This window comes from Onychostoma macrolepis, chromosome 05, assembly GCF_012432095.1.
Source record: "Onychostoma macrolepis isolate SWU-2019 chromosome 05, ASM1243209v1, whole genome shotgun sequence".
Taxonomy (NCBI): Eukaryota; Metazoa; Chordata; class Actinopteri; order Cypriniformes; family Cyprinidae; genus Onychostoma; species Onychostoma macrolepis.
The window spans coordinates 27872274-28016452 of record NC_081159.1 but is presented as its reverse complement, the minus strand read 5'-3'; the positions used below and the strand labels follow the sequence as shown (position 1 = coordinate 28016452).

At 36.7% G+C, this 144179-nt stretch overlaps 5 protein-coding genes and 1 non-coding gene across 12 annotated transcripts; 1 reads left to right on the top strand and 5 right to left on the bottom strand.

Annotated features, from left to right (window-relative positions):
* Window positions 1-1147: 1147 nt before the first annotated feature.
* Window positions 1148-13759, bottom strand: ppm1db (protein phosphatase, Mg2+/Mn2+ dependent, 1Db). Its single transcript, XM_058777462.1, has 6 exons — window positions 13096-13759; window positions 11779-12007; window positions 11506-11630; window positions 8042-8223; window positions 7735-7959; window positions 1148-3165 (listed from the first exon to the last, which is right to left on the bottom strand). The coding sequence occupies exons 1-6, from the start codon at window positions 13556-13558 to the stop codon at window positions 2791-2793; spliced, it is 1599 nt and encodes a 532-aa protein (XP_058633445.1). The 5' UTR covers window positions 13559-13759; the 3' UTR covers window positions 1148-2790.
* A 43608-nt stretch (window positions 13760-57367) lies between these two features.
* On the bottom strand, window positions 57368-69495 carry c05h2orf42 (chromosome 05 C2orf42 homolog). Of its 3 annotated transcripts, XM_058777557.1 has the most exons (9): window positions 69397-69495; window positions 67303-68339; window positions 63747-63860; window positions 62733-62849; window positions 62392-62496; window positions 61431-61538; window positions 61202-61302; window positions 60944-61112; window positions 57368-57975 (listed from the first exon to the last, which is right to left on the bottom strand). In XM_058777557.1, the coding sequence occupies exons 2-9, from the start codon at window positions 68321-68323 to the stop codon at window positions 57779-57781; spliced, it is 1932 nt and encodes a 643-aa protein (XP_058633540.1). In that variant the 5' UTR covers window positions 68324-68339; window positions 69397-69495; the 3' UTR covers window positions 57368-57778. The 3 variants fall into 3 exon arrangements, with proteins under 3 accessions (XP_058633540.1, XP_058633542.1, XP_058633541.1); XM_058777559.1 differs by lacking the exon at window positions 62733-62849; XM_058777558.1 differs by lacking the exon at window positions 69397-69495 and having other exon boundaries at window positions 67303-69339.
* Window positions 69496-70171: 676 nt separating this feature from the next.
* Window positions 70172-79123, bottom strand: tia1 (TIA1 cytotoxic granule-associated RNA binding protein). Of its 3 annotated transcripts, XM_058777071.1 has the most exons (13): window positions 78876-79122; window positions 77837-77933; window positions 77343-77441; window positions 76005-76059; window positions 75769-75856; window positions 74522-74597; window positions 74280-74388; window positions 73774-73848; window positions 73549-73644; window positions 73345-73429; window positions 73124-73262; window positions 72801-72949; window positions 70172-71604 (listed from the first exon to the last, which is right to left on the bottom strand). In XM_058777071.1, exons 1-13 carry the CDS (start codon window positions 78902-78904, stop codon window positions 71466-71468), a joined length of 1236 nt encoding a protein of 411 aa, XP_058633054.1. In that variant the 5' UTR covers window positions 78905-79122; the 3' UTR covers window positions 70172-71465. The 3 variants fall into 3 exon arrangements, with proteins under 3 accessions (XP_058633054.1, XP_058633055.1, XP_058633056.1); XM_058777072.1 differs by lacking the exon at window positions 73774-73848 and having other exon boundaries at window positions 78876-79119; XM_058777073.1 differs by lacking the exons at window positions 70172-71604; window positions 73774-73848 and having other exon boundaries at window positions 72797-72949; window positions 78876-79123.
* A 191-nt stretch (window positions 79124-79314) lies between these two features.
* Window positions 79315-79385, bottom strand: trnag-ccc (transfer RNA glycine (anticodon CCC)). The gene has a single exon. It is a non-coding gene; the product is annotated as a tRNA-Gly (tRNA).
* Window positions 79386-79659: 274 nt separating this feature from the next.
* On the top strand, window positions 79660-90785 carry tmem232 (transmembrane protein 232). Of its 2 annotated transcripts, XM_058775701.1 has the most exons (13): window positions 79667-79904; window positions 80067-80178; window positions 80383-80488; window positions 80769-80926; window positions 81108-81204; window positions 81679-81800; window positions 81882-82030; window positions 82152-82263; window positions 86020-86197; window positions 86460-86629; window positions 87916-88199; window positions 90325-90403; window positions 90613-90785. In XM_058775701.1, exons 1-13 carry the CDS (start codon window positions 79771-79773, stop codon window positions 90769-90771), a joined length of 1860 nt encoding a protein of 619 aa, XP_058631684.1. In that variant the 5' UTR covers window positions 79667-79770; the 3' UTR covers window positions 90772-90785. The 2 variants fall into 2 exon arrangements, with proteins under 2 accessions (XP_058631685.1, XP_058631684.1); XM_058775702.1 differs by lacking the exons at window positions 86020-86197; window positions 86460-86629 and having other exon boundaries at window positions 79660-79904.
* A 42-nt stretch (window positions 90786-90827) lies between these two features.
* Window positions 90828-143042, bottom strand: man2a1 (mannosidase, alpha, class 2A, member 1). Of its 2 annotated transcripts, XM_058775699.1 has the most exons (23): window positions 142586-143042; window positions 141409-141456; window positions 140461-140718; window positions 137838-137982; window positions 129643-129814; window positions 124494-124621; window positions 122605-122778; window positions 118855-119041; window positions 118455-118632; window positions 118144-118355; window positions 113507-113692; window positions 109683-109797; window positions 109525-109592; window positions 109086-109251; window positions 108689-108919; window positions 108473-108595; window positions 107518-107632; window positions 104146-104279; window positions 101642-101783; window positions 100104-100237; window positions 97836-98033; window positions 93546-93659; window positions 90828-92757 (listed from the first exon to the last, which is right to left on the bottom strand). In XM_058775699.1, exons 1-23 carry the CDS (start codon window positions 142709-142711, stop codon window positions 92605-92607), a joined length of 3507 nt encoding a protein of 1168 aa, XP_058631682.1. In that variant the 5' UTR covers window positions 142712-143042; the 3' UTR covers window positions 90828-92604. The 2 variants fall into 2 exon arrangements, with proteins under 2 accessions (XP_058631682.1, XP_058631683.1); XM_058775700.1 differs by lacking the exon at window positions 141409-141456 and having other exon boundaries at window positions 90829-92757; window positions 142586-143041.
* Window positions 143043-144179: the final 1137 nt, after the last annotated feature.

Genomic DNA, 144179 nt, shown 5'->3' with positions numbered 1-144179 from the left:
GGTTTAGGGTTGATTTAGGGGATAGTAAATAATGTTTGGTCAGTATAAAAGTAATAGAAGTCTATAGAAAGTCCCCACAATTCACAAACGTGTGTGTTTGTGTGTGTGTATAGTTACTGAAATGAGTCAGGTCAGGGAGTTTTACGTAAAGATATTTAGATTTACTATAGACTAATTACTACAGACTAATCCTAACCAAATCCCCTTAAACAAAATTTACTATATGTATGTATGTAGGCTATGGATGAATGAATGAATGAAAACATACATACATGTTTGTTCATTCATTCATTTTTAATTAAATGAGTAAATTAATAAATGTTCTACTAAGTATGAATACTTTTTGCAGTTCGTGATACCCGTTTTTTTGTTTGTTTTTTATGAATACTTTTTACAATTCGTGATGTCAATGGACGTGTTATCATGCTTTGATATAGGCTATATCTAAATAAGGACATGTAATTTCTAAAATACTAAAAGACTTCTATTATCACAATAAATTAAGCCCATAAATAAATAAATAAATCCCCCAGATGTCGCTAAAGGGTTTTATCAGGTTTAGTTAAAAATCTAAATGAGGACATGTGATTCCTGAAACACTCTTTCCCCTAAACTGGGGATTTTTTTTTTTTTTTTTTCAGGAAAAAAAACACATTGTTTATTTTGTTATGCTATATAGGCTAGATCTATTCGTGTTTTCCTTTCGAGAACGTCCCAAGAAGTGTTTTAGTCATATTCAGGTAACACCTGAGGACATTTTTCAGCAATTTTCTTCACGAAGAATAACGAAGTTAAACATGAGGACTCACGCACACTCTTCACTCAAGTGGAGCAGCAGATCAGAAGTGTTTCCTTGTCAGTTTAGCACCATTATGGAGGGTGTGGGTTTAGCTGCTGTCAGATGTATGTCTCCATCACTCTTGCTCTCAGATTAGCCTTCTAGAAAACGTCAAGCCGAACTGTTCAGTAGTGGACGCTCACAATACTCGACTTTCACTCTAATCACCTAGTATTGACTGCCATCTAGCGATGGATAAACACAATGACATGAATCCACACCAGTTCTTGTAAAAAAACAACAACAATCAAGTACATAAAGTCCAAGTACTTTTTATGCCAAAAAGTAAGCTCTAAGTTACATTTCAGTAAACAGGTCTATATGCTTAACTATGGTCTCATTCTTTGCCGTTTATGAAATGCTAATTATGGAATTCATGAAATGTTACTAGATTCTTCCTCAAGAAAAATAACAGAGAATAGCAATACATAAATATTTAAACACAAAACTGAGTATCTCTTTATTGCAATTCCAAAAAAAAAAAAAAAAAATCAAACCCTGAACAAGACAGCATCCAATACACTAATACTCAATCCCATTTCGAAGAGAGATACAGTTAAATACAACCGATCGCACATTTCAGAAAACCACAGTGAAAGAGGAAAGCCTCCATGATACCCAACTGCCCCTATTGCTCAGGCCAGAGATATTACAATGTCAAATCACCAGTTTTTGACAGGGACTAAAATGGTAAAAAAAATAAAATAAATAAAATAAAAATCACACTCTGACAGGTTTTAACATGCAGAATCTGATCAAAACAATATTACTTATCTCATAAATGTTTTCTCTTTTCTCTCTCTCTCAAATTCAATTATTTTTAGATTGAAATATAATATAATTGGGTTTTACTCTGTCATTCAGGCAACATCACATGAGTACTCAAATAGTGAAAGTTCATCTCTAAGGATAAAAACACTATGAAAACATTACCTATTATCCACTTTGACAGTTTACTGGAAAATCTCCTTCAAAAAGACAAAGTCTCAAACATGGGGCAACAAACATCCCGCTAAAAATGTGCGGTACACTCTGGTAAACACCTTCATCTAAACATCGGCTCATAACCACACATCACATTAGCTCTGGAACTGGTGTTGGAAGATGTTATCTGCTTTACATTAACAGACATTATTGATATTAAATAACTTACCATATTGAAATACATACGAAAAGGTGGACAGTCAAGCAACAAAACGCTCCAAGGAAAAGACAGTTTCTAAGGATATAACAGAACATGCAATCCTCAAACTTTACAAAAGCTTTATCAAAAGAAAATAAATAAATTTGCTTTGTAGTCCGATGATCAGATATGTCTTAGATTAATTAACTCATGCTCTTCGAAAACGCAGCAACTCAGAATTAGAAAGACAGTGCTAACAATACATTGAATACCGGTGTGAATATTTAATGCACAAACAATGAAGTATATTGGCAAGGGAAAATGTGCACACAAGCATTGTGGGACAAGAAAATTGGATATTTTGAAAAATATAACAAGTATAAAAATATATTTTCTATACCTCCAACTATTTGGTCATTTTCAGAAAATCTGTACAAGCAATTCATGAAATTTGAAAGATGGAGATGAATAATGCTGTTTAATTTAAAAGGAGAAAGATTAAATACATCCTTTAAATGAATATTCCTTTGAGAGACTGGTCTGATTATTATTATTTTTTTTTCATAAAATTACTATAAATCTGATTACTAAAAAGGAGATTTTCTTTTTACTCTCACATTCACACCATTAAAATTAAAGGAAAGAAAAAAAAAACACAATAAGACTAAAAAAAAAAATCCTACATTACAAATAGAAACAGTGGCACATAGTCAAAACATGGACACAAACAATTAGCAGTTATTTATTCTTGTGACCATGCAGAGCATCAGAAACCAGGATGTAGACTGAATGTCGTCTCTTTGAGTTTGTATTAGTGTGATGGAGGAGTTCAGCAGACGCAGAGGGTTGCTTTGCGGGGCTGTAGTATAGGGACGCTGGGGGTCCGTTTGGGACTCTTGCCGGCGTTGCGTTTGGGTATGGAGCGTTCACTAGTCCTCCGGCGGGAGCTGCTTGGGGTGAGGGGGCTCCGTCTGGGCCTCTTCCCCACCGGGCTTGACACATCCGGTGGGGACAGGGGCATCTCTGGGGTCCAGTTACCCTCGCTGGGGCACACAGTCAAGGCAGCTTTGTCCGTGAGCTCGGTGGAAGGGAGGTTTTCCTCTAACAGGGGTTCTGCGCTCAGACTCACTCCCGACAAACCGTTCCTCCTCTCCAGCGCCGGCAAAGACTCGCTGCTGGCTGAGGACAGGTCTGGATCCGGAGTCTGTTATGGGTCAAACATATGGTCATTTTCTGATTCTATCATTAACATTTTATTATATACAAATTACCAGTGCTGGGAAGGCTATTTTTAAATTGACAAAACAATATATGTACTCATCTAACTACATGTAGTGTAGGAGTTACTATAATTATTAAAGTGACTCAATAATGTTATATTGCAAAAATATTATATTACATATAAAGAAATCATTCTAAGATGCTGATTTTTTTAATGACTTTTTTACAGGACTTTTTTCAGGATTGTTTAATAAATAGAAATGTTGAAAAGAACAGCATTTATTTGCAATAATGATTTTTTTAACAATGTAAAAATCTTTACTGTCACCTTTGAACAATTCAGTGCATCCTTGGTAAACAAAAGTATTAACTTCTTTCAAAAAAAAAAAAGAATACACAATGTATATTACCCTATATCATATTTTTTTAATACTGGATATTTGCCCCATGTATACATTCAGAAAAATTATTCTCAGTATCACCCAGAAATGTAATATTTAGGAATCCTTAAAAAAATATAAAGTAAACGTTAAAAAAAGTGATGTTAAAAAGAGAATTCCCAGAGGAAGTACCAGAAATGGAAAAGATTCAAACTGCAAACAAATGCCAACAACTCTAAAAGACAAAATACAAATAAAGCAAGTCTAAAGTCTGGTCTTCATTACTTCAACAGGGAAACGCATCGTGGCTGCTCTTTTGCATTCTCTTGCCCTGTTCTGTATTTTTCATTTCCCCTCTATCAAAATCATAACAGCACCAGAAGAGCAAACAGGAAAAACGATCAAAGCGGCTTCCCAAAACCTCAAATCCACTCCACTTAAAAGGATTAAAAACACAAACATCTGTCCACTCTCCAGCTCTCCAAGCCAAAGCAAAACAGCCAAGAGCAGCTGGAGGAGCCGTGCTTCAAACACGCTGGGGCCAAACAAACATGCAGACATGGCTTCCATCGGAACTGCTCTGACAATGGAGGCCTCGATCGGGAAAGGGGGAGATGGGGGAAGAGAGAGAGAGAAAGATAGAGAGAGTGTGTGACAGAGTGAGAGGATAAAGAGAAAAGCAGGCAGGACCGATGAGCAGCATGTCAGAGTCTCTTTTGGTGGGCATGGAGCCAAAGTGTGGCTAACATGAGCAGGAACTCAGTAAAAAGTCTTATCTAAAAGCTTCTGATTGGCTGTGAGCCTGGACAGTGTACAAAAATCTCTTGAAGTTCAAGCGTATCATGAACTCCTGTTTTTGTCTGCTTAAAGTGGCTGGGTAGTGTTGTCAAAAATAACGGTACTTCAGTACCAAGTCGGTAATGAAATTGTTCAAATGTGACAATACCAGACTTTGTGCAGTACTGGTAGAATTGAATAATGACCCACACACAGGCGACTGAATTTGCGCTCTGAAGAGCATCAAAGGTTTCTATTTACAACATGTTTTGACATGTCTGTTGAGATCAGAAATGTAATGGACAATTACAGGCATTTCATTTATTCAGACAAAATCTACTCAACACTGCTCTAAAACAGTGCAACTCAAAACTGAGCTCAGCATGCTTACGAATCCTAACTAACCAACAAAGTGTAGACACAAATTAAATAAGAGACTAATTATACAGTGTAGCCAGATTCTTTGATTACAACAAGAGATCTGGCAAAAGTGCAGATCTCAGTGAGCATGCACTAAAATTAAGTGATTGACAGCTTCAGTGATTATAAAGAAGTGCTCTTAAGTCTTTACTCACTTTCTCTATATAATTTAAATAAATAATTGAATTAAAATTCTGTTTTTTATAGGGCTGCCCTCGACAAAAATATTTTCTGGTCGACTAGTAGTCGTTCATTTTAAGCATTAGTCGACCAATCACATGTTTATTAATAAACCATTTAAATCATAATAATGTGCCTTTAATTGCCTACATAGCCTAATAAGTACTCAAGCGCATGCATAAAGCTTGCCACAGCACACCGGCAGAAGTAATGATTATGAATGTGTCAGGGAGTAAAAGTAAGGAGGCTGAATTAACACTGCATTAATAATTTATTGATAAACTAGTGCTTTCTTTGTTTTCTGCTTAACATCTCTTAAGATAGCGACACTCCGCAGTGTCATCTCCGCAGTAGTGGATGCGCCTCTATGCATCTTTCATATGGATTAGATAATCTGAGAATATTCGTTTTCCATTTGAATTGGTTTATTTGAAAGTAAACACTTCAATCTCTATAGATTATTTTTAATGGCTGTAAGACAAGCATACACTGAGTTTTGGAATTTCACACTCATGTTCACAGACACCAAGACTGCAGAAAGCGCATTCCTGTTTGCTTTCCTTATTTTACAAAAGCACAATATTTTGTTGTTATTGTGAGTGCACACAAATAAATGTAGAGTCTTTACAGATTTGAAGGATGTATTGCTCTTATCTGTATGACCAAAAATGACGGAGTATTTTAAGCGCAAGTGACCGTACCGACGCCTCCATCTTTCCTGCAGTGAGCGCTACCGTTCAGCTTCCACACTCCGCACAGACACTTGAATAGCGCACATCTTTCTAGGTTAACATTAGATTGAGCAGCCATGTAAAGTTGCTGCTACTAACATATTTCAGATGATAAGCCATAATTGAGGTCGATGAATGATAGGCGAGCATTTGGATGTCCTGCCCAATGTGCTGTATTACCACAAAGACCAGTCGTTAACGATCTGTCCATCACGGACTGTGTGACCTCATCACATCCTGTGGATTTTTTTTTCTGCGACTAAGCAACTAATAGAATTTTCATCGACCAAGCCTCTTCTCGTCAACTAACAGTCAGTCAACTATTAGGGGGCAACCTTAGTTTTTGTGCTGCTAACACGATCATATATTGCAAAAAGTGTTTCAATGTAAATGTAGAAGTGAATTTACCACTATTAATTATTGACACAACGATAATCATAGCAATGATGACAAAAAAAAAAAAAATAAAAATAAATAAATAAATAAATATATATATATATATATATATATATACCTGTGCATTAAACAAATAAGTCTTTGCAGAATATGTTTAACAGCTTTAAAGGGATCCCCGGGTATTAAGACATGTATAGCTTAATATAACGTCAATGATGTTTCTTATTTAAATATGTAGTAAAAAACCCATGAAAATATATGTTATTTTAAAAAAACGACATCGTTTTTGGACTATGGACATTATTTTACGTGCACAGTACATTCTGCGTCGATGACGTCAAATGGTTGCACTCAGTGAGCTACTGGAGCTTTTTACCGCAACAACTCAGAAAATAAAATACTGATACGATACCACATTGTGAGACTTTTGGTTGTAATTTTCAGTCGAAGGGCAATAAAAGAAGCGATGTAATGTAAGACTTCACTGCTTTCTTAGCGATAAGAAGAGGAGAAAAGAATGGAAAGATGCCTGTGGACGAATAAAACTTCCTAAAGACCCGCTTCTTTGTTCTCTCCACTTTAGCCCTGTTGCCTTTGAGTCTTTTAGTAGACCACAGCGATTGAAAGAGCTTACAAATGGCTGAAACAAGAAACGCTAGATGCCATCTGTTAGGATGTAAACATGCCGACGCGCGGCCGCTGGAGGAGTTTCTCAGCGTGGATTTCCCTCGATATCCGGGGCGTTTACACTCCTTGTGGGGAAAAATCTATGGTACAGCATTTGGTTTAAACCTATACTTATATCCAGCGCCACCTGTAAGCTCTTTCAGTAGCTGTGGTCATCATATCAGTATTTTATTTTCCGAGTTGTCTATTCCGAGTTGTGTGGTGGTAAAAATAGCAACAGATAGCGCTAGTAGCTCACCTAGTGTAAGCATTTTACATCATCAGAAAAATGGCACCCCCCATAGTTCAAAATATGTATAAAACGAGGTGATTTTTTTAAATAATATAAATCTTTAATGGGTTTTCTACTACATATTTCAGTAAGAGACATCATTTAATATATATACAAGTCTTAATACCCAGGGATCCCTTTAACAAGCCTAAAGACACTCTTTGTTCTATTACTTGCAATGTGTTTTGGTTCTTTATTTTATTATAGACTTATCACTTAAAGCAATGTTTACTTAACTGAAGAACTATTTAAAGATTTTTTGCCTTTATTGTGACAGGACAGATCAGAATTGACAGGAAGCAAAGTGTGTGGGGGGGGGGTTAATGGGGAAAGGTCCTCGAGTCGGAATTCAAACACAGGACGCCCGTAGAGCAACGGCGCTGTATGTCGGCGCACTGCCCACAAGGCCAGTGGCGAAAACAATTGAAGAAAATTAAAAAAAAAATTTTAATGCATTGTTTATTTTTAATTGTTATTAGCATTAATAATTGATTTAATTTCTATATTTGGTAACACTTTAGATTAGGAAACACATTCACTATTAACTAAGAGTTTCCATGAGTAAACTCCTAATTTGCTGCTTATTAAAAGTAAATTGGTTGTTAAGAATGGGGTAGGATTACGGGATCTAAAATATGGTCATGTAGAATAAGACATTAATATGCGTTTTATAAGTATTATTAAACAGCCAATATGCTTTGTGATTTTACCTTAATGAGTGGCGTGATAGAGCGGGACCCTATTGCAGGGTCACAGTGTGGGCCCTCTGCCAGGCTAAGTATGACCTCGTCTCTGTGCATAGGTAGGTGGGGTTTGCCAGGCTCAGGAAGGGCAATAACTATGACGCTGGTGTTGTCTGCACGGAGCATCCGCTGACGCCATCGCATCAATGCATGGCACCCCAACCGACGCGCAACAGACATCCCGAAAGGTGCCTGTAGGGCGTAAAATACACACTTTTAGATATTAACATAAACAGCAGTATACCCACATAGTTAGGGATAAATTTGTTCGTACCACAGCTTCATCATGGCTCTGGCACACAGTCACTGCCTCCTGTGGTGGCACCATGTTCCAAAGGCCATCACTGCCAACGATGATGTAACGATGTCGTTTAGGGTCAAGGGTCACAACATTGGTGTCAGGCTCAGGAGACACCACAAACTCTCCACTGTAGAAGTCATAGCTCCATAGATCACCTGGAAGGACATTATATTTAATATTATTTGCTTATCTTAACCTTTACCAATAAAAATACCCCAGATATTATAGGAAAACAGGAAAAATATCTAAGTTCTGATATCAAGGGCCATCAGCTAAAAAAAAAAAGAACACAGGCTCAAACATGCTTGCTTGGCCTGAAAGCACCAATGAGGTTTGTTGTTGTTGTGTGTAACGCAAACATGTTCAAACAAGGTTTTTGTGTTAAGCACGTAACACTCAGCTTCTGTTTAGCATATTTGCTGTGCTCTATACATGCATTGTTCAATGTTTATATGTAAAAACAAGAATGAATTACATCTGTTCTCTTCAAACTCTTCAGAAATCAGTGTTTCTATGAAATTTTTGAAGTGTGAAAGTTTTGGTGGAGAGACAGAAATCTCTCAGGTTTCATCAAAAATATATTTTTATTAGTGGTTCGAGGATGAACAAAAGATTTATGGGTTTGAAAGACATGAGGGTGGAGACTGGAGACTTTTGGGTGAGCTATCAATTTAACTGAATTTGACTGTAATGGATTTTACAGAAACACAGTTTGCATAATCCTTCTCAACACTATTTAAAGCAATAACTCAAAGCCCTTGACTTATTAATGAGAACTGAAGTCAATAAAAACCACATATTAATCAATATTTAATCAGAGCTGGGTAGATTACTTACAAATTGTAATCCGTTACTGATTCCAGATTACATGACAAAACATGTAGTCAGTAACGTAATCCATTACATTACACATTTTAGGTAATATAATGTATAATATAATACAATAATAATATAATATTATCTTGTACCATAATGATGTAAAAAAAAATGCAGAGTAAGAAAACTCGTTCCATGCATTGTAATTTACAACATGAAGTAGATTAAACATTATTTTACAATACATCAAGGTTTCCCAAACTAGGGTTCATAAAGGAACTGCAGGGGGATTGTGAGTTTAATGAAAAGAACGAAACTCCCTTTCGAGAAAAGTCTCTTCACTAGGCGGCCATATTTGCAATGCCTCCGGGCAGCTCATACAAGACCAATCTTAATGAATGGGGGAATCCTGAAATCTCAAAAACTGCTCGCTGAACTCACAATTAAATTCCATGTATCACATCAGCAACAAAAATCTGAAATTAATTGCCCCATGAATGTTGTTTCTTATGCTCAAATAGCGTTTAAAAAGCTTATTTTTCAGGCTAGACCAGCCAATGTGCATGCGGAGTCATAACGTGCTTATGATGCGCATTGACTGGTCTAGTCAGGGCTGCGTTCAGACCCGAAAAAACATTGCAAATCATTTTTTAAACGGAAACGGTGGTGCGCAAGTGTTCTGTTGACGCAAGAGTTGCAACTAGGGGTGTGCGATATTGAAAAAAAATGATATCTCGATATTTTTGGGGATTTTTTCGATAACAATAATTAGACAATATTTTGCAGAGTGTGTTATTGTGCTGATAACTGACTACCGTGGACAGCTGCAGTTTTTGATATTCTTCATATTCCGTGTGGTCAGGTCACATCAGTGATAGAAATTAATCTTTTCATATAAGTTTAAGTTCATTTTTACCTTTTATGGGCAATTTTACCTTTAAAAAAGCCATTTTTTCCTAAAAGTGTGCATCTTTTGAATCAAATTGGGTGGCAGCAAGTCACTGTTAACAAGTGAGTCATTGCAACTGAAACAAATCATTTAAACGGTTGATTCATTCAGGAACAAAACAACATCGTCATGTTGCTAAGAGACGCAAAACAGTGCTGTAGCTGTTTGGAATTATTTTTGGGGGCAAAATGGAGCAAAAACAGGCAATATGGTGTCTAAAACGTAAGTCTCTTAATAATTAACAATTATTAATAAATTAATAAACAACTCTTAACAATTACGATATTAATCGCAGACGATATATATCGCACACCCCTAGTTGCAACTATGGCAGCTGAGAAGGCCATTCTTTGTGTTCTTTTTGAAGAATTTTCTGAGCCTTTTGAAATCGGTATAAATACATGTTTAATACTGCAAAATACGCTCAATGTTACAGTCACTGCCCTTGCCGTCCATTCTTATGTAAAGAACTTAATTACCATCGTGTAGGAAATTTGGTATATAAATAAGCTTGCCCTGCAATGAAGCTAAAAATATAAACAACTACATCATCATGTTGATATGTTATATTGTTACTATAAAACTCTTACGACAAACATGTCTTCTAATATCTTACATTGTTGCGTATACCGAGCTGCAAGCGGACATATTTGTAAACGACTTTACTTGGACCCATTGTGCGAGTTGTCTCTTTAATACCGCGTGGTTTATATACATGTTGCTGCTGATGAGAAAACATATCTCAAACCCCGTTGCACACCGTTTACAGGAAACATGTTGTTCAACCCGGAAACCATAGCAAAACGCATCAGTTTGAGCTTGAACGAGTCCCAGGTTTCTATGGGAAATATGGCTCTTTCATTTAGAAGGTGGAACTATTACTCCATATTGCGTGTTACAGTTTCTCCCATTCATAAATATAGGAGTGAACCGTCTTTGTATTTGACTTTGTTTTAAATAAAACACTTATTAAAAAAGATGAAATATTTTAATTTACCTGCATGCCATGTGATCATTAATCAACATCAAAGAAACCGTGAACATGCAAATGTGATACTTAATTATTGAAATATTTATTTTAAAATCTATGGGGTACTTAAAGCAAATATATTTGGTGAATAAGGTTTAGATTAAAAAGTTTTGTAATGCCTGCATTACATGTAATAACGTGAATATGTGCATTTTAATTAGTTATAATTAATAATACATGGTTAAAAAAAACCTACAGAGTAATAATTCAAAATGTAGTTGATGCAATGTTGAAACACTTCTTAAACCTGAAATGATTTTTGTAAATCCAGTGCTCAAATGCAGTCGCCACCTGACTAATGACTGATCTTTGTGTGAATGTCCACAAAACTGGACTATATATACACATATATAATATGTATATAATCGGTAGGCTATTTTAGAAAGGAAAATTTAAAAGATGAAAAAGAGAAATTAGGGAGAATCAATGAATTATGAATAATTTATTGCTATTGTGTGAATAATATGTAATCCATAAAAAAGTAACTGTAGTCTGATTACAAGTATTTTAAAATGTAACGCACTAATTACAAGTACTTAATTTTTGGAATCTGATTACATAATCCAGATTACATGTAATCAGTTACTACCCAGCTCTGTATTTAATATATCTGAGTGTAACAGTGTAATTGTAAGCGTTTACCTAGAGCTCTGGCGACAGCGAGGAAGGGGATCTGATCGATCGGGGTGCTCCTTCTGACTGGGCCGTTGTGAGTTAGCCTAGGCCTCTTCCACACCACACGGTTCACACCAGACTTCTTCACCACACTACACTCACACAAACAAAGGCAAATTAAATGGTCTTCAAAAACACAATTGTAGTGGTTAGTTGATTTGTTTTAAGACTGCAAGTTATTCAAGAGATTGGTTCTTATGATGACTTAAAGCTGTCAGACAGCAAGCATCAAGATCTCACCTGCCACCCAGTCCTTCAATTCTCTGCTTCTCTTTTGGGAGCTCAGGCTTGTGGTCTTGTGTGACCTCCACAGCTTTGATGACTTTATCAGCGGGATCTTCCCTCACACCCAACACAACAGACGAGTCCCCGACATGAGCCACAAACATGCAGTCCCCTCTGATGACCACCACACTGGCTGTAGTGCCCGAAGTACTGGGGAGGCCAGTTAATGTCTTTGGCCATTCAGCTGAAGGAAAAAGACACATTGTTAACCAGGACTGCAGCAAGACACTGCAAAATAAAATGGAAGCCTGTTTCCACCAGTTGAGTAAAAAATATTATTTAAGTCATGATAATGAGAAACTTTCTTGTAAAAATGACTTAACACCCCATAATAATGAAAAAATATTCATCTTTATCCCATCGCTTTATTGAAAACAGCAGCTTTGGTGCCATGTTTTCTGTGTGCATTTACGCGGCTTTGACCAGCAGATGCCACTAGCATCACACCCACCTAGTCTGCTGCTTTGCGCATGCAAACATTCAATAATAATTAGCAGAAAGTTTCTAATTTTTATGCAATACGAAGTCATTCTTTTTAGAACGTTTCTCGTAATGAGATTTTAAGTTATTATGAGGAAGATTCTCATTATTATGTGATACTAAGTCGCTATCAGATGCTTTCTCGTTATAAGCTGTTAGGTGGTTTTGACAAAGTTTCGCATTACTACAACATACTAAGTCGTTATTATTAGAAAATGTCTCATTATTATCAGTTTTTATTAATATTAGATTTCTTTTTTAAAATAGAAAGTTAACTTAATTATGAAAGTTTCTCATTAAGACTTACAGAATCATATTTTTACTCAACTGTGGTGGAAACGGGTTTCTGTGATATAATGCATTTGCTTATTACCTCAAACAGTTTGTAAAGGTTTGCAACAATTTTGCATAGAGACTGTCTGTGTGCACATAGGCCTGTCAAAGATTCCGCGCATGCGCAGTGCAAGCCTTCCATTCGGGGTTTTTTTTTTTTTTCTTCGTCTTTTCTGCAGTAGATAGTGTGGCGCCCAATTTCAAAACGTGTAGGCTATTAGTCCGACAACTAATTTACACAATCGCAACCTTAGTGTACATATTTATCTATCTAACCATATTACGAATAATTCCAACAAGCATGCTATTTCAGTCGTTATAAATTGCTTTGAGGTCTTAAATTACACTGCCGATCATCATAACCATATCCTCAACGTAGTTAGACAATTACATAGGCAAAACATTAGCGTCAGGAAACGTCACACCATTCACATGAGAAATAGTCTTGAATTGACTTACGAAGCTTTTTCCACATTGCATGATGACATGCGATGAAACCCTTGCGAATTGCGGCACAAACTTTCCGGTAATCCTTCGACCAAAAGCCCCGCTGCTTCTTGAGAAAATCCCAGAGATGATCTCGAGCGAACAGCGCAGCTTCTCGCCCTCCGTGGCCGTCAAACACGGCGAAGAACGCGACCGATCTCCTGCTGTCCCCCGCCGCCGGCTCCGTACCGTCGCTCTCTTCGGTGGACAGTGTGTTTCTCCACGTTACCGTGACGGGTAAAGGCTTGTTTGTGTAGTCCGGCGGGTCGCTTTCAGAAACCGGCTCTTGGTCCGGCTTTGGATCGGTGTGCCCGGCCGCTCGCAGCTCATCGTCGCTGGGCTCCAGCTCCACGATCACCTCGGTTAAATCCTCCATGTATTTCCTTCCTCCTTGTTCGGAGAAGACGCTCACTCGCAGCGATAGGTCGGGATTCATGGCCGGTCGGAGAGCCCTTGCTGATAGGTCAACCTAAAGACTGCAAAAGCGTGATTAAAAGATTTTAGATAATGTCAAAAACATTTATTAATCCGAGCTCGTCTTTTGTTTATTTTTTAAGCTGCCAGTCCTTCCTTCCTTCGCAGACACATAGTAATGCAGACAGAACGGTCATTAGCGCCATCTGTTGGACAGGAGGATCATGTACGATGCAGTGGTGGGTTGTATATAAGTTACTAGTCTACCATTGAGAATCAGAATGTGACGTAACTCCTCATTCTCTAGTCTATACTATGTACTACCTTCTATTCCAAAAAATTGTCTAGACATTTCAGGTTCAAACATTTCAAAAATTAATATGCTACATTGTTGTCACATGACGTTGTTTCAGGGGGTCAGGAATTGGCTGGTTAGTATCACCCAAAGGGGTCAAGCCGTTCAGAAGTATGTGTATTCTGACTAAGTAGGCATTTGCAATCAGCTTATGAATTTAATTATACTGTATGTAAGTATGTTTACCAGTGCACAGTTCTTTTGGGAGGCTCTTAAAAATGTGAAATGTTTCTGTGAGTTTCAGCCACTATGCCACATTTCTCATTTATGCTCATTTATTTCTGAAGATAACAAAATCAGGTTACATCTGCATAACACAGTAAATAACCATTGTAGAAACCATCAAACTAACTGTTTTAGGGAGTAAACAGAATCCCAGGCAATTAGGCATAATTGTGCAAAACTGCTGATACTGCAGTGTTACACAAGAGCTATTGAGATAGTAAATACTGTGGTTCTCATTTACACAACCATACTCGTTTGACAAAAAAGAAAAGATAATGAATTAAAAATTAAGTAGCCTAATATTTATGGAAATGGCTTCAGCCTTTATGTTTATCTGAATGTATTTGAGATGAATTCTGAGTGCAGATTGTGTTTTGTTGCTAAAGTTGGCTTTGGTTTACTGGTTTACTTTTGAGAAACTACATGTGCTTAGTCTTTTCCACCCTCACCACCATATAATGAAGTTATGATGAAAATAACATTCAGCTATGAGGAAAACAATACAATTATATATTCTTGAGAGGAACTCTTCTAATAAAAAATTTACAAAAGACAGCCATTTGGGTGCATGATTGAATAATCTGATTCAGTTCCAAGAAGGCATTAAAGGATTTTCTATTATTTTAATATGTTAATAATAATAATTTAGGTTTACTTATAATGTACAGGTGCTGGTCATATAATTAGAATATCATCAAAAAGTTGATTTATTTCACTAATTCCATTCAAAAAGTGAAACTTGTATATTATATTCATTCATTACACACGGACTGATATATTTCAAATGTTTATTTCTTTTAATTTTGATGATTATAACTGACAACTAAGGAAAATCCCAAATTCAGTATCTCAGAAAATTAGAATATTACTTCAGACCAATACAAAGATAGGATTTTTAGAAATCTTGGCCAACTGAAAAGTATGAACATGAAAAGTATGAGCATGTACAGCACTCAATACTTAGTTGGGGCTCCTTTTGCCTGAATTACTGCAGCAATGCGGCGTGGCATGGAGTCGATCAGTCTGTGGCACTGCTCAGGTGTTATGAGAGCCCAGGTTGCTCTGATAGTGGCCTTCAGCTCCTCTGCATTGTTGGGTCTGGTGTCTCTCATCTTCCTCTTCACAATACCTCATAGATTTTCTATGGGGTTAAGGTCAGACGAGTTTGCTGGCCAATTAAGAACAGGGATACCATGGTCCTTAAACCAGATACTGGTTGCTTTGGCACTGTGTGCAGGTGCCAAGTCCTGTTGGAAAATGAAATCTGCATCTCCATAAAGTTGGTCAGCAGCAGGAAGCATGAAGTGCTCTAAAACTTCCTGGTATACGGCTGCGTTGACCTTGGACCTCAGAAAACACAGTGGACCAACACCAGCAGATGACATGGCGGACCAACACCAGCAGATGACATGGCAGCCCAAACCATCACTGACTGTGGAAACTTTACACTGGACTTCAAGCAACATGGATTGTGTGCCTCTCCTCTCTTCCTCCAGACTCTGGGACCCTGATTTCCAAAGGAAATGCAAAATTTACTTTCATCAGAGAACATAACTTTGGACCACTCAGCAGCAGTCCAGTCCTTTTTGTCTTTAGCCCAGGCGAGACGCTTCTGACGCTGTCTGTTGTTCAAGAGTGGCTTGACACAAGGAATGTGACAGCTGAAACCCATGTCTTGCATACGTCTGTGCGTAGTGGTTCTTTAAGCACTGACTCCAGCTGCAGTCCACTCTTTGTGAATCTCCCCCACATTTTTGAATGGGTTTTGTTTCACAATCCTCTCCAGGGTGCGGTTATTGCTATTGCTTGTACACTTTTTTTCTACCACATCTTTTCCTTCCCTTCGCCTCTCTATTAATGTGCTTGGACACAGACGTCTGTGAACAGCCAGCCTCTTTTGCAATGACCTTTTGTGTCTTGCCCTCCTTGTGCAACGTGTCAATGGTCGTCTTTTGGACAACTGTCAAGTCAGCAGTCTTCCCCATGATTGTGTAGCCTACAGAACTAGACTGAGAGACCATTTAAAGGCCTTTGCAGGTGTTTTGAGTTAATTAGCTGATAAGAGTGTGGCACCAGGTGTCTTCAATATTGAACCTTTTCACAATATTCTAATTTTCTGAGATACTGAATTTGGGATTTTCCTTAGTTTTCAGTTATAATCATCAAAATTAAAAGAAATAAACATTGAAATATATCAGTCTGTGTGTAATGAATGAATATAATATACAAGTTTCACTTTTTGAATGGAATTAGTGAAATAAATCAACTTTTTGATGATATTCTAATTATATGACCAGCACCTGTAAATAAAGTTTTTTGCACACACACAAAAAAAATAAATATGTGCGGAAAATGGTTATTTTCAGCCCTCATTCTGAACCTCTCTCTAAAATGACCTGTTTTTAAGGGGCGTGTCCTTTAAGGCTTCTCAGTATTCAGCTGCTGTTATGGTATTGCATAGGAAACGGTATCAAGACCCCCTCGCTATTGCATGTGTTTGGACAACATAATCAAAATATATCGGTCACTTCCAGACACAGCATTATTAAATCATTTACTTACGGTTTGTGATGCAGCTGCAGTCAGATATATTACCGCTTCATCTTTCAACAAATGTTTCTTTGTGAACTCTCCATGGCACTGAGCCTCGTTTACAAAACAAAATGTTCTGATTAATCCTCTGGGTGTATTCCAGATAGCATGGTTAACTTACTGTCAGATAAACCCTGAACTTTCAGGTTGATTAACCCCAAACCTTGCTTACTCGAGGTATGTGGTTCCAAAAACACGTCCGGGAGTAAGTTCATTCAACTCAGAGTATGTTCCTGGTTAAGACTCAAGACATTCTCAACAGAGCGAGGAATAGACGAATCACTATGGAAACGGACGCTAAGAATAAGCGCGCCATAGTGCTTCTTTCTTCTTCTTCTGTTCAAAGGTCATGTAGGCCTTATGCTTAGAGCATATCGCCACCTAATTGATGGTTTTGCAATCATTTTTATTTTTTTCCGTTTAATCTTTAATCCCTGAGAATAAGAATTATATTGTTTGTTTGATGCTAATTATATATGAAGTCATATCAGATATGTATTTTTATTATAGAAATACATTATAGAAAATGCCTATCCATGTGTGAGATGATAATATAAAATGTAATAAATATATATATATATATAGGCTAATATAATAAATTAAACATTACCTTGTCACATAGTAGTGCTTTATAATTTATACAGATAACTGTTATATATGCCAATAAAATATAATAACCATATTAGAGCAATATATAGGCTAACCTTATTTAACCTTAAAATAGCATACAACTATATATATATATATATATATATATATATATATATATACATGCCCACTGAAGGCTCGTCGGTAGATCATACATGCTCTGATAGCGCTGAAGTGAACTAACCCTGGAACATAACCTGTTCCGGAGCAGGTTATCTTCAGAGAGCAAGTTGCTATGGTTACTTACATACCCTGAAAATAACCTCCGATTTTGGAACCGAAAGCTGAGGTTATCTGCTCACTTATCCTCAAACATACCTGGGTATGTCACATAACCTGCTTTTGGGAATACACCCCTGGTGCCATTATAAATAAACTATCCAACTTGTTCCTTATACTGGGATCCTTCTGATATCTGTACAGCAGAGGTGTAAAAAGTACTCAAAAATTTTACTCAAGTGAAAGTACAAATACTGAGTGAAAATTTTACTCAATAAAAAGTACAAGTATCTGGCCAAAAACATACTTGAGTAAAAGTAAAAAAAGTACAACTTTAAATTGTACTCAAGTATTAAAAAAGTAGAAGTACTTTCTTTTCTGACAGACATTCAGAAGTTTGGTTAAAGGGAGAAAACTAAACAAAATGCAATGGTACAGGTCAAACACGTATATCTAGTGCAACAACAACAATTAAAATGCAGCACAGCGGAACACCGGAAAAAAAAAAAATACAGGGAAAAGGATTAAAAGGAAACTCCATCTTTTCCACCCTCATGCCATCCCATGTGACTTTCATTTATCAGATGAACACAAACAAAGAGTTTTAGGGGGAAAAAATCACGTGTATGGGACATCCAAATATGACACTTCAAAAACTACATAAAGTGAATATGACAGTAACGCATGCAACCCCTGTTAATGAATCAGTGTCTTCTTAAGTGAAATGATAGGCATATGTAAGGATACAAATAGGCCTACTAATATTTTAAGCTTGACCGTTGTGTTCACTTTGTGTGGGTTCTGAAGTGGTTCTGTTTTGCATTATCTGTACTAAAAATCTTTGCTTGTGTTCATCTTAAGAAAGAAAGTCATAAACATCTGGGATGACATGAGGGTCAGTAAATGATGAGAGAATTATAATTTTTGGGTGAACTATCCCTTTGAAGAGCAAGATGTGATGCAGAGGCTAGGAACATATTCCACACAGAATACTAGAATGTGTTGAATTAATGAGGAGAGTCATAGAATTAAAACATACAACATTAACGTTTTGAAAGGCCAATTTTTTGTGTGTTGTCTATTCAACGTCACTGTCTGACAGGATAATTAATCTTTTAATTATTTATTTGGGGATTTTAGAGTTTTTTTGGGGGGTTTTCAGCAAATATTGATAAATAATTATTTGTTACTAATTAGATTAACTGATGAGCAAATCATGTAATTATTAAGATTAAAAAAAAAAAAAAAACATTGACAGTCCTGATTCCTACTCAATGTGTCATATAATGACATATTATAAATACAACTTATCCACTACCTGGTGAGAACATCACTAAACATGAATTACAATTAATTTAACAAACAATGCTTATTTAAACACTTTTGGAGATTTTTAATTAATTAAGAAAATATTTCCACAAAAATATTAATGGTATTTAAATTCTCATCACTGATTTTATTTGCACTCAATCTTGTGCATTCAGCTAATATATTACACAGCTCTATCAAAACAGAACAAATAACGAATAAACATTTTTTTTGGGAAAATGCAACTTTGCTACCTCAATATGCTTCCTCGGATTTGATGGTGAACTTTTGAAGTCAGACATTTACCTGATGAAAGTCATAAATGAAGTAGAAATATGTGTGCTTGATGCATGAAACAATGATCATTGGTTCTCACATCAGGCACGCACATTTGAGCTTCCGTTTACCATATTTAATGTGCATAAGATAAAATAAAAATGTAATGTACTTTTCAAGATGACATAAAATTGTAAGGAGTAAAAAGTACAGTTTTTTCTTCAGAAATGTAATCAAGTAAAAGTACAAGTAGTCAGTTTAAATTGTACTTGAATAAAGTACAAATCCCCCAAAATAATACTTAAGTAAAGTAATCAAGTAAAATTACTCAAGTATTTTACACCCCTGCTGTACAGTGGCCGAGAGAGCTCAACGCGGTGCAAATAGAAAAAAACACCTGCAAATTAAGAAAACAACTTCATCAATTTGACAACACACACGCTGCAAATGCTCACAACACAACCAAATAAAGAAATGCACTGCAAATAGAAAAAAACACCTGCAAACTAAGAAAACAACTTCATCAATTTGACAACACATGCACTGCAAATTCTCACAACACAACCAAATAAAGAAACGCACTGCAAATCAAATAAAATTATTTGTTTGGTTGTGTTGTGAGCATTTGCACCACCTGGGGCCAGTTGCATAAACTTAGCCACCATGTTAAGACTATGACTTAAGAACTAGTTTGACCAACTAGCAGTTGCCAAGGGGTAATCAGTCTTACTTTTCCAATACAAATAAGACCAATATACCTTTTCATAAATGAATTACAAAAGTTATGACCAGTCTTAAAGAAAAACAATTAGATGACTAACTTTTTAAGACTAAACAGTTTATGCAACCGGCCCCTGCTGTCAAACTGATGAAGATGTTGGGTTGAGAACGCGGAAGTGAAAGAGAGCACGCACGTCACGTTAACATCGGAGAAGCCGCCATTTTCTCAGCGTCTTCAAATGGAAGCGAATGAAAGATGGTTTATGGTAAGTAAAGATTAAAAATGCAAAGTCATCAGTTGTTCATTGTTTCAGTCTGGTAGTATTTTGAGATTTCATGTAAGGCGAAAGTAGTCCGAAAATAGCTTATATTGGAAATATACGCGGACGCGGTTTAACGGTCTTAACGGCCTTTTTTACTGAATGGAAGAAGTGCTTTTAATATAACGTCAGTGATGCTGCTTCCCAATTCGCCTACTTATACTGTGCCCTAAAAGTATGTACTCTTTTTGTGAAGAAAAAGTACATACTTTTATGTAGCAGAATAGTAAGCAAGCTTTGCTTCATAGCTGTGTCTTTAATGGACGCTCTGTTGCTTAGTTACCTGCATCCTGTAACTGTTTAAACTGCCCTGTCAATCATCTTGTCACAGTTAACATCATCCACATTTCGAACATTAAAAAACACATAAAATGCTAATTCCAAAAACGGAGTCTTGTGCAATAAGGCCGTGTTCACACTTGGTGTCTTTTTTGAAGCTGCCAGCGTCTGTTTTACATTATAATCCTATGGAGTAAACCGTGTTTTCAAAAAAGTCCTGAGCGCTTTTTAAAACGCCACCGCCGGCGTCTTTTTCTGCAGCTCAGAGCGTCTTTTCGAGTTGAAAAAAGTTGAACTTTTCTGAAAAAAACGCTGCGAGTACACGATCCGTTCCACCTGCACGATCCGTTCTGCGCATGCGCGTAATTACGTAGTAGAAAACGTCACTCGACGAAACACTTAACAGCCAGGCGGCAGATCTTTGTAGGCTACATTGTGTTCCCCTTCAGTTCGGTCACTCTACATTGCTATGGGAAAATACCTTTTCCTCGAATACTACTGAAGCCTTATTGAATCACGCCAGTAAAACTGGCCAATGGCGTTCAAGCGTGCAAAATATGAGCGGATCCCACTCTATATAAGGCAGTGCTTGTACGTCATCCATTCAGAATTTTTTCCTTCAGCAAGAAGCCTATCAAAGAAATCTACTACTCACCGTGATCTACACGCTGCAGCGGACACGCCTTCTCTTCCCCTGCTGTGTTCCGGTGAGCTTTGGACGAACAAAAGATGACCTCTCGCGATTGCCTCTCCTGCGTAGAGCCAATCAAACCCTCTGATGGCCACGAATCATGCGTCTTCTGCCTGGGTCGCGCCCACGCAGAGGCGGCACTTGGGGGGTCGGACTGCCCCCACTGCGGAGATATGAGTCTCCGGACTCTCAGGCTCCGTGTGGCCATCGTCCAAGGCGATGAACTCGCCCAACTAGCTCTGCCACGCTCTTCCTCTGCAGCCTGTTTTGAGCCAAGGAGTAAAGTGCTGCGAGTTACTGACGCGGATCTGTCCGGGTCGGGTGACGAGACCGCGCCGGCTCAATGCCCACGCTCCTCACCCCCCTGCTGCAGGTCCCCTTCCAGTGCGCTTCATGGCCGCTAATCTCCGCCCCTCCCCCAGCGCGCAAGATGTGGTGTCTTTCGGAGCCACGGAGGAGGATGATGCCATCTCGGTGGCAGCGTCTGCGAGAGAGGAGTGGTCCAACAGCCCACTGGATTACACTGCGCCCATCAGTGACGCTGGGGACCTCCATCACAGTGATGTTGAGCTCCTCCGCGTCCTGACCAAGGCAGTTGATGAGCTCGGTCTGGAGTGGGCACATGCAGCTTCAACACTGCATGTGATGGCGATACTTCAGGTGTATCAGGCCAAGCTCCTTCAGTCCCTGGATGAAGGTGGCCCGGACCTTGAAGTCTTCAAAGAGCTCCGACGCGCCACAGATCTGGCCCTCAGAGCGACGAAGGTGACAGCTCGAGCGATCGGCCGTGGCTGACTCTGACCGAGTTGAAAGACTCAGAGAAGACGGCTCTTCTGTAAGTCAGGAAAATCAAAATTTTCTCCGGGGAGCATGCCCCCGAACCCCCCTACCGATCTCCATTTTGGGATCTCAGTATTTATACAAACCTGCATACGGCCCTGTATGCCAGTGTTTATCTTGTTATGCTACTCCCTTAAGAAATCTAATATTAATACAGTAAATGTTCTTCTGTTGGCCTCATGTACCCACTTAAGAAAACTGAAGCAGATTGTTGGAGATCCTCGATTTGCAGTTAGACCACCCCTTTATTGCATGATTCAACTTAAGCACATTTATCAGCTAAACATTAGGGTTAGTTCACCCAAATGGGCAATGGGCAACAACATTTGGGCTAAGCCCCTAATGTTTATAATGTCTGGCTCCGCCCCTGGATTACACCCTCTGACAGTCAATATGATTTGGAGTGTATTCGGCAGGGCGGAGGTGGATCTCTTCGCATCAGCGGAGAACACTCACTGCCCGCTGTTTTATTCACTGACACACTCTCCTCTGGGAGTGGATGCACTAGCTCACAGCTGGCCGAAAGTACGCAAGTATGCCTTTCCTCCAGTGAAGCTTCTGCCTCACGTGCTTTGCAAAATCAGAGAGGAAAAGGAATCTGTTCTGTTAGTGGCACCGAAATGGCCCAATCAGCCGTGGTTCCCAGAACTGGTGGAGATGCTGGTAGCCCCCCCATGGATTATCCCACTGAAGAGAGACCTCCTCTCTCAAGCACAAGGAACGATTTGGCACCCAAATCCAGAGTCCTGGAGCCTTCATGTCTGGCCGCTCGACGGAGCTTGCCAGTAACAGACGCACTTCCTCAGCGGGTGTTGAACACTATCTCTGAGGCTAGGGCTCCTTCCACGAGACGCCTTTACGCACATAAATGGAGAGTTTTTTCAAGTTGGTGCGTATCGCGGGGCGAAGACCCAATCAGCTGTCCAATACCAATAATCCTTGCCTTCCTTCAAGAACGATTTGATAGTGGTCGTATGCCATACACATTGAAAGTGTATGTGGCGCTATAACAGCCTTTCACGCAAGACGTCGAAAATCGCCCGATCGGCAGAAATGACCTGATCATACGATTTTTAAAAGGAGCAAGAAGGCTGAACCCGCCTCGCCTTCTACTCTACCCACTTGGGACTTGGCGCTTGTGCTTGACGCTCTCACGGACCCCGTTCGAGCCCATACAATCAGCGAGCTTGCGAGCGCTCTCTCTCAAGACAGCGCTCCTGCTCGTGCTGGTCTCTGTTAAGCGAGTTGGAGACCTGCAGGCGCTTTCAACTGACGACTCGTGTATTGAATTCGGACCAGGTGATTGCAGACTCACCTTGAAGCCTAGAAAAGGTTATGTGCCTAAAGTACTTTCGACTCCATTTAAAGCGCAGGTCATAACACTATCTGCTTTCCACCCGAAACACCGGCCGGGACGGAGCCGCTTAATACACTCCTGCTGTGCCCTGTACACGCAGTGCGTACTTATATCGAGCGCTCTAGACAGTTCAGACTCGGAGCAGCTATTTGTATGTTTTGGTGGATGTACAAAAGGATTGCCTGTGTCCAAGCAAAGGCTGTCACACTGGATCGTCGACGCAATTGCTTTGGCTTACAGCTCTAAGGGCTTTTTAATTTCACATTTAAAGTATCTTTTAATTTTTATTAATTTCAAACATTAAACAGAGTGTAAAAGCAAAACTTCTGTTTCCTCTGCAAAAAAAATAAATAAATAAATAAATAAAAAAATAGCCCATTAAAGGTGAAATCTATTTAAATTTATTTAAATTTATTGGAAAAGATTAATCTGCTACATGACAATAGGCTACATCAACTGGAATACTTCAAACCAGAGCTATTTTTGTTTTATATGCTGCCAAGAAGACTCCCCAGAAGATGGGTCAAGTATAGCTCCATCATTGTTCAAAGTAAAAAAAATATTTTTAATAAAAAATGTGTAAAAATCAAGGAAATTTCTCTGGCATTTCAGATTTATTTATTTCTTTTTGCTGTATCAAAAACATACCGAACCTTGACACCACTTTATCGTATCAAACCGAACTGTAAATTTTGTGAACCGTTACACCCCTACACACACACACGCACACCCCTTGTATCATCTTGTTAAGTATTTTTAAACTCTTAAGACCCTATGGCCTCATATGAGGACATTATATTTTAGTGAATTTCTCTGAGACTATACACGTCATAAGCCTGGATGTCCTGTACAGAGCACATTCAGGGCTTTTCAAAGATACCAAATTATTGGATGTTTCCCCATGACCACTCCCTCTCCTTGGTCTTCAAAAATGTCTGAAATTACACTGAACAAAATTATAAACGCAACACTTTTGTTTTTGCCCCCATTTTTCATGAGCTGAACTCAAAGATCTAAGACTTTTTCTATGTACACAAAAGGCCTATTTCTCTCAAATATTGTTCACAAATCTGTCTAAGTCTGTGTTAGTGAGCACTTCTCCTTTGCCGAGATACTCCATCCACCTCACAGGTGTGGCATATCAAGATGCTGATTAGACAGCATGATTCTTGCACAGGTGTGCCTTAGGCTGGCCACAATAAAAGGCCACTCTAAAATGTGCAGTTTTACTGTATTTGGGGGGTCCGGGGGGGTCCGAAAACCAGTCAGTATCTGATATGACCACCATTTGCCTCACGCAGTGCAACACATCTCCTTCGCATAGAGTTGATCAGGTTGTTGATTGTGGCCTGTGGGATGCTGGTCCACTCCTCTTCAATGGCTGTGTGAAGTTGCTGGATATTGGCAGGAACTGGAACACACTGTCGTATACGCTGATCCAGAGCATCCCAAACATGCTCAATGGGTGACATGTCCGGTGAGTATGCTGGCCATGCAAGAACTGGGATGTTTTCAGCTTCCAGGAATTGTGTACAGATCCTTGCAACATGGAGCCGTGCATTATCATGCTGCAACATGAGGTGATGGTCGTGGATGAATGGCACAACAATGAGCCTCAGGATCTCGTCACGGTATCTCTGTGCATTCAAAATGGCATCAATAAAATGCACCTGTGTTCGTTGTCCATAACATACACCTGCCCACACCATAACCCCACTGCCACCCTGGGCCACTCGATCCGCAACGTTGACATCAGCAAACCACTCACCCACACGACGCCATACACGCTGTCTGCCATCTGCCCTGTACAGTGAAAACCGGGATTCATCCGTGAAGAGAACACCTCTCCAAAGTGCCAGACGCCATCGAATGTGAGCATTTGCCCACTCAAGTCGGTTACGACGACGAACTGCAGTCAGGCCGAGACCCGATGAGGACGACAAGCATGCAGATGAGCTTCCTGAGACAGTTTCTGACAGTTTGTGCAGAAATTCTTTGGTTATGCAAACTGATTGTTGCAGCAGCTGTCCGGGTGGCTGGTCTCAGACGATCTTGGAGGTGAATATGCTGGATGTGGAGGTCCTGGGCTGGTGTGGTTACACGTGGTCTGCGGTTGTGAGGCCAGTTGGATGTACTGCCAAATTCTCTGAAACACTTGGAGGCGGCTTATGGTAGAGAAATGAACATTCAATTCACGGGCAACAGCTCTGGTGGACATTCCTGCAGTCAGCATGCCAATTGCACGCTCCCTCAAAACTTGCGACATCTGTGGCATTATGCTGTGTGATAAAACTGCACATTTTAGAGTGGCCTTTTATTGTGGCCAGCCTAAGGCAGACCTGTGCAATAATCATGCTGTCTAATCAGCACCTTGATATGCCACAACTGTGAGGTGGATGGATTATCTCGGCAAAGGAGAAGTGTTCACTAACACAGATTTAGACAGATTTGTGAACAATATTTGAGAGAAATAGCTTAAATTATGTTATGTCAAGTTATGTCTTAACTTAATACTGAACACAAAGAATAAAACACAAATTAAAACAAAGCTTAAGCATTTTAACACTTTATTTGAAATAAAATTTATATTTTCACTCAACCATTTTAAAATTAACCATTTTTTCATACACATTACACAATTCTACACAGGATTGATTGAAGCAAGCAAATTCAGATCCTTCAAACCCAAAATATATAACATTTTTTTTCCATTTAAGTAGCAAAGACATAATATACTAAAAAAAAAAAAAATACACAAAAAAAGTCCATCATCCTTAATTTGGAAGCGAAAGGCTAAAGCTCTTTGGCCTGTTGTCGATCATCATCTGTTTCAGACTGTGAAAGCTGAAGAAGGACTTTTTCCTGGTCTTCCTCTTTCAATTTTAGAAAGCATGGCTGTTCCACTAAACCTTTGAAGACTTTTGGTTGTTGCAAAGCCATCTGACTGCAAAAAGTTCATTTATAGTCAAATGACCAGGAGAGAGAGAGAGGGATAAAGAGATACCTTTTAACTGCAAAATCAATCAACAGGATAAATCATATTTGTATGAAGGGACATGCACATGGAGGTGAAAAATACAATGTTAACAGATCATCATTTGGAACCAAGTCCATATATGCCTCCCCAATAAATGAATAAATATGTAAACACCACTTTTAACCCCATGTAAAGAAACATTTCACACTTGTAATGGGGGTTAGCACCACTTTAACTTGGTGTAATGAAAGCCTACTCCAGAGAAGGGTTTCTACGGCTTTAGCATTGTTAACCCTTTATCAATAGACAGACAACCAATTGCCTGCCTCATATTCAAGTGCTTTGGACAGTCACTGCAAAAATAAGCACTGCATAAAAACAGTAAATTAAATTCAGCATTTGACAGGATGTCAAAATGTCAAATGCTGACAGAAAACACAACAGCCAGGGTCGAAAAGAGACTGTATATTTATTAGGGATGCACCGAATCCAGGATTCGGATTCGCCGAGTATTGGACTTTTGACGGGGTTCGGTTTCTGCCGAACCTTAAAAAATCCACCGAACCCTTAGCTTGCATTGAGCGCGCTACACTGGCGATTCAAGTCGAGCTACATGTTCAATTTGCAATGCCGATTTGTCTCGTGGTGGCAAGGACCCCGAACCCCCTACCGATCTCCATTTTGGGATCTCAGTATTTATACAAACCTGCATACGGCCCTGTATGCCAGTGTTTATCTTGTTATGCTACTCCCTTAAGAAATCTAATATTAATACAGTAAATGTTCTTCTGTTGGCCTCATGTACCCACTTAAGAAAACTGAAGCAGATTGTTGGAGATCCTCGATTTGCAGTTAGACCACCCCTTTATTGCATGATTCAACTTAAGCACATTTATCAGCTAAACATTAGGGTTAGTTCACCCAAATGGGCAATGGGCAACAACATTTGGGCTAAGCCCCTAATGTTTATAATGTCTGGCTCCGCCCCTGGATTACACCCTCTGACAGTCAATATGATTTGGAGTGTATTCGGCAGGGCGGAGGTGGATCTCTTCGCATCAGCGGAGAACACTCACTGCCCGCTGTTTTATTCACTGACACACTCTCCTCTGGGAGTGGATGCACTAGCTCACAGCTGGCCGAAAGTACGCAAGTATGCCTTTCCTCCAGTGAAGCTTCTGCCTCACGTGCTTTGCAAAATCAGAGAGGAAAAGGAATCTGTTCTGTTAGTGGCACCGAAATGGCCCAATCAGCCGTGGTTCCCAGAACTGGTGGAGATGCTGGTAGCCCCCCCATGGATTATCCCACTGAAGAGAGACCTCCTCTCTCAAGCACAAGGAACGATTTGGCACCCAAATCCAGAGTCCTGGAGCCTTCATGTCTGGCCGCTCGACGGAGCTTGCCAGTAACAGACGCACTTCCTCAGCGGGTGTTGAACACTATCTCTGAGGCTAGGGCTCCTTCCACGAGACGTCTTTACGCACATAAATGGAGAGTTTTTTCAAGTTGGTGCGTATCGCGGGGCGAAGACCCAATCAGCTGTCCAATACCAATAATCCTTGCCTTCCTTCAAGAACGATTTGATAGTGGTCGATGCCATCCACATTGAAAGTGTATGTGGCGCTATAACAGCCTTCATCAAGACGTCGAAAATCGCCCGATCGGCAGAAATGACCTGATCATACGATTTTTAAAAGGAGCAAGAAGGCTGAACCCGCCTCGCCTTCTACTCTACCCACTTGGGACTTGGCGCTTGTGCTTGACGCTCTCACGGACCCCCGTTCGAGCCCATACAATCAGCGAGCTTGCGAGCGCTCTCTCTCAAGACAGCGCTCCTGCTCGTGCTGGTCTCTGTTAAGCGAGTTGGAGACCTGCAGGAGCTTTCAACTGACGACTCGTGTATTGAATTCGGACCAGGTGATTGCAGACTCACCTTGAAGCCTAGAAAAGGTTATGTGCCTAAAGTACTTTCGACTCCATTTAAAGCGCAGGTCATAACACTATCTGCTTTCCACCCCGAAACACCGGCCGGGACGGAGCCGCTTAATACACTCCTGCTGTGCCCTGTACACGCAGTGCGTACTTATATCGAGCGCTCTAGACAGTTCAGACTCTCGGAGCAGGTATTTGTATGTTTTGGTGGACGTACAAAAGGATTGCCTGTGTCCAAGCAAAGGCTGTCACACTGGATCGTCGACGCAATTGCTTTGGCTTACAGCTCAAAGGGCTTTTTTAATTTCACATTTAAAGTATCTTTTAATTTTTTTATTAATTTCAAACATTAAACAGAGTGTAAAAGCAAAACTTCTGTTTCCTCTGCAAAAAAAAATAAATAAATAAATAAATAGCCCATTAAAGGTGAAATCTATTTAAATTAATTTAAATTTATTGGAAAAGATTAATCTGCTACATGACAATAGGCTACATCAACTGGAATACTTCAAACCAGAGCTATTTTTGTTTTATATGCTGCCAAGAAGACTCCCCAGAAGATGGGTCAAGTATAGCTCCATCATTGTTCAAAGTAAAAAATAGTTTTAATAAAAATGTGTAAAAATCAAGGAAATTTCTCTGGCATTTCAGATTTATTTATTTCTTTTGCTGTATCAAAACATACCGAACCTTGACACCACTTTATCGTATCAAACCGAACTGTAAATTTTGTGAACCGTTACACCCCTACACACACACACGCACACCCTTGTATCATCTTGTTAAGTATTTTTAAACTCTTAAGACCCTATGGCCTCATATGAGGACATTATATTTTAGTGAATTTCTCTGAGACTATACACGTCATAAGCCTGGATGTCCTGTACAGAGCACATTCAGGGCTTTTCAAAGATACCAAATTATTGGATGTTTCCCCATGACCACTCCCTCTCCTTGGTCTTCAAAAATGTCTGAAATTACACTGAACAAAATTATAAACGCATAACACTTTTGTTTTTGCCCCCATTTTCATGAGCTGAACTCAAAGATCTAAGACTTTTCTATGTACACAAAAGGCCTATTTCTCTCAAATATTGTTCACAAATCTGTCTAAGTCTGTGTTAGTGAGCACTTCTCCTTTGCCGAGATACTCCATCCACCTCACAGGTGTGGCATATCAAGATGCTGATTAGACAGCATGATTCTTGCACAGGTGTGCCTTAGGCTGGCCACAATAAAAGGCCACTCTAAAATGTGCAGTTTTACTGTATTTGGGGGTCCGGGGGTCCGAAAACCAGTCAGTATCTGATATGACCACCATTTGCCTCACGCAGTGCAACACATCTCCTTCGCATAGAGTTGATCAGGTTGTTGATTGTGGCCTGTGGGATGCTGGTCCACCTCTTCAATGGCTGTGTGAAGTTGCTGGATATTGGCAGGAACTGGAACACACTGTCGATACGCTGATCCAGAGCATCCCAAACATGCTCAATGGGTGACATGTCCGGTGAGTATGCTGGCCATGCAAGAACTGGGATGTTTTCAGCTTCCAGGAATTGTGTACAGATCCTTGCAACATGGAGCCGTGCATTATCATGCTGCAACATGAGGTGATGGTCGTGGATGAATGGCACAACAATGAGCCTCAGGATCTCGTCACGGTATCTCTGTGCATTCAAAATGGCATCAATAAAATGCACCTGTGTTCGTTGTCCATAACATACACCTGCCCACACCATAACCCCACTGCCACCCTGGGCCACTCGATCCGCAACGTTGACATCAGCAAACCACTCACCCACACGACGCCATACACGCTGTCTGCCATCTGCCCTGTACAGTGAAAACCGGGATTCATCCGTGAAGAGAACACCTCTCCAAAGTGCCAGACGCCATCGAATGTGAGCATTTGCCCACTCAAGTCGGTTACGACGACGAACTGCAGTCAGGCCGAGACCCCGATGAGGACGACAAGCATGCAGATGAGCTTCCCTGAGACAGTTTCTGACAGTTTGTGCAGAAATTCTTTGGTTATGCAAACTGATTGTTGCAGCAGCTGTCCGGGTGGCTGGTCTCAGACGATCTTGGAGGTGAATATGCTGGATGTGGAGGTCCTGGGCTGGTGTGGTTACACGTGGTCTGCGGTTGTGAGGCCAGTTGGATGTACTGCCAAATTCTCTGAAACACTTGGAGGCGGCTTATGGTAGAGAAATGAACATTCAATTCACGGGCAACAGCTCTGGTGGACATTCCTGCAGTCAGCATGCCAATTGCACGCTCCCTCAAAACTTGCGACATCTGTGGCATTATACTGTGTGATAAAACTGCACATTTTAGAGTGGCCTTTTATTGTGGCCAGCCTAAGGCAGACCTGTGCAATAATCATGCTGTCTAATCAGCACCTTGATATGCCACACCTGTGAGGTGGATGGATTATCTCGGCAAAGGAGAAGTGTTCACTAACACAGATTTAGACAGATTTGTGAACAATATTTGAGAGAAATAGCTTAAATTATGTTATGTCAAGTTATGTCTTAACTTAATACTGAACACAAAGAATAAAACACAAATTAAAACAAAGCTTAAGCATTTTAACACTTTATTTGAAATAAAATTTATATTTTTACTCAACCATTTTAAAATTAACCATTTTTTCATACACATTACACAATTCTACACAGGATTGATTGAAGCAAGCAAATTCAGATCCTTCAAACCCAAAATATATAACATTTTTTTCCATTTAAGTAGCAAAGACATAATATACTAAAAAAAAAAAATACACAAAAAGTCCATCATCCTTAATTTGGGCGAAGGCTAAAGCTCTTTGGCCTGTTGTCGATCATCATCTGTTTCAGACTGTGAAAGCTGAAGAAGGACTTTTTCCTGGTCTTCCTCTTTCAATTTTAGAAAGCATGGCTGTTCCACTAAACCTTTGAAGACTTTTGGTTGTTGCAAAGCCATCTGACTGCAAAAAGTTCATTTATAGTCAAATGACCAGGAGAGAGAGAGGGATAAAGAGATACCTTTTAACTGCAAAATCAATCAACAGGATAAATCATATTTGTATGAAGGGACATGCACATGGAGGTGAAAAATACAATGTTAACAGATCATCATTTGGAACCAAGTCCATATATGCCTCCCCAATAAATGAATAAATATGTAAACACCACTTTTAACCCCATGTAAAGAAACATTTCACACTTGTAATGGGGGTTAGCACCACTTTAACTTGGTGTAATGAAAGCCTACTCCAGAGAAGGGTTTCTACTGCTTTAGCATTGTTAACCCTTTATCAATAGACAGACAACCAATTGCCTGCCTCATATTCAAGTGCTTTGGACAGTCACTGCAAAAATAAGCACTGCATAAAAACAGTAAATTAAATTCAGCATTTGACAGGATGTCAAAAATGTCAAATCCTGACAGAAAACACAACAGCCAGGGTCGAAAAGAGACTGTATATTTATTAGGGATGCACGAATCCAGGATTCGGATTCGCCGAGTATTGGACTTTTGACGGGGTTCGGTTTCTGCGAACCTTAAAAAATCCACCGAACCCTTAGCTTGCATTGAGCGCGCTACACTGGCGATTCAAGTCGAGCTACATGTTCAATTTGCAATGCCGATTTGTCTCGTGGTGGCAAGGACCCCAAACAATACACAACATCGCCGCTGTTAAAACATTTGCGTATTAAACATCCGAAAGAATACGAGTTGTGCATGAAGGAATCTACAGACAGCAGCCAAAATGCAGCAACTATATAATTATATCAGGCCAACAATTTTTCGTAATATTTGGCTACTGTTCTAATCGCAGCCTATACTGTTATAAACGAAACAATCGCCTACTATCCATGTTTGAGTAAATGTTCAATAACGTTAATTTCAGATTTAATTCTGATTTAAAAAAAAAAAAAAAAAAAACTTTTCTTTGCAGTGTTGCACTTTTATTGAAAGGTTTTGGTTTTACTTGGGGGTAGCCTACTTTATGGGATTATAAATCTAAAAGGCTAATATTTTGGATATTGATTGGACCCTGGCATAATGTTGCCTATTCTTTTTTTCTTTTTTTTTTCAGTTAAAATAAAATAAAATGAAAAATACACTGCTGTGGACGTTGTTTACTTCATTAATGTGTTTACTGTGTTAATGGTCTGAGGATGGGAGTAGGATTCGGTATTCGGTTTCGGGTTCGGCAGAATCTTAACCAGTGGATTCGGTATTTGGCAGAACCCCAAAAATCTGGATTCGGTGCATCCCTAATATTTATTTTATACACTCTTAGAAGAAAAGGTTCTATATAGAACCTTAAAAGGTTCTATCAGGAGCTACGTATTTGGAACCCCTAAAAGGTTCTATATAGAACCCTTTTTAAGGGTTCAATCAAAAAAGAATTCTACCGTAAAATATATGGTAGCAACGTTTTAGGTTTTACGGTTTTAACTTAAATTTACAGTTAAATACCGTAATTTCATTAACTGATATAATGTTAATATACCAACCTATTGAAGTACAGAAATCTGTTTTGTACCTTTGTATTACACTGATAACCAACAAATGCAGGTGGTGAAGAGAAAGTCACATGATGAACCAAAGCCCATCACAAGCAGATTTTGAAATTTGAAATGCAATGCAGGGAATTCTGGGAACGTCAATTTACGTTTTTTCCCTGTAAATTTTACATTCTTTTTCACTTCCAAGAGTGGTATTTCACCGTAAAATTGGCTGAAATGTATATTACAGTTTTTCACCGTATATATTAGGGGAACTTACCGTTAACCATTTAACAGGTTTTTACCGTAGCTTTTTCAGTTTTTTACCGTTAAAATCACGGTCGTTTTTTACAGTGTACATCTACATATTACAAAATAAGTCCATAAAATGTACAAAATTACATTAATCTATCGCTAATAAATAATGCAAATATACAGATTCATCTAAATTCCCATCAGTGTTAGAACATCGAGTCCCTCAAAACTACAAATCTATATTACTATAACTCACAATGGAAATATACAGATATAGAAGTACTTCAAATCTACAAATTTATATTCACATTCATAAAGAATGTGAATACATAGATTCAAATTCAGATCAGCATTTCAGAACATCAAGTACTTCAAATCTACAAATTTACATTAATATCACTCATAAAGAATTGTAATATACATATTCAAATTCAGATCAGCATTTCAGAATAACATCAATTGCCTCATATTTACAAATTTACATTAGGACCACTATTCATGACATATGTATTATAATAATTGATTATACATTTTGAGCACTGGGACAGACAGTTTTTTTTTGGCTGCTGCTGGAGAGTTTAAACAGGTAGTGCTCAACAAAATTCATGGTGTGAGTGATGTGCTTGGGGTATTCCACACTGAATACGAAATAAGTAGCAAAGAGGCACTCCATTGCCTCTATCACATCCATTCTGGTTTCTTACCTCCACGTCTTTCATTTAAATTGTGCAAATGTTTTTGTGAGAAACTGAGCAGCTCTCTCTCGTTTTTAACATCTTTGTATTTCTCCTGATATTACAAAGCAACTGTCAATAAGAGTAAAACATTCTTCATTAGAACATTCTTCGACAAGAGCAAGACATTTTTATTTAATTTTGTTGTCACATTCATAGCCCTACATGCAATCATGTGATCGTGGCTGTCAATTCTTTAAAATTATGGCATCTCAAATATCTGCTAATCGCAATGAACGTCATACAGTTTGGAACTCTAAAGTTCAGATAATTTTCTGATACCCCCCCAGCCCACCCCCACCAACACAAAGACATGACATATCAAAACTTACATTGTCCAGACAGAAGAGAAACTTGCTGTTTTCTCTGAATAAAGATGGTAAGATTAGCAGTGCGGCATTTTTCTCCAGATCTGCAACATCAGTTTACACAAAAAAATTCACGGTGTTTTTGGAAACCTAGTCAATTTGAATGTATAACAACATCTAAATAATAAAATTATAATTTTGCTTATTTTTAAATTCAATTATTAATAAATAAAGACTGAAATATTACTGTAATTACTTTGTCAAATAAAATATTTATATAATTTATTTTACACTTCACTGTCAAACATTAATCATTAATTAGTATGTGAGCAGAGCAGCATCCAAAATCAAAGTACTTCTGCTGAAATTCTTAAGTATGCTTACAATGGATACTTTACTACTCCATGAGACCACAGGAGAGGATTTATGAATGGCAGTGAAGCAATGCAACTGAGGTTGTATAAAATTTAAAAAATAAAATGCAAAATGTCTCAGTTCACATTACTTTAATCTCAGATCTCTGTGTACAAGTGTTTTGTGTGCACGTATGTCATTGAAAAGCAGCATATTAAACTTTAATTGTAATTAAACTGACTGGAACTACCTGTGAATCAAATGATTTTAATGCACACCTTTTTGCCGATCAGAATCAAATATTCAGACAAACCATGGTATAAATGCCATGGTCTGTCTGAATACTCGATTCTGATTGGCTGGCAGGTGTTGATTAAATTTGTTTAACTGCACAGGTAGTTCCAGGTCAGTTTAATCACGTTCTATATTAATTCGCTTCCTATAAACATTGGTAACCATAGTAACATACAGTTACAGTTGAATAGTAATACAGATGAACATAACCGTAATTTTTATCGTTCCAGTCAAATATTGCAGCACAAATATTATTAACATCTTTAATATGTGAATGCTGGCAAATGACCGTGGCATAAACGGGATAATCAACAGCTAGCTGTGCATTAAACGATTTGAATGCACTTCAAAAGGCAACCGCAGTTCTTCGCCTCCACGTCGTGCATTCAAATCGTTTAATGCACAGCTAGCCGTTGATTATCCCTTACTTATTACAGTAACTGTTCAACAAACCAAGCAACTAATGGTAGTGTTAAGGAAAAAAAGAACATACTTTTTGTGTTTGTGTCAATTTGCTGAAGTAAACTGTTCAGCACATCCCTCTGACTTCCATGTCTAGCCACATTTAAGATGTTTGGGGCCAGAACTCGAAGAGCAGTCTCTAGATTAAGATGAAGGTCCTTCCCAAACCGCATCTTTACTTCATGCAGCAGCTACCAAAAAAAGAAAGAAAGAAAAAAGAAAGAAAAATAACAATTTTGACTGTTTTTATTCATATTTTAAAAAAAAATTAAATGCAGTGGAAACAACACTAAAAACAAATACCCCAAAAAATGGGAACATGTCCATGACCTCTCGTGTTGATTTTGTCATTAAATCGACTCTTTTAAAAAGAGTGCGTCTCATTCGATTTTTTTTATGTTGGTGTAGTCGGGTTGTCTTTTACGGAGTTCAGCATTTATCACAGTAATGTGCTCCTGAAAACTTAATTGATCTTCTCCAATATTTTCCAGGTTTAATATAATCTGAAAAAAGTAGTAAATGACAAAATTCCTATTGTATATCTACCATCTCCTAGCATCACTGGTCAATAACTGAGCAATTTTAAGACATTTTAGTAAAGAAAGTTAAAACAGACAAACCTTCTGGGACTGGGTGGAAACAGGATTATCAGTACACAGGACTACTGGAAAGCTTGCAGTCTTGCATCTTTTTGTTTGCTGAAATGAGCAAAAGACAGGTTCATATAAGGAAAAATATTTAGAAGTGACATAGCACAAATAACTGAAAATCAGTAATCAGTAGAATTAAAGCATTCATTCACCCAAAAACAATAAATTCTGTCACCATTTACTTGAAGAGGGTGCTAGCTGCAGAGCCAAATGGGAGGAGCTAGAGCCCCAGCTCCCTCGTTGGATCTAGTGGGCGGGGCTTGAAGCGTTGTCAAGCGCCACCATGTGGCTGTTAATGTTAGTGCGAGTTCAACCGTAATTGAAGTAAATGTTTGTTTTGATTCACAAGATGCTGGCATAGATATTATTGGCTTATTTTTCTCTAATATTTGTCATGATTATGATTATTTTCAGCATGGTCAGTATTGTTTCTTTGACAAACGGCATTACGTAAATACGTTTTTTTTTATTATGCTTTGTCAACAAATAACGCACGATTCTCCCACTGTAAATACTTATATAAAACGCTCAAAATATAGACCTTTTTCCTGAATAACGGATGAGCGGCGCCATGATGGATTCTAACTTCCGTTTGGGTGCTCTCGTGTTCCGGTCTCCATAGAAATCCGTTAAAACAGGGTAAAAAAAAAAGATAGACTGAATTGAAACTTTTTCAATATAACTATATATAAAAATACACGGAGGGTTGCTGTGCTGTTGTTGGCTGCCACAGTAACGGCAGTAAGCTGAGGAATTCCTTTAAAGTACTTGTTTTGCATATCAGAAAATCTGTCTTGTCAGTCACTGTATAGTTATATGGCTTGCAGCGCTTAAGTTAAAATACTTAGTGTGAAATAATAATATATGTTAAAATAATGTTTGCTCTTATCATTCTGTGTACAAAATCCCAAGAACTTCACCCTGATCAGGAGCTGTATGTGCACTCATCTGTTTTCAGTGCAGCTAGCCTCACGTCGCTTCGACATCTTCCCACTCATTGAACTATGACTGAATGAATGAATGAATGAATGAAGCATTTATATAGCGCTTTATTGTGTATTGCTATACACCCAAAGCGCTTTACAATCGTGGGGGGGGGGGGTCTCTCCTCAACCACCACCAGTGTGCAGCATCCACTTGGATGATGCGACAGCAGCCACAGGACAACGGCGCCAGTGCGCTCACCACACACCAGCTACAGGTGGAGAGGAGAGAGAGATAGAGCCAATCAAGTGGATGGGGATTATTAGGAGGCCATGATTGACAAGGGCCAGAGGAGGGAATTTGGCCAGGACACCGGGGTTAGACCCCTACTCTTTACGATGAGTGTCATGGGATTTTTAATGACCACAGAGAGTCAGGACCTCGGTTTAAGGTCTCATCCGAAAGACGGTCCTTTACTGCAAAAAAGACGGTCATTGCGACACTGTAAAGTGATGAAACAATGGCGCCACATGATTTTTTAAAATGACTTTCATAGGTTTCACATTATATTATCGGCTCTGAAAATATGTAAATGTGGCTAGAAACCGGAAATGTAAAGCACCGTTCTAATCGGGGGAGACTTCCGTGTTCAGAAAAAGGTCTTGTGCTTCTAACGCCTGTTTAAACTATGTATCTGTGTAAGTTTGCCATATTATTTTCTCCTTATTAGGATGAATAGTTTCCTCACTTTTGAAGTCGCTTTGCTTATATGATTATGTAAATTAGTAACAATGTGAAAGCTTACTCTGTGCACCCCTCTTAAATTTTTGGCACCGCATTAACGTGTGGGTTATTTATGAACTAAATCATCTGATTAATTAATGTTATAAATAATAATAATAGTAATTATAATAATAGACTAAATAATAAAGTTCTACTAAGAACCGTAATCTGCCCATTTTTGTATGTAAATGTAAATGCATAAACTCCAACAGGCTAGTTGTAATTTTTTTTAATTATATTTTAAATTGAAATGGAATATTGACTGCAATTTTAGACAGACTCAGACTTCATGTGATAGGCTATGCATTATGCTATTTTTTTATGTAAATAAGTAACCAGTCCAGTAGTCTAAAACCAGCCATGTGACTTCTCACACTAGAGGAAAAATAAGATAACAAATGTGCTCTGAGATTAGTGAGGTATCCACTCCAACAACATTTGGGAGAAGATGTAATTTAATAGTCACATACTCCACTGTCCTACAAGTTTATGCTGGGTTTATTTGTTTCTATTAACCTAAATTGGCTAAATGTGCACCTAAACATAAAATAAATCATACATCTAGATAAAATATTATAATTAGAAGTTATAAAATAATAAATGTAAACCTATTTCAAGAACAACACTTCTTATACTTTCTTACACTTCTTATACTTATATTTTACAAAACAAAAATCAATATTTACATTCATAGTACCCCATTGGTAGATTCACAAGTGAGGGTCGTGTAAACAAGATATACGGATATCTCTTTTGTCTCGTATTTCCTGCAAGAAAAATTCCATGTCCTCTACTCTCTGAAAAGTAAAAAGGAAGGGAGCCCGAATTTGTTCTTCATCCCTTTCACCTTCATAAAACATGGTGTTTATGAACAAGTCTCGCATCGTGATAGCCAACAAGGCATCATCCTCTTTCATCCTTAAGATCTTTGGCAGTTCGATCTTCCCAGCAAATGTGGTGATTGCCTGCACTTTAGACCACACTTGATGATGATAAAATCTAAAACGTAGAAAGAATAAATCAGCACAATTGTCTTGTTAACATGTTTAATACAGTGCATCACCTATGCTGAGGTTTTGTGATGAAACACCTTGCTCAAGAGCACAACAATAAGATAATTTTTTTATTATTTTTACCACACTACCACCAAACACTAAGGCTAGTGTGGGTGAAGGTTTTGTTCTGTCCAAGCAGAACACATGCAATTCTACTAAATAAAGCCCTGATTAAAAACTATTAGCTGAACATACTACTACTCAGCCAGAACAAATGCCTGAGACTCTACTCAGACTCAGACTCTCTTGCAAGCTGATTGTTTTTAATATTTACAATGATTCAAATTAAGTAATGTAATGCAGAAAAACTATAACAACAAAAAATGAAGTGACGTATATGAAATTCAGACTTCCCAAAGGTTTCACAACATATTAAATGAACAATATATTTTTAGTTTTAAATGCTAGGAAGAAATTACTATGACATTCAAAAACATAAAGGTTCAACAAGTACGTGTTTCTCACACGTCACACCCACAGTATAATTAAAATAATTCACACACATACGTTACCTTCTTGAACTGCATTTCGCATGTGATTAGCTACATGATTTCAGAGCTCATGTAAATGGTTATACACCGATTTACAGTAGGCACAGTGGTATTTTGGCAGCACACTGTGCATCTCTCGATAGACAGCAGGGGATCCTGTCCTCATAAAGTATTGTCTGATGCATCTGTTCAGGTTAAACAAATACTGAAATAAAATAAATAAAAACTATGATTAAATAAAAACACTACACATACTTAAATGTAAGTTAGCATGGGAGAATGCTAGCACTTATTAGCTATCGATAGTTAAGGCGAAAAAACTCCCAATTAATATTTCATGGGGTCAAAACATAACAATAACATTAGTCATGTCGAGACAGTGAAATATTGATTTATAAATGAAAGATTTAGATTTTAAAGTTCGGGTTATCTTTAAAGTACAGTTTTCTTACTGTGCTATACAGGTTGTACATTAGTTTGAAGGACTCTGCCTGCGCGAGGTGCATCTGGACCAATTATGCCTCAAGCCCCGCCCACTAGCTCCAGCGAGGAGGAGCTAGAGCTCTAGCTCCCATTTGGCTCTGCAGCGAGCACCACTTGTTTACTTGTTTACCTTTGTTGTTGCAAACCCACATGACTTTTATTCAAGGATGTCAAGAATAAAAAAAACTTGATTTGGCCGTATGTCTCATACTGCAGATTGTATGGCTTGGAATATAATGCAAGAGTTGTGTGGACTACTTTTACTTTACTAAACTATTTTTTACATGGTGCTTTTGCATAGCTTTTGAAGGTAGAAAATGCCACCACTCATAGAGAACAACTAGTACATTCCCAAAATCTGACCCTTTTGTGTTGCATAAAGATTAGGAACCAAGTGAGAGTGAGTAAATAACAACAGAATTTTCAATTTTTTGGTAAACTAATCATTTAATTGTAAAGTGAAAGTTTAATGTATTGATTTATAAATGAAAGATTTAGATTTTAAAGTTCGGGTTATCTTTAAAGTACAGTTTTCTTACTGTGCTATACAGGTTGTATACCTCCTCTTCAGAGACAAGGCCATCAGAGACTGAGAGATCCAGTGCATTCCTTTTAACACCAAATTTCTTCTTCATCTCGTGAACTGCTGATGAATGCACTAAAGGAATTCTCTTTTTAAATTTGTTACGCAGACAATGCAGAAGGGTATCCTGCAGACACATTTAAAAAAATTCAATTTATACAACAGTTCTGGTCCTCAAATATGTAATTCTAAAATGACATGTAGACTTAATATATTTATTGCTGTCAATCTATTAAAAATTAACTAATTAAATCACATTTTTCCATAATTAAAATGAGTCACATCAATATATTTATATTGTCATAATTACCCATTATTTTCTAAAGTAATGTAGAAATATTATTAAGATGTTATGAATTATATTTGTTTTATCAAGCCAATTATTTATTTCACTATTACTACATTTATCTATTTATATATATATTTATTTTTAATTACCTTATGTTTGGGCTACCATAGAAAAGCACTGAGACTGTTTATTACCATGTTTCAGAAATTAACTTGCTCACTAATGAGGTGGAAATATGACAGAATCACAATGTAATGAAGTTATCTCGCAGATATGAAATGAGGGGCAAGCAAGATTTGAGGTTGAGTTTGAAACCTGTGGACTAAAGCTTGTGAAATGTAACATTGTACTTACATGACCAGAGGGGCTAGTATCCTTCAGGAAAGGAAATCTTGTGATCAGACTTCCAAGAACATCCGTGTATATCTTGTGGCTTGGATACCTAAGAAAAAGGCATATATCAGTTAAAATTAAATATTTTGCTTATGCTTTTTAGGCAGTTTTTTAAAATAATATGTATACCATGTGTAGCCTACTTTGTGATGCTATCAAACAACACTTGAATTAGCAGTGATCGCAGATGTGATTTTTCCTTTTTCTTGAAAGATGGATCCTTCCTCTGTAATGATTCATTAAGTTCTGGTGGAAAATTAGGGAGGCTAAAAACTGCAGGCCACGGCTCACAGCACTTTTGCCTATACAGAATACAGCTGTGTGTGCTTTAGAAACAGTCTACTCTGGCCTGCTTCCTGTTCCTTAGACACCACTCGACTTGAACATAAAATAATCATTCATAAAGTTTTAAATGCTAGGAAGAAATTACTATGACATTCAAAAACATAAAGGTTCAACAAGTACGTGTTTCTCACACGTCACACCCACAGTATAATTAAAATAATTCACACACATACGTTACCTTCTTGAACTGCATTTCGCATGTGATTAGCTACATGATTTCAGAGCTCATGTAAATGGTTATACACCGATTTACAGTAGGCACAGTGGTATTTTTGGCAGCACACTGTGCATCTCTCGATAGACAGCAGGGGATCCTGTCCTCGCAAAAGTATTGTCTGATGCATCTGTTCAGGTTAAACAAATACTGAAATAAAATAAATAAAAACTATGATTAAATAAAAACACTACACATACTTAAATGTAAGTTAGCATGGGGAGAATGCTAGCACTTATTAGCTATCGATAGTTAAGGCGCGAAAAAACTCCCAATTAATATTTCATGGGGTCAAAACATAACAATAACATTAGTCATGTCGAGACAGCGAAATATTGATTTATAAATGAAAGATTTAGATTTTAAAGTTCGGGTTATCTTTAAAGTACAGTTTTCTTACTGTGCTATACAGGTTGTACATTAGTTTGAAGGACTCTGCCTGCGCGAGGTGCATCTGGACCAATTATGCCTCAAGCCCCGCCCACTAGCTCCAGCGAGGAGGAGCTAGAGCTCTAGCTCCCATTTGGCTCTGCAGCGAGCACCACTTGTTTACTTGTTTACCTTTGTTGTTGCAAACCCACATGACTTTTATTCAAGGATGTCAAGAATAAAAAAAACTTGATTTGGCCGTATGTCTCATACTGCAGATTGTATGGCTTGGAATATAATGCAAGAGTTGTGTGGACTACTTTTACTTTACTAAACTATTTTTTACATGGTGCTTTTGCATAGCTTTTGAAGGTAGAAAATGCCACCACTCATAGAGAACAACTAGTACATTCCCAAAATCTGACCCTTTTGTGTTGCATAAAGATTAGGAACCAAGTGAGAGTGAGTAAATAACAACAGAATTTTCAATTTTTTGGTAAACTAATCATTTAATTGTAAAGTGAAAGTTTAATGTATGCTTAGGAAATGACTGGTGTATACCTCCTCTTCAGAGACAAGGCCATCAGAGACTGAGAGATCCAGTGCATTCCTTTTAACACCAAATTTCTTCTTCATCTCGTGAACTGCTGATGAATGCACTAAAGGAATTCTCTCTTTTTTAAATTTGTTACGCAGACAATGCAGAAGGGTATCCTGCAGACACATTTAAAAAAAATTCAATTTATACAACAGTTCTGGTCCTCAAATATGTAATTCTAAAATGACATGTAGACTTAATATATTTATTGCTGTCAATCTATTAAAAAATTAACTAATTAAATCACATTTTTCCATAATTAAAATGAGTCACATCAATATATTTATATTGTCATAATTACCCATTATTTTCTAAAGTAATGTAGAAATATTATTAAGATGTTATGAATTATATTTGTTTTATCAAGCCAATTATTTATTTCACTATTACTACATTTATCTATTTATATATATATTTATTTTTAATTACCTTATGTTTGGGCTACCATAGAAAAGCACTGAGACTGTTTATTACCATGTTTCAGAAATTAACTTGCTCACTAATGAGGTGGAAATATGACAGAATCACAATGTAATGAAGTTATCTCGCAGATATGAAATGAGGGGCAAGCAAGATTTGAGGTTGAGTTTGAAACCTGTGGACTAAAGCTTGTGAAATGTAACATTGTACTTACATGACCAGAGGGGCTAGTATCCTTCAGGAAAGGAAATCTTGTGATCAGACTTCCAAGAACATCCGTGTATATCTTGTGGCTTGATACCTAAGAAAAAGGCATATATCAGTTAAAATTAAATATTTTGCTTATGCTTTTTAGGCAGTTTTTTTTTAAATAATATGTATACCATGTGTAGCCTACTTTGTGATGCTATCAAACAACACTTGAATTAGCAGTGATCGCAGATGTGATTTTTCCTTTTTCTTGAAAGATGGATCCTTCCTCTGTAATGATTCATTAAGTTCTGGTGGAAAATTAGGGAGGCTAAAAACTGCAGGCCACGGCTCACAGCACTTTTGCCTATACAGAATACAGCTGTGTGTGCTTTAGAAACAGTCTACTCTGGCCTGCTTCCTGTTCCTTAGACACCACTCGACTTGAACATAAAATAATCATTCATAAAGTTTGAAAAGGTTGAAGTGAATCACAAGAGTGTTCACAGTGGGCTGTTTACAATTATCTAGCATCATAAAAGCATTCTGAGCCGAAGTAGGAGTACATTTAACCACTAGCTGAACCAGGGGTGGTTCTAGGAATTCATCTTTAGGGGGTCGATCAATAAACAAGAGAGAATGCTAAACTTTCTTGAGGAAGCAGCACTGGCCTGATCGTTCAGATAGCTGATTATCGTTTTAGGGGGGCTGAGACGAAAAATATGGAGGTTGAAGCCCACCTAAAAAGGTGTGTAGAACCGCCCCTAAGCTGAACGCACAAGCGCTCTTTAGGGCTGTTCTTCATGACCATTTGTGTGTGCGGTCAAAAACTAGCTTAGAGCACCATCTGCTGTTAAAAACTAAGCTCAGTATCAGAAAACACCAAATCTAACAGTGTGCAACAAGCACAACAAAAGCTTACTGATGTAAGGTAACCTGTGACACTGTCGCGGTTCAGGCTGTTTTGTGTTTTAGCGTATCCGCTGTAGAAACATTGACAACTTCATTACTAATGGGTTTAAAGCTTATAACAAGTAAATTACTTAAAAAATCGATGTATTTCTCTGACTTACCACAACAATATTTCCGTCAGACCATCAATTTAAATCAACAGACGGGGGTCAGTCTCTTCTCGACCGTTGGAATTCAAAAACGTGCACTGCACTCGCTAGACAGCGCTCGTGCAAATGCAAACAAATCACATAGTTGTTTACTTTGTAAAATTAATGAAAATAATGAGTTTATTACACCTTTTTATTTCTGTTTGCTGTTCAACAGATAAAAAAATGTAAATCCATAATGCAAAATTGTTTAGTTGCGGTACAATAATTTCAAATAAATGACAAAGGATATGAAATGAAAGAGGAACAAACAAGTCTAAGTAAGACAAAAAGAAAGACTATTCAGCTATAAATGGCTTAGAATGAGCTGTTATGTTTGTTTTTGTACTGAGTAATTTCTTGTTATGATGATAATGATGATGATGATGACGATGACGAAAAGGTCAGTATAGGGGTGTGCGATATAGGCTATATCGTCTGCGATAATATTGTAATTTTTGTTTTAACGATGTGCGATTTAACATTATCAAGTATATTTCAAAAAAATGAACAAATCGTGCCTATAGAGTGCACGCATCTAGGCTAATGTAAAGTTGCATGATGAAGTCTAGTGCGCGTGTGCATTTTGAGTGTTCTTTCATGGCATTATTCAGTGTATTCAAATGCATTTATGAATGCATGTTAATGATCACAAAATTCAAGATATGGGGGTTAGAAAATGTATATATTTACATAATTTTATGTAGTTAATCAATGTCACACGAAGAGTGCCAGTTCAGTTTTTCTCCTCCAAAAATCAGCATGATTAAAATGTGATATTAAGTTACTACAACAGTTCAATAAACAATAATTTAATTACAACTATAAAATGTAGCAGAATAATGTAATATATGAATGAATAATAGTCTAAAGAACCTTTGTGCCAAAAGGGTTCTTTCTTGTCATATAACCTTTTTAGCATAAAAGGTTCTTTGGAGTTGAGTTCTATATAGTTCTATATAGAACCCCAATGAACCCTTTTTCTAAGAGTGTAATCTAAAAGTACATTCAGGATAAACTTGATAGTAAAGTCAGCTGTATATGAGGATGTGCAGTGCTTGGGCATTTTGTATCACATCACATGCAGTCTGTCTGTCCAATCAGTGACACTGATACAGAAAATGTGCATATAAGGATGTTTACCTGGGGATTAGTAATGTACAATGTAAAACAGCAGCATATGAAAGCCCAGGATTAATTGTCAACCTCAGGTAAATTATATTGTGTGAAACATGAAGCAAGATAAACCAGTATTCAGTTTACCTGGGGTTTACATTCATAACTATTTAATGTGTGAAAAGCCCTCATGTTTTTCATTCTAATGAAAAAAGAAGTTGATATTTCAATTTTTTTTTTTTTTTTACTTTCCCTTTCTTTTTCTTACCATCAACATGACGATCCCACAATCAATAGAACCGGCCAGCTCTTGTGGACATTCTAAAACAAAAGAATATTATTAAGCTATTTCTGGAAAAGACATGACAGCTATAACATCACACCATCTGTATAAGTAGAATATGAAAGCCTTACAAAACTAACCTTGTTTTCAATCAGCTTCCATTGGCAATTGTATGATTCTGCTTGTCAATTTACTGCGACAAAATCAAACAGATTTTTTTTTTATTTATAACCATAAAACAATTGCATAAGATAGCCAAGTTTCACTGTTCTAAAGCAAAAATTACCACTTACAATGCAAAAACAACTTTTTAAATTCATAATATAAAAGAAACATGCAGGATAGTATGCAAATGAACATCAATGAACAGCAAACCTTGAACTGCAAACATAATATCCATATTTGTTAATACATACTGCTGTTAGGTTGTGTTTTGCCAAATTGTGCAGGCAAACTACAATTTCCAAAAAGACTACTATTAAAGGGATTGTTCACCCAAAAATGAAAATTCTGTCATCATTTACTGACCCTCAAGTAGTTCCAAACCTGTATGAATTTCTTTGTTCTGCTGAACACAAAGGAAGATATTTTGAAAGAAAGTTTGTAACCAGGCTGTTCTGGGGCACCATAGACTTCCATAGTAGGAAAAAAATACTATGGAAGTCAATGGTGCCCCAGAACTGCTCTGTTTCCCACATTCTTCAGAATATCTTCCTTTGTGTTCAGCAGAACAAAGACATTCATGCAGGTTTGGAACTACTTGAGGGTCAGTAAATGATGACAGCATTTTAATTTTTGGGTGAACTATCCCTTTAAATACCATTTCTTGCCACTGTATATTAACAAATAACTCACAAAGTTCTGTTAAGGAAAATGAGCAATTGTCTTATTGCAAGTTTGCCTTTTTATTTCTTTAATACCTTTTTATTGTAACTACAAGTTATTATATGTGTTGGTTATTAAGAAAGACACCACACGTTATTGTATTCATTTTATTGAAAGTGGTTTATTAAGAAAGACACCACAACATGTTATTGTATTTGTTTTATTGAAAGTAGTTCATTAAGAAAGACACAACACATGGTATTGTATTAAGCATTTATTAAGAAAGTGTTATAGCATATATCAATAGAAAGATAGCCAGGAGAGAAATATGTATTAGCCAGAGCTTTAAGGAAAGGAATGTTACCGTTGATTGATGTGTTGCGGACACAGCGAAGGAGACATCTTAGAAGAAAGTCCCGGAGAAGAAAAATGAGAAAATGGAGGACTTTATATAGGAGTCTTCTGAGGGAAATTCAGGGAAATTCCAAGACCTCATGACATCAAGACATTGGAATCCACCTGCTGTCTATAAAGGACTGAAGTACGACGAAGAGAATCAGATGCTGGTTCTGCGTGACAGCTCTCCGGTGCCAGACTGCCTTGCCAGAGAGATGCCAAGAAAGCCGAGCTTGTAAACCTTAGTTTTTATTTCTGTTTTTATATTTTATTTGTAATGTATTTGACCTATATACAATAAAACTATATTTAATTATAACTAAGAAGCTCGCCTGCCTGAAGAGTCTGATTTATAGACTTGAGCAAGAACAGACCACGGAGAAGTCTTCTGAGACCTATTTTGTGAGTATGAAATTTAAATGCTTATAGGATGGGACAGATTCATCTTTCTTTACCTAACCTGAGAATAAATAAAATAAGGTAGAAGGTGTATGGAATTTAGCACCGCAAAACAGTTCATACCTCTATGGACATCTGCCTTTCTGAAGTGAATTGGAAGGTGTGCATTCAACCTGTGCCGTCTGGTCCTTTTTAAAACACTGGGCAGTGGAAATTGTTGAAACAACTTTTTCCAAGTAAAGCTGAGCATCTCTGAATTGTAATATGCCTGTATAAAAAAAATTAAAAACCTGCATAAAATATTGGTCAGCATCAGAAAATGTAACCACTGAAATAAAATACAGTGCCAAGTTAACGATCCATAACAAAATGAGATGATCAAGTTAGGGTATACATTGAGCGTTCTGCCTCATTCAGAGCAGCTTTTTGTTAGCTTCAGTAACCGCGCTAAAGGCCGCCCTGTTACGAAGCAAAGAATTTCCAGGTGGTTAGTGGATGCTATCGCCCTAGCATACTCCTCCATGGGCTTGCAGTGCCCCATTGGAGTAAGAGCCCATTCCACCAGAGGCATTGCCTCCTCCTGGACATGGTCCAGCGGGGTGTCCATTTTGGAAATTTGTGAGGTGGCCGGCTGGTCCTCGCCATCCACATTTCTAAGGTTCTACAACCTGGATGTCCCTGCCTTACAGGCCAGAGTCCTTTCTGCTTAGCCGCCTTTGGCTAGTTTAGCAGTTTTAAGAGTTCACTTGACCAACATTGTTCAAGTCCCTCATTCACTTGGACAGTCCACATTATATGGACACCAGGTATAATTTTACGGGACGACACCCAGGCCACGGATGACCCTGAGGGCTCAGCCTGTGCTTGGTGTATTCTGTTGACTCCCCTGGGTCTTACTCCCATAGGAGTCTTGGTTGTGAGTCGTTCCCCATCATAGCACGGCGTGATTGTACTGGTTCCCATACAAGCGTCTTACGACGCAGTACGAGTAAAATATCGACAGGGAACGTACTCGTGGCTGGCTGTGGCCGGCTTCTGATTGGCCCAGCCAATAGCCAAGTGCAAATAGCTCAAGACGAAACTAACACTTCGCTTGCAAGGAGCAATGAAAATGATCCAGGTTCCTTCTTAGCCGAGGTGCAAATTATTATAATTACCAGTAAGTGCAATCAAACATAAAAACCTCAACGAAAATGCAGAATAGAAATAGATAGGAAACTAAGTATTCCTTCCTAACAGCAAGTAAATAATTTAAACAACAGATCTATGACCAAGTATTGCAACACTTACGCACTGCTGTCCGTCTCTTCTGGTGACTAATCGGCTTCTCCCGATTCCCGATTCTCAGAAGAAAATATTGGTCTCCCAGACTTGCAATGGAGGACAAAAATAAGAAAATTACATTTATTTATTTGTTTTCCAAATATTAGCAGAGTTTGTATGGGTTTGGAACAACATGGGGGAGAATAAATTATGACCATTTTAATTTTTTGGTGAACTAACCCTTTAAAGAGCAGCCCTCCACATACATGAGAATTTGTGAGGTATGTGAATGTCATGTCTTTTTTTTTATTGTTTCAGTAAAGAAGTAGCTTTCTGAAAGCAATATATTTATTTAAACCAATATTACATGCACTCACATTAGTGCTGCCATTATAGCATTCTAGAGCGCCGACCACACAAAGTGGTTGAAATTATAAAACAGACTAATTACCTATTCTTACTGATGTGGGATGCACCTCTATCTGAAAATGGATAGATTTTAATTAAATGTTTTCTTTTTTCAAATGTTTTTCTCTTTTTTAGGACACTGATGAAGAACAGTCGATGACTGGGATGAATGCTGGTCAAAGAGGAGAATGACCTTTCCCCCAAACTGGTGCAACAGTGGTTTTAAAGGAGGAGGCTGCCCTGGATAATGTAAAAGATGTCACATGCCTTTGCTGTGCTGATGGGGCTTCTTCATGACAACATCAATTATGCTAAAGAGATCATAAAAATTGGCAGTGATGCATGATCTGTATTCATGGACTGTGAAACAAACTGTAAGTGTATAATTTGTAAAAACAAAATGTTAAATGCTTGTTCTGTGTTGTTTAGTAGAAATGGAGTTTACACTCTGTCATTCATACACATGCTCATATTCTGTCACACATATATTTTTGATAAATGTTATAATATCAGTGTTAATGTCGTGGTTTATTTACTGTCATTCCAGAATAGTTTGTAAAGAATTTAACTATTAAAGGGCACCTACTATGCAAAATCCACTTTTACATGGTGTTTGGACATAAATGTGTGTTGGCAGTGTATGAACACAACCACCCTACAATAATAAATCCACCCACTCCTCATTTTTTAATCCCCTTTAAACCAAGTCAGTCTCACTAGGCCTGCCGTTTTGAGTCTCACAGCAGTGTGACTTCACATTGATTGACAGCCCTGCATTACTATAGTTTCCGCCCACAGCGGTTACGCTGTCCTAGGGGTGTTCGGTTCCAGGGTTTTCGGAGTCCACTCCGACTCCGACTCCCACCATATGGGAGTGACTCCATTTAGCATGACTGTCCAAATTACTCTAATTTAGCAGTGACATTACCTTTAAATGAGCTATGAATTTGTCACATTATAATTATCGTCGTATTGTAATACAATGTAGATAACTTAGGCAAGCTGACTGACGCTATCAAGTACGCTGCTGTTCCATTTGCAGAATTACCGGACTTGTGTCCTCCTGTCCTCGGGAGTCTGCACTCTCGAGTCGAACTTGCGAAGTCCGAACTTTGCGTACTTGGTATTGAGAAACAGCCATAGGCTCATTGTGCTTTCACATAAAGCCTGGAATACACTACATGATTTTTGCCCTGATTTTCCCCCGATTTAACAGTCTTAGTGTTTTAAAAATCTGTTCAGATTTTAAAAGTTATGTAGTGTATTCCAGCCTTAAGACGCGTTTGAGTGCGCTACTATGATTCACGGCAGTTTGAAACAGGCCATGCACACGTGCGTCGGATAGCTGGAGTTATCGCAGAAACGACTTTTCCCCATACTTTTATCCTATAGCTATTCAGAGTCGAGGAATCGACTCTTTTGGAGTCGACTCCCCATCCCTACGCTGTCCTTCATTTTCTCCGCGCTCGAGCAGATGTAACGTCAACAATGTCTCAAGCAATCCCAATGCTTTGTGTTTGCATGTAAAGCCTGGAATACACTACGCGATTTTTGCCCCAATTTTCCCCCGATTTTACAGTCTGAACAAGTTGATGCTAGTTGAGGAAAGTCGGAGCCAGTCTGCAGATTACAGTTGACAGATTACACAGAAAATCGCGTAGTGTATGATGGTCACAGACTTCGAATTTTTAGCTTTAGACTTTGATTCTATCCAGTCAGAGGATATTACATTTACATTTACATTTATGCATTTAGCAGACGCTTTTATCCAAAGCGACTTACATTGCATTCAAGTTACAGTTTTTACATTTTATCAGCTCTTGCTTTCCCTGGGAATCGAACCCATGATCTTGGCGTTGCTAGCGCCATGCTCTACTATTTGAGCTACAGGATATCAAACATGTTTGATATTTTCAGCCGATTTTAGAACACGTATGTTTTCATTTGTCATGCGTTTCCTAGCAACAAGGCGCACCTTTCTGCATGAGTTCGTTGTGATCGGAACAACTAAAGTCTGGTAGTGTATGATCTTCAGTCGCATAGTGTATGATGCCCAGTTTTCCTTTGTCACTATTTACATAGTCAGTAAGTGTATGATGCCTAGTGTTTTAAAAATCTGTTCAGATTTTAAAAGTCCTGTAGTGTATTCCAGGCTTAAGAATGAACATAAGAGTCTTTATTTTCTCCTAACATCTGAGCTGCTGAGGACACTGTGGATTACTTTCAATTTTCAAGGCAATGCGCCTCAAAATCTACCTTAATACGTGTATCACTCCAGACTCCTTTGAGCCCTCCTGATTACGAAAATGACGTAATGCGGACACGGACGACAGAAGTATACTTTGGCGGTCGCGCGGCTCGGTCCATTGGTCCGTGCGCGAGCTCTTTAACATTCGTCCCACTTTCAGTGCATTTGACTTCCCCTATGTACGGCTGAACACCGGTTCGCTCGCTTTGAGTTACGTTGCTTCTACCGGCTGTGTTTATTGCTGCAGATAGCTATGCAATGCAGAGAGATACACGATAAGCGATGCCCTTTTCTGGAGACTGGGCGGAATATATGCAGCTCATTTGCATTAAGCTATACACTCCAAATCAGCTCATTTTTACGACACCCCAAAAATGACATTTTCCAGCTGTTATAATAAATCATCTGTGGGGAATTTTGGGCTGAATCTTCACAGACACCCAAGGCCAATGAAAATTACATTTTGTCAGTCCGATGTATTGTCTGGTGGTCTGTTTAGAGAGGTTTTAGACACAATCAGCCCCACCCTCTTAGCTATTATAAACAGCTCTTTAATAAATGGGGTATTTCCGGAAAGTTTTAAACATGCTATCGTACAGCCCCTATTGAAAGGCCCTCATCTTGACCCCACTGTGCATAATAATTATCGCCTATCTCTAAACTCTCATTCATTTCAAAGGTTTTGGAAAAAGTTGCACTCTCACAGTTTACTTCATACCTGGATCATTTTAATATTTTAGACCCATTTCAATCTGGTTTTAGAGCACTGCATAGCACTGAGTCGGCATTGCTAAAGGTTACAAATGACATTCTGCTGACCATTGATTCTGGGTCATCTGCTATCCTGATACTTTTAGATTTAAGTGCCGCATTTGATACTGTTGACCACAATATTCTTTTGAAACGACTTGAGTATGTTGTTGGAGTTCAAGGCCTAGCTTTAGAGTGGTTCGCCTCATACTTAAAGGGGAGGACTTTTTCTGTAAATATCGGGTCATTTACTTCACCACCTGCACCTATCCATTGTGGTGTTCCACAGGGATCCATTTTAGGCCCACTTTTGTTTTCCCTTTACATGCTCCCTTTGGGCTCAATACTCCAAAAATATAACATTAATTATCATTGTTATGCCGATGACCTTCAACTATATCTTCCGATCAAATCAGGAAATGACTTTTCATTGGATCATCTTTTTTTATGCCTTAATGAAGTCAAGACCTGGATGACAAAAAATTCCTTACAATTGAATGAAAATAAAACTGAAGTGCTTCTACTGGGCCCTGCTGCTACTAACAATTCCATTAAAACACAGCTTGCTTTCCTGGGAATCGAACCCATGATCTTGGCGTTGCTAGCGCCATGCTCTACTATTTGAGCTACAGGATATCAAACATGTTTGATATTTTCAGCCGATTTTAGAACACGTATGTTTTCATTTGTCATGCGTTTCCTAGCAACAAGGCGCACCTTTCTGCATGAGTTCGATCGGAACAACTAAAGTCTGGTAGTGTATGATCTTCAGTCGCATAGTGTATGATGCCCAGTTTTCCTTTGTCACTATTTACATAGTCAGTAAGTGTATGATGCCTAGTGTTTTAAAAATCTGTTCAGATTTTAAAAGTCCTGTAGTGTATTCCAGGCTTAAGAATGAACATAAGAGTCTTTATTTTCTCCTAACATCTGAGCTGCTGAGGACACTGTGGATTACTTTCAATTTTCAAGGCAATGCGCCTCAAAATCTACCTTAATACGTGTATCACTCCAGACTCCTTTGAGCCCTCCTGATTACGAAAATGACGTAATGCGGACACGGACGACAGAAGTATACTTTGGCGGTCACGCGGCTCGGTCCATTGGTCCGTGCGCGAGCTCTTTAACCTTCGTCCCACTTTCAGTGCATTTGACTTCCCCTATGTACGGCTGAACACCGGTTCGCTCGCTTTGAGTTACGTTGCTTCTACCGGCTGTGTTTATTGCTGCAGATAGCTATGCAATGCAGAGAGATACACGTATAAGCGATGCCCTTTTCTGGAGACTGGGCGGGAATATATGCAGCTCATTTGCATTAAGCTATACACTCCAAATCAGCTCATTTTTACGACACCCCAAAAATGACATTTTCCAGCTGTTATAATAAATCATCTGTGGGGAATTTTGGGCTGAATCTTCACAGACACCCAAGGCCAATGAAAATTACATTTTGTCAGTCCGATGTATTGTCTGGTGGTCTGTTTAGAGAGGTTTTAGACACAATCAGCCCCACCCTCTTAGCTATTATAAACAGCTCTTTAATAAATGGGGTATTTCCGGAAAGTTTTAAACATGCTATCGTACAGCCCCTATTGAAAGGCCCTCATCTTGACCCCACTGTGCATAATAATTATCGCCCTATCTCTAAACTCTCATTCATTTCAAAGGTTTTGGAAAAAGTTGTACTCTCACAGTTTACTTCATACCTGGATCATTTTAATATTTTAGACCCATTTCAATCTGGTTTTAGAGCACTGCATAGCACTGAGTCGGCATTGCTAAAGGTTACAAATGACATTCTGCTGACCATTGATTCTGGGTCATCTGCTATCCTGATACTTTTAGATTTAAGTGCATTTGATACTGTTGACCACAATATTCTTTTGAAACGACTTGAGTATGTTGTTGGAGTTCAAGGCCTAGCTTTAGAGTGGTTCGCCTCATACTTAAAGGGAGGACTTTTCTGTAAATATCGGGTCATTTACTTCACCACCTGCACCTATCCATTGTGGTGTTCCACAGGGATCCATTTTAGGCCCACTTTTGTTTTCCCTTTACATGCTCCCTTTGGGCTCAATACTCCAAAAATATAACATTAATTATCATTGTTATGCCGATGACCTTCAACTATATCTTCCGATCAAATCAGGAAATGACTTTTCATTGGATCATCTTTTTTTATGCCTTAATGAAGTCAAGACCTGGATGACAAAAAATTCCTTACAATTGAATGAAAATAAAACTGAAGTGCTTCTACTGGGCCCTGCTGCTACTAACAATTCCATTAAAACACAGCTTGGTTTTCTAAGTAATAACCTTCACAATCATGCAAAAAATCTTGGAGTCCATTTTGATCCCCTTCTCCAATTTGATAAGCATATAAATGCAGTTGTAAGGAGCAGCTTTTTTCATCTCAGATCAGTTGCTAAGGTGAAAAACTTTCTTTCTCGTCATGACCTTGAAATAGTAATTCATGCACTAATTTCCTCTCGTTTGGATTACTGTAACTCTTTGTACATAGGCCTACCTCAATTTACACTGTCACGATTACAGATGGTTCAAAATGCAGCAGCCAGATTCTTAACAGGAACTAAGAAAAGGGATCATATCACCCCTGTCCTTGCCTCATTGCACTGGCTCCCTATAAAGTTTAGAGTCGATTTTAAGATCCTTCTTTTTGCATACAAGGCATTGCGTAATTCTGCCCCGGATTATATTTGTGCTCTCATTAAGCCATATACAGCCTCTAGGTCTCTAAGATCTAGTGATCAGTTACTTTTATCTGTCCCCCGTTCACGCTGTAAAACAAAAGGTGATCGAGCTTTCTCAGTAGTGGCCCCAAAGCTGTGGAACAGTCTACCTTTCAACATCAGAGCTTCTCCATCATTGGATGCTTTTAAATCTAGCTTAAAGACTTATTTTTACTCTTTAGCATTTGAGTGATGATGTGTAGGTATTTTGAATAGTTTAACTGGAGTTTTATGAAATTGCATTTTAATTGTTTTTTGATACTTGTTCTTCCTGTTGTCTCACCTTCCCTTTTCTTTTAAATTGGTATTTTTATTGTAAAGCACTTTGGATCAATTACAGTTGTGTTAAACTTGTGCTCTATAAATAAAATGTGCCTTGCCTTGCCTTGCCAATATTACATCTTGTAAAAAGGGGCATAATAGGTGCCCTTTAACTAATTGTAGCCTACAATTATTGTATAATAGTGTTTTTGTATAATATTTTTATACAATATATAAAATTGACCAAAAAAGTTATATTCAACAAATGTTCAATGCTTCATTTATAAACTCTGTAGCTGTTAATGCCATACCTTTCTGCATTTCTTCTTGCATGCATGTTACTTTTGACTGTTTCTCTTGTTTTTAATAAATATTTACCTTTTGATAGTAACACCATTCTGTGTGTGTAAAAGCGATTTTAAAATTAATAAGATTTGTAGGTTTAATGTCTAGCTTGATTTGGGTTCATTTCAGCCTATCAATGTAGTAATTTTAAACCATAAAAAAGCAACCCAGCATGCTTAAAACAACCCAGCGCTGGCTTGCCAAAATAACCCAAATTGGGTTGTTTTTAACCCAGCCGTTTTTAGATTGAGTTCTGATTAAGAAACAAACTCGTGTACATTTTGAATGGCTTGATGGTGAGGAAATTTTAAAGCAAATTTTCTTTTGGGGAGAACCATTCCTTTACGTCAAATCAAACTCACACTCGTAGTTTTATCTACTCTAAATATAATTTTCCTTCTGTTAATGTAGAGATTGTGTTCATTGTTTTTCATGCTCTTCCCACAGCCTGGAACAGTGGTTTGGTCACAAAAATTCACATTTTTCCATCAACTGCTGACAGCTTCAAAAGTGTGCCTCATTGGAGAGACTTATTTGGTAATAAATAAAGTTGATTGGTTTTTTGTCATCCTCAGTATGAAAGTATAGTATCTCCGAGTCTCATCCACTAATTTGCATCCTCATTTGACTGTTTAAGCCAATTAAACGTTTAAGAGACCAAAATTTGTAAGGTTTAAACTCTTCTTTATGATGCTATTTTTGTCATCTTGCTGCAGCATTGATGAACATCTGGAAGAGATTAGTTTTTAGCTTTCTCTTGAATATTTTCAGTGATTCAGCATTCCGGATGGGGGCGGAAAGATCATTTCATCAGCAAGGAACAGTAAACAAAAGTGATTTTTTTTTGCTTCTCTGCAATTATACCACAAGGCATCGCTCACTTACTGATCTCATGTTTCTGGAGGGGATGTAGACAATGCTTACATTCTAATATCTCATTTGATCTTTTTTAACCTGGCATAATTCCATTGTACATCATCTTTATTAAGAACATCTGTTGTAGAGTCCCTTGCAACTATGCAAAGAAAATAGGTTATACCAATTCACTTGTTTTCTCTTTATATTGGTGGTGACCATTTTGCCAAGTCTCAATGCAGACAAACATTGGTAAAGCCTAACTGTATAGAATTGGCCATCAATAGAGTACGGTTGGTGGTAATTAACAGGGTGTTCTTGTTGAAAACATTCAAATAGCAGGCCTTAATGGCAGACATGCACTGTGTGAGTTTGGGCAATTGGGAGGTTGTGACCCCTGAACAAAGTCAGTTAACCTGATCCTCGGGTCAAAGCAGTTGGCACATGGCCAGAGCTGAGTATAACTGATTACATCTGGATTACGTAACCAGATTCCAAAAATTAAGTACTTGTAATTGATTAAATTACATTTTAAAATACTCGTAATCAGACTACAGTTACTTTTTTATTAATTACTTATTAGTCACACAGCAGCAATACATTATTCATAATTTATTGATTCTCCCTATATCCTCTTTTTCATCTTTTAAATTTTCCTTTCTAAAATAACCTACCACTTAAATACACTCGGAGGGTCTTCCAGTTTTGTGGACATTCACACGGAGATCAGTCATTAGTTAGGTGGCTACACCACATCTGGATTTGCAAAAATCATTTTAGTTTTAAGATGCATTTTAACATGGCATCAATTGCTCTGAACAGATACATTTTTATTTGAATTATCACTCAGTAGGTTAACCATGTATTACAATGTCTTTGGAAGGCTTTTGTCTTGCACAAATTCATGTTATTTCATGTTTACATGTAATGCAGGCATTCCCAAACTTTTCTGTCATCTGAACCTCTTTCACCTAATATATTTAATTGAAGTACCCCTGAGATTTTAAAATATTTAAATCATTACCACATTTGCATGTTCACGGTTCCCTGATGTTGGTTAATGGTCACATGACATGCAGGTAAACAAATAAAATATTTAAAATATATATTTTTCTTAGTAAGTGTTCTATTTTGATTCTTGTCATTTAAAAAAAAAAAACTTTTTACATTTTATAATTTAATTAATTATTCGATTTTCATTAAACTCATGAACCCCCTGCAGTTTTCATAGTTGCTGCTATTGCTTTGAATAGAAAAAGAAAACTTGACTATGGAAATGTTGAGATGAACATTTATCATTCCGTTTAAAAAAAAAAAAAAAAAAAGAGTCCATTTGTGTGTCTCTGTATGTGTGTGTGTGTGTGTGTGTGTGTGTGTATAACACTCACAAAATGATGTAGCTTATTACCAGCAGATATAGGCTTTTAATATTTTAGTTAATCAGCCTGAATACAGCGTTCTCTCAATCTTTCACATGTAAACACAGAAACGTTTCAATGCACATGGTTTCTGAAAACAAGAAATTGTGAAATCATGACTATGTGATATTGTACAGCACAAAACATGAAACACTGTTTTTTTTGTACACTTGTATTATAAATATTTTACATTTGTATGTCCAGTGCTGTCATGCAACCTTTAAACCTGTTTCTGAAAATGAACATTTTCCTGAGCAGCACCTTGTAAGTTTCTTATTCTCATCTAAAGTGCAATAGAATGTGAGATTGTTTTTGATTTTCCTTATAAGGGAACATTATGACCAATGGAGACCTGTAATTGTCGAATTGCATGAGGTGTTACTACAGTGGGTCTTCACTGGTGTGGGATGGCATCTGTTTGTTCTGTTCTCTCTGACCCAGCAGAGCTCTTGCAGTGCTCCGGTTTACTGCCCAGCTGATGGCCATACTCAAACCCGATCCTCAGTTCTCCCACCTGTGAGTGCGGAAGGATGTCTGGGATCCATTCAATCACAAAGGGCACAGGCTCTGTCTGCTCAGCAGCACATGTCCCTGAGAGAAACCATACCACAGTGTTTTAGTCATAGAGCACAATACATTGAATGATAATGATTATCCACTTGTACAAACCTCCTCCAAGTGACACAAAGTCAAAATGACTGGATAAAAAGGTCATAATTATCGAAATTATGAGATAAAGTAAAAATAATTAACAAATCGCAACATAAGTTATTACATAAAAAACAAGTATGACATACAAAGTCGAAATTATAAGATACAAATTCATTGACATTGACTAGGTCATGCCATTGTTAAACTACATTTTAGGTAGACTATCTGTAGCCTTTATGATATCGATCATCAATTGGAAACAGGTGCACAACCCCTTTGGTGTGTGAATTATGGGAGAATGAACAAGCAGACACAGAGCCGGTGTACTATGATAACATTCACAAATTTATTAAGGAAAAATGGGTTATATTTATACAGATAGATTCATGCAATAACATACAGAATGTCTTGGGCATCCAATCAAAATACTCAAACGTCAAACATTACCTTATATGGATATTTAGAAATATAACAACCATTAAGATGTGCGTGCAAGCATGTGTGTGTATGTATGTGTGTGTTCTGGTGTGTGTGTTTAGTTCTCTTTTTTTCATGCGGGTGTACAAGGTGTCCAAGGTATAGTTCTTGTTTTGTCTAGGTAAATCTGTGATGGGCACATAAAGATAGGAAGTAACACAAGGGCAGTCAAAAGTGGAGCTTAAAAATAAGCATTAAAATATTCATATTTTAAATAATGTATGATTTAGCACTTAACTTTTAATGAAAAATGTTAATATGGCTTTTTATGTTATAATTATCATTTACCAAAGCATGATTATTTCTTATATGGCGGAAATGGGTTTCCTAGCCTCAGACATGATATGCAGGGAAAAAAATATTTGTATCGAGGCCACAAGTTAACGATACGTTCCCACGACTTACTAATTCGTTACCTCGTTTTAAGTACAACGTGTGCACGATTTACTAATCCATTCTGTTCATCGAATGATTTGTCAATAACTAATTTCTCTTTGCGAACAGGCTACATCCCCATTACATTCATGTCATATGTTATTATGTATTGCAGTATTAAGTATTCCAGAAAGAGGTGTATTATATATTTCTGGATTTACCTCGATATTGTACTGAATATAGTGTAGAATATTTCTGTTATGGCGCAACAACTTTGACAACTGAATGTCTCATATTTGAACAGAAAATAGGGTATTATGATATATACCACAAAGAGCATAAAATTTGCCATGCTATGAATTATGAAAAATGTTTGAAAATGGAAATTTTTTATCTGTCCATTTGTTGCTTTGGTTATGTCATGTGATTGCTAATTGAAAAAATATGTGTGACCCTGGACCACAAAACCAGTCTTAAGTCGCTGGGGTATATTTGTAGCAATAGCCAAAAATACACTGTATGGGTCAAAATTATCGATTTTTCTTTTATGAACAAATTTTTTTGTTATGATTTTAAAAATCATTAGGATTAAGTAAAGATCATGTTCCATTAAGATATGGATTCCTACCGTAAATATATCAAAATTTAATTTTTGATTAGTAATATGCATTGCTAAGAACTTAATTTGGACAACTTTAAAGGTGATTTTCTCAATATTTTCATTTTTTTGCACCCTCAGATTCCAGATTTTCAAATAGTTTTTTTCAATAGTTCAACTGGTTTTGTGGTCCAGGGTCACATATGATGTATTTTCATGGTTAAAACCATATGTACGTAGATGCCTTATTTTGAACCATTGATCCACCATATTGGAACGGTCAAAGCCGGTCCGTGAACACTCAAGACCAAGTTGTCTGTGTGTCTGTAGAAAACTTTTCTTTGGGAATTTAAATTTGGGCAGTTTTTACAACCAGAGGCTGCGCAACATTGTGGCATCTTGGAAAACCCACTGATTTTTACTATGAGTGACAACATATTGACCATTCCAAGATGGCTGACGCTGCAGTTGGGGAGTAACTAGTTACATGTAATGGAATTACGTAATTTAATTATGAAATAAGTGTAACTGTAATCTGTTACAGTTATACTGAGAAAAAAGTGTGTAATTAAATTACAGTTACTTATGAAAATGTTAGCGATTACAAAGGGGGTTGCATCTGAATATTTTCACACACATACAGATATGATTGATTTCTTTCCTAATTTCATTGACTGCTTTAAAATATGAGACACCAATGTTTCAGGAGTTTAGGACACAGAATAAGACGCATACTTCACTGTTTTATTTCCAATTTGGGTTTATGTATATGCTATATTTTTGTTTTTTCCAAGGTATTGTTAGATGCCAGTGTTTCCTGTCAGAACTATGCAAAGATTTGATTTCAAAAACAGTATCATAGCTATTAAACAGTTTCTTGTTATGATTTTAAAACTGTATTTAACCTCAAAATGATCTCAAAGTAAAACGAGGTGCTAAAGTCTAATTTTGTTATTAAATTATTATAATCTTAATTCAGGTAAGTATTCATTGTTGAGTACTGCTGTAAGTTTAACCCTGCCTGCTTTAAATGTTTCAAAACGATTAACAGTTGAAAACACTCATTAGAAATTTAGAAAAGAAATCCAAAAGTAATCAGTTACATTACTTTAATACAGTAATTGAAATAGTTACACTACTTATTACATTTTAAACAGGGTAACTTGTAATCTGCAACCTATTACATTTCCAAAGTAACCTTCCCAACACTGCAGACGCATTGACGTGTCGGAGTGGTCGAATGTGGCATCTACCTATACATATTTATGGTTAAAACTACATTCAACAACAAGCAATATTGTAGAATGTTAAATCAGGAATCTAAAAGAACACTCTTTCATTCTTTCTATCTAAAAGAACAGTTCTTTCAGCCAGTGGAATCACTTCGGGTCCAGTTGGGGATGAGAATTGATAGGGGAATATGATTTGGCACAGTAAATAGTATATAGATGCACTTACCCACTCTGAGGAAGGTACGTAGCTCCAGTGGTCTGATGGCCAGAGGCTTATTGGTGCGTGAATGGTGGCAGGTGTCAGATCCAGGATCAGGAGGAGTTTCCCGACAGCGATACGGTGAATAGGAGCCGTCACTGTTCTTCACAAAACTTTGAGTGAGTTCTAGAGGTAACTGTTCAAACAGAGTGCCATCATTTAGAGACACAGATGCTATGGCCATTAGTGAAGATCTGACACATCAGGCAGCAAACGAGTACACACCTCTGGGGTATCAAAGATGCGTTTCACATGCATCAAGTTGGTAATGTGCCAGGTGTATTTAGAGAAAGAGCCCAGAGGCAAAGCGTCATTACGCACAAATGCTAAAAACACACACATTACAAAATTTTAAAAACAAGGTGTATCCATATCTATAATCATCAGACGAGATGGTTAGCATGTGATAAATGTAAGGTTTGATGGCTACATGGCTAACAGATATTCTACTCACTGGTGGTGTAGTTGGGTAATCGTCTCTTCTTTGAGCCCAATGATAAACGCTGCTGTAAGGCATTGAAGAAAGCCTGAGGGATGTGGAACACCAGCGGCTCAGGCTTTCCTGTTCACAGAATAACCTTCAGTATCAAATCTCATCTGTTCAAAGGTAGAAATGCTTGAAAAGTAGGAAACTTTATTAATATAAATATATGTAAATGTATATGAAATTTTACATATCTTAAAGCACCCTAATTTTCTTATAAACATTGTCTTTTTACTAAACAGTTTATTTGTTTTGTTTTTTGTGTGTCATTTCATAAATTTTAAAAAGTATGTTTTGCAAATTGTTTTACTTTTGCTACATTTTACAAATTTGTATTTATTTTTTAAGTATATTTTTATGACTAAAAAAAAAATTTAAACATCATAGTATTGTTGTACAACCCTTGTCAAAAGTTTTGCAATATTTGACAACAACTTTATGACAATTAAACATAATAATGAGAAGCATCCTGTCAAGAAATAGATTTTATAATTCCACAATATTATGGAAAAAAAAGAAAATCTCGACAGGATGATTCTCATTATGCCAAGTGCCCTAAAAATGCTGTCAAATATTACAAAATTGCAAGTATTGAAGAAATCTGAATGCTCATTCTTTTTTTTTTTGCTTTTTTTTTTTTGCTTCTACAAAATTATGAAAAATAGATGTGCGTTATTGTACGATACTATCATACATATTTTTTACATGCAATTTTATTGTAAATGAAAAATACAATTATTTCATAGTCTCCCACTTATAATTCATAACTTTATGATGGTGTCCATGTGCACTGAACTAGTAAATACAATCTTACATATATGACTTGAGTGTACCAATAGGCTTCATAAGCTTTAATTAAAATATTTTTTTCTTTTGATCTTGAGGTGAAATGTGACCTGGACATGTTCTTGACAGGCTAATATTCTCTTACCATCAAACTGAAAGTGCATCGTCTGATGGATCCTCTCAGTAACACTGGCCAACCACTGCTGGAAACCCAGTGACACATGTGTCTCATCCACCGGCTGGCTACTTCCTGTTTAATTCACCCAACCACACAACACATATCAAAATCAATAAACTACGATAATGATATATCATTTATATTTTCAAACTTAAACGGGTAATGTGATTATAATTCTCTCAAAATCAACCAACAAATGTTTCATATCTCTGCTAAAGAACAATGAGAGTATGGGAAGGATACAGAAATACAGTCAAAGAAGAAGAAAAGCAAAAGTGTGTAAGGGAAGAGGAAGTATCTGGCAGCACCTGGGTTCCTAAGCCCAGTAGAGCTGGAGTGTTTTCTGTGAGTGGGCTTGCGCTGGTTTAGGGTGGGAGCAGAAGTATCTTTGACAGCCAGAAGAAACGTGGAGGACACAAAAGAAGCTGTGTGAAACAGTAACAGGTCCACGGAGCCAAAGAATAAAAGAGGAAAACAGATTACAGAGATGGTCAGTAACTACAGAACATATCAGCAGCATTTATACGTCAACAACAGATTTCAGAGACTCAGCCCACACAGAATCTGTGCCAACAGAAAGCTCAGATTTCCTCAAAATTGAAACATCCATCATTCACAAAATTCCCTGCTTCTGCATCTGTTTATTAAATATGTTGGTGAATCTTGTGTCATTTTTTGTAGTTGATCTAACACTCTCAGCTCAGCTTGACAAATTTGACCACATACATGCATTTTCATGTTGTGATTATCCCAAAAATAATTACAAAAACTCTTTTCAGACCCCTTTTCATAGAAATGCATAGGCCAGAACATCACTAACTAAAAGTGGAACATGGTTCTAGTGGATTGTAACCCTCATGACTGTGAGCAAGAAAATTACTACATTTTGTCACTTCTAACTTTCTCTATGAGTGATCATTTTATATGTAAATACAGCGAAACAACAGCACAGCCTTTGTTTTTAACTTATGTCTGTAGTGATTTTGTCAGATGACACTGCAGTTATAAATCAGGATTTTAGCATTTCATGCTAATTTCATGGTAAAGAAAAATACGTTTTATTCAGTGTTTGGCTGTATTAAAATACAGAGAGCACACAGAGTAGGACAGAAACAAATGTAAAGGGTTGATATTAGGTAGAATGAAAATACAATTTAACAACATGAATATGCTAATTTGCACACAGCACAATCTAAGAACATTTAGCAATTTTCAAGCAGAATTTTGCTACTTTCCAGTGAAAGTACACGGCAATAGTGGCCTTTGTTCAGTAGGTCTGAGGTCACACATTCCGTGAGGACTATCCATGAGCTTTAACTTACCAGTAGAGGACTCCACAAATTTGAGTCTCTTGGAACGATGAGAACTGGAAGGCTCAATGTGCTGCTGAGAGTCAGGTATACTGAGCGTTGTGGCATCTGCCCTCTCCTGCAGTCCTGGACATGCATAATAATTCTCACAGTCATCTCAGATACACAGAAAAATACTCAACACACTATACAGTATATAGATCTGCTCCAAACCTTTAGTAAACCCTAATTAGATATCACAGGTGTGCTATCAGCACAAATGCTGTTTACCTAAAGGTATGAATTGTATACTCTCTAATACAGCTAATTCTGGTCAAGACCTAAAGAAGCATTGCATGTATCTTTAATGGTGAAAGCAATTATAGAATGTACTGTGATAATCACCTGCAGTGCGGAGGAGAAAAAAAAATGTTGAGAGGACATTACTAATATATTTCATTCAATATCAAAAGGTATCAATAAAATGTTCATCTTCCAATTCATGAACTACATCCAATTCAAAATGTAAAATCTGAAAATATATTTGTGTACTATGCATTTTGAAGTTTATTAGATAATGCTGTTAGCCTGGCATCATGGTAACATCAAAATCTGTTGGAAACAATTCAGTCAAGTTTCCTGTACACTTCAGAAGCAGTATTTTGTGCTGCACAAATGGCTTTCTATGTAGAGCTTTCTGTCACTTTTGAAACCTTGGTTTGGATGCATCCTTAGAGCAGGGATAGTCAACCCTGCACCTGGAGGATTATCTTCTTGACTGTGGTTTTCAAGTAATCCTAAATACCTTGATTAGCTGGTTCAGGTGTGTGTGATTAGGGTTGGAGCCAAACTCTGCAGAATGGTAGCCCTCCAGTAGATGGGTTGGCTTAGGCCACATTCACACGAAGTCTGAGCTTTTGCTATTTGACTTTTTCCTCATTCTAAAAAAAAACATTCTGTAAACACTGTGTTGTCTCAAGAAATATCTGCGTACACACGAAATCACTGAAACCCGACTCAAAACGATGTAGTATACATGCCAGACCAGTATGTGGTGCTGTAGTTCTGCCACAGAGATAACGTACACTAAAAACGGAGAAAACGACTTGGAGCATGCGCATAAACCTTGCGTGCTGTATACAAACCCAAGACAACACCACACGAGAAGATTTTGCTTTAGTAAAGCTAACAGGCTCAGTAGCTTCTGCAGCACGAATACAAGCATTTAGTCCGCCATTGTTGTTGTTATGAGACGTAGCGGTGTCTGACTAGGGTTGAGACGTGGGGTGATGACATCATCGTTTCACAAAATATACGGATATGTGACATACTTGGCTATGTTTGAGGATAAGTGAGCGGATAACCTCAGCTTTCGGTTCCAAAATCGGAGGTTATTTTCAGGGTATGTAAGTAACCATAGCAACTTGCTCTCTGAAGATAACCTGCTCCGGAACAGGTCATGTTCCAGGGTTAGTTCACTTCAGCGCTATCAGAGCATGTATGATCTACTGACGAGCCTTCAGTGGGCGTGACAGATAGTGCACAGTATTATATATTATTACAATACAGTTATGTATATAGCCTACTATATATATATATATATATATATATATATATATATATATAGATAGATAGATAGATAGTTGTATGCTATTTTAATGATAAAGCGCTAATATAAGTAATAAATAAGGTTAGCCTATATATTGCTCTAATATGGTTATTATATTTTATTGGCATATATAAGTTATCTGTACAAATTATAAAACACTAATGACAAGATAATGTTTAATTTATTATATTAGCCTGTATATATATATATATACACATATTTATTACATTTTATATTATCATCTCACACATGGATCGGCATTTTCTATAATGTATTTCTATAATAAAAATACATATCTGATATTACTTAATATATAATTAGCATAAAACAAACAATATAATTCTAATTCTCAAGGATTAAAGATTAAATGAAAAAAAAAATGATTGCAAAACCATCAATTAGGTGGCGATATGCAGCATAAGGCATAAGGCCTACATGACCTTTGAACAGAAGAAGAAGAAAGAAGCACTATGGCGCGCTTATTCTTAGCGTCCGTTTCCATAGTGACTCGTCGATTTGTCGCTCTGTTGAGAATGTCTTGAGTCTTAACCAGGAACATACTCCGAGTTGAATGAACTTACTCCCGGACGTGTTTTTGGAACCACATACCTCGAGTAAGCAAGGTTTGGGGTTAATCAACCGAAAGTTCAGGGTTTATCTGACGGTAAGTTAACCATGCTTTCTGGAATACACCCCTGATCCATCTGGGCAAAACACAGATACGATACAAAATGTTTACGTATACAGTTAAACATGTCTCCGTGTAGATGGGCCCTTAGAGAATCGCTGCCTATTTTAGGCCGTAGACTTGGGGATCCACTGCTGAGCACATTTTGTATGCCTTGCTTATGTAACACACCTGATTCAGATAATTAGCTCGTTAAGAGAGAGCTAGATGAACTGAACTGAGTGTTCCAGATAAAAGAGACATCCAAAATGTGCAGAGCAGTTCGTCCCCAGGACCAGGATTGAAAACCACTGATCTAGGGGTGTCTAAACCGTCTCCTGAAGGTCCAACATCCTGCAGAGTTTAGCTCCAACCAGCTCCCACACGCTTGACTGGACATTTCTACTAAGTCTGAAGTCCTCGATTAGCTGGTTCAGGTGTGCTTATTGCAGCTTCAGGAACTGGATTGGACACCACTGCAATAAACAGAAATTAGGCTCACTAGGTAATTGGTTCTTATTGTGGGTCACTGGCCATTCTCGTCCCGGCGACCCACTGCTCTGCACATATTGGGTGCTTCTCAAACGGAAGGCTGCATATTTCGGCCGCCACGTCATCAAAAGTCCCTGAAGGCCATCTCAAGCGGAAGGATCCTTAGAAGACTAGCCTACAAGCCTCTGAAGGACGCTGCCTTCCGTTTAAGAAGCACCCTTTGTATTTCTCTCTTATCTGTCACATTCAGTTCAATTCAATTCATGGAGATCTCTCCTAATGAGCTGATGATCTGAATCAGGTGTGTTAGATAAGCATAAAAAATGTGCAGGACTAGAATTGAGAACCACTGCACTAGGTTTTGGAAGAGAGCTTATGTGCAGGTGCACATAAGGCAGGGCTGAGCAACTTCAGACCGGGAGGGCCACTGTCCAGCAGAGTTTACCTCCAACCCGAATCAAACACACCTGTCTGTAGCTTTCTAGTGATCTTGAAGACCTTGATTAGCTTGTTCAGGTGTGTTTGATTGGGGTTGGAGGTAAACTCTGCTGGACAGTGGCCCTCCCGGTCTGAGGTTGCCCAGCCCTGACATAAGGTGACAACCTAAATCCTAGCTCTTCAACCCTCTCCTGGGGACCCACTGTCCTGCATAGTTTAACTACAACCCTAATCAAACACACCTGAACCAAATAATCAAACTCCGCTAAATCACTTGAAATATCACAGTCCAGGTGAGCTAAAGCAGGCTGGAAATACATTTTGGAGGATAGTGGGTCTCCAGGAAAAGGGTTCAAGACCTAGGACCTAAATGGCAGACTTACCATTAATGTTGTAGTTGAGGAAAGCTGAAAACTCCGAGGCCAGCTTTTCATCACTTGTGAAGGCACAAACGCAAGCATAGAAATGGAGGCAGCGCTCAGGTAAACTATGCTGGTGGGAATTTTCTCCTTCGTTGATATTAGACTGACCCTCATTTCTCACCCCCAAATCCCCCTTGGTATTAGATGCGTAACATGCACAGCGAAAGGGAGCCAGACCCACAGTCTTGTCTTTAACACCAGATATGGTCGTTGTCAGATGCAGCAGTCCCAGAGGGTGGGCTTCACCTGGCTGGCACTTCACTATTAGGGTCCCTTTAGAGACCCTCTGCACTAGGGGTCCCGGTGTCTCGGTAGCCAGTCTCCACAACTCCTCTTTAGCCTGGGAAGTGGTCACTAGGGCCTCCAGCACAGAGCTCTTGAGTGGCAGAGGTGTTGCTTGGGTCTGACACTCCATGGCTTGCTTCACATGGTTACAGGGACTTTTGGATGGTTGCAACACTTGCTGATGGCCACCTTCAACTGCCAACTCACTTTCGTTCTGCTGGCAAGAGGGCATGTAACAGCGACCAAGGTTGACACGGGTCAACAGGGTTCCATCTGCAGTAGTAATGGCTGTATCCGTGAGGACTAACTCAACAAAGCCCCGTTGTTCAGAGCCACGTCCCCGCTGACGCACAGAGAACACTTGTGGCCCCCCAGCCCTGCCACCTCCACTGTCTGTCACAACTCGAACCACTTCACATGCCCCTTTCTTTAAATGTCCCGTTCCATGCTCCCCATCCCTGAAGATGGTTCCACAGGCCTTGTTCTTACAGCTGAGGCCACGGGTGCCATTGTAAACGCCACACTGAGGGCACTTGCGGATGCCTCTTAAGGTAGCCTTGCCCAAGTTGGACAAAAATGCAGGAGTCTTCCGCTTGTCCCGAGGCTTCCCGCTCAAGTTGCCAGAGCTTTGAGTAACGGGGGAAACCACTGTTTGTGATGCCAGTGGTATTCCAGAGTTTACCAGAGAACCATCCATTGTTAGCAGATGTACACTGAAACCGAGATTGATATGGCACAATTTTATTGTTCATCAACAAGGGGGGAGCCCTAAACAAAGGACTGTTTAATTGCTGTAGTGCTACGATGGTACAGGGCAGCCTTTTTACTGAGGCACAAACCCCAGTGAAGTATCGCTGTGTGTCTCAGTAAAATATTACTGTTAAATCCTTGTCTGACTGTGGAGATTACCATATACCATGTGCTGTTCTGTAAAAAGGTCTGAAACCGTTCATGGTTCAGTTTGATTCATTCAGACCGTTCACTCACACATTGCATCATTTGAAGAGGTTTCTCACATCCTGATAGATTCTTTATGACAAAAAAGAGCACTGGACAGATATTTGCCTACAGTCCTTTGTAGGAAACAAAATGTGCAAATGTATTCTATTGTTTGGCAGCAAAGAAGCTGCTCAGTACTGTGCCTGCAACTTGTGAATACTGCAGGCCAAGAAAATTTATATTTACAAAATATATAACCGTACCAAAAAAAGAGTATCAAACTATGGGTATACTTACTTTTTATTTATTTATTTGTTTGTTTAGACTAGGGGCCTATGAAAGGCTAGAAATGCTCCAGGTGCAGTGATGGTATCACATGGGAATACCATGTCAGTGGAAGGTTAACATATAACAATATATACCAATGGTACTTCAGAAAAAAATAAAGAAATAAAAATGTTTTTTTTTTGGCACTTTATTGGGTTAATGTAATCTCTGATTGTAAAATCCCTAGGCAATAAAACTTTTTAAGTCTACATGATGAATGACCATAGACAGATCAAAATGAATAGTTTTAGTACATACTTCATTATGTAAATTTAAATAACAAAGAAAAAACACGTTAAACATCCAGTCTTCAAATTCTTCAAGAAGACACATGCACATTTGCACAAATGATATGAAAATGTCATTGACATGCAATCATACTGTACTACAGTAGAGATTAACAAAGCATTGAAATGTCACCGATACATCGGGACTGATTTGAGTTAAACATTAGTTGTTATGAATGAACAGAGTTAAGTAAATGATGATGAGAGACAGGCCAACCTCTACAGCGGCGCTCTCCAGGCAGGCGCTCAGTGGTCAGATTCCGCGGAGGACTTCACTTCAGAGCTTCAGCGACCGTCGCCATTCCTCCTTACAAACAGACTCTCCGCTGCGGCTGTAACGAGCTTCCCGATTGGCCACAGGGCGACCAATCAAAAGCATACTGGGAACTGAAGTCAATAGTGACTCTTATTATTTACTAGCTCAGTAACATTTTGGAAAATAATTATTTCTCCCTAATGTCGTTGGCTTGTTCTTTGTTTTAATTTCTGGACTTTGGGAACGTACTCTAGATCATTTAAAGTACCTATGTAAAACAATTACACAATAATATATATATCTTATATGATAGGATTTTATTAATTTTTTTAAATATGAAACTTCTTACCATACATTCAATTTTTGCTACTTAAAATTTCATGTAGATTTTGATTTACCTTTGTTCCAGATGCATCCATATGAAAATATATCTATACAACATAAATACATTTCATGTTTAAACTTATCAACCTAAAACAAAAAAATTACAAACCAACCATTTTATTAGTTCCATAAATTACAACCTTCCCTCGCTCATCATTTCCCATTTTTCCCTTAAAGCTTTTATTATTATTACTATTTTTCTAATTAGCAAGTCCAACATGTCAAGCAAGACAATCTAGCTCAAAGACAGGACAGACAAATGTTGGTTCGCATCTGTATTTTAATGGGACAAAGCAAGAACACGTAATAATAGGATGAACATTATTTAAAAAATTCCTCAAAACACAAGGTCTCAATTTCTTCGTAGGCACTGCCTATGTTTAATTAACATCAGTTTCTTCAAATGAAATCAACTCAAATAAGGCAACACAATTGGTCTCGTCTTTTAAAACTCCAATGGGCAACAGTGCAAAATTCTGATCCATTCAGGTTTCTCGTCTTGATACTAAATACTTCATTAAAAAAAAAAAAGTGTCAACATTTTGATTTCTATACACAGAATTATCGCACTTCGTTCGTTGCAGCGCAAGACATCAAATTCTTCCCCAAGAGTTCTCTGGAAGAATCCTTAAAACCGTATGGACCAGCATTTAACAGAGCTGCTAATGCTGAGAGATAGTTGCGATGAAGCCCAAAACCCCTTTCCCACCCACAGTCCCTCCCACCTACCTACAAAAAAAAAGCAAGCAAGCATCCATAATCAACATCTGAATTATCTTTATATAGCGTCCCAACAGTTGAACACAGTTGTTTGGTTATTTACATACAGAATGGTATACTGTACTTATAAGCCCTCAAAAAAAGTGGAATGCAAAACAATTCAAAATACCTAAAATTTGCGTAACATCAAATTCTTGTGAAAACGTATTAATATTGTGCAATATTCATCTGCCTTGAAGGAAAAAAATGTGGCAGTCATCCCTGCAATTGGTTCAGTTTGAGAAATTGAATGTCTAATTAAAAAAATACAACAGTTGACATCCATTTTATTCATTTTATAAACAAAAAAAAAAAAAAAAACGACATTTCACACGATTCATTGGTGTCATCGCTCCTCTCAACAAAACAATTTTGCTTTTAAAATGGCAAGTCCAAAAAAGAAAAAAGGCAAAGCTTCATATATTACAAAATCAGCAGCTGAAATCGCTCTAAACAAACCAAAAAAGCAAAATGGAAAAAGATGCAGTTATTGTTGATTTTATTTATAGTACTTTGAGTTAAAAATGGCATAGTCCTCTTGGAATAAGTCAGTCGGACACCAGGCCGAAGACTTGTGGATTTATGTGAGTGTGTGTTAATGTGTCTGAATACGTTTGTGTATCAGGGTATGTTGTTTAATCCCAGTGTAGGGCAACTCGATACCCCACGATGTCGAGCAAGATCTGCCTCAAAGTCTCAAACTCAAGGTAAATAACAGATGCAGGATGGGGAGGGTCAGGGGAAAAAAAAATAAAACAAAAAAAACAAAAAAATGGCACACCCCTCCCCAGGCCAGGCATCTTGATGGGTGTTTAAGAATGGGGTGCGGGTCGTGTGTAGATCCCTGCTGCGGCTGCAGTGGAGTGCTAGAGTTGTCCGTCGCTCCATCAGTGTGTGTGGTATCCTGCAGTGCCCATACTGGACTGGTTGGCTAGCACGGTGCCGTTGACTCCCTGCGCAGGCTCCACCACGCCTCCGTTACTCACGGCGCTCACACCAGGCCATCCAGCACCAGCCTGTATGTGACTACAAGACAAAGTGGCTGTTAGCAGCTGGAAGAGAAGATATTTAGCAGATACTTTTATTTGATGAATCTCCCATTTTCCTAAAAATGTATGAGTTTAAATGTTGACAACAGAGTCTACACACATTTTCCACTAATTTGTTTGGTGGCATCTATGAAATCCCTCATGTCAACTATTTACCACTGCATAAATGGTTAAACCACACTGTTTCTGTACAAAGGAAAAGGTTCCCACAAATTTTGGCCAATGATCTTCCCTGTAGTTTGTGTTTGGATAAGGATTTTATCATTTTCCTTTTTTTTTTTTATAAACACTGCAGTGCACACACAAAAGAATTTCTGGTTAAATACGTATGAGCTACACACTAGCAAAATATTTTTAGTGGTTGGCAATATATATATATATATATATATATTTTTTTTTTTTTTAAATTATAGGTATTGGCTGATGAATTCTTCTGTTTGGCTAAGAAGTGTCAGAAGTGGGACTTTTATATTGACAGTATACTTTTATTTTGAAAGCCCCAAAATTATTGTATTTAAATTCATGTCTTTATCAATTTCCCTTTATTAGTGAAAAAACTATATCAGAATAAAAATTTAAAATTAAAAAAAAAAAAAAAAAAAAAATACAAAATCAGCAAGTTGCTAAAGTACAAAACATTCTATGTTATTTTTAAATTCAAATTTTTTCTTCATAGATTTATTAAAATTTCAGCACCATAAAATGTATTAAAATAAAATAATCTATATATCTACATCGAGGTCTATATCTCTATATATCTCTCACAACAAAGGGCTAAGCAAGCGCACGACACTGACAAGGTATACGATACATGCATATATGTGTGTGCGCGCATATATATATATATAAATATATATATAGCATGAGTAGTGAACTATGTACTGCATATCTACACCACCATGGTCTTTAATATATTGGCATCGGCCATCAAAAAAAATTAAATAATGGTCAGCCACTAATTGTATTCACTGTCGAAGTGTCTACAACTGACGATTTAATTTAAGGATTCCATTTAAGTTTTCCTGAAGCAAAAAATACATCCTCACACCATTTTACCCAACAGTAACAGAGATCACTAATATTACTACTATTAAATAAATCAGTAAATTGGACTATAATAAAGTAGCCTTTTGAAGTTAAGCAAAATGGAGGTACGTTTATCTGTAGACTTACTTGAAGCCCTGCTGGTTCCAGGCCTGTCCGTACACGCCGTAAGTGGGTACCTGCCAGCCGTTAGGGACGTACTGACTAATTTGTTGTGCGTTGCCGTACCACTGTCCCCACTGGCCATATGGTTGTGCAGCAAAACCAACTTTGTTCTGCTATAAAATCAAGAGTCATTTATACATTTATTATCAAGAAACTTTGAAAATTCTCATTATATATGCAACATTACAACACGAAGAAATACCCCTTTATATTTTGCTGGAACATGTCTAACTTTTTTTTTTTTTTTTTAAAGAATAAAAAAAAGATGGAAACATACTGCTGCTTACCTGGGGTACCTGCACCTGCTGCAAGGGGCTCACCATGTCCGTAGTCTCTTTACCCCAGTAACATTTCACTATGTGACCTTCTATGGATGTGCCATTAACAGACACTATCGCATGAGCTGCGCTTTCATGAGAGTTGAACCTGCAGAGATAAACAGTGTTACATCAGCTTCCACCATCAGGACCTGTAACCACCACATTTTACTTGAATAGCATTAACATACCTCACAAATGAGTAGCCTTTGTCTGGAAACACTCGAATTTCCATGATTTGACCAAATGGGGAAAAAGTCTGTCTCATGAGTTGTTCTTCAGAGAAAAGAGAAGGGGAGCACATTACAAAAATGACTTTCCATTAGCATAACTTTGAATTCAAAATGGTTACACAGATTACAAAATAGGAATTTCAAAAGGCAGCAAACACTAACCTGTAAGGCCTGTAGTGACTCCGCCACAATACACAGTGCAGTTGCTGGGGCTGGACTGGTTCACCACCTCATCAAACGACAAGTGCTTGGCATTTGCTGAGAAATTGATTAATGAAATGCTGGTTAACTGATGAGCCTATGTATTCATTTTAAGGTTCATACAATTTAAAAAATGTCATCATTGATTTTTATTAAAAATGTTGAAGTTTTTCAAAGCGGAGTTACATTTTGCTGTGGTTGTCACTTGTATCCAGACACACAGAACCAGGATTATCGATGCCAAACATGTTCCTGCAAGTCCTATCATTAAGGTTAAACCAGTGCGACAAGACTTGACGTGCTATATTTGAATCGAATGAAATGTGACTTTTAGTAAATAATGACTTGGATTAAGCAGAAGCATTGTGTGGAAAAAAGACGTGGAACATAAACGAGAAAAAAAACAAAAAATCCAGCATTTATAATGATTTGCTTATTCTTGGAGCTCAGCAGTCCGAGTTACTATTATAATAAACAGATGTTGTGCAAAACCTTTGCAAAAAATTTTGTTTAGTCTACAAAGTTCATAATGCTTTGGAATAAAGGTGAGTAAATAGCAGTATTTTCTAGTTTGACAGAACTAACACTTTTTGCATGAGTTAGATTGCAGCTGAATGGCAGCTAGAAACAGACCAGGGTTTTCTCTTGATTAAAAGCAGTGGAGAAGTCTTCAAACGCATATGAATACTCACTTTCATAGGTTGCTTTAGGCGCTGGGGGTTTTCTTGTTGCCCAGTTAGTCCTGATCTGCCTGCCGCCCAACCACTGACCTCCCATTTGCTGAATGGCATTCTCTGCATCCTGCCAACAACCAGCACAACAGGAACATCAGCACATGGCCACAACAGAAGCTTCTGGGATAAGCATTCAAATGCAGATGTTCCCCACCCTTAGTTAAAAACCTGCATTTCCTGATGTTGGGATTGTGACTCACCCATTTGTTGAAGAACGAAACAAAACCATAGCCTTTTGACTTCCCCGTTGCCATGTCTTTGACTACACGTGCATCTCTAAGAAAATAAAGACAAAGAAAGTTGGGTGCGTTGAGAAGAGACAGACAACTTAAACTCCAATGTGCTATTTTAACAGAAAAAATAAGTAATCCGAAATCCTTTGAGACTTGTAAACATATTACGGAGGGTAAAGTCAACAAATGTTAACACTGCTACACATTGAAAAACTACTCATTACAAAAACCCCTATTTTGTGCCCCTATTATGGATTCTTGAAAATGACCTTTCATGCAGTGTGTAACACAGCTCTAAGTGAATGAAAACATCCTGCAAAGTTTTAAATCTGAAAGTGCACCGTGTATAAAGTTATTGTCTCTCAAAAGAAAGAGTTGACTCTGAATCATTGAAACGAGTCGTTTTTAAAACGAATCCCAAGCCATTTCATGTTGACTTCAACATGAAACATTAGCATATTGGCCACCCACTTGTTGGTCTTTTCAGTGTTGGTCTGAATGAAAATGTAAATTCATTATTTGCCACTAGATGCCGCTTTTGGAGCGGTAAAATTGCTGTTTCCCTGGTAACGCTGTCCACAAAGCAGCACTGCTCTCACAAACACCGCTTTATCAGGCATGATGAAATGATAATGAGACCAATCAAACCAATCACATAAGATTAGTTTTTATGCAAAGGAGGGGTTTGGAAAAATGGATCGTTGAGCGAATCGTTTGGGAGTCATTGAGCAAGTAATGTCAAAATAAATGCTTATAAGACAATGAAAGTGTTTTTTGACCTTGCATGCATGTCAGCCTGTTATTGGGGACTTCCAAAACCAAAATGTGAACCTTTCATTACCCATAATAGGGGCACTTTAAGTATTCAAATGGGGAACAAAAAAGGACCAGAAACAGTTTACATGAGATTTGAAGTAATCCTAGACTATTTAGCGAAACAAATAATCACGTGCATATTTAAAAAAATGACAACTATTCTATACATGTGAACTCAAAAGTGGGGCAATGGGTAAAAACCTAGGTGTGTTGATGTGTTTTTGCATTACGACCTCTCCTCTACAGAAAAAGAGAGAACAGGCTTTTACATGACCTTACACGTTATTGGCTTCATTAGTCTTTAAACAGGCCTAATATCTCAAAAGTATTTGAATGCAACTCACTGAGAAAAAAAAAAGATTTTCTTCCTTCAAAATGCATCATGTCATTTCACTTACGATATCCTCCCAAAGGGTGCAAAGGCAGCTCTGATGTCATCAGTGGTGATTTCTGGACTGAGGTCTCCAACAAAGACATGGAAGTGATCTAAAGCATACAAGCCAAGAGTTAATTGGATTAATACCTCATGTAACAATTCAGACATTCAGTGAGTGTAATGTATGCCCCAGCTCTATTAATCAGAGAATTTTTGGCCTTTTTAAGATTATAGGCATTAACTGAAGATGGAACTCACTGCTTGTGTCTTTTTTCTGGCTGCTCGGTGATGTAGCCCAGTTGACCTTTACCTCCTATGACAGAGGGGTATAGGGAGGAATAAAAATTGAGAGAAAGATTAGAAATGATACAGACATGGTCAAGCTGCTGCTCTCTACTTATCTATTAATAAATAATTTTCCTTAACACTATAGAGGTCTGAATGTACAGCAGAGAGGAGGGAGACCTGACAATACTAAATTTACACTTCACTGTCCAAGTGAAAACTCATTTGAACAGGCAAAAAAATAAAAATAAAAATAATCTTCGTAGCAAAAAGGTCCAAATAACAAGAGACTTACAAAACAAGTGAATTTACCAACTTGTTTTACTCCTCAAATGGTCCTTCATTACCTGTTGAGGATAAAATATTTTGCACTGAATAGGCGTAAGGCTTAATAATTTGACTCTAATGTATAATCTTGTTCTAGAGTCAAATTCTAGGTATATGAAGGGGTAATATACAATATACACTAATCTTTTGAAGTTTGGGGTCAGTAAGTTTTTTTTTGTTTTTTTTAAAGAAGTCTCTTTGAACAGAAAATTCAAAAGAAAGCCATTTACTTTAACAATTTATTACAGTTAACGTAAGCAGCTGATAATAAGAAATATTTATGAAGGATCATGTGATACTGTAGACTGGAGTAATGGCTGCTGAAAATTCAGCTTTGCCATTACAAGAACACATTACATTTTAAAATATATAGATGAACATTTTATTTGTGGCCATATTTCAGTATCATTGTTTTAATTAATAAATGCTGCTTAAGCAAGCATAAGAGATTTCTTACAAAAAACATTTGAAAAATCTTACAAACCTCAAACTTTTAAATGGTAGAGTATATGACAAAATGAAGCAAAAACTAAAAACAAAATGTTGTAGAGGTGACATGGCTATAAGTGACTGTGGGTGAAGTTAAGCTTCTTTTTTCAAAATGCTATCTTCTGTACAATAAAAAGAGTGGTAATGGTTGTGATAAATCAGTTTTACATTTCCTGTCTGTACTTTAGCACAAAATTCACATTTCAAGGAAGCACTACACGCAACAATGGAAATACAAGAGCATCAGTCAGGTGAATTATGTACTGTTCTAATCATTATTTTATTCAATTTGAGTACAAAATAATCAGATTTGTATGGCCTGAACATGAAAAATGTCAAAATCTCCCTCTCAGTTCACATTGCACATCCAGTATACAGGCTAACATTGACCTCAGACTCAAGTGGTCAAGTCTACTTCGCTAAAAGTCTGCAGAAAATCTAAACTGTCCCACCCCCCGTCCCAGCCCAACTCACCCTGTAGATACGATAGCTTACCTTACCCATTATTTTACGCCCATTCATTGCTGCGAGTGAGGCCGCTGCATGCCTATGCTCGAAGAACTCCACAAAGCAGTATGGATCGTTACCTGCCGTCTGAAGGCAAATGAGTCGATTAGACAAAAGCAACTTATGTCATATGGTGTTTATCTTCACAATTCTTATTGCAAATTTAAAGTTTAAGATCAAGTAGCAGATAAAAGTCTTTTCAGACTGGATGGGAGATCTTAATGAAAAGTTACTGGTGCAAGAAACCTTGTAAATTGTAAATAAACCTCAGAGAAAAAAAAAATTATAATAATAATGCTAAAAGCTAAAAAATATATAGATCTATCAAGATACTAATAAAAAGTTACTGAGGCAAAATAAGTTGTACATTGTATATACACTTCAGGGTAAATATCTTGCAAAAAAAACAAAAATTGTGTGTGCGCATGTGTGTGTATATATATATATATATATATATATAGGCAGGCAAATCATATACTCACATCCACAATCATTTTACAGCTCTTGCAGGGGCCAATTTGACCAAAGAGCTGCATTATAAGGGCCTCGGTCACATCTCGTGACAGATTTCCTACATACCTGGACAAAAAAAGTGAATAAGTAAATGATAATGACTGCCTTGCTAAATAGAAGAAACTTGTATTTGAATCTATCATTTGATACACTAATTATAGGCGTCCGTGCGCGCAATCTGTGCCATCTTCAAGTACCTGAGTTTCAATGATCCAACTAATTTACATTATAAAAGGAATTAGGTAGGCATGAGGACCACAGGCCGTTACTTAACCTTAAAAAACCTCATTAGTCATCCGGCAATGAGCTGCTTATTGTCGTGTATACAGGTTTGAAACAAAGAGACGACAAAACTGAGCATATACGAGCGCACAGCCAGCGTGAACGACCAGCAACAAAAGCTCTCCACTGAGAAGTCTGCTATGACCAAAATATTCGCAATTTTCTCATTTACAATCTGTATTTACACATGTCTGCGTGTCAATTGTATAAGCATGCAGCATTTATAGAAGCGAAGTGTTGCACATACGTGAGTGAATACACTAGACTAGCTCTTTGTCTAGCAATGCTGTAACGACAATGAGCTTTCGGTAACGTTAAGTACAAGGCAACTTCACACACTCAAACACAGACAGCAGTGTGAGTGTGAGCGGCCCTGCTGTGGCCTCGACAGGCCTGCTGTAATTATCTAAATTAACTCAACAACTAGCACATGGGGTACGAAACGCTTTAAAACCACTGTAGTCCTTTGTCTAACGGTCTTCGGCGACAAATATAACGTGCATCTTTAATTCCGGCAATCGGAGCTTTTGTTTAAGGTACACAATGTACACGTCTGCTTTGTGGTTGTCCGTTAGTTCCCTTTGCATCATACTTAAGACTGATAGCAACTACAAATAAGCGAAATGACAAATAAGAAAGTGTTTTTAACGAGATACGACAGGAATGACTTTATATGATATGAAGTTGGCTGTCTGAAGTGTTGGCGTGCAACGCCGATATACGTACAGGGTCTTGGGCTGCTCGTCGTCCATCATTTTTTTCCGATCGAATTAAGACACCGAACCCTGAGAGAAAATCCTCTTGTGTAGATGTTGAGATGATCTCGAGTTCCGCCTGTGTCTCGCTCTTTCCAGTGTTGTAACCCTCTCTGTTCTCCGCCAAACCTGTTATAATGAGAGTAAATGTGAAATGCCGCCTCGGCTGACTCCAGTTATGAACAATGGAAAGGCGACATAAGATGGCGGAGGAGCCGGACCGGAAATGTAAGCGCGCATGCGCGTACGAACTACAAAGCGCATATAAAACAAGCTTGGAAAACGCGCCTGAGTGCTGCACAGTACATCAAACAGTAATTTATGTACAGTATTTGCAGTGTTTAGAAGGGAATAAAAGTTAGACAGTAGAGAAATGCTCTGAAAGGTTTAGGTTCACAGACAAAAGCAAGTGCGCCGCCCGGGAATCGAACCCGGGTCGCAAGAATGGGAATCTTGCATGATACCACTACACCAGCGGCGCTGTCTAATGCTCCCGGCACATGTGGCTTATCATGCTTGTGTAACCAGAAAGTGAAGTTGTGACATTACTTCGACGTTATCAAATAAAAAAATCGAAATGATGTTATACTAAATCTTAACACTGAGCCGACATTGACATAAAACGGCTAAACTATGAAATAAAAAGTCAATTATGACAAAAAGTCGTGTCATAATGACGTTTTATTGCGAATAGCTTTATAAAGTTGTGCACCGCAATGAATTCGGCTCTTTAAAAGTTTATATTCAGATATATGCATGCACTGAAATGTATTCATGAAACAATTCAAAGATATTGTTGACATGGCATGTAACCATAGCAACATTTCGACGTCCCTGACAGTGCGGAGAGTGCTGAACCTATCAATATGCCTATACTCAAAATTCCTATCAAACATTATTTAGGAATAGTGTCTCAGTCTCAACAAGAGGATTTCAAAAAACGTTTCAGAAAAAGGGCCGAAGAAACTGATACTACTAGAAATGCCAACGATGTCAGAAGGTAACGTTATCTGAATAAATAAATTACAATTTTCTTTTTTCTTTTTTTTGCTGCGACAGCCAAAACGAAACGAAAGATCGACAAAATAATCTATCCATTAATTAAAATGTATATTATTATTATTAAACTGACATTAACCATGACGTTTGTCGTATTTTATAGAAACCCCTTTGAAACAACAGAAGGCTTCATTGAAAAATACAATCAAGCACAAGCCTGCAAAGAGCGGGAACAGTATGAAAATCTTACAAAGCAGTTTCTTAGTCGATGCAAGGTATTAGGCTTAACATGTTTCCTTAATTGTTCACTCGGTTTAAATTGTTTTAGAAATAAGGCTTGGTTATGGAGATGTATTTAATTAAGAAAAACCCTCGAAAAGAACTTCTGATAAATTGTAATAAACAGACACAAGGTGGAGACAAATCTCCATTGATGAAAACACTCGACTCAACCGCATTGATTCGCTTTTTGTCCTCAGCGTCGTGCAGGATTCACATCTGGAGGTGAAGGCAAACATGTTGATCTCCCCGAGGCCTGGACACAGCTTCTCCTGCTGAGCTTGTGCAATAGAAAAGTTGGAAATGGTGTGTCAATGACTTGCAGAGACTGACAGCTTCTATTTTTACAAATGAATCATCTGTTACAATTGACTGAGAGTCACAGAGAGACTCTCCATGTGTTGTTGACTCCATTACTCAGAACATATTAGTACTTTTATATGCCATAAGACTGAATAATTAGAATATTCACATACCATGGCTCACTCCAAGAATATTATAGTACATACATTTAAAAAAAAACGTATTACTATGGTACTTTTTGGTTAGTGGAAAAATGACAGATGATGCTCATGATTTTTGTTAGATTCTTTGGATGTCCTGGTCGTGTCATTGGACCATGCACCTGTTGATGCAGATCAGATCCCTGTGCTGTTCCACCTGGCAGAGTCAGCCCAGGATTTCCTGTGCTCTGAAACAACTCTTTTGGACCAGCCATGTTCTTACGAGATGAAGATGTTGCAGGTTCATGCCAACACACTATAAAATATCTAAACATGGGTCATTCTGTAATTGCAGACACTTTATTCATTTATTCATTATTATTATTATTATTATTATTTTATTTATTTTTATTATTATCTTTTCATATAAAAGTTCTGCTGAGAGTTTCTCTGTTTTTGTATTTATTTATTTATTTTTACAGCTTGGTTATTTAGTCTCTCTGAGGCTGTTCATCTTTAAACTGACTGGTAATTTGAAAGGACATCAGCCAAGTAGCATCTATCTTCACAGCTTAAAAGGTCTGAGACAGTCTTAGGTCAAACACTACTTCAAAATGTCAAAAATCAGTGATGCACTAAAAAGCCAAAAATGTTTAAGATATTAAGTCATAACTACGAGATAAAAACCCTAAATTTTGATGTAAAAATTGACATAAAAGGTCATAATTATGACAAAAGGTTGTAATTATGGAATAAAAAGTTGAAATTGTAATATACTAAATCATAATTATAACATCAAATGTTAATTTATGACATTAAAAACTTCATGTAATGATTGTTTTTCTTAGACGGCAGAAACAGCTTTCTTAAATACGGTATATAACATATTTAATATTTTCTCAAAATGAATTATTGAGTTATGATCTCATGACAGGTGTTTTCAAAGTATAAATGTTGCTTATGTCAAAACTAATGGCAAGTAAAATTGTGGGACATGCCTCAAGAATCAGTGGAATGCATATAAAGTTAACAGCTGTCTTCATCTGTTGACAGGGCTGTTAAAATGTGAGACACGTTACCAAGAGCTCCCCAACATGTTATTTGCCGTTCACTTCATGCTGCGCGCCGGGGAGTTTCTGTGTGCTCTCAAACATCCCAACGACAGTTCAGTGCAGGTTTGAAGGCTGGGTCAGCTGTATCAGAAAGGGAGTGCTGCTGAATGATTCACTGAAGTGAAAACACTGTTTGATTGACAGGTCTCTGCGGAAGCACAGGAGCATGGTGTTAACCAGATACTATGGCACTGCCTACTCAGCTATCACTGTGTGCAAAACAATGGCACTCAGCTCTCTCAAGTGATCAAACAGCTTATGTTGCTCAGAGATAAACTTCAACATGACAACTGGTGCGTGAAGTGTTTGGGAGATGCTTTCCACAGGTTTTTACGTTATGTAAGCAGCTTATAGGTGGAACTTTAGGTTAAATCCTACAGTAACATCAGTCTTTTTCACCTTCTCTTTTCTCAGGGCCCACTGTGGGTTAGGACTGATGATTCTGGGAGAGGCTGCCAAATCTAGCATGCTGTGCCTTCGGACCCTTATGAACCTTCACATGACCCAAAGACAAGAAAGTTATCAGGTGCATAAGAAAGTAGAGGGATGAAAAAAGAAAAAAAAACACATTGAAAATGTCAAAGTTGTATGCAAAAATGTGCAGATTACAATAAAGCACATTGTTCACAGTATCTCACAATGCAATGCACGTGGCCTTGCAGTTCAGCAGTACCACAAATGGACAAGTTGACTTTCTCTTATTAATGTTTGCAAACTTCAGGAACATAAATAAAGGAAATTATTCTATTTGGAAATCAAAAGACTGACATTCAGTGAAAAACCTAATGAAAAACATCATCATAGAAGACGTTATATACATGTAAATGTATTCAAGAATTGCATGTTAATATAGTTTTTGACAAAAGAGATTTTTATCAAATTATTCCTACTCAAAATTCTACGGAGCCCTTTACAGGACATTGTGGTGGGAAAAATTCGGGGTGAATGGAAAAAATTCAGGGTGGGAGGAAAAAAATTTTTCAAATGTTTTGCGTTCTCTCGCAAAACTTTTGCGTTCCCTCGCAAAACCATTTGAGTTCGGACAAACGCTTCCTGTTTACTTTGCAGCGTGCAGTGGTTACAGCTCGTATGTTCACAATGGAGCGGTTCATAGAGTTTTATATGAAGGTAAAATGACGTCAAAAAGATTTGCATGCGCAGGGTAAGATTTGTGAAAGTGTACATAAGATAGCAAGCGTAAATTAATTTTGCATTCTCAAGAAGAGAGTTGTAAAAGTGCAAATTGCATTTCAAGCGTAAGAAAAAAAGATTTGCAGCCTTTTACTGGTTTTTGTAAGTGTATATCAAGTATTGTGAAACTGAAACTTCATGCTAAGGCAAAATAAATATGATCTGTATTCTTCTGACTTTCATTTTTCCGCGCTTACACTTTTGGCGCTGTTGTTTCGCCCAAATACAGCCAAAAGTATTGCAAGCCTGTGCCCAGTGTTTTGCAATTGAAAACAACCTTATCAAGAACTGCAAAACGGATTGACTGCGTAAAACCAATATGTGTGTAGAAAAAATCGTTGCAACTGTCTAAATGACTTCTTGCGTGCATAGAGCAAAATGTTCGCCAAATAACCCGCTGTGTACGTCTGCGTCTTTGCGCTTGCAGTTTTGGCACCATTCTCTCACTGATTTCAGATTTGCAAGCGAGTGTGGAAGGCGGGACCTTCTTCTTTCAGCCAATCAGATGAAGCTCTTGCTGACTCTCGATTTACTCTTATCTGATTGGTTCAATAAAACTCCAGACGTGAGAACACATCTTTATTTTAATTTGACTCAGCGTCATTCTTATTTCGGGATGGTATTTTTAATGCACAGATACATATAAAAAATCAATAAATAATTAATAATACAATAAAATAAAATAATAAAACAAAAAAGCATGATCCTTTATAAGCTGTGTAGGCTACCATTAGACTGACTACCATGTGTTCATTCTGAATTTCGAGCTAATATTAGGAAATGACATTTCTGTGTATTCACTCTATTTATCCTAATCATCCTCCTCCTCTTCAGCAGAACATATGATATTAGTTTGTAATCTTGATGCTACTGAAAGTATCTGCACTACTATGCATAATTTCACCATGTCTGCTGATCAGAGTTGATGCCAGATTTTTGTTTTCCCTTTAACGTGTATTTAAAGGAGATTTTACTGTACTAAATATTTACCCCTAAATTATGCATTTACCATCTGTAATGCCATGTGAAACCACTAGATGGATGTATAACCATATAAAAATGTCAACATTACTGTGTATTTCATGGTTTCTGGGAATATTTGATTCAGACATAGTTATTTTGCATTTGGTTTTTCATTTAGATGCATATATTTAGACATTATTAAAGACTATATTTTGTCAAAGTAGTTGTAGTTTTTTAAATGTTGATTTGGTTTGAAGTGTCAGTTTTTGCATTACAGTCAAATCTGGAGACAAATCGCTATTAAACATTTTGATTGTAAAGTTTAACATCATTTCAGTGGTATAGGCAGATTATCTAAAATATTAAATTTCAATGCAATGTCGAACCAATCCAATAATGTTCACTCTAGCTTGAAGATCAGTATATAAGCACATGGTAGTCAGCCTAATGGTACACAGCTTCTAAGGATCATGCTTTTTGTTTTATTATTTTATTTGATTGTATTTATTTACTTTTTAATATATATATGTGTGCATTAAAATACCATCCCACAATAAGAATGACGCTGAGTCAAATTAAAATAAAGATGTGTTTTCACGTCTGGAGTTTTATTGAACCAATCAGATAAGAGTAAATCGAGAGTCAGCAAGAGCTTCATCTGATTGGCTGAAAGAAGAAGGTCCCGCCTTCCACACTCGCTTGCAAATCTGAAATCAGTGGGAGAATCGTGCCAAAACTGCAAGCGCAAAGACGCAGACGTACACAGCGGGTTATTTGGCGAACATTTTGCTCTATGCACGCAAGAAGTCATTTAGACAGTTGCAACGATTTTTTTTCTACACACACATATTGGTTTTACGCAGTCAATCCGTTTTGCAGTTCTTGATAAGGTTGTTTTCAATTGCAAAACACTGGGCACAGGCTTGCAATACTTTTGGCTGTATTTGGGCGAAACAACAGCGCCAAAAGTGTAAGCGCGGAAAAATGAAAGTCAGAAGAATACAGATCATATTTATTTTGCCTTAGCATGAAGTTTCAGTTTCACAATACTTGATATACACTTACAAAAAACAGTAAAAGGCTGCAAATCTTTTTTTCTTACGCTTGAAATGCAATTTGCACTTTTACAACTCTCTTCTTGAGAATGCAAAATTAATTTACGCTTGCTATCTTATGTACACTTTCACAAATCTTACCCTGCGCATGCAAATCTTTTTGACGTCATTTTACCTTCATAGTTTTATTTTGAACTTGCACTCAAAGTAATACAGTCAGTGCTTATTTCGAAGCACGGTTTTGGGACTTTCTAAAACGCTTAATGTATTAAAACAGTGACATTAGGACCAAATTCGATAATAATAAATACTAATAAAATTGTTAGGTTTATATTAATAACCTAATTAATAATATTACTATTAATAAAGGAGAATAGCCCAGAATATGAATGCAACGGATTTGGTATTTTTAAATCACCGTTTTCATTATAGCGTTTTATGGGGGAGAAAAAGCTTAGGCTACGTGCAGGGCGTTGCGTTCATATTCTGGGCTATTCTGCTTAGTAATATTATTAATAAGGTTGTTAATATTAGCCTAATAATTGTATCAGCTTTATCGAATTTGGTCCTCCAAGTCACTGTTTTAAAACATTAAGCGTTTTAGAATGTCCCAAAACCGTGCCTTGAAATAAGCACTGACTGTATTACTTTGAGTGCAAGTTCAAAATAAAACTCTGTGAACCGCTCCATTGTGAACATATGAGCTGTAACCACTGCAAGCTGCAAAGTAAACAGGAAGCGTTTGTCCGAACTCAAATGGTTTTGCGAGAGAACGCAAAAGTTTTGCGAGGGAACGCAAAGTTTCTCGAGAGAACGCAAAAGTTTTGCGTGGGAACGCAAAGTTTCTCGAGAGAACGCAAAAGTTTTGCGAGAGAACGCAAAACATTTGAAAAAAAAAATTTCCTCCCACCCTGAATTTTTTCCATTCACCCCGAATTTTTCCCACCATAATGTCCTGTAAAGGGCTCCGTAAAAATTCACACCCAGAACGGTTCTAAATAAATCTATAATAATTTGATTCATTAATTCTCATTGTGTGAATTATTATTATTTTTGTGTATTTTGTTAACAAGGAAATGACATCGCAGAAAGCATCCTGGCCGTGGCAGTTGGAGCACATTTACTGCTCTATTTTGATTGACATTTGCCAAAACAGCTACTGTGCTGACATTAAGAAAACAGCCCTCAGTGGACAGTCAAACTCTATTCAGCGCAGACGTTCTGGAGGACTTATAACCTTGCTAAAACAATGTAAGTGCTTTAAACAGAAAGATCTGCATAGAACGTCTACATGAGACTAGAATCAAAAAATCTGTAAGATTTTAAATGATAAAACAATAGACAAAAGAATTGAGACACTGTCTAGTTGTCAAATGGGTAATCATGTTTGTAATTAATGTGTTGAGCTACACCTGTAGGAGAACTGATTTGACACATCTACTAAAAGTATTAGCAAAAATAGTGTGTCCAAATACTTTTTGGGGCAACTAGTCTTGTGTGTGTGTGTGTGTAGCGCAAGAAGACACATGGAGGCTGCGGTACAGTGTGGTTCAGGGTTTGGCACAGATCAGCCGCAGGATCACGCTTCAGGATGGTTTGAGGAACACAGCCTGGTTAACGCTGCGGAAGCACCTGAAGCAGGAGACAGACCCCCGTGTTATGAATGCCATGAGGATCACTGAGGTACTCCAGCTTCCTGCTGCTACAGAGGAAATGTAACACTACTCACAACAAACTGAAAAAAAAAGCCCTCATTTGCTTAACCTGGCCTGTCAATTACTCTTTTGAACTTTTCACTAGGTAATGTTTCAGGTGAAATCTTTTGACTTAAAACTGGTTTAGAATAATTTCCTTCTACTAAGAGAGATTTGTGTTCCTGAAGTCCGTAAACATTAGTTAAGAGACAGGTAGATTTAGGGTCATCTGTATGTGCATTGTGGGATATTGTGCACAATGTGCTTTGTTGTAAACTGTACATTTTGGCAAATGTAGTAGGTTGTACAGGTATTTTATGCATACAGAAAATTTGCAGTATGCACTACCATTTAAAAGTTAAGATTTAATTTTTCTTTTCTTTTTTTTAAGAAGACTTATGCTCACAGACGCTGCATTTATTTGAATAAAAATACAGCAAAAATAGTAATATTATGAAATACTATTACAATTTCAAATAACAGTTTTCTGTTTTAATATATTTTGAATTATAATTTATTCCTGTGATGCAAAGCTGAAGTTTCAGCATCATTGCAGTCTTCAGTGTCACATGATCAGAAATCATTCCAATATGCTGTTTTGCTGCTCAAGAAACATTTCTTATTATTATCAGTTGTGCTGTTTAATTTTTTTTTTTTGGACACTATGATACATATTCAGGATTCTTTGATGAATAGAAAGTTCAGAAGAATAGCATTTATTTGAAATAGAAATCTATTGTGACAATGTAATCAGTGTCTTTAATGTCACTATTGTTTTGATCAATTTAATGCATCCTTGCTGGAAAAAAGTATGGATTTCTTAAAAAAAAAAAAAAAAAACACCTTACTGACCCCAAATGGTAAATGTAGAAAGTTAGTATGTTATCCTTAGCAGTGGACAGTACAGTGTTATTTACAAACAAAAAGAAAGAAAGAAAGAAAGCAAGCAAGCAGATGTGTTTTGATATTTCACCCTTATCCAGCTGAATAATGCATGAGGCTTATGTAGATTCAGTTCAAATTTCAAGAAGTTATATTGTGCCTAACACTGAGGTGACATTATAATAGAGAGCTCATGAGGCATCAGAAAGGAAAGTATATCTGAATTTAAACAAAATACTGAAGCACATTGTTGTAGCTTTAAACATTCATCTGGTGCGACTGCATTAAACTCTGACACTATGAAATCAGACGAAGCAAGAACAGAATCTTAATTCGAGCCTCTACATGATCAATAGGACCTGCAGTTTCACCCTGTTATTATCTCCTTTCCAGGGTGATAAAAGGCTTCTGGAGAACCAAAGAGAGAGGATGAGAAGTTCACACATAGTTGAAGTGTGCGTATGTGCACAGAGTGAGCGGATCACTGGTCGGCTAGCACACTCTCTTTCCCAGATCTGCTCTCCAGTTCAGCTCACTACTCATTCTGCAGACCACCGGCACAGAATAAAAACCACCAAACCCAGGAAAGAGGCAGTTTCCACAGCCAGGGCCGGAAGAGGACGCCCTGAACCAATCACACCCCACTCCGTTACGAAAGACCATCACAAGACACTAAGGTTATTGGCTTCTCTTCTAAAAATTTGCATATCATTGCTCTTTTGTTGATTTTGATTGCTGCCATTGTCCTCATTTGTAAGTCGCTTTGGATAAAAGCATCTGCTAAATAACTAAATGTAAATGTAATGTAAATTGCATCTGCTATACACTAACAGAAAAATACTGTAGTTTTGTGAAGTGGCATCACAGGAATACCATATTTTTGAAAGAAGTTTCTTATGCTCACCAAGCTGCATTAATTTGATCAAAAATACAGTAAAAGCAATAATATTGTGAAACAGTATCACAAACTTTGTTCTTTTTTATTATCTTTTAAAATGTCATTTAGTCCTGTGATGACTAATCTGAATCTTCAGCACCCATCAGTGTCACATGATCCTACAGAAATCAGATTTGGTGCCCAAGAAACTATTTTGAAAACTATTTTTTATTGTGTAATATTTTTGTGTAAACAGTGATAATCTTTGGGTTAGTTCACCCAAAAATGAAAATTCTGTCATTAATTACTCACCCTTGACCTTTGTTCATCTTCAGAACACAAATTAAGATATTTTTGATTAAAGGGTTACTCCACCTCAGAATGAAAATTTTGTCATTAATCACTTACCCCCATGTCGTTCCAAACCTGTAAAATCTGCCATCCGTGGTTCAACCGTAACGTTATGAAGCTACGAGAATACTTTTTGTACCCAAAGAAAAAAAAAGACTTTATTCGATTTCAGTTATTCAATTTGTCATGTTATTCAATTGTTGAATAAAGTCGTTAAATTTTTTTTCTTTGCATACAAAAAGTATTCTCGTCGCTTCATAACGTTACGGTTGAACCACTGATGGCAGATGGACTATTCTGACGATGTTTTTAATACTTTTCTGTGCCTTGACAGTGTTAATTGTTTGGCAGTCAATGGGACAGTTACAAGCTCCTCCCGGTTTTCATCTAAAATATCTTAAATTGTGTCCCACAGACGAACGAAGCTTTTACGGGTTTGGATGACATGGATGTAAGTGATTAATGACAAAAAGTTCATTTTGGGGTGGAGTAACCCTTTAAATCTGAGAGCTCTCTGACCCTCAGTAGACAGCAATGCAACTGTAATGTTCCCAGGTCCAGAAATGTAGCAAGGACATCGCTAAAATAATCCATGTGACGTGTTTCAACAGTGTTTCAATTTTACGAAGCTACGAGAATACTTTTTTTCGTAATCAGCATTGTTTACTTTCAGTAGACAGCGCGTGCATGCTGAACGTAAACATCGCTGATTAAGTTGTTTATTTTCAGTGCATACTCTCCAAAATGGCGGAAGACGGTAACTTGGGGAAAAGAATTGTTCAATAAATTGTTATTATTGTTTTCTTGGCGCACAAAAAGTATTCTTGTAGCTTCGTAAAATTCGTAAAAACAACTGATGTCACATGGACTATTTAACCGATGTCCTTGCTAAGTTTCTGGACCTGGAAACATTGCAGTTGCGTTGCTGTCTATGCAGAGTCAGAGAGCTCTTGGATTTTATCAAAAATATCTTCATTTGTGTTCCGAAGATGAACAAAGGTGTTATTGGTTTGTAACGACATGAGGGTGAGTAATTAATGACAGAATTATCATTTTTGAGTGAACTAACCCTTTAAGAGTACTGTTCGATTTGCGTAAAATATATACACTACTGTTCAAAAGTTTCATGTCAGTAAGATTGCGCCTTTTTTGTTTTGCTTTTTATTATATGATAGGACAGTGTAGTGGTGACAGGAAGCAAAATGGGGGGAAAGGTCCTCGAGTCGGGATTCAAACTCGTCCGCAGCGCAAGGCTATATCAGCAATGACGATTGCACTTTTTTAAAAGAAATGAATGCTTTTATTTAGCAAAGCTGCAATAAATTGATCAGAAGTCTCATCGACCTCAATCTCTTGAACTTTTGTGGTTGTTAAATTTTATTACATATCATTCACCACTCTGCTCTATAGATATTAATATTACACTGGCAAATGAAAAACTCATTTAACCGTTAAATCATCCAGTACCATTGTAATATATCAAAATACCACAGTATTACCATCTAATACCATCACTGTATCACATGTGCCTTATTTGATCTCTTTCATTTCAAATATGTGCCATATTTGATCAGACTGGGCAAACATGAAGCTTCTCATCTGGACTTGAGAACCAGGACTGATATTGATCTGATTAAAGTTGTGAAAGATCAAGTGAGTATTGCATTCTCTTTGATTCAGTGCAGTAATCCATCAGCCAGTCAGAGACGGCCGATTCGCTAAGTGGTACTAACGAATTTTAGATTAGTATTTAGATAGAGGTACAGTAGCTGTTTGTTAATGGGACCCAAGGACCTTGAGGCTAGAGAAATATGCGCAGAGAACAGCTAAAAATCTATTATTATTCTTTCTAAATCTTTTAGTGGCAAAAGGAACTGAAAATAATGATGGAAAGAGAGGAAGAGATGGAAAAGATGGAAGAGACAGAGCTGGAAATAAGAACGCAAGAGGAAGAGGAGAAGATCATGAAGAAACGCATGGAAAAGGTCAAAAAGAACACAAAACCTTATGAGTTACCATGAAATGACAACATGCAATGAGTCTTTAAAGCAATGAGAAATAGTCCTTAAAATCCAAAAAGAAAAGTCTGAACATTTTTTATTATTTTTTTTGTCACATTCCTTTCAAATGACACAGACATTCAGTGGCTACAACTGTAATTGGCAACACTGGTAAAAAAGATGCATACTCTTCAGATAGTCACCACAAGATTAAAAAAAAAAGAGGAATGTTCTCACAAGGTTGGAAAGCATCAGCCTGCTTTCATTATCCTGATTCACTACAGTCACAGACCAATTTGGTCATAAAAGTGTGAATTAAGCAGCTAGTTGGAATACAGTGATCACAGCACTTCTGACTGACCAACAGAACGGCAAGACAGTAGATATTTTCATAAAAGGAAAAAGAAAAACATGCTGAATCAACTCAATTAACATTCAAAAAAAAAAAAAAAAAAAAATCACAGCAGCAAGTCAAATGTTCATCCTTCATCACGCTCAAGACAAGCAACCAACTCGTTTATCGACAGTTTGAAAGCAAACATCTCAAAAAGACACCCAGAGTGTAAGACAGGAAATGGTCTCCCTTCAAGAATAAACGTCACAGAATGAAGGAAAATGCATTTGAGGAAAACATTCATTACATAACGTGTTGCAAATCTACAACATACCAGAAAAAATTCTCAAGAACTTTTGTCAGGTAAAACAGGTAAAACAGGGAGAATTTGATTTAAGATAAACCCCGTAGGTCCCATGTTACCTGTCGGTTTAAAAAAATAGATCATCGTTGCATAAGACAAAAATGTACATTTGCATAGTTTGATAGTGTAATAAATCTAACTTCTAAGATCATTTCCATTCATAAACCTCAACACAATCACATGAAGAACCACACACCATTTTATGATTCGTCACCCCTTTCAACTAAACCACTGCGTGAATTTATATTTATATTGATAAAAATATATGCATGTTTATAATCATATAGCCTAATATATTAAATAAACCATTTAATTTCTTCTTTGATAATTATCATCTCTGGGAACAATGGAATTAAATTTTCAACATACATTCTTTAGCAAATTGTTGCAAAACACCCACCCACCTTTGGTGAATTTTAGATGCTACTGAACCTATTTACAATCCTTCAGACTGCATAAAATACACAAATTAACAAGAAAAAAGGTGACGTATACAGTATCTAAAAAAAAAAAATCTGAGGCTTCATCATTTAAATTTCAAGTTGCATTAAACCTATTTCAACTTTAAAAAAAATAATAATAATAGCAATTTAGTTGATCTGCATTCGAAAATACCAAATGTATGATTGTGAAGATATGTGGTTGTTTAAAAATGACTAAAATTTATTTACACTATTTTCTCACATCCATTAAGACTAAGGCACAGTTCAGAGTAAAAACTTTGGGATTGCAATAAAATAATAAAATAAAATAAAATTTCAGGTAAGACTCCAATCAATTTTACAATCTGTATATATTAACTTTCATCTGGGAATAGTGAGGATAAAACAGGAGCTTTTCTCTTCGTCATGTAACAGAAGTAAGAAGAGCGTTTCTTGCAACATGCCCACTGTAGCAACACTTTGAAAGCGTTCAACTTGTACGTTCCCAGTGCAAAATGTCAACTCTCAGCACAGTGAATCACACATAAGAAGCGTCATGTTATGTTAAATAACCTGAGAGAGCTGGTTGGGAAATCTTGGAGATTTCATATTGCGCTTTGCAGTGAAGCTTAATGTTTCTGTCCACAATCGTTTACCGAGTCCTTGGCTGAAGTCAACAACCATATGGCTCTCGAGTGTAAAACACAGAGGACGTGAGCCGGTGTGACTGCAGCTCAGCTCAGCTGCAAGCGGTAAGTCCTGATTTCCATGGGTTTAAGGCTGATCTCCTGGGGGTCGACATCACCATTGTGTGTGTGCATCAGAGACAGCGATACAGGAGTGATGCTTTTCACCTTCAAATCTGTCAGGAGCTTCTCTAAATTAATCTACACACACACACACAGCAAACATAGTATGGTGATTAGAGCAATTCCAACGTAACAACATGTTCAAGTATGCATTGAGTCACGGCCTTAGTTTTGACTTTTCACTTGTAAGAAGTGAGATGTTTAGCATATCTGACAGTCTGACAGGTTTAAGCTAAGCCTGTGAACTCCGTGGAAAGTAAACAACTTTAATTTTCTTATGAGACTCTCATTCACATAAACATCTTAAGATAACATATCATTTTTTTAAGTGACGGTAGCCATTGACTTGCATTTTATGAATCACCAAAGACCACAGTTTCAGCTAAAAATGTTCTTTAATGAAGAAAAAAAAAGTCACCTACATCTTGGATGGCCTGAGGATGAGTAAATTAACAGCAAATTTTAATTTTTAGGTGAACTATCCTTTTAACAGTTCACTGGAGGGGAAAATATTTGGTTTCTTACTCAAAACTACTGCATGACTTCAGAAGACTAATGCATTTATATCACTTTTATGGTACTTTTGTGTCCTTTTTGAAGCTTGAACGCTCCAGTGCCTTATCATTGTAATTGGATAGAAAAAACTGACCAGAAAGTTCTCCCAATTGTGTTCAATGGAACATGAGTTTTGTGTCAAAAAGTGATTTAAATTTTTGCATGGACTATCCTTTTGGGAGCAAATGTACAATCTTTTTTTTAATATATATATAAGCCTCAAGGTCTTCCAAAACTTAGTAGCAGTGATAAGACCCTTTCTAAATTAGTGATGTGTGTCTATGTGTGGGAAGCCGCGTGATCTGCTTTACCTTGCCACGTGTGGTGGTACACAGTAGGCCAGTGTTCCGATTGGAGAAGCCACAGTCAAAGCCTTTTCTGTGCAGTATCAAAGCAGCTTGCTCGGATGGACCTCCCCCTTCCTCCTGCGAGAGAAGCGAGACAGAGCCTCAGGCCGCATAAACACAACACTGTTTCTTCTCCACACGCACACACTGGGCCAATTATGGAGCGCTGCCTTTCACTCATCAGCTGCAGCTCAGCACCACAGTGAGAGTCTCTCCCATCACAACACCATGGAAAGAGCTTCTCCTCAAGACTTCAGAAAACAAAGGAACTTAAAGCAATCCTGCTAGTCCAAAATAACTTGAGCTTTATTGATAGCATGTGCCGATTTTGTGCTGAAAATAATTCTGATGTATACATAGTTTTGTAAAATACAGTCCTTGTACAAACAAGGATTCCATTTAGACTAGAGTAATGATTGATTGATGGGGCAGTGCAAAAGTTGTATAGAGAATTATGTATTAATGATGTAATTTGGCTGGAGTTTCTGGTATCCTTGCATGTATCACATCACAGTTACAGCGTTTACAAACTTATCATGCTCATAAACATACAGTTCAAATACTGGACTAAACTAGCGATTAATTCTTTACCACACCAAAATTAAATTTTTCATTTAGCAGAAAACAGAAAAAATATATATACTTATTAATCAAAAAAATATCAAATTGAGTTGTATATAAAAATGTAAATTGCACATAAGGTAGTTTATATATAACCTTTTTAATTATATATTAATTATGTTTTTATTCTTAATTTGTTGTTGAAATATAAACATATGAAGAGTTCAGATGCAAAAGCCTCTAAGTGCCGTGTTAAATTTTCATCTAAAATTTGCATTTTTTATCAGGCTCCTATGTTTAGGTTCAGGAAATGTATTCTAATAGCAATGTGTAGGTCCTTTTCTATGCAATTAAAGTGAAATAACTAAACATAAATATAGGAGCTTGATAAAAATGCTCATTTTAGAAGAAAATTTCAGATGGCATTTAGAGACTTTTGCATCTGAACTCTTCATATATACAGTGATTAACTATATCTAATAGCAGCTTGTTTTCATGAAAGATTTATATTAAATGAAATAGAAATAAAACAGGCTAAGTAAAAATATAATGAATATGCAATATAGTGCATATGTGACCCTGTTTGTGAAATCCAGGCTGAAGTCTCAAAAGCTAATTATGAGATTACAAGCATCAAAGTTTGATCTTTGACATGGCCTTGCTCAGTCAATATTAGTTAAAGATATCAAGGTTAAATTTTCACAGAATGTTCTTTACCTTATGAGGAATGATTTTATGTAGAAAACAGTAAGTCAAAAAAGCTTTAGCTGGGCAGCGTCACATATAATAAGCAAAATGCTGAGGTAAATGTAATGTTATATTGACACTGTTTACAAGCTGTTCTACTTACATCTTACATCAGTTACATTATAAAGCTTGTCAAAACAACAGCTATTGTTTAGATATAAAATTGACAGAATTTGAAAGCTCAAGCTGTTTCATATCAAAAAAGTCAAGTTTTCCATCCAGTTGTTCTGCACATTATACTGACACCTATTGGTCTGGATGTATTGTTTGTTTACTAACTGTAGCCACTTTGTATTATTGCTGTTGCTATTGTTAGTAGTAATTGGGTGTACGACACAAATGCATTACAAAGATTATAGGGCACAGCTTTAAATCCTGTGTTTAATGTTTTCCCAATACAGTGTCTTTCCCCATATACTGTGCTTTTTCCCCCAAACTGGAGTGCGAGGAAATTATTTTCTATGGTAGCACTTCTGTCGAACCCGGAACATTCCATTAACTATTTTCTGTCATTATTCATAATAAAATTTGCACTTGAATCTGTACTTGGCACTTCGTGAACAGTGAAACAGGAAAATATTTACACACACACACACACCTCTGCCCAGACAAATCTCTCATCACTGTAAACCTGGAGCACTAGATTAACAACAGAAATAGTAAATCACTCTGCACAGTCCATAAAGCTCTCACAACTGAGATAAATTTTTGGTCGTGCAAAAAAATAATGAAATGTAATCAATGTCTTCTATGCTTGAAAAACCATTTTCCATTTGCATAAAGGGTGTCCTTGAGTGGATATTTCCACGACAAGCAACAATGGAACTTTCAGGCATTGTTAAATGATTTTATTCTATTTCAGTGCACCAAAAGCTCTTCTACACTTCTATCCTGTCAATCATTTTAATTAATAATTACAGATATCGGGAGTGAATTCAGCTTCCCAATTCAGCAGTTAAAGGGAGATTTCTGACTTTCTGATGGTCTGTAACTAACACTCACGTCATTGCTCAATCAAAAAAATTGTAAAAGGATAGAGGTCAGATTCCTCAGACTCGAAATTAATTCTGAAACACCTTAATGTCAAAATTTGAGTGGCCATGAATGTAGTTGATAAGTGGGAGAGAAACAAAGCCTAATGTTTTAACAGCTCTGTTCCACATCCTAGTAAGCTGCCTACATAGACAGCGTTGTTAAGCATTCCAAACATGAAAGATTCTTCTAAAAATATAATATTTTATATAATATTATGTTGGCCAAATTTTAAACAGCAGTTGACGTATCCTCTGTATATAAGGCAATCCCAGAATGTAAACTGAATGTAAGCATATTAGCTTAGCAACATGTTAACATCAAATCCTTTTGGAATGAAATGTGCACTTCATGCGATTAGTGTGCTACTATGGTGTGCCCTTGAGAAAAAGTGGTACACTTAAGCATACTTTTAAATAGAGCACTTATAAAGGATAATAGAATCTAATTCAGGGTGAACTGAATGTACTGTTTTCGGACAATTAACTGCACGTTAACTGCTGCGGCGAAACGTAAAACCTAATTTGTAAAACTAAAGTATTTTTTAATCATATGCTGTATAATAGAATTCTATTGAAACTTGTAAATCTTGTATTTAAATATATTTGTTATTATACCTTTGCAATGATGAAGTTAACATTTTAGTACATTTAAAATATATTAATTTTAAATTTAATATCAAATAACACTGCAGTTCAAATGATAATTAATTACTTTACATATGCTTTAGTATGTTAGCCAACACGTCAAAATAAATTGAAAAGTACAACAAAAGATGTCATGAAAGCGATGTCTCTTTAAATACACTTAAGTGGCCTTTTATTTCCTTACAGTACGGCTCTTTTACAGATATAATTTTAAGATGGCATACACTAAAAATGTACTTTTCAGTTAATATGCTGCTATAGAAGGTAGCTGTCTGTAGACAGCAAGGCAACTCACTACAGTTTGGAATATCATATCTTTTTATTCCTGTGGGGTCTACTTACAATGTTACTAAAGTTTATGTATCAAAACTCATTTATTTAGTTTGAGCAGATAGCATTGCAACAGCATCCATGCTGAACCTGTATTATGTGATAGATTCATTAAACAATCCAAGCTGAAATATACCACATAAACTGTTCAATTCAGGCACGATCAAGGGTACTGTTAAAAATATATTTCAGCTGGTGTTTCTAACACTGGATTCTTCAGAATGATACTACAGAATGACAATATTTGTTCTGGAGATAAGAATAAGTATCCGTATCCATTTATGGATACCAAACAGGCAATGTTGACATGTTAATGAGGGCATTCATGTGCTTATATGTTATTTCAATGTAGTCACATGGGAGGATTTGAGTCCGTAATGTTACAGTATGTTTTGACAGTACAATGAAGTCTTTTATTTCATAAGATCAAGAAAATTGTGATTCCTTATGATAAGACCCCTTTAAGCATTTAAGCCAGATTGAATCGCATCCTCTCATCCTCAAATGGTCCCATAAGCCCTGTTCTGAGCACTTTTACCTTTATCCTGTCATGCGTTAAAATATTACAGTTCAGCCCTTGGAAATAGTATAGGTAGTATAGTATAGTATATACTTTATGGCCCTCTTAGGACCCGAGCCAGCAGTCCTGTGCTCCCCAATTACGGCCAAAACAGCTTTCAGCTTCCTCTTTCAAATCCTCTAGAACAGACCCTATTTTACTTTTTAAACTGACGCAACCCATATATATATATATATATATATATATATATATATACAGTATATTTGTTTGTTTTTTTCATTGTTTTTTTTCCATACACGTCTATTTTGACGATTGTTACGATTATCACTATGATTAGCTTGCAGGACTCGAGACTGAACAAAGACTTGGGCTTTGAAAACCATTTCTCTAGAAAACACAAACACAACTGAGACATACCTTTGACTGGATAGCACGCAGGTTGACCAGATGCATGTCGCAGGGGAAGGAGGCGCTCAGAGGGCTGTAGGGAGTCAAGGATGGGTTGTCCAAGCGCTGACTGACTCCCATTGAGATGAGGGGATGGTTCAGGTACATGAACGACATGTGACTCAATATAGACGGATAGTTATATGGTGCAGCCTCCTCATTCTGGGCCTAAGACAGAAAAGTGATATATCAGCATGGCATTAACATAATTAATAACATAACGTATTTGAAACTACACAAGCATGTTAATGCGAACACTCCTGAATTAGTCTTCTACAATGACTATTACTAAGATATACTATATACTAACTATCATCATAAAATACTTATAGTCCCATTAAGTACTGAGGTTTGTCATAAACTGGGCTTCCATCACCCTGTTTTAATGCGCATTTTGAAGTATCGCATGAGAAACAGTGATGAATTAAAAAGAAAATATTTTTACGCTCGCTTGAGGTGATTTTTGACTTGTGCGAAAAATGGTTAATGCGAATAATGGGAGATGGAAACGCAATTTGCGAATAAATTCCTCCAAGCGCATCAAAAAAGTCATGTGACTTTGCGCTATGAGACGTGATAACTTGACTAGCAGCGGACTGATCTCGTTCCACGGCATCTGAAATGTTGTTATGGTCATTCTCAAATGCCTGAGCAAAGTCTGCCATCAAAGTATTTCTGTATAATTGTCTTACACGAGACTGTGTTCCCAAACAGCAGTATTCACCTCCGAAAGCAATGACAGCATTTATTGTGTTTCGTCTGCTCGCTCTAAGGCACAATTAATTTTTCGTATATGAAAATTATTATATTCAGTAGCTTATCCTAGTTTTCTATAGGCTATTTAGTGCCAGTTTACCAGGAAGTGACGATTTTGTTCTCTTTGACTCGTTGGATGGAAACGGTGCTCGTTCGCAAATGTTTTATGCGATATTCCAAAATTACGCGCAAGTTAAATTCGCAACTTTGGATGGAAACCCGGCTATAGCCACAGTAACACAAGAAAGAACATTAAAGCAAGAATGTACAATCAATGGAACTGCATTGACCAACATTTGCATACTTGCAATGAATAAGTTTCTGGCCTAAGTAGACAGTAACCAACAGGTCATTCTGTCAACCCTACTGGGGGAAAAAACAGGTTAAGGTGGTCAAGCCGGTTATTACAACATTAGAAACTGGGAGATGGATTGCTATTGGTCCATGAGCCGGCAGTCCATCTGTTTAACCATCTAGTCCACCTAATATTCATAAAAGCTCATGTAATACCAGCTATCACCTTAAGCTCATCTTCAGGGACTATCTTCAATACTCAATTTTTATGTTAAAGCCATAGCAGGTTATATTGTTTATCTATATACATACACTACTGTTAAAAAGTTTGGGATCAGTAAGATTTTTTTAAAGAAATTAATACTTTTATTAAGCAAGGATGCATCGAACTGATCAAAGGTGGCAGTAAAGACACTTAATGTTGCAAGAAAATAAAAAAATAAATGCTGTTAATTTGAACTTTGCAATTAATCAAAAATGTATTACTGTTTCCACAAAAATATTAAGCAGCACAACTGTTTTCATTAATAATAATAATAAATGTTTCTTGACACTGAAGACTGCAGTAATGACAGCTGAAAATTCAGCTTTGCCATCACATGAATAAATAATTTTTTAAAATATATTATTATATTTTTTTAAATACTTGTAATAATACATCACAATACTTTTACTGTTTTTACAATGATCTTTTTTGACCAAATAAATGCAGCCTTGGTCAGCATAAATGATTTCTTTCAAAAAATCTTACTGACATCGTACATTTAGACATCACAACATTATAATATACAGTATGAAAAATGGATATTGTTTCTGAGATTTGCTAGAAATTACGTTAAATAGTGTTTTTAAAGATTACCTTTAAGTGAGCATTAGATGATGGCAAAATATAACAACAGGGAAATGAACATGCAATTAAATATGCAATATCATCGGATGGTGATAGTTGAACAGTAGCAACACCATGGTCGTGGGAAAGCAAGAACTGATAAAAAATGTGTACCTTCAATGGAATGCATGTCGCTTTGGATAAAAGTGTCTGCCAAATGCATAAGTGTACATGTAAATTTGACTGAGTTTCAGCAGGGAACTTCCTAAATGCCAAAGATCCAGACACTGAGAGTACGTGGTCATTAATGGGTGTACGTTTTATCTTCTTTAGCTCAATTATTTTTCCATCCTGATTACCTCCTCCGCAGAGCTCCTCTTCTCCAGCAGTAGGCGGAAGGAGTTGGCAGTGATCTTATTGTCCAGCACTCCCTGACCTAAACCTCGATTATCATCCTGATTGAGCCTGCGGTCCATAACCACCTCCAGCTGACCTGTGGAATCCACACCAACATTCATTAGGATGTCACACATACTTCACCACAGCACCCATTGATGCCTCCAGTGGACATGCATAAATCATGTGCTCCACAGACCATGAGACCATAGAGCCTGGTGTTTGAGCACCAAACAAATAAATCTTTTTTTATAAAACAACCTGACAAAACCACACTTGACAGATTGCATTATGGACAAAAGCACTTTACATCCAATTGTGGAGTGTTTTTCACCACCAATTCACCTACGCCTGTAGACCTGCCAGAGTGGAGAAAGGCCACATCTATTCAAACAAAAATCCGAAAATAACGGTTCTGGTGGTCATTGATGTGTCTAAATAGTAGGCTGCCAAATGATTTGCTTACGGCTTTTGTAACTGTTACAGCATTAGGTTGGCATGTGGTATTTATCATGAAGTGAGAGGGACATTCTCATTAAGAAGAGCGTTTTATTTTTCAGAATGTCTCGGGATTTGGTTTGACTTTCATGACAGCAGCACTCAAGCTGTAAAATCTGTTGATCATGTTCTCCAGCATGATGAGAATGATTCAAAGAGCATCTCAGATGATATTAAAAATCTATACAATTTTATCTAAAATACATAAAAATACAACACACTAAAAACTAAAATCAATTATTTTTGTCTTCTGCAGTGCCGAATCAATGCTGTAATGCTGCAGGCACTGGAAAAAAACATTGTTGTATTTTTATTTCTCAAAAGTTTCAAAAGTTAGGGGTAGGTAAAAGATTTGTTTATGAGAAAAAAAAAAAAAAAAAGATAAAACAGTAATATTGTGAAATATTACAATTTAAAATAGCTGTTCTATTTTAATGTTTTAAAATGTAATTTATTCCTGTGATGCACAGCTGAATTTTTAGCATCATTATTCCAGCGTCACATGATCCTTCATAAATTATTCTAATATGCCGATTTGCTGCTCAAGAAACATTCCTTCTCATTATCAATGTTAACAACATTTTTGTATTTCAAGATTCAGAAAGTTCAAAAGAACAGCATTTAGTTAAATAGAAATCTTTTATAACATTATAAACGTCACTTTTGAACAATTTAATGTGTCTTTGCTCAATAGAAGTATTAATAAAAAAAAAAAACTTTTGTACAGTAGTGCAAATCTCAAAATGTGGACATATGTTAATACTGAGATAAACAGTTGGTTGAGATGATAAAATGGTCAATGGTACAAATGTGTTTATTTGATCAGTATCCAAATAATGCTGACTCTGGAATGTTTAATAATGCATTCTTAATTCAACTGAATGCAGAATCTGGGATGTTTCTTGTTAATAGCTTTAAATTAAAAAAACTTTTTATTTCCAGGTTTAATCCAGATTTTCCATCCCAGATCCAAAAAAGCACTTTGAGGTGAGTTAAAACTGACCGCTCTTGAGGCTGGCCGCTCCGAGTGACTGTGCGGTGAGCAGAGAGAGTCTGGCGCTGGAGTCCTGCAGGTAGACCATGCTGGTCATGGGGTAGAAGTTTGCCTGCAGGGGGAGCTTAGCCATGGTTTTCCTGGGCTGCACCTGTAAAAACAGCCCAAGGCATGTTTAGCACTCCAAATTCCCCCTGTTCAAACAATGAGTGTGGGCATGTGGAGGCACTTATCCGAAGGAAAAAAACACTGTAAATTGATGAGCTTCGATGTGTGTGTGTGTGTGTGCGTGCATCACTGGATATTCCACTGTTTTTATTCATGAGGCATTTGTTTTGTGAAGTCAGTTAATTAGTTTGGACCGAAGAAAAGCACTTAATCCTGGCCGAGGCCAGAGAGACATCATCAGCTAATTAAATGCCATGTCAATACTCCAACATGTCAAAAAAAACATGACAGAGTGATTTAAACTGACACTTGTTTGTTTTGGTCAGCCCTACAGCACACTCTAAACTCTTTTTTGATTAATTATTTGTCAAAAAAAATGAAAAACAAACTGACATTTTCATTATGCCATCCAAAAACAACTAAGCATTTTGACACTATCAAATGAAATCAAACAACTTCAAATAAATTAATTAACCTCTGACGACTTGTTTACTTGTCAGTTGGCCGTCTATATCCACACCCCGAGATCATATATTTAATTTCAACTCTGGCATCAACACGTTTCACTTTCATCTTTATTCAGAGACTGATGAAAATTTGGTTCCATCACACTTGATGTGTGTGATCAGCAGTGGTGGAGATGGCCAAAATTCACTCTTGGAGATGAGTTGGGGGTCATTTTAGATGACCTTTCAGATGTATCTATAATAGCATTAAACTTATTTCATGTTTCCTATGAACCATGTTTTCTTGGGGATCAAGAAACCTGGTAATTTTGTGAGCTATAAACATATTCTTTCAACAGAATCTTTGCTTGGAAATAGTTACCTGTATAATTCTGGCCATCGTTAATGATATGTTCAATAAACAAGGGAGAAGGAATAAATTTAGGTGCACCTTCTGATCAATGACAAAAATAAACCTTCCCATGAGTTGATATTTGACTTTTGTAATAGCATTTTTTTTCTAACCTTATTATCAAACGTCAACTTTTATGTCAAATTCATACATTTTTATTATAAACATTTTTAAAAACTGTAATGAAACAAATAAACTGAATTAGAATAAGACACAATTGGGATGAATCAAATAAAATCTGTATAAACAAAATTTATCTCTGCACTACAGAGGTGCACAGAAGAACACAACATTGGCATTTAGCTATATTTTTACTGTTTGAGGAAGATGAGTGTAATGTTTAAATATAAAGTTTTGAATATAGAAATACTAAATGATTTAAATAACAGAAATTATTATTTAAAAATGAAACTAAAACCACCAGTAGGTGGGTCAATCAGCTGATTCATTCAGGAACGAAGCATGTGACTTAATGAATGGGTCATTGAATCATCGACTCGCTTGATTTGTTCAATAATTCATTCATAAACGAAACAGCGCTGTGTTTGCTTAGAGATGCCCAGCGGCTCAGCTGTGACTTTGTTTGGAACTATTTTCATTAACGAAATATAGCAAAAACAGAGTTCCTAAAATGTAGGTCACATAATATTAACTTCTTTTATAAAATCAGTATCACATTTGCAAACACTATTTATAATAATTATTAAAAAGCTGTCACTCATCTCAGTTCATCACGATCTCACAAACTTGTTATAATCAATGAAACTCTACACTGCACAATTAGTCTTATTTACATCGTGTCTACACTCTGGATAACTCAACACTTAACAAAAACTCCAGTGTTAATTAATTAAATTAATACAGCTTTATCCATACAACATTTTTCTGTTATTGCATCTGTTAAAGATGTTAATATTTTCGACAAAAATCACGATTCATCTTAGATAGCAGTCTGCTTGCTGTGTCTGTTCTGTGAGCAGGACGCGCACTGATAGTGAAGCATATTGGCTACAGTCTGCAGGTATTAAGGCCAATCACAAAAGTCGACATTGCGCATCCCGCTACGTTTTTATTATAATATATTGCACTTATGTGCGGAACTCAGATCGCGTTCATAGGCTATCAAATGGATAAAATGTACAAATCCCTTTCATTTCCACCCAACCAATATTATTTTGCTTTCTTTCCTCAAAAAGGAACTAGAAAACTTAATTTATTTCAATTTAAATTAAATACTTAAATTAAATATTACTAAATGAAATTATTAAAAATGTAAATTATTAATTATCATTATTTTGTTAGACTGACTACTCAATTTTTTATTATTTTTATTATTATTTTTTTTACTTCTGACTATATCATCAAAACCAACTCCAGCACCAGATACCGCCTTGCCTTTATAACTAACACTTGCATATAAATAGTGTAAACTTTATTGTGTATGTGTGTGTCAAGGCGAGAATAAAAAGAATATACTGATGTCCTACCTGGTAGCCGTTGAGGTCAGTAAAGAATCGATCTTTGCTGTTCAGATCTGAGGTTATCCTCATTGCAATTTCACGGTTGGTTTCGCCTCTTATATCTACAGTGTTACAGATCTCAACAGACTGACCTTCCACACCTATGAGAACGATGGAAAGAAAGACGGGTCAAAATAGCCGAATGAGCACAGGCAACAGAAGAAGGACTGGATATCTTTTTCCTCCACTTTCATACAACAATTTCTGTTAAAGCATCAACTGTATCTGAATATTTAAAGGAACAGTTCACAAAAATATCATTCTTGTGTTGTTTTAAACCCGTTTACTGTTATTGTTTCTGTGGAACACTGCTTTTTAGGAATTCTGTGAAGTGATTGTTTGTGCACTGAATACTTGGAGTAATCTAGCAAGAACCACTAAAGACCACTTTCTTTTAGACCAATAAGTATCATTAGGCTGATAATGCACAAAACAACATCTCATGTACTGTTTGGCGCATAATCACACACAAACTGCCAAAATACCGCAAATTGTACATTTGCCAACAGCAAATGCCTGCTTTCCTTTTTTAACTTTAATAACTTGTTTGCCTGTTCCTGGCTTGAGCTGAATTTGAGCAATTAGATTTTCTGAGTACGGTGAAAATAAGTGAACACTCCTTCATGCTAAATGTACATTTTGAATTGGACTAATTGAGCCTTTGGGAATAAAACAGTGCAAGAAACAAATATGTTCTATTTCCTTTAATTAAAATAAAACCCCTTAAAGGTGGAAGAACATGCTCTATATAGCAGCACAACCACAAAAACAAGGTTTTGTTTTTATGGAGTACGATAGCTTGGAAAATATTCAACATGAGCGTGTCCTCATTAGCTCAAAGTGAGATGGTAACCTGACACTTTTAGTGAGCAACCATCACTGATACTACTGCTCATAACTGAAGTTACTGATTTGAACTAACACCTAAGCATACATATTCAATTTTGTTTGTCCTACAGTCATAAATGACACCTCAAATTGTGTCTTGATATTACTTTGCTAATTTGGGTGGAAAAGTTCTAGAATTACACTAAAGAAGGACCTGAAACATCTCTAGAGACTAAAATATGATAGAGACTTGGGCTCTTTTGACTTGAGCAACAGCATAACAATGCCTAGCAACCACATAGAAAAAAAACAAACAAACACTCAAAACACCTCAGCAATTAGATAAAACACCATTAAAACCACCTGAAGGAACAGTTCTCGCAAAACTGATATTTTGTTATTATTTATACTACTTTCCAAAACTTGGGATCAGTAAGATTTATAAGCAATAAATTATAATTTTTTTTAAAGTTTTTTTTAATTTCCAATTTTACCAAATATTTCTTAAAGAAATGTCTCACAGTTTTCATAAATATATTAAGCAGCGCAACTGTTTCCAACATTACCAATATTAAGAAATATTTCTTGAGCACCAAATCAGCATATTAGAATGATTTCTGAAGGATAATGAAAAAAAATCAGTTTTGACATAATTAAAAATATTAAAATAGAAAACGGTTATTTCACAGTATTACCATTTTTACAGCATTTCTGATTAAATAAATGCAGCATTGGTGAGCATAAGTCCCTAGTAAAAACAAAATAAGAAATATTTTTTTAAATACATTTGTTTCATACTAAGTACAGTACAAATCTATTAACATATTTACTGACACTCAATATCACTCGAGACGTACTGATATAAAAATTATAATTAAACAGTATTTGGAGTACAACTTGTGCATAATGCACATTTCTTAATATTAAGCCTAAAATGTGTTTTAATGTCACTATTGATGAGGATTGTATGATCTTTGAATAATATCGGTCTTTAAATGCAAGATATTTAAAGTGTACATGAGGTATACTAGTTCCACTTTAGCACAATCAAATATACTTCAGCATATCTTTAGCACAATAAAATTGCATTACGTATAAAATTAGTTGTTTTAATTTAGCAGACTTTACAGTTTAGTGTACTAAAAGTACAATTGCAGGATATTTTATTAAGTACATGTATATGTATATGTATCTGTAGTATACTTAGCATTAAATAAATATATTTCAAATACATTTTAGTATATTTATTTTTCACTAGGGGTGACTTCAAACCAAAAACAAATCTTATCAACCCCACACTTTTGAATTATACAAAGTCACAAAAAGCAGCATTTAAGTATCATGATAGTAGTCCACACAACTGTTTTGGATTTATTCAATAAATCGGTTGACTTGGTTTAAAAAATTCATTCACAAATCGATCTAGTAAAGAGGGGGAGATTATCAGCGAATAACAGATTATATAAGGTCATTATGCACAACATTTTTGATACTTTTCTGATCTTTTTTGTGTCATTTTTGAAGCTTGAAAGCTTCAGCTGCCATTTGTTGTAATTACATGGAAAAGAGCGACCAGTACATGCTTCAAAATTTCTCCTTTTGTTGTGTCTTTTAAAATGAGATGAGGTGAGTACATAATGACAGAGACAACTATTTTGTGTGTGAGATGAAGGTCCCTCTCCTTAAGCTTCGCATACTAAATTCAAATTTCAGTTCAAGGGAATAACCCACTACAGGTTTTGCCTCATACTTTTCTTTTTTTGGACAAAAACAAACATCACTGGGAGAAATGTCCCTAAGGCCACGGGGCGATGGCTCATGTGACTGCTCTGCTCTTTCAAAAACACACATGTACATTATCTCACCCACCCAGAAGGGGTCACAAACAGACCGTCCAACCCCCTGGTGCTCTTGATAAGAAAGCCATGAACTCTTTCTGAACGCATTTCGTTCTTTCACAAAATGAACCCACTTTTAGCACACCATTAAACTTTTGTTGGATTGTCTTTTGTCTGGTATCAAACTTCCTTGTCTGATGCCGATTCAATTTGTAACTTAGTAGCTTAATGCACTGCCTTTTTTAGCAATGACGATTGCTCAGTTAAATGATCCATTATAGACTGAGCAACATTCAAAAGCTTACCTTTACAATTCAAAGATTTATATTGCAATATCTGAGCAAGGAAAACGCTTTGTACAAAGTCCAGTGCAAAAAACTCTTACTGCTATAGTGATGTGAATAAAAGGCTCTCTTAAGAAAGATTACTTGGAAAAGAAAAGGACGTCATCTAGCAGCACTTCCGGGGGGGTTTATTCCAGGGGTCAGTCAACTGGAGGTTTTCTGAGGTTACATTGCTAATTATACAGAACTTCTTTCAGACAACTATTCGAACTTGAAAATGTCATTTTGCAAATCCCTGGTGTAAATATTTGATTTACATACTGTAAATAGTGGTGACTGCAAGCGTAACTGAGGAGTGCAGGTGTTGAGTGTTTGCTGTCCTCTCTTACCCTGGATGTTGTAGAGCCGGACAGTGTGTGTGATGTGCGTGAAGGTAGTGGTGACTTCAGAAAACAGCGGCCCTTTAGTGACTCGAACCACCGGTGGTTGAGAGGGAGAGTAAATCTGTGCGAGAGAGAAAGAAAATCAATGTGAATCAAATCAAACTCATAAAATCCCCTCAGTGCAGAGCTACCAAAGACACTGCATGACAAAACTGCCTAATGTCCTGATGAAAGACAGAGTTTAGCTCTTATGAGGTTTCCCAGTGTTTGGGTGGATTGCAGATAAAGCTGTGAGCAGTGACTAAACTGCTGTTACATTTAGAACTCCAGTCAGTGTGGGAAGGCACACTTTAATGTTATAAGTTTAAATGAAACTTTACAAAAAATACAACGTTCCAGCAAATTCTCACAGTAATCATTTGCTTGCCACAAATTTACCACAAGCCTGCCTCAAATAAATAGTTTTTAGGGGAGTGGGCAATATATAACCCAGTTTTCCATGCACCGTTATTCAGCAGCGGTGCCACGGCTAAATAAATTATATTTGTTTACGTAAGAAAGGTGCAATGCAAATAAAGTTTAGGTATTCTGATCATCATTTTAATAATAGTAATTCTATTATTACTAATGTTAATATTTATTTAATAATAACAATAATATTTGTCGTTGTTGTTGTTATTACATGAAAATCTTGAAATTATTGACTTTACAATTTGAATGACAATTTAAACCGGTATTTCGTAAAAAACCTGGGTTTGAGTCTAGGTCTAATCATGATTTAAACCCAATCCACTTTCTCTTGATTTCCTCTTTCTTTTTACTCTATCTACAATGTCTACAAGTAAAATGTAAAAAATAAATACAATTTCTCAAAAAAACAACAACAACATCAAGCCAATTGGAATATCTGATCATTTGAAGAAAAACAAAAACATTAATAGATTATCAAAATAGTTTTTACTGTTGCTTCTTTGTCAGGCAGGAACAGGTAGGCGCCACTCTTGTCTTTGTTGCTGGTGGTGCCGTACCAAACAAACTCCACGTTGACCAGGTGCTGCGAGTCATCCTCCTTCAACCTCATTTTCTGTAAACAAGAGATGTTTTCTGAACATTTCAGAGTCATTCCTAGATGTATGAACTTACAACAACCCCAGAGAGCTGCAGTCTATGATCTTACCTCTAAAAGACCTGTAGCTGTAGACATGGAGAGTTTCAGGTGAGGATTTTCAATGTGCACAGGAGCCGCATCTTGTTGGTAGAACTGTCGGAAATGCTCCAGTTCACTGACTGAAATCTGCCTGCCATCCTGAAGAAACATGTACTTAGCAGCTTCTGTCTTTGGCTCCATTCCTTCCATCAGCTGGTACACGCTCAGTCCCAGAGGAGCAGCTTGAGCCACAAACGACAACTGTTGTGGAATAAACAAACACGTTACAAACACCACGAACTGGCTTGAAGAGCATTTAGATGACCTCAAACCGGCTAGTTTGAAGAATCCACAATCCTCACAATGCTCTTTTCCATAAACAATACACCCATAATGCTGTGATATGCACTGATGTAGCAGATCTCACCTGGAAGACGTCGGCAGCAGCATGACTGGCATCATTCCACACTGCGCTGACTTGAGCACGGACCACATGACCCAGAGCGTTCAGCACGCGCACTTTAGGAGTCGTCACAAATACTGTAACCATGGACGTCCTGGCTTGCTCTGTGGGGTTACAAACCACCAACAACCTGGGAACAGCAAAAAAATTAAGCATATTTATGAAGCATTATATACCACACAGATTGTGCTGCCTTTTGTCATCCACTTCATCTAGTTCATCTACTTCAACACATGTACCACGAGTCCATTTTCAACTCAACATTATTCTATATTGTGCTAATTATTATGCTATAAAGCACATCAGCAAGGTTCCCAAAGTAAAAATCCTATTAGTTTCTTCTACAGAGAAATGCATTTTTAAGAAAATTCATTTTAAAAAATTGAAGGAATTGTTGATTTACCTTGGTTTTTCACGAACTTCAAAAATTATTTTGCGAGGTAAGGCATCTTGGGATGGCTGAACATCATCCTGTAGTACAGAACCAGCAAAAATGTAATGTGCACATAGCAATTACCAAATTTCGGAGTGATGCCATGGATGTACAATATGAACGCTCACCATCTGAAGAAAGGGATTTGAAGGATCATGGTTGTATTTTTGTTTGTCCTTGAGCACCAACCAGTGAGCTGAGCTCACAATCACTCGCTTCACATTCAGAACAGAGTGAAACAACCTTAGAAATAACAAAGATTGTGATGTTTTACCATGTTTTTACCATGTCTCTTTTACCTGATAATATCAGATAATAAGAATCTGATTTTTGTGAAAAAAGTTCAAACGGCGATCATCCCTTCCTCTTTACTACTAGTTTTAATGTGAAATAAACATGAATGAACATCTCCTCGTAATCGCTCAATCAGTGTTTCAACCACACACCGTAAAAAAAAAAAAAAACAGTTTTATTGGCGTCTTTCTGCACTGTAAAAAACAAAAGTTGAGCCAACTTCAAATTGTAAGGCAACCAGCTTCAGCAGATTTTTGAGTTTGCTCAACTTGTTTTTGTGGGAGATTCTCAAATTTTTGTTGGATAAACCTAAACCACAAGTTGAGAAAACTCAAAAATCTGCTGAAGCTGGTTGCCTTAAAATTTTAAGTTGGCTCAACTTTTTTTTTTTTTTACAGTGCAAAAAGACATCAAAAAAGACGTTGTAAACAAAATGTCACCTTGCATTTCATTTACCTCAGGCAAGTCGTCAGTGTCCACAGCTCGTTAGGTCGCTAGAGAAATTACGTCTATAGAAGAGCATTTTGCAAAATTTTAGACTATATATTCTCATCATATTTTACTTTACCTGTTAGAAGAGTTCATATGCAAAAGCCTCGAAGTGCCATTTGAAAATTTCTTCTAAAATGAGCATTTTTATCGGGCTCCATATGTTTATGTTCAGTTATTTCACTTAAATGGAAATGAAAAGAACCTATTTATTGCCATTAAAGTGAAATTACTGAACCTACACATAGAAGCCTGATTAAAATGCTCATTTTAGAAGAAAATTTCAAATGGCACTTAGAGGCTTTTGCATCTGAACTCTTCGGATGTTTAAATAAATCTGTTATGACAGCCACTGTGTAAATATTTCAATATATAGAAATGTTATAATGTAGAAGTTAATTTAAAAACTGCATTATGTGCAATTTACATGTTTGCATCCTATTTTTCTTTAAGCTGAGTGTTGATTATTATATATAAAATTAAATAGTACATTTTTAATTTAAGTTTGGGTTCTGTTGTTAATTGTAACCTTATAGTAATGTAAAAGGGCTCCCAATAGAGCATAAGCTTAAAATTATAATTGAATATTATATAATTGAATTGGCTATAACTGAATTTATTTAAAGAGCGATTTGTTCAGTAACAAAATTTATAAAACATTATAAAAAATAATAATTATTATGTTTAGTTTTCCCCCGTTATACCGATATCTTACCGAACTGTGACGTCAAAACCGAGGTACGTACCGAACCGTCTTGTTTGTGTACCGTTACACCCCTAGTAGTGATACATTACATCATACAAGTAAGAGAAAAAACTTTTTAAGATTTCTATTTCAAATAAATTCTGTTCTTTTCAATTTGCATTCATCAAAGAACCCTGAAAAAATTAACAAATATTCAGGGTTCGTACACATTTTTATCAATAAATTTCCATGACTTTTCCATGACTTTTGAGACAATATTCATGACCTAATGTTCCATTATTTTACAATAAGTATCGCAAGGATGAAGTTGACGATCCTGACTCGCCATGTCCTTATTTTTTGTTTTCAATTTGAATTATTTCGATTTTAACTAGCCTAGTAATTTAAATATTTCTAAATATATTTATCATATTTGTGAGGTAAGTTTGCTTAGTTTCGGTTCATCATTGTGAAGCGCTCCTGCTCAAGGCCGAGACGGCAGAAAGCGCATCCTGTAGGCTATGTTTTCTTTATTTTACAAAAACAATATTTTGTTGATATTGTAAGTGCACACAAATAAAAGTAGACCCTTTACAGTTCCGAATGATGTATTACTTGTACGTTTATGAGCAAAAATGGCAGCATATTTTAAGTTGTTTCCACTAAAAAGAAAAAAAATTATCGCGCTCCATGTCCTGCAAAGCGCGCTTTAGCTTCTATTCTCCACACAAACGCTTGGATATGCACCTAAAAGTGCACATTTAGTTAAAACGTTTAAACTAACATTGGGATATGCTTGAAGTGTTTTATATCTATAGATTTTATTTTAGGCAAGTCATGATGATTTGAGAATGCTAAATTGATCAAACAGGCTATGGTTGACTCACTGTAGTGTCTACTGCTGGCTGCTTGGTCATTACTTTAAAAAACGAAAACTTGAATTTAACAAACAAAAAATGTTCCAAACATATTTCTAAATTAACTTAATAAAGAACCCAAAAGAAATTGAACCACTTTTCCATTAAAAACTGAACTATTTTTAATGGCTGCAACAGCAGCTGTATAATGGGAGAGAGAGAGAGAGAGAGAGAGGCTCCAGTCAGACTCGGGCCAGTAATTCTGATAGTTTGTCCGACAAGGGCCGGGCTAGGGCTTGTATTTGAGGCCCGTGTAGAGCTCTACTGCGCTTGTTTGGTATCAAACTCAATTTTGTACTCGCAAAGGCGGCTTTATACACGCACGCGCGCGCTTTGGATGTGACTGAGCGCACAGGAAACCGCCAGAGTGCGCAAGTACCGAATGGCTTAAAAATACGTGCAAATAATACATTTTTGTGACGATGCAACAATGACCCGATTAGGCAAGTGACAATTCTGTCAACTGTACCGAGACGCGAGCGAAAGTCTTGTATCGCAGCGTGCAGCGGCTCTTGCAGTGCAGACGAGATGCGCAGATGAGAAGCCGCTTTAAGAGAAAGTCAGAGAGCGAAGAGCAGTACAGCTGAATCACTCACGCGGTTATCAAGTGATTGATTTGATCTGTGTGGATTAATTTACGCATCTACCCTACAAGCTATATTGAAGGAATGTTTGCAGAAATTTCCCTCATTTGAAATGCGGAAGCTGCAGGAATGAGTAATGCGATGCGCGATCCCGCGCTGATATTCAGCACCTGATTAAACATAATTCTGTTATCCAAAGATTTATGAAACAGATTTCCATGACTTTTCCAAAACTTTCTGGGTTCATTTATTTTTTCCAAAACTTTTCCAGGCTTGGAAATTGCCGTTTTAAAATTCCATGACTTTTCCAGGTTTTTCATGACCGTACGAACCTGAATATTAAGCAACACAACTAATTTCAACATTGATAAAAATAAGAAATGTTTTTTGACCAAATTAAAATATTAGAATGATTTTTGAAGGTTCATATGACACTGAAAATTATATGATGCTAAAAATTCAGATTTGCTGTCACAGGAATACATTTTAAAATATATTAAATTAAAAAATAAATAAATAAATAAACATTTATTTTAAATTGTAATATTTCACAATATTACTGTTTTGCTGAATTTTTGCAGCTTTGATCACATACAGTAAATACAGCTTTTCTTTGAAATATTAGAACTTTTACAGTATGCAAAAGCCCAACCAGATATGAGAATTAACAATATTTTTTCAACGTTATTCTTTAACACTTTCTGTATAATGTATAATTTTTTAAATAATCATTTAGGTTGTTTTCTTTTAAACATATTGGCAGTCTTTTGTTTTGTGTATATATTTATACATTCATAATTTTGTCATTTTGCAATGGTTATTAATCAGATGGTAACGACTGCTTTACGAGCAGTTTGAAAGTTCTACCCGACTGACACTTTGGGGAGAAATGCAACAAACGTATGCAAATACTGGTGGTAGTGAAATCTCACTCCACTCCAAGTGAGATCTCACTTTAAGATATTTCAAGAAAGATGCACTACCTGGTTCCATAGTCCACAACCACCCAGTCTTTGCCCGTGCCCGTGATGGCATCATGATGCTGGAAGAGACCTAGATTGCGTCTGGCTTCTGTCAGTAACTTGTAATTATCCACTGCAGGGTATTCACTGGGCTGGCCGTACTTCTGAATGTTGGCCAAGGTCAGAGAGTAGAGGACCTCAGCTGCCCTGCGGACAAACATGAAGTGACATATGAAACTCCCTCCTGCGCAAGATCAAAAGTCCCCTCAAATCCACACTGAATAAATCCACAGTGTTACAAGAATCCATCTGGCCTCAAAATACCTCCTGAATCCGGCTAATGTTCACATTCAAGTAAAAGAAAGATAATAGTCTGGAATGATCACTGTTGTGTTGGGAGTGTCCGAGTGAGAACAACAATAATACCAGAATCTCTCCACATTATAGTAACAATACAGGTGTCGTCTCTCCAAATAACGACCTTCTCAGATTTTCTACAGGAGATGAAAATCTATAGCTGGGCGAACCTCACAAAACCTGTTGAACATGAGTCATATTTCACATCTTTAAGTCTTTAAGGCAGTGGTTCTCAACCAGGGGCCCAGGGCCTCAGCAAATTTCCAATTGGTGAGCAGGAGGACTTACTAAAAGTATTTTAATAATAAAAAAATTAAAAACGGGTAATCTAACTCTAATCTAAATCAAAATGCTACATATACATTAACTATCAATAATTACTAAATCAGTAACTAATACCTAAAAATCAATAACTGTTGGTATACAGTTCTAAGAAACATCTTTGTCATAATTACAGCAGAAATACAGGAAAATGTTTAGCCTACACTGGAGCAGGGTTTTGATTATAATGTTAAACAGCAGGGGTCTTCGAGTAAAAAATGTTAAGAACACCTGCTTTAAGGAAATGAAGCCAATTTTGAAAATATGTCAATTATTTTAAATAAATCAATTTAAAAGTACAGAATTCACACATGATGTTAGTAGTTGTTTTACTAGTTTTCTTTATGCTGATTTACAGTAAAGACAATCTAATGACAATAATTAATTTCCAGTAAAATTTTCTTTATTAAAAATATAATTTCTTTCTTCTTTTTTTTTTTTAAATGTTGGGGTGAAGTGTGATATGGACATGTTTTCTTGAGATTGACCCCCAGATAAGATTTCAGTGAGTGACATTTTATCAACAAGTGCAGAACCTGAGTACATCAGTAAACAAGAGTGACACAATTACCCATAGTTTAAATCTTTTTTTTTTTTAACCCAAAAATATCTTTGAAGTGAGTTGATAAAGCAAGACTAAGTAGTTTCTGCAGATCAAACATTTCTACTGTGTGGATCACAGACAGTAGTTAAAAGATAAAAACACAGTACATGTGACCTACATATTTCACATCAAACATACATCTGCTTTCTGCTCCTGCAAGAACAGCCAAATACTGACTTTAATAATTAATTAAACATGAAATGACCTTGGACTGAATATCTCTAATCAATCTACTGTGTGCGTGTGAGAGAGAGAAATTGAGCAGAGCTGAACAAAGTCCTATTTGCTGTGTGAAAGAAGCCATCGTGTATAACGGGGAATAGTTTAACAACTGCATACTGATGAAAACTGTCTCCAGCCTACATTTAGACACCTATCAAAATGCAAATACTGTGTTAAATAGAGTTCTACGTATCCGCGAGCTGAAGGTGTACCCAATCTATTCACTCGTGTGATCATGTACGGTCGTCTTTGAGAGGACAGGATATTGACATACAATGCAGGCACTAAATGAGGGAAATTCATATCCTTAACACGTTTTTGCACTAAACAATGAAATGCAGGGCAGCCACTGATATACAGAAACACACACACACACACACACACACACACACACACATACAGGATGTATAGAATATGCAATATCAAAAAACTAGTTTTAGTTAACAATGACAACACAGCTCTACTAATACATGTAAAAAAATGCCTGTAGAGGAGCATGCAGAAAAATCAATGTCGAAAATCAATATGGATCACTGTAACGTCTCATTATCTAGAACCAAGCCAATTAACAAGAGCTGCGAAGACATTTCAACATGCTGTAAAAAAATAACAAGTAGTTATTTCTTTCGCATTCCACAAATTAGCGATAATATTCCTTATTTCTTAATAAGATCAATTTGTATCTTTCTAGCACCAATATCATGTTAGAAAGAAGTCAAGGAGTAAAGTTTGTAAAGCACCCACAGATGAGAAGGTGGCACAGTTAATGGCCATGGTCAAATATTGAATAAGTACTAAAGCCATTGAGTTTGTGGCTCAAAACCGACTGCTTTCATTTGCTTTGGCCTTGTCACAGGGCTTCAGTCTTATCGTGACAACACAGACATGTGACCTTCAGCTTTGTGAGTTAGTTAGCAGCACACAGCACTGCAAGAAAAGATGGTAACATCTGTTTAAACATAGTTCCATTTCCTATAGACAGACAGTTCAGGGGCCAGTTGCGTAAACTGCTTAGAATAGCCTTAAAAGTTAGCCATCTATTTTTTTTGTTTTTTTAATCAGTAACATAAAACTTGAAAATTTGAAAAAATGTCATTTTCATGACTGCTAGTACATGGTAAAAATAAAACAAATTTACAGTCTTTTCTGATGACTAAGCAGACCAAAAATATTTTGGTCTCTCCAAAAAAGTGATCAGACTTTGAAAAGGCTGAATTCCTGAAAATTTAATTAGTTTATACAATATGAATTGCAAATTTTATTGCACATATTAGCATAGCATTCTGGTTCATAATTAACTTTATGTTAATTTTGAACTCATGGTCTCAAAGGCAAATCAAGTCCAGGCATATGGAAATGGTATTTTTTATTGTTTCAACTTTTGGACATTGAAACCCAGACCAAAAATGTTTATGCAATGCATTTATGCAGATTAATGCAGCGCATGTCAAATTTTTTTCTTCACATTTTCCCGTTGGTGCAATGCTACAGAAAGCCATAAAAGAAATCCTCTTTGCCTCCTATAAACTTTTGCTGATCATTTTCCAATGTGGTAAAACTTCTCACTAATCTTCTCTTTCATAAATTGATTCAGCAATGAGTATCAAACTTTTGTTCAGTTGCACACATTAAAATTTAATTACTCAGTTTTATGCATTTGCTGAAGCCAATTTTTACCTCCATTTGGCACTTGGCAAGTGTTAAAGCAATGTCACTGTAGAGATTCACGTAGTGCATTTGGATTTGTTAAAGGGGTGGTTTACTGCGATTTCACTTTTTTCATTTTAAATAGTGTGTAATGTTGCTGTTGGTGCATGAACAGTATCTGCAAAGTTGCTGCGCTGAAAGTTCAACGTAAGCGGAGATATCTTTTAAAAATCAGGAAATTTAATGCCTACAAAAACGACTCATATGGGACTACAACGAGATACTTCCCGGGTTGCATACGTAACAAACCCATAAATTTGCATCAACCCCTCCCTCCGGAACATGCAAAAAAGGGGGCAAGGCCATGTTCTGCGGCTTTGTCGAAGAGGAAGAGTTATAGTGGAGAGTTGTAGCCATGCTGTCGAAACGGTGTTATTTTCACCCAGCTGTCAGGTCTTCTGTGTTCGGGCTTCCTACGGACGCTGTAGTTCGTCAACAATGGTTAAAATTTATGTTTGATTATGTTCCTGACAATTACAATCCTAATTTAGCTCTCTGTGCTGCGCATTTTACAGAAGACAGCTTCCAGAATCTACACGAGTTCAATGCCGGATTCACACAGAAACTATTACTAAAACATGGAGCAGTTCCAACTTTAAAACCAGAGGCAGCAGTTGTTGGGCCACAACCTGTAAGTAAGATTTCATAATTTTAAATGTATTTGCATGTATAATTTCAGACGTAATGTTTTAGTTTTATCAAGGACGTAAACAAATGCCAACGCTGGCTTTAGTAGCCAGTTAGTTAAATGCTATTTCGTGTGTCTATGACAAACGCGTACAAACATTTTGGACCCGAATTTGTAATTATGTACAAATTTTTTAAATGCATTTTCCATGTATACTTTATGACGTAATTTTTCGATTTGATCAAGAACGTAAACACAAGCCAACGCTGTTTGGTTATAGTAGCCAGTTAGTTCGATGCTATTTTGTGTGTATAAGACAAACGTGTACAAACTTCAAAAAATGATATGTAATCACAACAGCAAACTTCCATTCAGAAACGTTTTGTAAGAGCCGTGCTTACGGAAGTTCTGCTTGACTCTCTTCATTACCGCTTTCTGGGTCTGATTCTGGCTCAAACTGATACGGCAATATTGACACCATTATTTACATTTGACCGGAGCACATGCGACTGTTGCCCGTAAAGGTAATGGGCGTGAAGTTTCCGGACAATGTGCAGTACGCAGTTTAGCCAATCACAACACACCGGCCTAACTAACCAATCTGAGCCCATTGCCCGTTTCTGAGGGAGTGGTTTGATAGAATCAGGAAGTCAACCGGTCGTTCAAATGACAGAGGAGAATGCAGCTTACAATAAAGGTGAAATATATGAAAAATAAGGCGTTTTTTAACAAACGAAACACAAAGACATGTTATATTGCACCCCATAAACGCAATCAAGCAAAGAAAAAAAGCAGTAAACCACCCCTTTAAAGGCTTACCTTAGGTGTGATTCCAGCACTCTATCCAGGCGTTTGTAGAACGGCCGCGAGGTGAAGTATCCGCTCCAGTAGTGATCGTCTCGATCAGCGTAGGTGAAAAAGTCTCCACTTAGCACAGGCAAAGCCAACTGGCCGACATCCATGCCAACCGGATCCATGCCAGTGCTTTTACGCAAGGCCTCAAAATAATCTGAAATAGTTCCAAATTGGGCCTGCAAAGAGAAACAAAAGAGATACATAAGAAAAAATATACAATCACGGCTGTGAGGCCAATTAAAGGAAACATTGAAGCCTGTCTAAGGATACTAGACCTGGACATGAAGCTCAGGGTGTGAATTCATGTAGTCAAAGAGTTTCTGGTAGTTTTCAAACTGTTGGTCCCATTCAACAGCTTCAGTGTAACGGAAATCATCTCCAAGTGGTGCCAGCAGCACATTGGTCCGAAAAAGTTTAGATTTCTTCCTGTACTGGTCCAGTAGTGTCTGAGCTCTACACATGGAGAGAATAAACTAAGTGGAGGGAAATCTAAAACTAATCAGAATCGAGGGAGCACAAATCCACAAACAATGACACAAAAAAAGGGATTAAAAACTGTAACTTATTGGAACAGACTTTTTCAAGACACAGTTAGAAACAATCATTGTTATTTCTAGGTCGCCATGAGTAAATATGGTAGTTCCTAATGTCTGTGACTGGTGTGTATGGCTGTACCTCTCCTGTACGTTGTTATCTGTTATAGCCTGAGGAGGAATTCTCCACGGACAGCTGATTCTTCCTCCCGGCAGCCTTTTAAAGTCAAACTGGCAGCAGATTTTTGGGTCAGGACCACATGTATGGGGAACATCGTAGCTGTAGAATGGCATCATGTGACACAAAATATCTGAACTTGAGTCCTGAGCTGTTGAAATCAAAAACAAATGCTAAGTCAATAGTCTTGTGTGGCCACACTGGTGAAATTTCACCTAAATTCACGAACAGTCTACTGTTAATAGTGTAGCGATAGATGAGGCACAGATTAGGCAGAAATCACTTTCAAATCAAGCAGCTGTCAGTCAGTCAACGTTGCAAATATACAATTTCAATTCTGCACCTAAAGATTACCCTGCTAAAAAAAACAATAGAAGCCCAATAGAAACCATCACAGAAATTTGAATGGTTTCCATTAAAATACCATTATAAACCATTAGCTTTTTCCAATAAAACCATTACAAAATTGTTCCAAGAGGATTTAACATCCCACCAATAGAATCCATCACATACCAGTAGACACCATTATAGTTTCCATTAAAACCAATACAATTCCCATTATAACCATTAAAACCATTACATTTTCTATTTTGTTTTGGGCAGGGTTCTATTGGTTTTTTCAGCAGGGTAATACATTTCAGTTTTAAAGTTAGTATTATTATTACGTAAGTAAAATAAAACAACATCATGAAACTCATCACACTCTGAAACTCATTTCCTTTTCTGCTAATGTCACCCACCAAGCCCTTTCATTTTTGGGCCTTTCTTGAAAATAAGTACACAACACCCACTTTCATGATACAACCAATTGCTTTAAGATGAATCAATTCCTATTATTCCCTGTTACTCACTGAAAACATTTAGTTTGCACATAATTCAGAGTGCGATTTTGACAAACAACTACGAGTCCATTCAGTTTCAGGGCTTCAAATCATGAAATGATCCACTAATGTCAAAATCAAATCATATTTTATTTGCAATAAAAATATTAAATTACCCATTCAGCACAGCATGTGCTCCAGAGTGACCTTCATAAAAGCTGTGCGAATAAATAATGCAAGATTTTCCTTTAAACAAGGGACCAGATGTGAAGCACAGAGTAGTCTGGCTGTCTGTTAAATGGTGATATATGGAATTACATTGAGTAGAAAGCTAATTCAGCCTGGCATAGAGTGCACGCTGTTGCAGCCAAATGAACTGTAATCATATTTGTTCAGCACCAGCTACAGTCAGAGATCTAAGTTAAGAGTCCATTTTTCCAGAGTTTTTTTAACACTAGGTCTGGGAAAAAACAGCATATCCCAAACAGATGCACGACACTGAACAGGCAGACAATGGAAAACAATAGATGGGATGTGGGAGGACATTTCCTCTGACTTCTCTTTTGTTTGCCGTTCTGAGAAAAACTGGCTCTAATTCAGCCCTTGTAACGTTTTACTCATTTCCCTCAGCTCTTATTTTTCATTCAAATCATTAGAGAATAAGCACCAATGAGGCAACATATAGCAGCTCCAAAAAACACTTAAATCGTGCTTAAAATGTATGAATGTCATTGCATGAGATCTCAAATCATGTGGCATCTGCAAATCGACTTTTAGTGAGGTCAGTTCTCCTCAAATTCACAGATCTGTAATAACAGAGTAACCACAGGTGTAGTTCATCACATTAAATATAGGCACTTGTGGATTGAGAAACTTTGCCCTACACAGTAAGAGATTTGGACAGATAGAGGTTGTAGGGCTCAGTGTCTATCTAAATGCGCAAAGGCTGATGCTAATTAGGTTATACTTAACATGAAATATTTACACATGATTTTGCCTCACTAATAAACACTTTAATAATGCAAAACTAACTAAAATAAATGCTTTAAAATGCTTAGACTTTTTGAAGACTGCTTTTCAAACGCTTCATGTTTAAAATATTTCTTTATTGTTTTATTTATTTTAATAATCATTTTAATGTTTAAAATATAGCCTATTAGCAGAATTCATACAATTGAAAGAGAAAAGGCTGGTAGTTCAGCAGTGTAGCAATAAGCAAATGTACTTAGAGAGTGAAAATTATTAGGTAAGCTTCTGTAATACACCTTTGTTACTTTCATCTCCTTCATTAGAATAACAAAGCAAACAAATTTACATTATAATAAGACCAAAAATAACAGTTACAAAAACAAATGCTTTAAAGTTATAACCTTTAAATCCTTTGGTTTTGTAACTGCTTATTTTTAGCTTTTAAAAAATTCATAATAATTTATATTATTTTTATGAAACCACAGATGAATGCCATTTACAGACTTGTAAAGAACAAAGAATATTTGTAGTCGTTCTTATAAGCAGTTCTGGTTTGAAACAACTTCTGTTGTTCTCCCTTCTGTTTATTAATGAATTATTTTCTTTTTTGTATTTTAATTATTAATTATTTATTTATTTATAAATTAAATATTTATTATTAATGTATGCTGTCTGGAACGCATTGATAATGCTTCATAACCAAAAAGTGTCCAAATGCATCAGTCTGAACACCATGTGTAGTTTTATTATTTAAAATCTATTAATAATCATTCTGTGCATTTATTTCTTAGTTTGTACTTTGTTTTCTAATGCAACAACATTCGTGCATTTTTAAGTGTGGCACAAATGTTGCATGGTTTATTCCTTGTAACAGCTCAAAAAATAAGAGTTTTTTTCTTTTTCATGATACAACATTTGGAATGAGGTGTTCAACTGAACACTATTGACATGTAGCTACATGCAGGATGTTACCAAACAATAATTATCCAGCCATAAATGATGAAATGATGAAAGAGGAAAGTGTCTAGGGTGTGTGATGCACGGTCACTGCACCATTATTATCATTAATTTAACCAAGCTTCCTGTGTGGTTTCTGACCTCCTGAGGAGTCTGAGCAACTCAAGCAATCTAAATGCTGGGTTTAATCCCAAGCAGAAAGTTTTCATGCATACAAAACATGCTGGACAAGTAATATCAACCCATCGCAGACCCACAACATAACTTCATCTGTTTGTGTGATTATCTTTCTGAATGACCTCCAGTGATGGAGATGTATCTGGAACAGGAGAGGAGCTTTTACTAGGCACAGGCTTTGTTAGGTCTGTTACCAACTGCTCCAGGGCCAGCAGCTGCAGATGCTTCATGGAAAACTGGATTTATCTCACGTCGACCTCTATTTCTAAATCATGAGGATAAATGTAGCGAGCACCCCCCACCTACCCAGGTTTTAATCAACGTAATCGCTAAATAAAAGATGGATTCAATCAATGGGAATGTGAATGGCACCACCGAGCAGCTCATGTGATTAGAACAGGCTCCTACAGAGATTTCCAATCAAACGTGTGAGGCCACTCTGACACACAGTCAGTTTTGAGACTTAAAGGGACAGTTCACCCAAAAATGAATGATTGCAAAATGATTCCGCAAACCATCTTCATTCGTGTTCTATGGAAGAAAATAGCTGTATGGGGTTGGAGTGACATGGTCGTGACTTTCATTTTTTTTTTTTTTTTAGATGTGCTTTCCCCTTAACACTGATTTTGCCACTTGAGTCAAACTAAAATGCCAAGTATTTTATAGTAAGTGAACAATATACAAATGCATCATATTTACTAGTTCCACAGTAAATAATCATAAATATTAAAGCACTGCATAAAATCTATAACTTTATCCTCAATTTCCTACATCAAGATCAGTTGCTCACCCCAGTTCTGTCTCCAGAAGAACTCCAGGGTCTTCTGAGAGGCAAAGTGTTTCTTCACTGAGTAATGTATTCTCTGGATCAGCATGTTAGATAGACCGGCTTGTCTCAGCAGGTAAGCCTGGGTAGAAGTGTGACCGAATGGATCCACAGCCCAGCCAGTCTTGGGCTTCACGCCTAACAAAAAGGGGAGGAATAAGACACAGTATTACGTACTAAACACACTAAAAGAGTGTAGTACTTTAAGTGCTTTCCACCATCACATGTAGTTAAAACGTAACATATTCACTCAAAAATGTTCACAGACGTTTTAGTATATAAAGATATAAATTATATACATATCAATATTGTTGATTATTATTTCTACTTAATGTAATGCATTATTGATGCATATAAATCAAAAAGATTCAATGCTATTCTTCTTTGTGTTCATTTACTGTAAACAAACATGATTTAACTGATTATTTGAGATTTAAATTGTTTAACTTTACTGTATTGACTGACAGCCATCAGAACAGTTATAGATATTATTAAGATACACTACCATTCAAAGGTTTATGGTTTTTTGAAAGAAATTAAGACGGATTAATATGATCAAACAGGGACAGCGAAGACATTTATAATGTTGAAAATGATTTCTATTTAAAATTAATTGTTCTTTTGAATTTTCCATTTATCAAAAAATTCTGAACAAAAAATGTATCACTTTTAAATTGTAATAATATTTCTGTTTTCACTGTATTTTTCAAATGCAGCCTTGGTGAGCATAAAAGACCTCTCTCAAAAACATTTTAAAAAATCATAATTATTTGAAACTTTTGACTAGTAGTGTATTTTAAACTGTAATAAAATTTCACAATATTATCACATGTATTTTTTATCAGATAAATGTATTCTTGGTGAGTATAAGAGAACTCTTCTGAACGGCAATGTATGTATAGAATTCTTTACCTATACTATACCCATATTTTTTGAAACAGCAAGGTCCCATTTTTTGTGTGGATAAAGAAAAAATGTATTCAGCACAGCTCTGAATGTAAACAGAGGCGATTCTCAGAAGGAACTCGTGGAACAGAGTGAACCACAGGGGACGCAGGTAATCTTGAAGGTCACATGTTCTCTGAAGACACCCGTGTCTATATTCATGAGCACACGGTACATCAGCAAACCTGAACACAGCTGCACATAGTTTTCCTCAACGTAACACTGGGTGCATGGCTTCATCAGCAAAACAAGTGTTGTTTGAAAGCCAAAGACTCACTGTAGAATCAGTCTCTCCAATCAATCTATATTTGAGAAGCGGTCCACAGACAGCTGAGATATCAGGAGAGCAGATGGCAGAGTGGATGTGTAGTAATGAGAGCCAGGGCTTTGCTCCATGTTTTAATACACTAATAATGAACACTGAAAAAAAAATCTCCCAAAGGTCTTTGAGCCAATACTGGAAGCATAAATATGTAGAAGAGCTAAAATTCCTTACAGTATTGCAGTTAAGAGGTTTAACATTCTGGGTTTCACAACCCACATCTGGAGCTGAGGCTGATTCAGAATTTAAATGGGTCTCAAACAAGATATTATTACCCAGTTTAACCTAGAACCGCCCACAGTCCCTTCCAAACTGGAAAGTTCTTTCTTGATCTAGCAAGTTCTAATCTAATTGACTGGCTTTATATAGCTTCTGTATCAGTCTGGAAACAAAGTTGCATTCATCTGTTTTTCCACCGGTATATCATATATACTACGCAGTTATGAAGAATACTTGATGTATTTTTGCTGTTTCTGTGACTTTTAGATTTGAAGTGGAGATATCGACCACTTTGTTGTTAACTTTAAAGTAACTGAATGAATGAAAAAGGGGAAATAATCGGGCGAGATGCAATAGATTTACTCACCCAAATTTCTCTCCAACCACTGGTGACCTTCAACTAACTGATCTATCAATGCAAAGTAGTGAGTGTTGGCTTCGTCAGGCATCACCCAGCCTCCTGTAGCCACCTCGAACTGACCGCTCTCTATCAACCTGCATTAGAGAAAGAGAGACAGTGAATGAAAGACAACCTACCTAAAGTCAACATGAAACTGCATTCACAACTGCATTTACAACTGATATTCCTACAGAGCCTTTTCCTTGACAGGCCATAACAAATGTAGGTATTGTGGCCATGAATTAAGAATTCGCACCCACGACTTTTTAGTTTGTGGTATGGCGGGGCAATTTTTTCAGATTTTCTCGATTCATTAGAATATAATGTTTTGTCATCATTTTTCTTTTTTTTTCTTTTTATTGAGGAATCACGGTTTTAAATAAAAATATTAGCAAACATTACAACTAGACACCTTGACAGTACGCCAATGTCAACAGTTAAGAAAAAAATGATCTAATCGCATGACGTCGCACCTGGTCAAACATGTCCATCAAGTACGTTTACATACAAAAAAACAATGGAAAAACAGCGTAGGGAATGCAAAAACCTGTAAAGAACCATGTTTTATATTTCTTGTTTGCATGATGGTGACAGGCTGAGAGGTGCTGGTATATTTATTTATTTATGCTTTTACAAAACATTTACTGGTGTTTCACTTTCAGTCAGTTTGAATTTAAATGGCCTTGACGCTTTGAGTTAACCCTCAAAACTGCTTTAGAGAAAGCATAGAGGAAGATTTTTTTCAGCACTCCGTGGAGCACTTATCACTCCATACCTACTGCATTCCCACTACATTGCAAGCTCTGCCCTAATGAGCCTCTTCCTGACGATGGGCATGATCACTGCCCATCATGCCTGGGTGTTCAGCATCTGCAGGAAGCAGTTATGGACCCGTGCCTGCATCATAGTTTGCTGCCTATGTCGTAAAGACAGTTGCATTTAGCAGGACTGGACCACAACAGGAATGTGTTTTGCAAGCAGATCTAACTTTGTGGGAGAGAGCTCAAAAGCACCGCACCTCAGCAGCTGCTGGTGCTTTTCGGGCTAAGAAAAAAAATGTGTGTTAGAGGTAGTCATTTAGCTGGACACCTGTTATCAAACAAAGTTGCTTGCCTTTCTTCAGACATGTTGGAGATGAAGTATCTCTTGCAAAACCTCCAACCTGAAGACTCAGTTATACTGCGACTGTGGCTTCCACGGAGGATGCTCACTCATATTCGTCTAGTGAAGAGCCTACATATTTGCTCTATACTCCTCAAAGCCCCCCACTCAGAATGTGAGAGGCGCTTCGATGTGGGGCACTGAGCTGCAGGGGCTTGTATTCCCTCAGTTCAGCTCACATCAACTACATAACTTCATTGGTATGTTTTTGGGTTTTTTTTTTATCTATCTGGTTGGAGCTGTGATTATCCACTAATATAGCACCACCTCTGGTGTTCATCCGGAATTCACAGAATCACAGTTACATGCGTAACCAGCGTTTTATTTCATGCAGATGTTTTATGTAGTATAGTGTCACTACATACAAGTATAAAGTCAGACTTGTTTTAGTTCATTCTGTTTTTGCTTCAAATTTGAAACAATCTAATTTAAATCAAAAAGTGCTCATGCTGCATGTCTGCAGCATCTTTGTTTGGATTGTGATGAAAATGCCATGGTTGCCTCCAATTTGAAATGGAAAAAGTTTACATTTGATTTGATTTGATTTGTTTCGTTGGGATTAAATTTCAGTTTAGTTTTGTTATTTGACACATTTCAATTTCACAAAGAAATGTGCAGCATTTATGAAAGGACACCTTTTCATTTCTAAATTTCTAATCGTTTTGTTGTTAAAAAATGTATTGTGAAATCAGTATTGCATCATGAGTTAAGTGAATCGTTGCATCCCTACCATGTTGTACTAATCTATTCCCAAGTTTTAGTTCAATCAAGGCTACTTTGTAATGACTCCATCCCAAATTTTATTTAAATCTTGGCCAGGTTGTACTAATTCACTCCCCGTTTTTAGTTAAATCAAGGGCTTGTTCTACCAATTTGTTCTCAAGTTTTAGTATAATTGTGGCCATGTCGTACAATTTTGTTTGAACTAATTTGTTCCCTAGTTTTAATTCAAGCGAGGCCACTTCATACTAATTCCCTCCGTTGTTTTAGTTAAATCATGTTCATGTTGTACTAATTTGTAATGCTACATACTAATTATCTTGTTTTTTCTCCCCGCATGTCATGTGCAGGGGAACATTAAAACATATTTTAAAAAATGTACTAAAAAAACCTCAAACAAAACAGCACAAAAAATGAACAAAACAAAACCAAAACAGTGGTTAAAATAAAATTATAAACAACTGAAATGATGTTTTTTTTGTTTTACCACAATTATATTTTTAAACCGAGAAATCATAAAAATATTAGCAAACATTACAGTTAAAGTCAAGGAACTATACTAAAGATAACGCAGTTAGCCATATTAATGTGCATGGTTATGACTGCAAAATAAACAGGTTTATCAACTTTTAAATAGTAGGAGAAAAAACAACATGTCTTTGGTTGCTGATGCCAAATGCTTGTTCAAACAAACTGATGATGCAAATTCGTCTGTCATATTGTAAAGTTGACTTAACTTAATCACTGTAAAAAGTGATAAGTTGATAAATTGAGGAAACCCGTTGCCTTAAAATTTTTAAGTAAATGATAATTAAAAAAATAAGTTAAGTGAATTGTCAAGTTCACTTAACTTTTTTTTTAAAACTACTATTCACTTAATAATTTTAAGGCAACAGGTTTCCTAAATTTTTTTAAGTTAAGTCAACTTATCACTTTTTACAGTGAGGAAACCCGTTGCCTTACAATTATTAAGTAAATAATAATTTAAAAAAATAAGTTAAGTGAATTGTCAAGTTCACTTAACTTTTTTTTTTTTTAATTATTATTTACTTAATAATTTTAAGGCAATGGGTTTCCTCAGTTTTTTTATGTTAAGTCAACTTATCACTTTTTACAGTGGTATATGTATAATATTTGAATTTAAGGCAATTTATGGGTCACCAGTTGTTGTCCAATGTAAAATCTGGGTCCTAAAGCAAAACCAGATGAGAACCACTTATTGACAAGTGGATGAGTCAGTTCACATCTGGAACATTTAATATCGTTTTATGAAGCGTTATGATTTTTTTTTTTACTTTAGAAATATGTGCACAGTAAAACCAGGAATGTATAAAATATATAAAGCATATAAAGTCAATTTTATGTCTTTAAACTAAGATAAGCAAAGCTTTGAAGAGGACAGAGTGTTTGCTAATGTTTCACCACAGTAACATCATCGACAGCTTTTCTTCAGGGTTTTTTACTACAAAGCACTTTCTCCACATATGCAGCTTTACACACAGTTACACACGTTTTAATCTTCAGATTTATTGAGTTTTGCCACTGCAAACTAATTATTTTCTTCAACAGACAGCAGACACCTTGGGTAATGGCATCCCTTATTATAAGTAGTGTTCTCCAGGCCTGATTGCCAGTCAGCAGCTTTTCTCTGTAATGCTGAATATTTCAGCTGCGAATCGTATAGCGTGGCCCTCTGGAGGCCAGTAATAAGAGCGGCGGTAGCAAAACCAAGAGCACTAGCTCAGCACGTAACTGACAGAAACTTTCAAAATTACTTTGAAAAATGGTCTGTTATTCTGGAATCAATCACTGGCTACAAAAATGAGCCACTGGGCAGCAGTGATTACACCCTTCATTAAAGTCAATGTGAAATCAAAAACCACCATATTCACTTTCTTTGTTCCTGAGCTTATTGTGCACGATTTATCAATGCATGATATGCAACCAAGTAAAAAGGATTACGAAAATCATTTTATGTTGACTTTGACCCTATTGTGAACTTTTCTCCATCATCGAAGACATACAGCAGGAATTTAGACCATGAAATATAAGTTTACCCCTTTTAGAAAGAGAAATTTGAGACTAAATGCTTCCTATATCGAGTTAAATGTTGAGAGGGCATGAAATTGAGGTTCAGGTGAGGTTAGACCAATCTGAAAATATGTTGACATGCTCTTTGATTAACGCATGAAATATTTGAAAAGTCTCATTCCCAATGCTGAAAATTAAATATATATATATATATATATATATGCCAGCATAGACTGGAATTTATGGACTTATCTGCAGTTCCCATTTTCCGTAACGCACTAAGCAGACTCCAGAACTCAGACATCTTGATTTATTCTGAAGATACACCTCCATGTATGTGGCAGTAAAAGAAATTGAATCATTATGCTAGACCTTGATTCGGCTGATATAAAATGAAATAAAACCTGCTCATGCCTGCCAAAAAACTTGATTTGGAGTCAGCCAAGGCCATCTTGGAAATAAACGGGGTTGGTGGGGGTTGTAAATGTTCAAAAGAATAGAGCTTGTTTGCTTCAAACTCTTTCTGTGCATCAAATCAATAGTGAATAAATATTGGCGTTGGATTTTTCATTTGGCTTCAGCCTTCACCTCAGGCAGTTTTGAAAGATGCTCTAATTGGAATTCAAACCCACAGCAGAAATGTTTATTACATTTCCACATGGCATTTGTGTCTTTTCCCAAGGCTAGCTCAACAGTGAACAACCAATTCTGGATATCTGACATGCATTTATAGCCCATCCTCCCTTGTGGCAGGGTTGACCTTGTAATCATATGTAAATATGTACTGATGGCATCTTTAAACGAATAACATTGATTAACTATACTTTAAATGGAATACATTAACACATTTTAGGAAATGTTCGAAGAGAAGCGAATTGTTATGAAAATAAATAGATACTAAAAACTACATTTCGTGTCATTATTACTTTTAAAATGGTATGTTTGTATCATACCAATATCTCAACGTAATTTTGTTGTTGTTTTATTTTTGTGCATAAACCGTCACCTGAGAGCTAGGTAATAAACAACAAACTTTGAGCTTAATTAAAATGGGACCAAAAGCACAATGGAGTCCTCCTCCACTCCTCAACATCTCCCAGTCTTGCTTACAGCAGACCTGTGTGTGAATGCCGCAATTAATGTATCCATAAATTACACCAACGCATGGGGATATATGGATATCAACAGCAGAGAAAAGCCTCACCTCCTGACAGCATCTCGTTTCTGCTCATCGATGTTGTCCCACCATTTGGAAAAATACGAGATCTCAGACCAGATCATTTTTCGCCGACTGTCTTCATGTAATTTCACCACCATGTTGTTGAGAATGTGTTGTGTCTGGTCTTTATAGTAGTCATCGAATGTCTTCAGCCAGCCTGAGCAGAACAACATACAAACTTGTTAATCTTTGACTTGATATTTAAAATGGTTTTAAAAATCTGAATTCTGTCATCATTTATTTACTCTCATGTTATTCCAGACCATTCTTTCTTCTGTGGAACACCAAAGGAGATGTTTAACAGAATGTTTAAGCTATTAAATGGGGATCAGAAATAGTGGTAGTCACCATTTACTTTCAATGTATGGAAAAGAGCAGCTTGAATATTCTGCTAAATATCTAATTTTGTGCTCAATGCAAGAAGGTAGTAGTATATTACACCTTTAAAGGGGTGTGAAACAAAAAAGCATTATGGTATCAGCATGTTCAAAATGATCTCAGAATCTCAGAAAGCTTGCAGTATTTGAGGCCAGAGACTAGCATTAAAATAAATGCTTTCCTTAACAGAAAAGATTAAATTATAAAGTGGAACATGATATGGGTGTCCCCTCTTACACGTATTGTTTGCAATTTATATTGACCACTTGCACAGGCAATCAGAGAGGACAAGACAATTGGAGGAATTACTATTAATAAGGCACAAAATAAACTTGCATTATATGCTGATGATTTATATTATATGGATATAAATTAAATATACAGAGAACTCAAATTTTGTCATTTGGTTTCAACCCAACAAAAGAACTTAAACATAAGTTGAACAAGTTGAACTATAATTTAATAAAAAATGAAAGATCTTGAACACTGGTCCTTGCAGATTGGATTTTAGCTCAGTAACTGAAAACATAAAAATAAATCCACTTTCGAGATTGTTACACTTTTCCCAATCACTCCCCATGGATATACCCCTTAAGCAGTTTCATTAATGGGATAAATCCATTTATAGATTCATTTGAAAAGGAGGAAAGCCAAAAATGAATAGCACTTAACAGGATAAAAGTAACATTGTAAGTCACCAATCTGAAAGACTGCCGCACAATTAAGATCACTGATGTATTGGTGTGATTGCAACGTAGAAACAAAATGAAAGAAAATTCAATGGTGAAAGTCGAGGGATGCCAGTTTGGGCTCTAATAGGTTAAAAAAAAAAAATCTAACTTCCAAAAGCAGATTCATTTTTATCTTAACCCACTAACTCAAGTGATAAAGGAACTTCATTTGCACAACTGAATTCAGATTTTGAATTGGGTGACACAATCTAGATTGACAAGGGACGATGGATCTTTACATTTACATTTAAATTTAGTCATTTAGCAGACATTTTAATCCAAAGCGACTTCAAAATCAACAAAAGATCAATGATATGCAAGTGCTATAACAAGTCTTAGTTAGCTTAACGCAGTACATGTAGCAAGGTTTTTTTTATTTTTTATTATATAATAAATAAAAGGAAAACAGGTAGAATAGAATAGAAAAAGAATAGAGCAAGCTAGAGTTAGAGGCCTTTTTTGCTGTTGTTAATTGTATAATAAATAAAAAGAAAACAGATAGAATACAAAAAGAATAGAGAAGCTAGTGTTAGTTTTTTTTTTTTTTAAAGAAAACAAGCAGTTAGTAAATGAATAGAGTGCAAGTCTAAAAGGGGGCAAGTTTTTAAGAATAGAATTAGAGTGTTACAGTTAGAGTTGTGTTTTTAGCCGATTCTTGAAGATGGCTAAGGACTCAGCTGCTGGGATTGAGTTGGGCAGGTCATTCCACCAGGAGGGAACATTTAAAGTAAAAGTCTGTGAAAGTGATTTTGTGCCTCTTTCGGATGATACAATAAAGCAACGTTCACTTGCAGAACACAAGCTTCTAGAGGGCACATAAGTCTGAAGTAATTAATTTAGGTAAAAGGGTGCAGAGCCAGTGGTGGTTTTGTAGGCAAACATTAATGCCTTGAATTTTATGTGAGCAGCTATTGGTAGCCAGTGCAAATTGATAACTTTAAATAATTAGTTTAAATAAGCTTTTTTAAGGAATGTCCTCCATTTGCACAATTATAAAGGATGGCAATACCGAAAGCTTTCAAACTTCCAAAGACAAGTTTGGCCTTGTAAACCAAGACCTATTTCAATACTTGAACAAGATGCTCAAATTAATCAAAATCGCACAAATTATTATACTGGGATACAAGAAAGTTACAAAAAGGATAGTATCCAAATTCTATGAAGTAATAAATAATTATAGGGGACATTCAACAGAATATATAAGATGAAAATGGGGAAAAGAATAGCCATCACCTTGACTCTTGACAAACGGAATAAAATATATATTACCCCACATACCTCAATAAGCTCAAAAATGTGCCGTGAGTTCTTTTGGAAGAACTTGACAGGACTGTTTATCACACCAAGACTTACAAACGGGTGCTCCCCACCCATGTTGGAGGAACAGTGTTCTATGTTCAATATTTGGGGGATATTCCAGATGAAGTTGAAAAGACTGACATATGCTTGTTTAAGATATTACAGATATCAAGTGGCACAAAGAGGATACATCTACTGTTTGAGAAAGAAAGAATGGTTTCAAATACTAACAGATGTCAAAGAAAGACTCATATTTGTACTATGACTGCAAAAACAAATATTTGAGAAAAATTGGAGAAAGCTTTCTCATCTGCTGAAGAGATGAATCTGTTTGAAAGCTTACATGAGCGTATAATGATTTAATGTACTGCTGAGCTGACTGAAAATTCATAATGCATGGCAACTTTTATTGTTATTTTTGTTAAATATTTTTCTTTTTCTGTAAATTTCTCCTGTTACCAAAAACCTATTAAAAAATATGTAAAATTTTTTTATTAATTTAAAAAAAAGAAACAAACAAACAAACAACAACAAAAAAAAACACTGTAAATCAAAGTAAACTAGTATTTTCACATAACACAATTCCAGTACCATATACCGCCTTTTAGTATAAAGAAAATGTTGCATGTCTGGTTTTACAGCAAGCAGGAAGAACTGTGTTATGCTTTAACTATTGGCATACAGGACAATAAGGGGTTTACATTCATCTAACACGACAGTTCTTCATGTGTGATGATTGGTATTGTATATCACCACTGGTATGAATGTTAAATTATACTGTGTAAATCTATAAACACAATATATAGGCCTAGTATAACTACTGTAAGAGGATACAGTAGTACATTTTTACAGTAGTATTACCCGGTGTCACCTTATAGTTCCTCAAATTTAAAAGCTCAGGTTGACTAGCAAAACAAGTTTAAAATTTTTAATCAAATGAACCAAATGAAATTGCAAACAAAAAGAGGTTTCGCAAACACTCCTACAGTCTTCTACTATTTATACAGATAAGCAGTCAACAAACTTACACCCTGCAAACAGAAACTCCCACTTTCATAATCATTACATATATTTGAATCCCACATGAAATGTTCATAAACATGACAGTGTGCATATATTAATTGCAACTCAAACGTTTCAGTTCAACTAATCCTAATAAGTATAAAGATGTACTGACAGCTGTCTAAATGCATTAAACTGCTACAGGAGTATTCTAACATCAAAAACCGTTTAAGGTGACAGCATAAGCAACAGACCATAACTGACAGTTGCTACACATCATTTACCATAAAACATCACATTATGACATTTAACAGAAAACAACAACAACATGACCTTCCAAGAACCAGTTTTCCAACGGCAGTGGTGGTTTATTCTGAGGAGACTAACTTGCTGCTCGCTAACTAAACACTAATAAACACAGTAAATTACATTATATGATAAATGTGAATTCAAAGTTAATTATGAATTAAATGTAGGTCTGTTAATACACACATTTCGTTTTTTCCTTTAAATCAACATTTTGACAAAAACAATCAAATGAAAGTGAAAAGTGAAAGAAATGTTGACACAGAGAAAAAAAACAGGACAGATCAGGTTACCACACACACATCAAGTCAAACAACAAACGTGCTAGCGAGTCGGTTGACCTGTGTGTGTGAGAACAGTGCATGTTAATTCACCTGCTAATGTTTGCTTAAAATAACTGAAATGGGTTCATGATGGAACACTAGTTGAGCGAGTAATTTGAATTGTATAGCTATTTTTGAAGTATTTAGTTTAGCATAGGTTTTTAGCATCTTGTGCCATATTGCATTTTTGCATATGCATGCAAAAATGCATGCGTATTGCATTTTTAACATAGAGTTTCAAGCTTAAAGAGTCTTGTGAACCCCTATTTTATTTTTACTTTTTGTGCTGCATCAAGCTGAACACAGAAACACCTTATGTAAAAACCTGCTAAAAATCACATGTGATCGGGATCAAATGAACCTGCCATGGGGTTCTCTTTCTGGTATAATTTCCTGTTTTAAGGTTTCCATGAACATACAAACAAAATGGCTTCCTGTTTTTAACATTTACAATGCTTTCAGTGTTAATATTTTACACAAAACTTCAGCTTCACTGCTAATTTAAGAAATAATAAACAAACATTATGACAAATTAAGTCATCAACCTTTTCCTTTTGAGTATAGATAAACCAACCAGATATTTGTTTTGAATTGAAATTACAAATGGACAAAATGTTTTTCATAGAAGAGGCGTATCTTTCCTGATGAAACACAGAACTGACCTTGTAAACGCAGAAAGCATAGATATGACTTCAGATTTATTTGTAATTAAAAAAAACATTAATCATAGATTAAAAGGAGATAAATCTAGACGTAAAAACAAAATCCTACCATCAAAGTAAGAGAACATCAGGTATCAGGTCTGTTATATTAAACTCATTTTGTGTATCTGACAATAATATTATTTTTGTCCTTTCTCAAATGTAATGTAAAATATGAAGTGCACACTTGGTTAATTCACACGGAAAGGGCCAAGTAATAAACTTCCTGTTTTTGTAGAATGCTGTTTTATTATTAGCTCTTTTGCCCTGAGTGAGATGACTGTGGAAAGGTACATCAATTCTCATCTATCACAGCTATTGAAATACCATGGAAAAAAACACAAAACGGCAAATCTATTCAGTTAGGTGGTTTAAAGATATATTCAGAGTTCAATACAAGTTCAGCTATCTTGTCCATCAGCACAGGAAATAATCTCTACTATCCCTAACGATTTTTAAGCTAAAACTCACAGTTTTAGGTGGGCACTTTATAATGGACAAAATACAGACTATTCTTAAAGTATAACCATGTAAATACTAGACCTTTTGTGTGTAAAATTATATTGTATCTTTGAACTTTGTTGTCATGGCTACTTTCTCACAATAAGCACAAGGATACCAGAAAAGGACCTGACGTATATGACCCCGTTTACACCTGGTATTGATATCGCTCTCAGGTGATCCGACCAGAAGTGGTCAAACAGGGTGCAAAATGTTTCCTAACACCAAAACCAACTAAGGAGATAGTCAGAAGTGCAAGTGGCCACATTATTATTTCTGTGCTTTCGTTTGGAGGAAAGGAAAGGAAAGGAAAGGACATGTGGAATGTTGTGCAAAATCAACACACAGTAACAGTTTCTTGGTGATCATGAGTGATGTACAGTCATGGCCAAAAATATTGGCACCCTTGGTAAATATGACCAAAGAAGGCTGTGAAAATTAATCTGCAATGTTAATCCTTTTGATCTTTTATTTAAAAAAATCACAAAAATCTAACCTTTCATTGGATAATAAGAATTTAAAATGGGGGGAAATATCATTATGAAATAAATGTTTTTCTCAAATACACGTTGGACACAATTATTGGCACCCCTAGAAATTCTTATGAGTAAAATATCTCTTAAGTATATTCCCATTCATATTCACAATTTTGAGCACTCCAGGGTGATTATGAACATGAAATTATCCAGCCATGGCTTCCTGTTTCACAGATATATAAATAGGAGGGAAAACAAAGGCCAAATTCCCATGTGTACCCCATGTGTACAATTAAATATATTGTTGTATTTTTGATGTTGTGGGCCTATATTTCTGCTGGAGGTCCTGGACATCTTGTTTAGACGCATCGCATCATGGATTCTATCAAATACCAACAGATAAAAAATCAATAAGTGACTGACTCTGTTAGAAATCTTATAATGGGCCATGTTTGGATCTTCCAACCGTACAATAATCCAAACACAAACCTCGAAAACAACACAAAAATGGGTCACTGAGCACAAAACCAAGCTTCTGCTGGCCATTCCAGTCCTCTGACCTGAACCCTACAGAAAATGAGTGGTGAACTGAAGAGAAGAAGCACCAACATGGAGCTGGGAATCTAAAGGGTCTGGAGTGATTCTGGATGAAGGAATGGTCTCTGATCTCTTGTCAGGTGTTCTCTAACTTCATCAGGCATTATAGGAGAAAATTTAGAGCTGTTAAACTGGCAAATGGAGGTTTCAAAAAGTATTGAATAAAAGGGTGCCATTAATTGCAGCCAATGTGTATCAGAGAAAAACATTTATTTCATAATGATATTTCCCCCCATTTTAAATTCTTATTATCCAATGAAAGGTTAGATTTTTGTGAATTTTTTTAATAAAAGATCAAAAGGATTAACAATGCAAATTAATTTTGGCAGCCTTCTTTGATCATATTTACCAAGGGTGCCGATATTTTTGGCCATGACTGTATGCAGTCAAGAAACCAGAGACCCTTCACTCAAAATCTCATCCGAGTGGTCAAAAGAGATTTAAGAGCTGAGAGACTACCAGGTGTAAATAGTGATGTGTCTCGTCTAGCTAGTTGTGATCAGATCACAGACAGATCTTAATTCAGAGTGTAAATCAAAGACAAAGCATAAATAGCAATAGGATTTATTCTCTTGTAATTAAAAAGATGTTAGTCGTAGACTAAAAGCAATATAGATGTAAAAACAAGATCCTACAATTACAAGTAAGATAAAATCAGTAATACATGTACTAATAAACCAATTTTTCTTGAGTTTTAAAGACTGACTGAGAAAGAACTTCCTTCCAAATGTAAATCAGTTACACAAAACAAACTCCTCCCATAGGAATTTTGTCAGTAACACAACAGACATTCATTCACCTGGAAAACTATTCCTACCTCAGAAAGGTTTATTTAGTCAGACTCAAACATAGACTGTTTTTTAATCTATTTAAACTATAGCTCAAACTATAAAAAGGTTGTAATGAATAATTTATGTAAGTCCTTTAACAAAAATTCAAGAGTCCCATTTCTGTTTTTAAACCATTCGAAATACTGTCCCGCTTTATTTGCATGACTCCAACAGAAACTGAATACACTAATAATAATCAACATGTGTCTCACACCGTCTCACATCCTGAGTACCCTAGGGCCGGGCAAAATGGCCAAAAATGTTATGACATTTTTTTCTGTATCATTTGATATAAATATTCATCATGCTATTGATTTCATACCAATAATGGGAAAAGAAATGCATTCCACATTTGTTAGACCTTGATAATATATGTTGTTGGGTTGGGTTCTGTGTTTTATGATTTAATATAAATTCATCATCAAACTGGTGCCTAATGAAATTAATTCATGAAGCTTAAACAGTTTAAATCACATTGTATTTAACAATGTAATCAAGTTATAATTACATTTACAACAAAACATTTTGTTTTGTCAAACAAGGTGTTACACAACAAAACTTGCATACTGTACCAACTTTTATGTTGGCGGTTTGTTGTTATGAACTGTGAGTTTGTGTTGTATTTAAAAATTTAATGATAGCTTTACTTTCTAGCAACACATATCTAGATGTAGGCTAAATAGAGTGAATTACTCAAAAGTGTATTATTGATTTATGACCCAGCTGTAAGTACCACCCAAACACTGTGGTTAGATTTAGGTGAATATCCATTGAGAAATTATATTTCATTGTTGCCTCAAACTGTGTTTTTACTAACTGACTCATTTGTGCATGAGTACTCCACTAGTCAATTACTCACATACATCCCTGGATTTAATCTAGGTCTGCAAGTGATCAAATTTCAGCCATTAATCACGAATGTTTGTAATATTCATCATGTACATACATCAAACAAACATATGTCTGTTTACTTGATAAACGACGATTCTCATTGACTGCAAACACAAGACAATGGCCAACAAACATTAGCACTCACCAGGGTCATTATGTGAATGGGGCACAACAAAGACTTGGAGTGGCTCATTGTCCCATTCATTGTCCTGATAAGAGATATCAAAGCCTTGTTTCCATACTCCACCATCAGGGTTATCAAAGCTGAGTAAATCATAAACATCCAGCATCTGGAAGAAAGGAGGAAAGAAGATCATTTTACTGGACTATAACAGACATGCTTCCATTCAATACCTATATTTTTGACTAAGACTAAGTGCAGAAGTCAGTTCATAATGTGTACATCAATATCTATTGGTTATGAAAGTGAAAATCAATTTGTGGAGTTACTTAAAGGCTGGGCACGATGAATTAGTTTAGTTAGTTTAATAGTTAATTAGTAAAATTAGTTTAATGATAACAAAAGCATCCTCATGGCTTCTCTGTGATAAAACTCATTCAAGCATCAGTTAAATCAAAAGAGGACAGAAACATAATTTTTTTTTTTTTGTATTGGCTAAATTTATTTAAATCCAGATGGCACTCCTTCTAGCTAATTTCAGCTGTCGGTTTTCTGAAACAAACTAACAAAAAATTATATTCTCTTACTTAAGCAATTCCTGCATGTAAACTCGAAGATGTTTATTTGGACAGGAATTAAATTGAATTATTGACAAACACAACACAACCCTGGTGTTTGTCAAAAAACAGGAGGCAATTCAGCAGGGATTTTTTTCTCAAGTGACAGTTGGAAAAACACCAATATTTCCAGGTTGGATAGTAATAAAAAATCATGGACTTGCACCTGTAAATGCTGATATTACATCACGTCCCCATGTGAAACAAATAAAGGCAGAAAAGGGCTAAGGAAAAAGGCAAGCCATAGACAAACGCACATGCAAATATATGCAAAAATTAGTGTGACACAATTCAGGCATTGAGATATTTCTCAACCTCCACAGAACAGCCAGTAGGTCTCCAGAAAACAAGTCTCACTGGCATTGATCTATCCGTGTTTACAGTAACATTGTTCAGGGGGGAAAAATTGTTTAAAAAAGTATATTGTGCATTATAAAATAGCAAAACATTGTTTCAAGGTGACTGTATGAAATATTTTTCTTTTACTTACTCTATCATGCCAACCAAATGCTTATGGAATGATAAATGTCTTCCTGATTCATTACAGTCTCACAACATACAAAATACATGCGACAGCTGTGGACATCCTGATAACATAGTTCAACCCTTCAGTTAAAGTCTGCCTTTATCATATAGCTAGTGTGGTTTACTTGTGTACGTCTTACAAAAATATGATGATATTGAGGTTTTAGTTTGGAGGAAGAATGGATTTCCACCATGAATTATTTGCACTCTGAATGCATGTGTTCTATCACAGTTGACCCATGCAAATGTTATAAACACTGTTATATAAAACTGGCTTATTTCCAGCTATTGTTGCTAAAAAAAAAATTATAAATTTATAAAGTTTTGAATATATTTTTGTAACTTTTTTGTAAAGAAACTAAACTATTTATACTAAAACATAACTAAAACACTGTTCACTGTTATTTTTAACAGAAAAGCAAGCATGGGCTGCCGTGTGCATGGTCTGGCATGGCAGAATATGAGCGGCGCTCCCTTTATTATCACTAAAATGCTGGCATAGTTCATCGCGATCTCATAAAGCTCTGTAATAACACAATGAATATACGCACAATGAATCTTCCATAATGTCTACACTTTGTGTGTTATAATGAGAGGATTCGTTAGCACACAATTTTCAGCACTACGCAATAACTTTTGAGCGGTGAGCGGATTCTAACTTAAACACCATTGCGTTCCTGAAATCAACAGCTGAGTCTGTGATTGTCTACATTGCTCAACGCTGCAAACACATGTATAAATAGAAACTGCCTATGCTTGCACGTTAATCATTTTTATGTTATATTAGTTGTTCTTTTTGCTTTTGTGCAATAGATGAATAGCAATTTATATGTTTTTAGACATTTTATGTTTAGATATTTCTATTTTGCAGGAGATCCGTGAATCATTTTATTCTCCCGCATCTCGCACACACACTCTAACCGCCCGCACCCGCACTCGCACCCGCACTCGCCCATCAAGTGGGACAGCACTCTGTTGCGTTGGGTCCCTGAGTGCAGGTCTCTTGTCGGAAGGTGCCTGTTATAATGTTATGATCGAGGCTCTGGACTCTGAGCATAACTTGTTTTTCTATAACAAACTAGACAAAACGTTAATGCCCTTGCAGTGGCAAATAGCTTTGATTTTATGTTTAATTTGATTACATTAATGTTTAAATTGAGATTAACTGCTACTATGTAAAAGGAATACTGCTGTAAAAAAAACACCTTATTTGATAAAAGTGTTTGCAAACAAATGTTATTGCACTTTTGTTCATATAATAAAAGTACACAATACATTACTTTTGAATTCATTATTGAATTTTGCACATAGCAATGCGATTAATCACAGCAAAATCATGCAATTAATTGCGATTAAAAATTGTAATTGTTGCCCAGCACTTATATATATATATATATATATATATATATAATTTTATATCAAATACTGACAGGGGAAGTACTGTAGAAATCTGTATCACTGGGCTGACTGGGCAAGCAAAAGAAATATTATCATTTTTTTTGTACCTGTACTCCACCCGCTGCCTTGGAGTAAGTCTGTGCTGCAAACTGGCAGTCCTCTGAGTGGATGGGGAGCAGCGCAGGAGCAGGAGGCAGCAATACCAAGTCCCCCTGACTCATGTTCCCTTCAGGAAACACTTTACCATCTTTCACAGTTTCCCTCAGGTTAATTACAGAGTCCCTGATGTTGGCAATGATCTCATTGTTCTCTGCAAGTAGTCTTTCTAAGTGGTCTATTTTGTCCTGGAGAACACCAAGCTGACCCTGTAGAATACAGAAAAACAGAGAAACACTTAACACTGGACAAAATCACGTACTCCTTCAGCACAAAATTCAGACAAGAACGTAAATAAATGCATTACTACATAACTAAGCGCAACTGAATATAGTACATCTCAGACTTTGTTTACAAGACTTGGATTTAGAAAATATATTTTAACATGCAAAGTAATCTAATGCAGCATCTGGCCAGCAACTTTTCCAGATCAGGCACAAGCACCATGTCTATGAAAATGGTAGAGACTAAAATGTACAACATTCAATTCGAAATCTCCCACTGTGGCTCTCAAATATCATTCAAAAGAGGTGTTTGAATATTTGTCACGGCAGATTATAGTACATCAATGTCAAAGAACATCAGTGCTAAACCTCTCAGGAGATTCATATTTGCTGCTGCCAGAGTGTTAAGCTTAGGTTTAGTCTACTGTAAGACATGTGAATCCTGTAGGACTTGTTACTGAATTTAGGGTAGACTAAAATTCTAAATTCACTAAACATCACTGGTGCTCGGCTGTCAATCTCAACCCTCTGTACACATCAGAAATGTGACAGTTTTCCAATAGCCTATAACAGTTTTGTTTATGAAAAATACAAATCATACATTTGGAAAAAAAATAAAATAGACAACTGGTCGTAAGGGAGTCAGTTTTTAAAATTCAGAATTTCAGAACTAACTTTCTTTGGATTCATGAGTTCATCTGAACTGGCCACACCATCAGGAAGCTGTATTGGAAAACAAATCACTTACAGCACATTTGAGTAACGACATTGTATTTGAATCTGTTTTTAATCGCACATTTTAACAGTATTAAGTAGGGAAAGTAAGAGAAAATAGCAAGTATTAGGCTATGTCTGTTTTTAAACTGAGTGAACTGCGTGTTGAGATGTGTCAGCTGTTTGCGCATTTACTCACTCTCTAGTGTCGCGGCAAAACAAATGATATTTTATTAGCATACAGTCTGAATAGAATGAGATGGAATAAAAAGACTGAAATAATGCCAAAGCTACATTTTTATTTTATTTTATCGCAAGCTGCATGCAAAAGCAAACGTACAGCGCGAACAACCTAGTCCGATTCACGAGCAAATGACTCTTATGAGTCGATTCAATTAATGAATCGTTAAAAATACAATCTTATGATTTCGGTTTAAATCAGTCTGACATAATGAATACTCAACAAAACGTTTTTCTTTCAGCCATATCAGACTCGAATTAACAACTGTTTTGTGTACTTAAGGTGCATGAACTATCGTTAAGGTATTACATTTTTGCGCCTTTTGCAATAGCCTACCTTTATTTCAACCATAGAAATACAACATTACGCAAATTGTTTATATAGGTAGGGCCATTTATTGGAGTCTGTGCCTGTTTGAATGCAAAGAGAATTCAGTGGGACTCGCACTGCTGTCTATAGGCAGCTCGCTGGGATTTTGAAACACAACCTATGAACGCTGAAGACAGTGGGTCAATGACCTTTGAGATCAGTTCACTGTCCGAAGCTAAACACAATCTAATTCGCTTTCTTAATTGCTTAGAACAGTACCACAATAAGTTTTTTTTATTTTTTTATTTTTTTAAAACACGATAAAGTATTTGAGAAACAGGAAATGCAGGAAATGACTTACAGTTCACAGCCATCTTTGTGTCTGTGTATTATTTTTAACAACATAATGTCACTTGGAAGGAAGCAAACTATCAGTTCAAAGTACTGTCTTTTATCAACCATCAGCATCGAGTTAATTTTAGCCTGTAAGTTCACGGACCAGCAGTCTGAACACAGAAAACACACATCTGCTGACAACACTGTTCATATAACACAATTTATTGATAAGCGTAAGACATTAGTACTTACGTTTTGAATTCTCTCTCCATTTGGGTTTTTGCTGTGATCTATGTGATCCAACATCAGGTACAAGGAAAATACCACAACACAGAATATGGCACTGCCAAAAACTGTGAACTGTCTGCTGAGCTTCATTTCTCAGAGATGAGTCGTGTACATTCACATGAAAGGCAAACTTTTAAAAGCGTGTGGCTCGCGAGCGGTGGTCCCGTAGGTGACAGAAAGCAGAAGTGAAAAAGAAAGGTCTTCTCGCCATGAAGAGTTGTGCGGAAGGGGACACCTTCTCTAGCTGACGGCGGGGAAATGTCGCGCTGTGTATCCACGGACAGAAATCCACAGCGATCTGTCTTCAAAGTTTTGACGATGCGGAAGAGTTTGTGTGATTCAGCAAATTGTGATGGTCAAACAGGCAAAGGAAAAGCGCCAACCCTGCCCCCTTCCTGCGCTTACTGGGCTACAGTAAAAGTGAGCGTGGAGTTGCGCCGCCTAACGAGAGAACACATCTCTCACACACACACACACACTCTCTCTCTCTCACACACACACACACACACACACACACACACACACACACACACTCTCTCTCACACACACTCTCTCTCTCTCTCTCTCTCTCTCACACACACTCACACACACACACACTCTCTCTCTCTCTCTCACACACACACACACACACACACTATCTCTCTCTCTCTCACACACACACACACACACACACTCTCTCTCTCTCTCTCACACACACACACACACTCTCTCTCTCTCTCTCTCTCACACACACACACACACACACACACACACACACACTCTCTCTCTCTCTATCTCACTCACTCACGCACGCACACAATCAGGTGAGCCCATACATTTTAGTCAATTTACTGTTGAGGCTGTCTTTATCTGTGGGGTCCCAGAGATATAAAACTTCAATCCCCAAAAATAAAACCATTTGACAGACACTGATGATAGACTATAGAAATGTAAAAATATGGAATTTATGATAACATTTGTTCAGTGTTATTGTGTTAGGCCTATATTTTATAAACGTGTTATATCTTATATTTAAAAACACGCAAAACCCTATTTTTCAGGCACTGGTCAATTTTGAGATTTTGAGTTATTTTGCAACTTGTAGTCTTTCAATCTAGTGGGAAGAAAACACCCAAAGTACACATTTAAGAGTTTATTTTCTTACATTTTATCTGTTTGCTTGTGTAAATTATAATTACAATACATATCTTTCAAGACAATTTTCTCAAAATGAGTTTTTTCTAATGCGCTGAACCAGAAATCTGCATTTCAGTAGTAGCCTACTACATACACCAAACTTTCTACTCCTTTTTATTCTTTTCCATACTCTGACCGTTTATACAGAATGGTTTATTCATAGGCTATAACATCCACCAGATTTGTATAACATATTATATAAAATATGGTCATTTTTTCTGGCTGTCTGAAGGTATTTAATGATTTATGAAGAGATAAAGCAAGATATCCAAAATCCCCTCCCTAAAAACCATTAACTCAGTGTCAACAAAATGCTTGCTTTATCCAGTGTTTAGATTTCTGTTCTGGACATTTATGCAATATTTAGTGCATATTTAATTAG

Coding starts and splice junctions, on each gene's coding strand:
- ppm1db (XM_058777462.1), bottom strand. CDS start 13,558: ATGAATCCCGACCTATCGCTGCGAGTGAGCGTCTTCTCCGAACAAGGA. Junction 11,631..11,778: donor ATTGAAGGACTGGGTGGCAG/GTGAGATCTTGA, acceptor GTGTGAGTGTAG/TGTGGTGAAGAAGTCTGGTG. Junction 3,166..7,734: donor CTATCACGCCACTCATTAAG/GTAAAATCACAA, acceptor GACCCATAACAG/ACTCCGGATCCAGACCTGTC.
- c05h2orf42 (XM_058777557.1), bottom strand. CDS start 68,323: ATGGATGGTTCTCTGGTAAACTCTGGAATACCACTGGCATCACAAACA. Junction 63,861..67,302: donor CCTCAACTACAACATTAATG/GTAAGTCTGCCA, acceptor ATGCATGTCCAG/GACTGCAGGAGAGGGCAGAT. Junction 62,850..63,746: donor ATTTGTGGAGTCCTCTACTG/GTAAGTTAAAGC, acceptor TGTTTCACACAG/CTTCTTTTGTGTCCTCCACG.
- tia1 (XM_058777071.1), bottom strand. CDS start 78,904: ATGATGGACGACGAGCAGCCCAAGACCCT. Junction 75,857..76,004: donor CCAGAAAAAAGACACAAGCA/GTGAGTTCCATC, acceptor TGTATGCTTTAG/ATCACTTCCATGTCTTTGTT. Junction 74,598..75,768: donor GCACCCTTTGGGAGGATATC/GTAAGTGAAATG, acceptor TTATTTTCTTAG/AGATGCACGTGTAGTCAAAG.
- tmem232 (XM_058775701.1), top strand. CDS start 79,771: ATGCCTATACTCAAAATTCCTATCAAACATTATTTAGGAATAGTGTCT. Junction 80,927..81,107: donor ACGAGATGAAGATGTTGCAG/GTTCATGCCAAC, acceptor TTATTTTTACAG/CTTGGTTATTTAGTCTCTCT. Junction 82,264..86,019: donor AAAGACAAGAAAGTTATCAG/GTGCATAAGAAA, acceptor TTTGTTAACAAG/GAAATGACATCGCAGAAAGC.
- man2a1 (XM_058775699.1), bottom strand. CDS start 142,711: ATGAAGCTCAGCAGACAGTTCACAGTTTTTGGCAGTGCCATATTCTGT. Junction 109,798..113,506: donor GTTGTGGACTATGGAACCAG/GTAGTGCATCTT, acceptor GTTATTTCTAAG/GTTGTTTCACTCTGTTCTGA. Junction 109,252..109,524: donor GAAGTTCGTGAAAAACCAAG/GTAAATCAACAA, acceptor TGCTGTTCCCAG/GTTGTTGGTGGTTTGTAACC.